Here is a 124,210-nt window from a genome sequence, read left to right on the forward strand (position 1 = left end):
TAACAGAAAACCAGCAGGCACTGGACCTCGTAGGGTAAGAGTTAAATACCCCTGCACTAGAGCCTTCCCGCTTACCCCTTCAAAGTAGGAGGATACATATGTAAATAAAATATGACTGGTCATTGGTCAGAATAATCAGATCCAATTGTGATGTCATGCAGTTAGCCAAAAATGCCATCCCACCTGAATAGGCTGAAATTCTAATAATACTGTATTATTTTGTCAAGCCATTTATGAAGAAAAACTCTCGAATGCCAATATAGAACAGAAGTGCATTAGTTTACGTGAATTCATGCTTCCTTAGTAGCGGCATTCCCCTATATGAGAGCTAGGGGAAGCACTCGGGTGGGTTTTTCCAAGTGTGTAGCTGACAACTTGTTTCTACTGGATTACATAAGAGACATATCACATTTTCCCATTTCGTCATCAACATTGTCTTCCTTCAATCACTTCACTGAGTGCCGTCCAAACAACTGAAATAGTGTTTTCAGGAATTATGCAATATTTATTTATTTTTTATTTTTTTACATTCAAGACGTCAGGTCACTCTTTTAGACTGAGGTTGATCCCTGTTCTTTATCTCGTCTAGTCTCTTGTCTAACATGTATAGTACACAGACTGGCTCAGATTAAGGACCGGCTGGACTATCAATAGAAAGCACAGAGGTGAGGTGTGGAATAGAGTCGGTAGATTAGAGTGTGTCAGACAAAATGAACAGAACTATTTACCTCAATATTGTAAATAAGTCTGTTTTTTTTTGCACTGAAGTAGTAAGAGAAGCCACCTGCCCCACACAATCAGAATGCATACTCTTGCTCATCATTTTGCTGTGATTGTGTAACAAAGTCGCGCTAAGCCATCAATTATAATGAGTGAAAATGCAACAGGTTTTACACTGTGGAGCGTTATGGTATATAACAAACCCTATGCCTGCGGCACACCAGAGCGGGCACCTTAACACAAATCACACGCCGCTCCCCTCGGTTGTTATGCTACTCTGAGGGAAGCGAAAGCAGGTGAGAATATCAAAGGGAGCTATTCATGAGAGCTGAAGGACTTTCACAGGTGGAATTATTCATGAAACAGTAACGTGTTCTCGCATTGTTCTGAAATGTTAATGTGTGTTCCCTCCTAGCCTCTCCTCAAACGAAGTGCAAAGAGGACAATCGGTGGGAAACCAGACGTGATGCCAATGTTATCCTGTTTGGGAGAATAGCTAGATTTTTGAGCAGAGGATATTGCTTGTATGGTATGAAATGAGCTTGTATGAAATGTTGGCCTAATCTAATTGTGGTTAGATTCAGAGTTGATTGAATGCTCTGTTGTTAGTTTGAACAACATCTGAAAGTAAGCCTCCAAAATGTACAGTATGATCCTTCCAAAAAGCTGCTCTTGCTCTAGCTATCAAACACGATTACAGACATGTATGTGCTCTCCTGACGTCATTCAGGCGATTCTGAGAAATAGCTGTACATTCCAGAGGGGATGTGAGGGGTGTGAGCCTATCACAGCGTGTCACACTATTCACATCAAAAACCCTGAGATATCAAATCCATCTGTATCCCTGAACACCCAGTCTGGAGGGAGGGGACCTGCCAAAGCAGAGTTTCTCCTTTTCTACTTCTGGTAATATTAAACTAACAACATTGAACCTTGAAGATGAGTGAAATGAGCAGATTGTCTTGGATCAGGTCAGGTGTAATATCTTGGTGTTCCCATACTAAATGGGTTGTAGTTAACTTCTATGGTTACAGCATACAATAGTGGACCAGGCTAGTGTAATACCACAGTCATGGTAGGGTTTCGTGACATACTGTTGACCGAAGGCTTCTTACAATTCAACCAGGTGTCCTATGAATGACATTTTCCCATCTCAACCAGGTGCCCTGTATAGTGAAGAAAGCGCCTATGGAATGCCCTGTTGTGTTGATGTGTCTGTTACAGTCAGTGAAGCATCAGTGGCGTAGCTCACTTTTTTCACACCCTTAGGAATGTGTCTACCATCCCAGTCCAAGTTCTGTCATGGTCTCTTGAGAGAGAAAAGGTTCTGGAAAACCGGTGAATGAAAAGAGCTCTACAGAGAAGCACTGCAGTCTAGTCCAACACGAAGCGTGTACTGGAATACAAAATAAATTATTTGTATTTTGATACTACCCACCACTGCGACCTGTATGCTCCCGTTGGCTGGCCCTCGCTTCATATTTGTCGCCAAACCCACTGGCTCGCTCCAGGTCATCTATAAGTCTTTGCTAGGTAAAGCCCCGCCTTCTCAGCTCACAGGTTACCATAGCAGCACCCGTCTGTAGCACGTGCTCCAGCAAGTATATTTCACTGGTCACCCCCAAAGCCAATTCCTCCTTTGGCCACCTTTCCTTCCAGTTCTCTACTGCCAATGACTGGAACAAAGTGCAAAAATCACTGAAGCTGGAGACTCATATCTCCCTCACTGGCTTTAAGCACCATCTGTCAGAGCAGCTCACAGTTCACTGCACCTGTACATAGCTCATCTGTAAATAGCCCATCCAACTACCTCATCCCCATACTGTTATTTATTTTGCTCCTTTGCACCCCAGTATCTCTACTTGCACCCTCATCTTCTGCACATCTATCACTCCAGTGTTTAATTGCTATATTGTAATTATTTTTCACTATGGCCTATTTATTGCCTTACCTCCCTTATCCTACCTCATTTGCACACATTGTACATATATTTTCTATTGTATTATTGACTGTATGTTTGTTTATTCCATGTGTAACTCTGTTGTTTGTGTCACACTGCTTTGCTTTATCTTGGCCAGGTCGCAGTTGTAAATGAGAACTTGTTCTCAACTAGCCTACCTGGTTAAATAAAGGAAAAATAAAAATGAAAAAAAAATCATATTTATATGCTGGATTATAAACTGCGTGGTTCGAGCCCTGAATGCTGATTGGCTGACAGCTGTGGTATATCAGACCGTATACCACAGGTTTGACAAAACAATTATGTTTACTGCTCTAATTAGGTTGGTAAGCAGTTTATAATAGCAATAAGGCACCTTGGGTTTGTTGTATATGGCCAATAAACCACGGCTAAGGGCTGTATCTATAAGGGCACAAGGCGAGACCCAAATACAGACACAGGAGGCAGATGGTTGAGCTCCGATATTTATTATTATTATTTTTTTACCTTTATTTAACTAGGCAAGTCAGTTAAGAACAAATTCTTATTTTCAATGACGGCCTAGGAACAGTGGGTTAACTGCCTGTTCAGGGGCAGAACGACAGATTTGTACCTTGTCAGCTCGGGGATTTGAACTTGCAACCTTTCGGTTACTAGTCCAACGCTCTAACCACTAGGCTACCCTGCCGCCCCATTATAGCAAAAGGGGTCCAAACGGTCCAAGATGATATGCAAGCTTGAGGTCAGGGCCAGGCAGAGTGGTCAGGCAGGCAGGCTCAGAGTCAGGACAGGCAAGGCAACGGTCAAAACCAGGAGGGTGAGAAAAGAGAGACTGGAAAAAGCAGGAGCTGAGACACAAAAACGCTGGTTGACTTGACAAATAAGACGAACTGGCACAGAGAGACAGGAAACACAGGGATAAATACACCGGGGATAAGCAACACCTGGAGGGGGTGGAGACGAGCACAGGGACAGGTGAAACGGATCAGGGCGTGGCAGTATCCAGGCACTCTGCGTTGCGTTGTGCCGAAGAACAGCCCTTAGCCTTGGTATATTGGCCATGTACCATACTCCCTCAGGCCTTATTTCTTAATTATACACAGAGTGTACAAAACATTAGGAACACCTGATATTTCCTTAACATAGACTGACCAGCTGAAAGCTATGATCCCTTATTGATGTGACTTGTTAAATCCACTTCAGTGTAGAAGAAGGAGACGGGTTAAAGAAGGATTTCTAAGCCTCGAGACAATTGAGACACGGATCGTGCGTGCCTTTCAGAGGGTGAATGGGCAAGACAAAATGTTTAAGTGCCTTTGAACGGAGTATAGAAGTAGGTGCTAGGCACTGGTTTGAGTGTGTCTACAACTGCAACGCTGCAGGGCTTTCCACGCTCAACAGTTTCCTGTGTCTATCAAGAATGGTCCATCACCCAAAGGACATCCAGCCAACTTGACACAGCTGTGGGAAGCATTGGGAGTGCAACTCAGTATTAGGAAGGTGTGCTTAATGTGTTGTACACTCCGTGTGTACTGGATTCTTATTCATATACCCTATGTTATGTTAGGAGCTAGTAACACAAGCATTTCGCTGCACCCACTATAGGGACCCACTATAACATCTGCTAAGCTGTGTACACGTCCAATAAACTTTGATTTGAGGAGAGACTAGCTCTAACTAGGGGGTTGAGAGCTCAAGAGACACACCTGTTCTTCCTGTTCAGTACGTGCAGGGTGTTATTCCCAAAGACAGGTCACTCGCATGCCTTTGTCATTAGTCTTAGTGAGCCCTCCCCCACCCCTTTAAACTCCAGCAGAAAACGAGTCACCTGGTGGTTTAAGAGTGGTTTTTACGAGGGGCAGTGGCAGCCCCATTTCACCTGTCTCTGGGAAAGGAAAGCATCTGGGAGTTTTTGAAAGGGTAACCGTACACCGCCCCCCCTGCCGCACGCCCCTCCATGCAGTGTACTCTCCTTACAGCCAGCTGGAGAGGTGTGGAGGAGCACACAGGAACACTGTGTGTGTGTCAAATCGAATTGTATTTTTTGTATGCGCCAAATACAACAGGTGTAGATTTTACCATGAAATTCTTATTTACAAGCCCTTTCCCAACGACACAGTTAAAAAGTTAGAAAAGATTAGGAAAAATAATAATAATAATGGAAATAGTAACACAATAAAATAACAGTAACGAGGCTTTATACAAGGAGTAGCGGCACAGAGTCAATGTCTGGGGACACGAGGTAATTGAGGTAACATGTACATGTAGGTAGGGGTAAAAGTGTCTACGTAATCAGAATAGATAATAAACAGAGTACCAGCAGCATATGTGAAAGTGTTTCTGTGTGTGTGTGTGTCCTCAGGCCAAAACTGAGGTTATGTAATTGAAAGAAGGAATGTTCTCTTTACTGGCTGTGGTATCTTCTCAGCCTCTTGCAAACAAAATCATCGTGTTTCCAAAACATTGTCTGGAAATGTTATTTTGAGGTAGTCTGACCGGTCACCAGGTAAACACTACGTAATATGAGCTTGTAAATATGCTTCCTTCCTTTGCACGAGAGCGGCTTGTGCACCAGTTGATTCATCCAACCTTTTAAGATCATACGTTTTTTTGTCTCGCGCTTTTCCGAAGCATCAAACCCCACGTCTCTCTTAGGGGAATCTTATCATTGATTCTATATTTTTCATTTTGAACTATAAGCTTGAATACAATGTTGAGAAATCTCCCCTTGTTCCATTCCCTCCTGACATAAGCTCTTTTGTTAGCGTATGCTTTCACTTCTTCCTGAGCAGAACTAATAAGATCTGAGTTGACATGTTCCAGTTCAGACTCCGGCAGGCAGAGTTATGTAAGGGGTGTTTTAATGAGCAGCCTCTCACTGCGCCGAGCAGACGGGCTTGATCCCCAGTCAGGCCGTTCCATCCCTCCATGAGCCCAGGCGTTCTCTCTGACCTTGCCCTGAACTCCGTCCTCACGCTCAGTCCACTCCACACTGACCCCTCCCTGGGACCGCCCGGCCAGGCACAGGGGGGCTGCATCACATTTCAGTCTATAAATCTACCCATCACCCCACAACATCCCGCAAGCTCCTTCGCTCTCTCGTCTCTGTTCCTCTCTTTCGCTCTCACACACACACACACACACACAAATACACACACACAAGCCAGTGTAGCAACCTGAACAGAAGGCGCTCATGCTTTGGAAGAGACATGGATTGGAAGAAGTAGAAGGCAAGCGGCCTGCAGAGTCAGGCGATAGTAGAGAGGGAGGTCTTCATCTGGAGGGCAACGAGGGCAACTCTCCAAAGGCAGCCTGGCCCCTGCATGTTATTCTTCCATTAGAACAAGGGATTCAGTTGCTCTGGCTGGAGAGGCCCTGAACACTGCAGAAAGAAAGAACGTTTTTTAAGGCTGGAGCTGACCAATGAAACATATTGGGAGCAGTTTTTATTCAGCCAGTGAAATGCAATGAAGTGGAATGAATGGTGTTACCCCAGGCATAATAGCCATGCCGTGTGTGAGAGAGTGGTCTTGCTTGCTTCTCTTCACAGCGTAGCACTTTTAAAGGAACCACAAGAATGACTCCAATAACATAGATAGTCCTAGGACATGTCTCAGGGAAACACGTGAAATGAGAGAAACCAAAAAGCCTATTGTTTAGTTTACTTTGTGGTTTCCCACATAGAAAAATATATTTCAAACAATCTACTGATCTTCTTCACGATGGATTATGAGATTGTTTAAAAGAGAATGGAATCGCATTCTCTCTTCATATTTAAGTTATTTTAATTGAAACAGTGTAGGAAGGAGAGCGGGAGACAAATGAGGGTGGAGAACATTTTCTCTTCAGTCATCAGTGTTAATACTTGACCACACATCAGCCGTTTTCTCCTCAGTCATCAGTGTTAATATTTGACCACACATCAGCCGTTTTCTCCTCAGTCATCAGTGTTAATACTTGACCACACATCAGCCGTTTTCTCCTCAGTCATCAGTGTTAATATTTGACCACACATCATCCGTTTTCTCCTCAGTCATCAGTGTTAATATTTGACCACACATCAGCCGTTTTCTCCTTAGTCATCAGTGTTAATATTTGACCACACATCAGCACTTGTTTAATGTAATGAAAAACAAGATAACTTAACTAATGTTGTTCTCCTCTCTCTCTGTCTCCAGCCAAGCCAGTGCACCAGTGCAGCCCTCTCTCAGAGCCCTAGCTATGTGGAGCTGTATGGCTTACAATGAGACGGACTCCAGCTCCGAACACCGGCTCTGCCAGGACTTTGGTCTCATCCTTTCCGTCTTCTCCTTGTTCTACCTCATGGTGTGCTTCCCCATCGGGCTCTGCTATAACGCCCTGCTGGTGGTGGTCAACCTCTCCAATAAGATGTCCATGACCATGCCGGACGTCTACTTCGTCAATATGGCCATCGCTGGCCTGGTCCTCAACCTGTTGGCCCCCGTGGAGCTGCTAGGCCCTAGCTTCACCCGGTGGCCTGTGTGGGAGTACAACAATGAGATCTACATCACCCTGCTCATCCTCTTCAACATCTCCTCCCTGGTCATCATGTACTCCACCACGCTGCTCAGCCTGGACTACTACATCGAGCGAGCGCTGCCGCGCACCTACATGTCCAGCGTGTACAACACCAAGCACGTGTGCGGCTTCATCTGGGGCGGCGCCGTGCTCACCAGCTTCTCCTCGCTGCTCTTCTACGTGTGCAACCACGTCTCCACCAAGATCATCGAGTGCTCCAAGATGCAGAACAAGGAGGCAGCGGACGCCATCATGATGTTCATCGGCTACGTGGTTCCGGCCGTGGCCGTGCTGTATGCTTTCGTGCTCATCCTGCGCATTAGGAAGGAGTCCACCCCGCTGGACCAGGACTCATCCCGGCTGGACCCTTCTATCCACCGGCTGCTGCTGGCCTCTGTCTGCATGCAGTTTGTCCTATGGACCCCGTACTACATGACTCTACTGGTACACACTATAGCCGGGGAGCCGGGGAGCTACGGCAGCAACAACAAACAGTGGCTCACAATTTACTTCTTCCTGAGGTGTCTGTCGGAGCTGCTGGCCTTCTCCAGTAGCTTCGCCATGCCTCTCATGTACAGGCAGATGAACAAGAACTTCTCCCACAAGCTGCAGCGGCTGCTGAAGAGGCTAAACTGCAGGGGCACACCCTGCCCTCACGAACACTCCTCAGTGCAGCAGGTGGCGACGTGAGACAGGGCCAGGCCTTACTAACCCCTAACCTCTTACCCAGGCTGCACTTATTATCAGACCCCACAGAGCCCGCAACACATGGCCTTAGAAGTCAGCTACAGGTCCACTGCTGCTACTCTGGCTGGAGTCTTGACTTTCAATGACACTAAGGAATCTTCAGTGACTTTCTAGAACTTTACTTTCTTTGTCCAGTTCTGTAGTGAGAGGACGAACCAATTAGAAACAACTAAGTGCATTAGCAAGCTTGTCACTTGGACACTTGGTTGTTAGATTGGGGGCGCAAAGCAGTTGTAATGCGGTGTCTCTTCTCCTAATACACACAGGGTGATTCACCAACACAGGCTGTAGAGCTACTGCGCTGCACACCAAAACTGACAATGAGTTATACTATTGGAGTAACAATTGTTTTTATGTCCCATGTGTCAATCAGCATGTTACTACTATGCATGTAGCTGGTAGGAAGTGGAATGCAACCTGTTTATGACCCTGTCAGACCACCCAGTGCCCCGGAGCCTGAGGCCACGTCTCATTTGAAGAGTTCCTGTCCAGCCTCGGCCACAACACTCTGGAGGGGTCTCAAATGGCACCCTATTCCCTACATAGTGCATTACATTTGATCAGAGCCCTATGTGTCCTGTTAAACAATAGGGCACTATATAGGAAATAGGGTGCCATTACGGACACATCCTCTGTCCTCCACTGTCTTGCACCTAGAGAAAACCTTTGCCTGCTCGTCACATCAGCAGTTTACACAGTACAATACATGTACCTCGTTTCATTTCACAACTCTACGACATTACAAAGGATCATGTGATCTACCAAGAGAATTCTCCACACAGCTTCTATTCAGGGTCCAGGCGTGGCCAACTTACCTCTTGTGTGCTAGAATGCTCTCACTTAACTGGCTGCACACAACACCCAGTCATTGTGTGGGGAACATTTGCCTTGGCTCAGTTTATGTGATGTCTAAAAGCTGCTTAGAGGCACAGAAGTGACCTGCACAGTTGCTTTGCTATCTTGCTTCCCACTAAAGAGGAAGACTGTTTATATATAAAACATGTCCTATTTATAATTCAGCTAAATAATGAACACGTCGATCACATTTCACTCTTGTCATGTTATGGTGACGTCCGTTATTGCATGTGATTATGTGATGCTATGAAGTGTTGAAGTCTTTGTTGCTAAATTGAAAAGGTCAGTTTAGTCCTCTCCACGTTGAAAGAGACAATACAATGATAAGCTGTAACCCATTGTTTAAACATGTTGCTACTTGCTACTGCTAGGATATCCAGGCCACCTCATGATAAGTATTGACTTAATTAAAAGATCAGCAGAACCCTTTGAGTTTCATGCTGAGGAATCGTACAAATGAGTCCACACCCTGTTAATCATTATTTAAGCTCTAGTCAAAGTCCTAATTTATTACAGTTGAAATGCTCTTTCTGAGAAGTAGAGCAACAGAGAGACAGATATGTCACATGTTCTGCCCTGCTACTATCAGAAACAAACAAATTACTTATTTCTAGACTTAAATTGGCTCATTTTCATTCCAGGGTTGTTGAATGATGGTAGAGTTCACTGAAAATGTCATACAATGAAAAGGATTCTGGCTCTTAAATGGTAAAGTTAGTTATAAGCAATGCTATGCTACCTTTAGATATGACCAACAACACCAGGAAATAAAGAACGGTTAGGAATAGGAACGGAAATAGGGAACAGTAAATTCTCAGTTAAAGATTCAGAGATCTTAAGCACTTACAAATTCCTAACATATCATACAAAATGGATGACATGGTACACAATTATTTTCTATTTTCAGGGACCAGTTTTGGCTCGAGCACTACTTTCAAAACTACTGGCTGAAATGATACAAAACCTTTCGCGCGTCACTTTAATGTGATTCTTAGTTTTAGAATTACAAATTCCATCGCCCTTTACCTCCCCTTTATGTTGTGCCGTTATAACCCACCAAAATTAGTATATATTTTTTAAAGAACCAGTACTGTATGTTTATGGGAAACGCTACTCTTTTAAATCCACCTATATAAGCAGAGATAAGAATGTATTTTATTTCATGATGTTTAGCTACACAGGTCAAGATGAATCCAGTTTCAGATGTGATGCTTTTGTGACTGTGTATATACCAGTATATATGTATAATATGAAATATCTGTATATATTGTACGTTAGAGATTTACCGTAAAAACACCATGTCCTCTCACAAATACAGTATTTTTTTCTCAAATATATATTTAGATACTGTAGCTTCAGTAATCTTCTCTATTGTCGGTTGAGTCAAAGAATGATTACACAATAAAGTAACATGGGAATTAAACACAATGTCTGTTCTTTTAGTTTCTCTTTGTCATTACGTTCAAAGTGTTCTTTGATATGCTAACGTCAACTGTATCCGGGATCCACAGTACATTGTCATGACAAATCAATGTCAAAATAGATTGCTTTGTAGTCCATTTCTGAGGGTATGCTTGTGTCAGTAAACAATGGCAAACTTATTTTTCATTGCTGTTTGAAGCCATGGGGATAGTGCCAGCTATAGAGAGCAGAAACCACACTAATGTGTCATCTCGCAACATACCGTAATTGGCTTTGGTTGCCCATCTGCAGAGCTTGGTAAACCATAGCCATTTATACTGTAAAAAGAGCTTGTTTGCCCGTCCTCCCATTGGCAGCTGGGTCTCTTTTTTTTCTCTCAAATCAACACACTAATCACATGGGACAGGCTCAGACAACCCCACCTGGGACCCTGTGACCTGGGGGTGTTTCCCTTTGGTCCAAATACAGACCTGTCATGTTTTACATCCATGTGGTTGAAACCCAGCCTCGTCAACAGCAGGAGCTACTTAAAACACCCACACATTTTGAAATGAATCAATGCTATTTATATATTCTGATGAATTTAAGCCCCCTTTCGAGAGATGTTATTATGGGTTGATATCCCCTCCCCCATGTCCATTTCCAGGGTTAATGTTGAGCTACCGTTGTGCGCTATAGAGGTAAAAAATAATCTGTATGACAGCGGGACACATCCATTTCCAACGTTAATCTCTTCATATACTGAGACCTAGAATAGACTCTCTGTCTGCACTGTAAACCCACTAGACTAACTGTGGCTGTGGCACGTCCCTTTAACCACACTGTGTAAAACAGGAACAATCCAGGCATTCTATAAATTGTTTTGACATCCGTGGGCCTGGCTATACAGCCCAGTGTTGTTGCAATTCTCAACAAGAGCAATATTGTTCTGCCATACGATGACAGTGTGGAGCAGCTGATGTGGGAGTCCTGCTGGAGATAAAGGAGTCCGAGAAAGCAGAAGCAGAAAAGTGAAGAGATTAAATAGCGAGTTGTTTTGTTAGAATGTCCAACAGAGAGGAGTAGAAGGAGTATAAACATGGTTCTGACGTATTCCAGCATGGGGAACAGGTGACAGACATGCGATCTAGCCCTGGAGACTTTGGCAGGGTTAATACTCAACAGACCCCTCACACTAACTCAAACCGTCTCAGTCCACATTTGTAATTACTTATGAGGGGATGAAATTTGAGCTTAACCAAATGAAAGCGCCATTGCATAAAGGACAACCCTTTAATCTACTTTAAAGGGATTCCCTGCTGGGTAAAAAAAATAACTTAATGATCAGTTGCTGCTGCTACAGCTACTGTTGATAGATACTGTAAATGTTCAGGCTTTAGGAAGTCCTGAGTCTGCACAGTCGTGCAACATATACAGTACATTATACACTACTGCTGTGCTTTGCTTTGAGTCCTCGTAGCTATAGGTCTTGCCAAACAGTGCAGCCATAGTTTAAAAGATAAGGCTTAAAATACTACCGACTGTACATCTGGAAATGATATGATAATGGAGTGAATTGGAAACGGTTGCCATGGAAGCAGTTCCCTTCTGAGAGTAGGAGTTTCTGAAGGTAGACTCACTAGAAAGCAGTATTAAGAAAACAACACACTAACCATCATCAGTGCACGTTTCCCTCACTATGATCACATGTTCACCATTTTAGTTGCTGAAATAAATAGACTAGTTTGTGGCTGCATGTCGTCATTTGTAGTTATTTCCATTCATGAACAATGGTCTGTACTATAATATCCATCTGTCAATGTACTATATTCTATGTGTCAGCTGCAAGTTCCAAATAGGAGAGAGAGAAGCTGTTTCCAAAAACACAGGAAGTCCTATATAGGTGAAGGGCATTGAAACATGCTGCCAACTAGCCTGAGGACAGACAGCAGGCCATGACCCTGTGCCTGGACACAATCAACTCATTGTCTCCCCTCAGCTCCATTGTCAGAGCTACACCTGTGGAGCAGCCAGCAAACAACAACAACCTGCTACAGCCTGACCAGGAGAGAATGTTGATGTTCTCGATGAAAAGACAGTTGGTGAGGTCACCATGTTTGCCCTTGTATCCTTTAGTCTATTTGCTGAGTTACTAAATATACATAGCATTTGGCCACAGGCTCTCTAAGTTCATTGGATGAACAACAAGAGAAAAGCATGTATTTAAAGCTACATGTTTCAGGCTGCGGAAATGGTACGAATAGTTATTATACCAGCTAACAGAGGGTTAATTCAGTTAACATGCCTACATAGTATAATGAGCTGCCATGCTATTAACTGTAACCTGCTGTTAATCAGGTTAAAACGGGAGCTTACATGTGCCTTAGAACATGCTAGACCACCTATGTAGCTTGCACATTTGGTTTATCACTTACACCTAGCTGTTTCGGTTGGCTGACACCCAGATCCCTCACAAGATCTTTCAAAACACAGCCAGTCGGTTCCTTCAATAACATGTACCAAAATCAAGTGCAAGACAAGCCTACATTCTGTAACCTCAGGAAAAAGAAAAACAATCAGTAATTAAAAAAATATTATGAGAGAATTTCTGGGTGTTGAGCACACCGAATCAGGCTTGCAGCCTGATGTATTTCCAGACTTGTCAGTTGGCTAGGAATTTGCTTATCTCCTATGACAACAGCACTGTAGGACGGATGAGAGCAATGACCTCATGATCGAAGTGGAGTTGGACTCTGGCTACACTGCTGTCCTGTCCCTGTAACTTCCTCTGACGGCTGATGATAAGCTGTACTACACCACATGGATTTGGGGTGTGGAGGTTTACTTTAGAGACGCTCAGTGAAATCCTCCTCCCTGTCCCACCCTAACCTCTCCCCTCCGCTGGGAAGACAACCAGACCAAAGCAGAGTTTTGAAACACTATCCTCCCTCCCTCGCCAGCCATACTCTATGATCTGTACCACCTCTCCCTCAGATGGGGACCAGAGAATCAGAAACACAATCACAATGAGAACAGCGTCAGCAGAATATCAAGCAGGGTCCTGGAACCGCTGGAAGAGCCTGTCCGTGTAGGATGCCCCCATCATGAAGTGGTGGGTGTGGGTCTGGAAGACTGTCAGAGAGCCAGCAGCATGCCAGGCATGTTAAGTGAAGGCAGATGAATGTGTTCTTCTTCACACCCTCCTTCTTCTTCTCCCCAGTTTATTGAAGCCCAACAGACCTCCCACCTCCTTTCCCCCAGAACCCCCAGACAGAAAACTGGCACGGCACTCCACTAATAACATTTGGATGCTGTTCACATGGTCTTGTTCGTAACTTGTTGCGGTATGTGTTGTTGTTCTTTCTTTGATGGTGAGCCTTTCTTTTGTGCTGCCGTACCAAGGGGTGTGAGTTGTGAAAGGATAACTCCTTTGACATGTTTTTGCATTAATCACAACAAAACCATCACCCCACCCCTCTTTCTTCATCCTATTATCAAACACCCACTCAAACTGAGAATCTAAGCAGTTCATCATAATCCGTCAGGGAGTACTATCAACGTACATCAGGATCATCTGTCTAATTAGCCTGTTAGACAGCCATCAACAATGACTCATTTTATAAATAAACAAGGAACATGCTTACATTATGGCTCAACGGATGTCCAACGTGGCACACAGATAGTCATTCTTTCAGATAATGTTGGTCTTTCCAAAACCAAAACCAACAACAATGTGGGTGGCACGCATGCACACACACACCTCCTCCTACTCCCCCCAACCCACCTTCGCCAGTGTCGGTGGGAGCCAGTGCGGTGTCACCCAAGAAGACTAGTGCACTGTTCAAGGAGGCAGCTGGACCTGCTTTTCAGAGCGCACGTGCACAGTTCACTGTGGGTGTGTCACAACAACAGCCCCATCAACTGATCCCAGGTCAGTACCCTCTGACCTCTGCCAGGTGGGGATATGAAGTACATCATGATCTCTTCTTAGCCACAGTACACTAGCTTTGCCAGGGAAGCACAGATAAGTCTGTTTAAACTAGAGACTATAGTCTTAGAAAAAAAAGGTGCTATCTAGAACCTAAAAGGGTTCTTTAGCTGTCCCCATTGTAGGCCCACGGACCAATAAAAAAAGAAAAGAAGCCCAGTCAGGTCTCAACAGGTCTCAACTGCTAAATGACTTAAATGTAAACTTACTGTTGAGAGTTAGAATACTAGAATACACTAAGCACAAATTATACATTTGGTTGTTCATCAGCAGTCACTCAATTAGCCCATGTCAGCTACATTTTCTTTTTAGATTGGTAAGTTAGTCTAGCAGCCAGCTATCTAAACTTGTAGTAAGATGGTCAAATAATCAACCGGGGGTGGGGGCCCATTGATCATCAGTAATCATAGTAAAATCTGCAAACATCCACCCTATTGGTAAAATGAGTAGAATTGCCTGAAAGTAGTTAAAACATTTCAAAAATCTTCTCTCCGCCCCATGGCAAAATGTGTAGAATTGCAGGAAAATTGCTTTTAAACGGAAACATTTTCTCTACGCCCCATGGCAAAATGTGTAGAATTGCAGAAAAATTGCTTTTAAACGGAAACATTTTCTCTACGCCCCATGGCGAAATGTGCAGAATAGCAGGAAATGAACTTAATTTTTTTTCTTCTCTTTGCTGTCAAGTTGGGGCCACTAAAATGGTGGGGGTGGTGAGTTCCATTTTGTTGTGGCCCCTCCCCCATCACATTTGCCCATCCCTTCCATAGGAGAAACCTTTGAAGAACCCTATTTACGTCCAGGTAGAACCTGGAACTAAAAAGGGTTCTACCTGGAACCAAAAAGGATGCTCCTATGGGGACAGTCAATTATCCTTTTTGGAACCCTTTTTTCTAAGAGTGTATGACCACTGTGAATCACATCTGCAGTAAACAAACATTTTGTTGCTATTTTTCATAACATACAAGCTCTCTAGACTCTTGACACAACTATATCCACAAAAAGGATTTCTCTAAACATGCCAAGCCACGACTGTAGCACTGCTTTTGTCAAGTACATAAATCATCAATTATTAATACTAGTGTGCCTCCCAGTGGTCATCCATTGATGATGCACCGGTATTTGACTACAGTTTTTCTCAGTTGCTACAAACAATTTTGGATCTGTGTTGAAACCTACAGAGTGTGAAATAGACTGTGACACTCTATCATGATCTGATTTAATCTGGTTGTCAAACAAATCATTTTAAAAAAGTAGGCTACCTGCAAGCATTCGTCCACTCCAAAATAATACCAACTTCCAAACAGTACACTTTTTGCATATCTTCGACCACCTTTTGCAACTTTAAATACAAATGTCATCAGTGAATAGAAATTTCACTGCTAAATCCTACTCCAGCCTCATTGTGACCTGTTCATCACGTGATTTACTTGGCCTTTCACACATGGCAGGAATATGTGTGCTGGTTTATAGTATTTGTTTTGTTCACAGAATACTTACACATTATTTTCCATATTTCCCTCCCTTGGTTACATAATTTTTATCATAAGAGAAAAGTGTGTAATTGACCTTTCACTAAGCCCCGCCCCCCTTGGTTACTGTTGCAACCTCCGACAACATTTTTCCTGGACGCTCAATCCCCTCACAATGATCTCAAACTGTGGTTCTAATACACAAATAAATTAAACACAGACTACCCTTGCTAATTAGGAAACTCTTGGGTATGATGTGGTGGACTGTCATTACAATTATTTCACAGGAACTTGGTAAAATTATGTTTTTAGTGTAGCTAGCCACTGAATGGCTCTGAATTCACTGTCAGCATTCAGTCAAAGCTATAACCCCCTGTAGACCTAAGTAGTGCTCTCAAATATTTTTGAATTTATAACATTGCTGACTTAGCTAGCTAACATACACTACCATTCAAAAGTTTGGGGTCACTTAGAAATGTCCTTGTTTTTGAAAGAAAAGCGCATTTTTGGTTCCTTAAAATAACATAAAATTTATCCGAAATACAGTGTAGACATTGTTAATGTTGTAAATGACTATAGTAGCTGGAAACGGCTGATTTTTTATGGAATATTTACATAGGTGTACAGAGGCCAATCATCAGCAATCATCACTCCTGTGTTCCAAGGGCACGCTATGTTAGCTAATCCAAGTTTATCATTTTAAAAGGCTAATTGATCATGAGAAAACCCTTTTGTAATTATGTTAGCACAGTTGAAATCTGTTGTTCTGATTAAAGAAGCAATAAAACTGGCCTTCATTAGACTAGTTGCATCAGCATTTGTGGGTTCGATTACAGGCTCAAATTGGCCAGAATCAAAGAACTTTCTTCTGAAACTCGTCAGTCTATTCTTGATCTGAGAAATGAAGGCCATTCCATGCGAGAAATTGCAAAGAAACTGAAGATCTCATACAACGCTGTGTACTACTCCATTCACAGAACAGCGCAAACTGGCTCTAACCAGAATAGAAAGAGGAGTGGGAGGTCCCAGTGCACAACTGAGCAAGAGGACAAGTACCTTAGGGTGTCTAGTTTGAGAAACAGACGCCTCACAAGTCCTCAACTGGAAGCTTCATTAAATACCACCCGCAAAACACCAGTCTCAACGTCAACAGTGAAGAGGTGACTCCGGGATGCTGGCCTTCTAGGCAGAGTTGCAAAGAAAAAGCCATATCTCAAACTGACCAATGAAAATAAAATATTAAGATGGGCAAAAGAACACAGATACTGGACAGAGGAACTCTGCCTAGAAGGCCAGCATCCCAGAGTCGGGATCCCAATTAGCCAACTCCAATGGGGACAGCTAGTCTTACTGGGGATCCCAATTAGCCAACTCCAATGGGGACAGCTAGTCTTACTGGGGATCCCAATTAGCCAACTCCAATGGGGACAGCTAGTCTCACTGGGGTCCGACACATACTAGTCTCACTGGGGTCCGACACATAATGCTAGTCTCACTGGTATGCTAGTCTCACAGCTAGTCTCACTGGGGTCCGACACATAATGTATTAGAAAAATACATTACAGACAAAAGACTTTACAATTTACATTCACTTAAAAACATTAACATGTGGTGTGCGTGTGCATCTATCAGTCACACATACTTGTCAGTATATACACACAATAAGTAGTTCACATGGTGGAGAGTTGTTGTGCCTTGAGGTGTAGCTTAGTTTTTGGTAAATGAGACAGAGAGCTAGCTAGCTAACCAGCTGAGCCCTCACTATTTTTCATGTGGTTTAAACGTGAGCTTGGAGCTCCGCAATTGGTTAGCCAAAATGCTGGGGCGGGTAAATTGTGGTCATTGTTTCCTGCAATCCGTAAAAACTACTGCACGAAATTCTAAATGACCCCGTCAGTGTCATACCACAATATGGAGAAAGATCTGTCTAATTGTTCAGATTTTTTAACAGTACTGCGGACATGCAGAGATACAGAAAAATAAGTTGGGTTACTCCTTACTCCTAAATCATCATCTCCAGCATTGGGACCTTCCATTATGAGCTTTGCTTTGGTGTGGATTTAGGCCTATCGATTAATATCAGTTGTGTTCCTTGTATTCACCTTTCCTTATTTCTATCGTGGATTAGGTTTCTGTGTGCCAATGGAAAGTCTACAAAACTATGAGCAAACCAGCCTTCGTATTCAATTGGATTGTGATGATACCGATGAATGAATGTTGCATACAATGTGCTAATTTGTTGATAAAAAAAAAAACTGGATTAATATTTAATTTGATGTGTATAAAATATGCAAAAAAGGAGAGTAATTGCCCATAATTCTGCACCTTTGGATAGTTGTTCTTCCAATTTGATGATTTAGTGACTGCAAAGAAAATGTGTTGATCTTCTGGGATTTGTAACTAACTTTCTGTTTTGTCTGCTTGGACTCAAGAGATAAGTATGGTTGCAGTAATCTTTTTGCAGGCAGTCGTGTTCTTTTGATGAATGTATTTGCAATTGTATAATATAGTTTTGATGAATGCATTTGTTTTAAGAAGACAGCTACGTTTCGAAAAAACATTTACTGTTTTGCAGGCCACAGAGTTCTTGGTCTTGTCGACTGTTTTGAAAATCGACAACATTGTTCCAAAACATACTTGTACGTGATTGAGAAAAAACTGTAATGCAGCTAACTCTCACTGTACTCAAAAACACATTTTCACCATTTACTGAAATTGAGAGACTTTTATAAACAAAGCATTCTCTTGACATTGTCTAGGTTCAATCAAAAACTTTGGCACTACCTTATGGTAAGTGTGTTTTTGGCATACTCTTGTGAGCTTCCGTTAGATAGATATAATCATTGAAGGTTGTTCTGCCTGTGGCTATGGAACCCTGACCTGTTCACCGGACGTGCCACCTGTCCCAGACTGTTACGTTCCCCAGTTTCTGTGTTGTGTTTTGTATTTGAGTGTGTGTGTTTCAGGAGATAGCTTCCTGAGTTCTCCCCAACCAGCTGATTGGTCGACTCAATGGCTAATTGATGACTGGAGAGCTGACCCCGCCCCCTCGTCGAGAGAGAGAGAGAGAGAGAGAGAGAGAGAGAGAGAGAGAGAGAGAGAGAGAGAGAGAGAGAGAGAGAGAGAGAGAGAGAGAGAGAGAGAGAGAGAGAGAGAGAGAGAGAGAGAGAGAGAGAGAGAGAGAGAGAGAGAGAGAGAGAGAGAGAGAGAGAGAGAGAGAGAGAGAGATCTGATGCGTTTGGGGTAATTTACTGCGTTAGTTGTTGCTGGGAGCAGTTGGTATATTCTGTGAGTTTGTTGCTCAGTCAGACAGAGCCTCATTGATGTCCTGTGTTTGTGAAATTGTTAATAATTATTCTGTGAGTTTGTTCCCAGGGGGGAAGGCACCTAGGGAGTGCTTAGGCAAGAGGCCTGCGGGCATACATATACCCGTAGTATATTCACTGTCTAGGCACACTAGGTAAGACCTGGGCGGACCACCCCCTGTATTTTGGTTAGGGCACCAGGTGGTGCTAAGTTAGGTAAGTTAAGTGGGTAGGCAGGTTAGATAGGAGAGGGGGAGCTTTGATATTTACTTTCTTTCCTTTGGTTCCGTCCAGCCCCTTTCCCCCATATTACCATGTAAGGAAAAAAAATCCTAGTAAATGGTAAATTCTGCTTTTGTGTCATCCTTACTCGCACCTACAGCCCATACCTTTTTCACTTCACGGGGAGTTGAGTTGTAGCAGGGTGTTGCGTTCCCGCTTCATAGAGGCGTGCGTAACACAGACCTGCTGTTTTCAACTCTCTAGAGACAGTAGGAGCGGTAGAGATACTCTTAATGATCGGCTATGAAAAGCCAACTGACATTTACTCCTGAGGTGCTGACTTGTTGCACCCTCGACAACTACTGTGATTATTATTATTTGACCATGCTGGTCATTTATGAACATTTGAACATCTTGGCCATGTTCTGTTATAATCTCCACTCAACACAGCCAGAAGAGGACTGGCCACCCCTCATAGCCTGGTTTCTTCCTAGGTTTTGGCCTTTCTAGGGAGTTTTTCCTAGCCACCGTGCTTCTACACCTGCATTGCTTGCTGTTTGGGGTTTTAGGCTGGGTTTCTGTACAGCACTTTGAGATATCAGCTGATGTAAGAAGGGCTATATAAATACATTTTATTTTATTTGATAACCCGACTTACTGTACTGGAATGAAACTGGACATGAGGGAACATAAAGTATCAGATAGTCCTGCCATGTACAAGCCCATACCATCCCTTGACATTGTCCAATAACTTCTTTGAGGACACTGAGTATGTTAATGCGCAGACATTCTCTAGACAAAATGTTTTAACGTACAGTATATTAGTCTAGGCAATATGTGAAAATTATGTTCACTTTTTCATAAAAGCATGAAACTTGGTACAGTTTGGGACCCGGAGCATTTTTATATATGGAGGCATCGCAAAAATACCTCCTGGCAGCCATGACGACAATTTTCCATTCCACCATAACCAAGTAATGTATTTTGCATCATATCTCCTGAACAAAACATGATAACACAGAAAAGGTGATGTTTCCCTCATGTTTTGATGGTCAAGGATTACAATGGTGCCATGTAAAACATCATAAACAATTCAGATTATTATATAATGGTGGACTGCCATGGCAAGCCATGGTAAGAATTCCAAGTAAATCACAGTTTCTGACAACATACACAATAGAATATTATTTCTGTGGCATACAGAGCCGACGTACAGTTGTCTGCTGGTATCTTCTTGCTCCTGGTTGTGAATGTGGATACTGCGTTCCACTGTAAATTCATGGAACATAGGAACGCCTATGACTTGTTAGGACCCAGGGACTTGGTGATTTCATGTGCACATATAGTGCCCTCATAAAGTATTCATACCTCTTGACTTATTTCACATTTTGATGTGTTACAGCCTGAATTCAAAATGGATTACATTTATATATTTTTCTCACCAATCTACACACCATACCCCATAATGACAAAGTAAAATTCATTTTTAGAAATTTGTGCAAATGTATTGAAAATTAAATTCAGAAATATCTAATTTACCTACAGTACCCTAACCCAGTCAATTTACCTAACCCTAACCCTAACCCAGTCAAAAGTTTGGACACACTTACTCATTCAAGGGTTTTTCTTTATTTTGACAATTTTCTACATTGTAGAATAATAGTAAAGACATCAAACTATGAAATAACACATATGGAATCATGTAGTAACCATAAAATTGTTAAACAAATCAAAATATACATCAGATGACCTGGCCTCCACAATCCCCCAACCTCAACCAAATTGAGATTGTTTGGGATGAGTCGGACTGCAGAGTGAAGAAAAAGCAGCCAACAAGTGCTCACCATATTCAAGGCTGTTGAGAAAGCATTCCAGGTGAAGCTAGTTGAGAGAATGCCAAGCGTGTGCAAAGCTGTTATCAAGGCAAAGGGTGGTTATTTGAAGAATCTCAAATCTCATTTGTTTAACACTTTTTTGGTTACTACATGATTTTATATGTGTTATTTCATAGTTTTGATGTCTTCACTATTATTCTACAATGTAGACAATAGTAAAAATAAAGAAAATCCCTTGAATGAGTAGGTGTTCTAAAACTTTTGACCGGTAGTGTATTTTATATTGTATATTGTTCAAAGTAGCCACCCACTTTTTACTCCATACATTTTCCCTGAGACCCAAAAGCACTTGTTACCTTTCGAATGCTTAGCAGGACATGAAAATGGTCCAATTCACGCACTTGTCAAGAGAACATCCCTGGTCATACCTATTGCCTCTGATCTAGCAGACTCACTAAACACAAATGCTTTGCTTGTTTGTTTGTAAATTATGTCTGAGTGCTGGAGTGTGCCCCTGGCTATCTGTACATTTTTAAACAAACCAGACAGCACAATTTTCTTGTTTAATATAAGGAATGTGAAATTAAGTACATCTACTTTTGAAACTTAAGTATATTTAAAACCAAATACTTTTTGACTTTTACTCAAGTAGTATTTTACTTGGTGACTTCACTTTTACTTGAGTCATTTTCTATTAAGGGATCTTTACTTTTACTCAAGTATGGTAATTGGGTACTTTTTGCATCACTGTGTGTGGGGTACAGAGATGAGGTAGTCATTCAAAAATCATGTTAAACACTATTCTTGTACACAGAGTGAGTCCATGCAACTTAATATGTGACTTGTTAAGCAAATGATTAGTCCTGAACGTATTTAGGCTTGTCATAACAAAGGGGTTGAATACTCCTCAAATTATATTTCAGAAAATAACATTTCCATTTTGAAGCACTTCACAATTGTCCTTTATGATTGCACTAACAGTCAAGACAACATAAATCAAGCTCATTTTGAAATGTTCATGAAGAAAGTTACAGAAAAGGAGCAAGTCCTCTTACAAATTATGCTTTGGTGCAGTACATCAAAAGCAAATAATACACATGTTATTTATATAGCTTTTTCCCACAAAAATGAGTGCTTCACAAAAACTGGCCTAAACCCCCCAAAAAGCAAGCGGTAGCAATGTGGAAAGGAACAATGTTCAAAAGATGATAGGAACCTTCTTTAGCTGTACCGGGTTGAAGGTTGGAGTGCACATGACCATCTGGTCCAGATAAGTTGTACATTTAGACAAGAGAGTATTGTAGAGTGTGACAGTTCATGAATCAGTTGTTCATTTAGACAAGAGAGTATTGTAGAGTGTGACAGTTCATGAATCAGTTGTTCATTTAGGCAATATTCATGGCATGGATGACCAACAGGGTCATAGTAGATGAGACCCTCTTGCCAGAGAGTTGTCCACATAGGTCGACAAAGATCTCATATTCTATACTTCAATCCACCATATCTGGGCATTCTGGGCATTCTGAGAATGTGGCCAAGCCATCAGAGTCATGCTGTGACATTTTGGCAACTGGTCTTCTTGTATAGCTTACATAAGTATATTCTATTCGTCCAGAAGACACAGCAGATTCTCTTGAGACAACCACTGCTAAAAGACACCCCCCTTCTCATGTTCTTGACAACACGGCAACACTCCAAACCATACAACAGAACAGATTTGACATAGCTGTTCTATTCTAGGTGGATATTTGTTTGGAGGCTGCTCTGCTAAGACATACAAATGGGATGAGTTGTGTCAATGCACAATGAGAGGATGTTGTTCAGAGATCGTACAATTGGGAGAAGAGGGTCAATAGTTTGTATGATGTGGTTTTGGTCATGATCCATTCAATGGTAATAAAGTAAAGGATAGGATAGACGGGTGACCCTGACCTGTCTCACTCCAGACTGCACAGGGAACCACTTAGAGAGGGTACTGCCAAAGAGAATATACATGAAGAGGTTCAGAAACTGATTCTCCAATAGAAATCCCGATCATGTTTGTAGTCGATGTCATGGCGAAGTTAGCTAGCTAAGCTCATGCACAGAAACACGTCATCGGGTCTAACGGTCATGCAGGCCGTCAAATCAAAGGGACTGATTGTAACAATAACATAGAATCTCAGAATCTGTGGAGACACCATACATCTATCCCATCCTTGTCATGTGCAGAATCCTGCTTGCTCCTGCCTTAGCTTGGTGTCAATGGCAGACTCCATACATACATTTTCAGTAAAGCAGAATAAAAAATTATTGATTCCGCATTACTCCTAAACAGGGCTTCAAGTCACACTCCAGTCTCCTTTTCATTGCAGTTATCACCTGATTTACTTAACAAAAGGCACATCTCAAGGTGGTCCAGATATCCTCATGACATGGCACAAGTGGGGGGTTCGGCCTTTCCTCTTTTGTTCTCTCTTGCTCCTCTATTGTTCCTTAAGCAAGGGGGAGGTCGATGACATCAGTGGGCACCATGAGACCAATTTCTTGAATGGCCTACTCCTTGAAGTTTGCAGTTATGTAAAAAAAAAGTATGAGGTCTTTCAAGTATGAGGTTTCTCAAAATAAATATATATTTTATAAATCAACAACTTAAATAATATGATACGGTGTACGTAGTCAGAAACTGTGATTTCATTGGATTAGTTCCCATGGCTTACCATGGCAGTCCACAATTATTTAATGAACTGAACTGTTTTTTATGTTGAGCATGGCTCCAATCAGGCCTTTATGGTAGAGTGGCCAGACGGAAGCCACTCCTCAGTAAAAGGCACATGACAGCCTGCTTGGAGTTTGCCAAAAGGCACCTGAAGACTCTCAGACCATGAGAAACAAGATTCTCTGGTCTGATGAAACCAAGATTGAACTCTTTGGCCTGAATGCTAAGCGTCACATACGGAGGAAACCTGGCACCATCTGGCACCAAGCATGGTGATGGCAGCATCATGCTGTGGGGATGGATGTTTTTCAGTGGCAGGGTCTGGGAAACTAGTCAGGATCGAGTCAAAGATGAACGGAGCAAAGTACAGAGATCCTTGATGAAACCTGCTCCAGAGCGCTCAAGACCTCAGACTGGGGCGAAGGTTCACCTTCCAACAGGACAACAACCCTGAGCACACAGCCAAGACAACGCAGGAGTGCCTTCGGGACAAGTCTCTGAATGTCCTTGAGTTGCCCAGCCAGAGCCCGGACTTGAACCCGATCGCACATCTCTGCAGAGACCTGAAAATAGCTGTGCAGCAACACTCCCTATCCAACCTGACAGAGCTTGCAAGGATCTGCAGGGAAGAAAAAAAAGTAATGGGGTCTGAATACTTTCCGAATACACTGTATCCTGGAGACAGACCTGATCTGGAATAAGTCAATGTCATAATGACCCACTCACTCTACGGGGCATGTTAGCAGCACAGCCATTCTGAGAGGGTTATGAGAGGACATGAAAGCTACAGTATGTTGACTAGAGAGTCTCTATGGTGCATGGGTGAGCTGAACCTCTTTAGAGTGTGTTACCCTCACCACTGGGCCCCGCGATCCACTGGGCTCTGACAGGCAGTCATGTAGTCTGGCTTCTACAGCACCCTGTATGGAGCACCACTGTAATTCACCAATAGGCATACAGTACACAGAACCAGGTCCTCTCACCCACTGGGTGGGTATTCATACTGTCTGGAACCCATTGAAAGTCATTACATGACTGTGTGATATGAATGCATTATGAATGGGTGTTGGGATGAGTGTTCTCAGTATTTGTGAATTATCTCCTAGCTGTTTCGATATGATTGAAATTTGCTATTCTCCCTCTTAAGGATCCGCTCCTTTTTTTCAGTTTGAGCCTAAAATGACATACCCAAATCTAACTGCCTGTAGCTCAGGACCTGAAGCAAGGATATGCATTTTCTTGATACCATTTTAAAGGAAACACTTTGAAGTTTGTGGAAATTTGAAATTAATGTAGAATATAACATATTAGATCTGGTAAAAGATAATACAAAGAAATAAACTTGCATATCTGTTCAAAATGTTGTATCAAGACTGGCCAATGTGCCTAATTGGTTTATTAATACATTTTCAAGGTCATAATTGTGCACTCTCCTCAAACAACAACATGGTATTATTTCACCGTAATAGCTACTGTAAATTGGACAGTGCAGTTAGATTAGCAAGAATTTAAGCTTTCTGCCAATGTCAGATATGTCTGTGTCCTGGGAAATGTTCATGTTACTTACAACCTCATGCTAATCACATTAGCCTACGTTAGATTAACCGTCCCGTGGGTGGGGGCACCGATCCTGTAGAGGTTTAAGGCTTAAACATCCTTCTTTAACTTGTCTCCTCCCCTTCATCTACACTGACTGAAGTGAATTGAACAACTGACATCAATAAGGGATTATAGCTTTCACCTGGATTCAACTGGTCTGTCTATGTCAGAAAGAGCAGGTGTTCATAATATTTTGTACACTCAGTGTATAATTTAGTGTGGAAATAATTTGTTGATGCCAATAGGATCTCTGTGTGTTTGCCTGTGCATCTGTACTGAGATCAGTTACACAATGCATAAAGAAATAAGCCCCCTGTAAAGAAGAGCTTCCTGTTTTGGTGTCAAGGCCAAAATGAGCAGCATCAGTCTGCCTGCCTCAGATACACGGTGTGAATGGCGATGTAGAGCAGTTAGTATGGTAGTTACATGAGCAGTTCCGTTCCATCCACCAGATGGCCATATCTAAACACAGACTGGCTCTGTACACTGTCAGATAGCTCAGCTGTCACAGAAGCACTACACTATCCACCATCAACCGCAACAGGAAGAGGGACACAGTCATAAAATATTTAATAAAGTCTTCAATTGGGTCTACAGTCTGTGACTGGCTGGCTTCAAAGTGATTTTGATGTTATTCTAACCGTTAGAGCCATAGCACCTGCTTACCTTCCCACTTGCTGACACTGAGGACCAACCTCACAGGAAGTGGTCAACTATAAGCCTCATCTAAGCATCATGTGGTGTCCATCCCTCTCTTTCTCTCACTCTCCCCTTTTCTCTTGTCAAAATGTATTCTGCTCGTAGGTTAATTATCTTCCCTCTTTTTTGATTTCTCTCTCTTTACTCCTCCTTTTTTTCTCATCTTGAGAACAAAGCTGTGTTGACGAAACCAGAAGCCTCTAAAGGGCATCAAATGTAATTATGAGGAAAATGGCGCAAACTCACAACTCACTTTGCTTGTAATACATAGCAGGGCCAACTATTACCTGTAAAATATAAGGATTCCATGCTTGGCTGTCCTCATTTGGCCTCTTGAAAAAAATATCTGTTTATAGTCGTGGGTGTTCCTGAATAATTATCTTCTAATCTACGAGTATTCAATACAAAAACAGTTAGTGACTAAAACGTTTTGTGATTGAGAGCTCTGCATACCCTTTTGGGACTAACAAATCTATTACAGTGTACCGCCTGGTAAGCTTTCTTATCATCTGTTTTTCCCTTGGAAGCAGGCTGGTAAAAGTGGCATCAGTGGTATTTACTGGAGTTCCACATTAAAGCCACTCATGCCAGATTCCCTCCAGTTGGACCCAGTTAGGCTGTCCTATGCCAAATGTTTTTCAGTGCTTTTCAAAACTAGTGAAATATGTTCACTATGCAATGGAAACAGATCTGCTGCAAACAGGATGTCAATGCAAACTCCTTTGAGAGGCATATCTAAGAAGAATGAGGTATATGTCTATAAAGTATATACAGTATAGTGATGACCTTGTACAAACGATATACTGTATTTTCTGACTGGATGTGTACAGCGCTGTTTTCCTTGCTCAGACTAGATGGACTCTACAGATGAGGCTGTTTTCTCAGGCTACAGTCTATGGGCTATGTACATAGAGACCTGGGCCAAGATACATCCGGAGCCTTTAGAAGATCCCATAGCATCCACACACCTGTCTGGGTTAATAATTAGGTCACGGAACCTGAATGCTTTGAGCAATTCAGGGAGGGTTCAGGGAGAGAGGTCTGAGGGGGGAGGGGATAAGAGGAGGAGGGGGGAGATGAGTGAGGGAACAAGCATGGTCACAAACAAAGCAAGTTTCATGAGGGAGGAGGTCTAGTGATCAGCTCCCGCGTTTGCTTGAGCGCTCTCTCCTCCTCTTCTTCTGGCTCCTCTTTCTCTCTCCCTCTCTCCCTGGGTTGGGGTGAACAGCAGGTGGCGCAGGCAGTGAGTGCAGCCTCAGCTGGACATGGGGATTAGAAATCGGTGACACTCCACTGACTTCTGCACTGGAGCTTCACACTGGATGGACAACAAGCCCACCACGGAAAAGTAAGTGGTTTTCTCTGCTCTCCATCCCTGTGTGATATCGTAGCTGTTTTATAACTATTACAGAGTTGAAAAAAATAAATAGTCTTAGATATTAGGAGAAGGTGCAAACTTGAATTGGATGGGAGGTTTCAATAGATCAGGACCAGAGATGAATGGGTTTTTTCCTCTGCTCATTGTCAGATTTAATTTCACTTCAATGATGTTACAAATTAGACAGTTCAAGTTGTTATTTTCAGATTTAAGATTGTGTAAAAAATGGGGACATTAAAGAGTCCATTCTACAAAAGAAAATTAACATGTGTAGCCTGGTGTGGATAAGATGTCTGTTGCTTTTGGGGTTGATGGACCATTTGTACCTTCATGCCCAGTGAACAGAAAGTGATTTGTGATGTATAATTTATTTTATTTGCTCTTCATTTTTCCATACTAACCTACATGTCTGAACTGGTAGATTGACATCCTGTTTCCCTAGAGAGACAGGGAGCTGTCAAGTCTCATGTCTCACTAGCACCATGCACCTCTTCTTCTGTCCACAACAAAAGAACCTTCCTTAGTTTCTAGAGATCGATGCCCAGCTTGATGTCAATAGGGCCATTGGGGGAGCTTTTTGCCTGGTGCTTAAGCTTTTCAGCTGGCTTATAAATGGCGTGTTATGACAAAAACTGTATAATAACGCAAAATGGGGTCACCAGCCTTGCTTATAGACAGTGCAGATGGAGGATAAACAAATTACATATCAAGCCAATTCATACAGATAGAATGCCTCACACCATTCTGCCTCAGGCTATAAAAGTCTTCCTGGTAACAAGAGTTTTCATGTATGACTGTACTAAATGACATAAAGGGTCAAATACAATGTACCAGTATGTTTATCTTTGAATTATACAACTGCCTTTATAAGGGAATGATATTAATCTTAGCTTTCCTAATGTGGGCCCTGTTGATTCCTGATCAGCCATCCATCTTGGTCCATATCAAAATAAAGACCCCATGTCTAATCTAAGTGGGCTGGCATGTCTTTCTACACTTATCTGCCTTCTAGGACTGCCAGTGCCAGTTCTTTGGAAATATGATCCAAAACCATCACAGCAGTTTGAGGCTGCATTGTGGAAACGTTAGAGGATGTATTGCTCTAAGTGTCAAATCCTTCATTCTGTTCGAAGTCAAAACAGATAGTCAACGTTTGTTTGCCAAAGGATAATGGTAATATACTGCATGGTTGGGTTAGCGAGGCTTCCTGGAAGTTTCTCAGATGGCTCAGAGGCTATTCTCCCTGTGAGATGAGATCCCTATGTCTCGTTTATACCGTTTTTTAAATGTCCTGTGCATACATGCTTCATGGCTGAGATATGGCTGTGAAAGCCGGCACTCAGGGGAGAGGAGGCAGCATTAATACTGCAGAGGTTTTCCTCTGGGTGTAAATGAAAAGACTGAGGGTCTGAGTGTGAACGCATGCTAAAGGTCAAGGTTCCCTCTGCACTGACGGAAAACAGGCAACGGGAAGTGTCAGGATATTATTTACACTGTAAAGGGGTTGCTGTGAATTTAACAGTAAATTACAGGCAGCAAAGAAGCATGTAAGTTACTGTATTTCATATTGTACACACCACATACCGGTTAAATTGGTACAGCACTCTTACTAATGGGTGGAACAAATATAGCCTCTTAGAAGGCACGCCTCAAAATATTTTAATGAGCCAGAAACAACAATACCATGCATCTAGTAGTGGTTAAAATGTTTTTCGCCCTCCAAAAAATATGGTACAGGTATGGATGACAGTACCATTCAAAATACAGCAATTCTTTCCTCTCCTACATAATTTTCTCACAATGCACCATAATTTACAATATGCTGCAGTAAAAGGTTTCATGGTATTTTCCTGTTGATATTATCCCCAAATTACCATACAACTTAGTTTTCCTTTACAGTGTAGCTTAGACTACTATTTAGCTAAGATCAATGTGTAGAAATTAAAAATTGGATCATGTGCAAAACAGCTAGGGTTAGATTAACATTGTATTTTTGTAAATAACAGCTGGTGCACGATATCTAAGGAAGTCTCAAGGTTTTGCTTGCCTGAGGTAGAATATCTCATGATAAGCTGTAGACCACACTATCTACCTAGAGAGTTTGTATCTGTATTTTTCGTAGCTGTCTACATACCACCACAGACTGATGCTGGCACTAAGACCGCACTCAATGAGCTGTATTCTGCCATAAGCAAACAGGAAAACGCTCACCAAGGGGCGGCTCTCCTAGTGGCCGGAGACTTTAATGCAGGGAAACTTAAATCGGTCTTATCAAATTTCTATCAGCATGTTAAATGTGCAACCAGAGGGAAAAAAAACTCTGGACCATCTTTACTCCACAAACAGAGACGCATACAAAGCTCTCCCTCGCCCTCCATTTGGCAAATCTGACCATTATTCTATCCTTCTGATTCCTGCTTACAAGCAAAAATTAAAGCAGGAAGCATCAGTGACTCGATCAATAAAAAAGTGATGAAGAAAATGCCAAGCTACAGGACTGTTTTGCTAGCACAGACTGGAGTATGTTCCGGGATTCCTCTGATGGCATTGAGGAGTACACCACATCAGTCATTGGCTTCATCAATAAGTGCATCGATGACGTTGAACCCCACAGTGACCGTACGTACATACCCCAACCAGAAGCCATGGATTACAGGCAACATTCTGTAATCCACTGAGCTAAAGGCTAGATCCGCAACGCTGATCCTCAACACAGGGGCCCCTCAGGGGTGCGTGCTCAGTCCCCTCCTGTACTCCCTGTTCACTCATGACTGCATGGCCAGGCACGACTCCAACACCTTCATTAAGTTTGCCGATGACACAACAGCGGTAGGCCTGATCAACGACAATGACGAGACAACCTATAGGGAGGAGGTCAGAGACCTGGCTGTGTGGTGCCAGGACAACAATCTCTCCCTCAAATGGATCAAGACAAAGGAGATGATTGTGGACTACGGGAAAAAGAGGACCGAGCACGCCCCATTTCTCATCGACGGGGCTGTAGTGGAGCAGGTTGAGAGCTTCAAGTTCCTTGGTGTCCACATCACCAACAAACTAACATGGTCTAAGCACACCAAGACAATTGTGAAGAGGGCACGACAAAACCTATTCCCCCTCAGGAGAATGAAAAGATTTGGCATGGGTCCTCAGATCCTCAAAAGGTTCTACAGCTGCACCATCGAGAGCATCCTGACTGGTTGCATCACTGCCTGGTATGGCAACTGCTCGTCCTCCGACCGCAAGGCACTACAGAGGGTAATGCGTACAGCCCAGTACATCACTGGGGCAAAGCTTCCTGCCATCCAGGACCTTATAACAGGCGGTGTCAGAGGAAGGCCCTAAATATTGTCAAAGACTCCAGATACCCCAGAAACTGTTCTCTCTGCTTCTGCACGGCAAGTGGTACCGGAGCACCAAGTCTAGGTTCAAGACGCTTCTAAGCCATAAGACTCTTGAACATTTCATTAAATGGCTACCCAGACTATTTGCATTTGCCCTCCCCCCTCTTTTACACCGCTACTCTCTGTTGTTATTATCTATGCATAGTCACTTTAATAACTCTACCTACATGTACATAATATCTCAATTACCTCGATTAACCGGTGCCCCCGCACATTGACTCTGTACTGGTACCCCCCTGTATATAGTCTCGCTATTGTTATTTTACTGCTGCTCTTTAATTACTTGTTCCTTTTATTTCTTATTTGTATTCGATTATGTTTCTTTTTTAATACATTTTTTTAACTGCATTGTTGGGTAAGTAAGCATTTCACTGTAAGGTTGTATTTGGCGCATGCGACTAATAAAATTTGATTTGGTTTTGATTTTGATTTGAGATTGATCTAATAGCTTTGTGACTCTAAATAAATTACTATACATTATCTGTTATCAATAAAAAAATTAAGCAAATGTAAAGTGAAGAAAAAGCAGGGACTGGAACAAGCTGCACCAAACACTCAAACTGAACAGTTTTACAGTTTTACAGTCTCTTACTAAAAGACTCAATCATGGACACTCTTACTTACAGTTGTGGCTGCTTTGCGTGATGTATTGTTGTCTCTACCTTCTTGCCTTTTGTGCTGTTGTCTGTGCCCAATAATGTTTTTACCCTGTTTTGTGCTGCTACTGTACCATGTTGTGCTGCTGCCATGTTTTGTTGCTACCATGTTGTTGTCATGTTGTGTTGCTACCATGCTGTGTTGTCATGTGTTGCTGCCATGCTATGTTGTTGTCTTAGGTCTCTCTTCATGTAGTGTTGTGTTGTCTCTCTTGTCGTGATGTGTGTTTTGTTCTATATTTTTATTTTATTTATTTTTATTTTTAATCCCAGCCCCTGTTCCCGCAGGCGGCCTTTTGCCTTTTGGTAGGTCGTCATTGTAAATAAGAATTTGTTCTTAACTGACTTAAATAAAAGGTTAAATGAATAAAACATTGATTGAACATTGATTTATGAAATGTCTTTACTGGGTCACTGTTTAGGAATATAAACATATCATCTCATGGATTAATGATATTTGCTTATCAGGAATATAACAAGGGCTGTCTCTTACGTGATAGAAAGCATGTACCCCGCTCTAGCCAAAACATCAGATTTAGAATGGTTTTGTTCAATGTTAATTAGCTCGAAATCTATTTTCCCACCATCCCACCAATTAATAAAAATTAAGTCTGGAGCAGGGTGATAGACTGAACTAGGATTGGCTGAAGATTTCAAAGCAGCAGGTTTTCAATGAATCTGTTTAAGCCTGACAATGTGCATTTTAATGTCCTTTGGTAACCACCAATGAACTTCGTCTCATCTCGGAATTAGTAGAGACAAACTGTTAAGTTCAACCATCATATATGATTGATTGCTGTGTATACAGTTCGATACCAGTAAATAATTTTACCTGAGATGAAACCTCTGGTCCTTTGGAGTTTGATATGTGCTCAGTCACTAGACAGACAATCAGACATATGTCATTTGACCAAAGGCTGCTGAGCACCTAATCCTTCTTTCATGTAATGACTTTTTTCTTCTGTCTTCTCCACAGCTCAGGTGTCACAGCAATAGCGTCACAGGCTGAGGTTGGGTGAATAAACATGCACATGGACTGGATGAGACAAGCCAGCACTGGAATCAGAACGTGTGAAAAACAAACGGCTCAAAAAAAGAGAAAGAAGCAAAGTCCCTAAGTACATGTTGGTCCTCAGGTGGGACCACATGGATCATGTAAGCCCTAGCAGCCTCTGCCGATAAGAAGGGGTGATATCAAAACATGGAGGTGCTGCTCTGTGTCTGTACCCTCTGTCATCTATTGCTAGGCAAACCTTGATATCAACATGGGGTCAGACAACCCTTAAACTATGTATATATTTATAAGAACTGACTTCTGTCAGCATGCAAATGGAGCATAGATGAGAGAACCTTTTGAGACAGAGAATCGGGCACTGACACGATTGAAGTATGTAGGCTATATGACCTATGATTCAGGACCTTCGAAGCAAAGACACAGGCAGTATGGAAGTGCAGACCACCTCTCTGGTTCAGGTATATGTCAACGGTACGGAGCAACTAAACACCTCATACGACTACAACATCACGGACGCGTCTGAGAACCCAGACACCTATCAGTTCTACACCATCGGCCTCTTCCTCTCCTGCCTCTACACCATCCTCCTCTTTCCCATCGGCTTCATTGGGAATATACTCATCCTGGTGGTCAACCTCAACCACAGGGAGAAGATGACCATCCCGGACCTCTACTTTATCAACCTGGCGGTCGCAGACCTCATCCTGGTGGCAGACTCCCTCATCGAGGTCTTCAACCTCAATGAGAAGTACTATGAGTACGCTGTTCTGTGTACCTTCATGTCCTTATTCCTGCAGGTCAACATGTACAGCAGCATCTTTTTCCTGACATGGATGAGCTTTGACCGCTACGTGGCTCTGGCCAGCTCCATGAGCAGCAGTCCTCTGAGGACCATGCAGCACGCCAAGCTCAGCTGCAGCCTCATCTGGATGGCCTCCATCCTGGCTACGTTGCTCCCCTTCACCATTGTCCAGACCCAGCACCGCGGCGAGGTGCACTTCTGCTTCGCCAATGTCTTTGAGATCCAGTGGTTAGAGGTGACCATCGGCTTCCTGGTGCCCTTCTCCGTCATCGGCCTGTGCTACTCGCTGATCGTGCGTATCTTGATGCGGGCGCAGAAGCACCGGGGCCTGTGGCCTCGCAGACAGAAGGCCCTGAGGATGATCGGGGTGGTGGTGCTGGTGTTCTTCATCTGCTGGCTGCCTGAGAACATCTTCATCAGCATCCAGCTGCTGCATGGCACGGACGACCCGGCCCAGCGCAGCACCTTCAGCGGCCACCTGTGGCACGACTACCCGCTGACGGGCCACATCGTCAACCTGGCCGCCTTCTCCAACAGCTGCCTCAACCCCATCATCTACAGCTTCCTGGGGGAGACCTTCAGGGACAAGCTAAGACTCTTCATCAAGCAGAAGGCCAGCTGGTCCGTGCTCTACCGCTTCTGCCACCACACCCTAGATTTACACATACCTGTGAGGAGTGAGGTGTCGGAGGTGTAACGCTGCAGGATCAGCAACATGTTTGAATGAAAGGTTAGGATGTAACAGAAGTCCAGGGGGGAGGAAGAGCTATGTGCTGCTGTGTCTACCCAGCAGGATCCTGGGAATTGTCTTCATGACACCCTCAAAGGCTTCCAGAATTCAGCTTCTTATAAGGGGTAGAGATGCCATGGAGGAAAAGCTAGAAACTGACCATGAGGCTGCCATTTTGTGCGGGTGGAGAATGCACTGTGTCATTAGATATAAATAATGAGATCTGGGTATTAAATACACATTTGGAAAATGGAGAAGGAAAATTGATGAAAATACCAGGTTTGGTGTTCTTTCAATGTCTTCACTTCGCTTATCAAAAGACAAAGTCATTATTCTAATGTCACAAAACTATACCTGTCATGAAACCGCAACAATCTACTCAGAGAAATGGCGGTGAGGGAACAAATTAAAACAGACACATTAAAGGGACCAGTGACTTGCTTCTCCTTGACCCCAGTGTGGTCATTGTAACACTGTATACTGCTCAGAACTGTTTGGGTAACCCATAAGACTGCTAGACAAACCTGTTGTCAGCTCGTTTTTGTATGTACTGACAATGGCACTGTATTGTAAGTAGATGTCCTTTTCTTTGTTTGCCTGTGCAAGCAATTGTCCACTAACACCACTTTTATTTAAATAAATACATTTTTTAGGAAGCTGTTGAGGAGCTCTTTGCTGACTAAGTACTGACAACCTTAAGTGTATTACAAAAAGTGGAAGTAAAAGACATGATATGCCTTCCACAAATCTAAACAAATCATTTTTCTACATATGAAAACAAATTGTAGGTGGTGACCTACAGTACACGCACGCAGACGTCAGAAAAAAGTTTATTTACCTTTGATTTTCTCCTATTTTTACAGAATTCATTTGAAATGTTTTAAACAAAAATATTATTCAAATCAAGGTAGATCGCAAAGGAAACATGAATGTTCATTTTCCTCAAGCATACACAAACAGCCAGTGCCCTCAGTATTTGGAGGACACTAAATATATCTAGTCAAGACCGATACTCATTCTAAAGACAGATATTATCCACAGTATTATGACCCTAGTTGTCAACTCCTGTTTGCCTGAGGCAGAAACAAGGAGGCAGGTGTTGTTCGGAGCGGAGGAGATGGGACTATATGTAAACACATTACTCAGTGAAGACGATGGAGGCGCTGCTATCATCTCTTGTGTTTACTCTCAGTCTCCAACAGTTTCAGTCATTCTAAAACTACAGTGAGCAGGGACAGATTGATTTACCAAATGCGTGTTTATTTACCAAATACTATTTTGGGTAAGGGGTGAGGGTAAGGGTAAACATCCTTTTAAACATCCTTTTCTGCCTTGCTAATCTGTCTGTGAAATAAGGCTAAATAAAGACCAGAACTTTTAGTTCTTGTTACAGTTGAGAGTATGTACAGTAGGCTACTTACTGTAAGGAGTCGCACCTGCTCCTATTTTGCTAGAAAAATCTCCTCAATGACAGGAAGCCGGCAAAAGGACTGCTCCCCTCATCTATTGTTCTCATTCACTATAAACACAAAAATTCTGCGGAAATACACCAATCTCTGTAAATTTATGCCATGACTCTGTTAACCCTTATTGAACTCTAAGACCATTGCCTCAGTCATTACTGTGTAGGATATCCTTACTGTGCATTACGGTGCATTCTGAGAAAAGTATCCCTTTCCCATGAATGTAAAAGGAACCGATAGAAACACAAACAAATATAATGGATTCCAGTAATTGCAGTTCCCAGCAGTTAGCTTTTTGTGCTATTTGTTTGTGTTTGTGAATTGATCCTAGGTTACTCAAGCTGTAATTCATTCTATCTCTAATTTGAATCTGGGGAAATGATGGATTAGTGCGTGTGTCAGATATCGTTTGACTAATAGGCCTACTTACTGAAACCACAACAGAAGAGGCATGGTATTTTTTATAGACATCATAAAATATCTTGTAAAATCTGCCAACAAGCCCTTTTATGTGCGCCTGAATTCCCATGCGTGAACCACCCAAAACAAGCAAACTAATTTCAATCAAGATATCAATAATAGCATAGTCTGGGTGTTACTTCTGTGGCATTTCCTTTCCACCAACATGTACACATCAATAACCTCGAGACTTGAGATGTCGACGCTTGGAACCAGTTCAGCTCATCATTGGAATATGTGTTTAGTAGTAGAGTAGTGTGAGGGTTCGTAGAGAAATAACTTTGATTCGTAGTTTAGCACTAACAAAACACACGCACAGTGTGTAACTCCCATTGCTAGTCATAGGCAATTTGAGGCTATGTCCTTCAGGATTATGCAACAGGCGGGCCACTCAAACAGGATGGCAGTGGTACATTTGGGTGCCACCACTGTGTACCATTTATGGCCTAACCCATGTGCGTTGTTGAAAAATACAATAGCACATTGATTTTATTTTAGAGTGCCTGGCTAAAAAAAAGCCAGGGCATCAAAAGCTGGGTTCCTAGTTGGAAGTAGATAGGCTATCATGATCAACTTGTTTCTTACCTTGTAATAAATACTAACAATACACACTATCAAATGAGCAATAAGGAGTAGTAATTAACAAACGGTTCCTAATAACTACAAGGCAACTAAATACTGGCTACTAAGCAACACAAGAGGAGTGGAAAAACCATTGGACAGTGCTATAAACTTGTTAATTGAGGCTCCAAATCATCTGACATAAATCCAGTTTACAGCCTCTGTGTATATCATTGTCAGCCAGAGCAAGTGCAATAAACAGTTAATGCATCAGGTTGAATCTAACATGGCTAAAGGTGACCTGTCTTTTTATTACTATCTCATATTACTGTGAATTGCACCCTCTATCCTAAACAACATTTTGGGATTAATATTCTCAAAGCTATAAACAAAAAACTACTTCGGTATCATTCCAGAGAGCAAATAGGTTCCCATTGAAAAATGGTTTCAAGGATGATACAGGGCACACCTGCATGTACTGTAGTCGGATCCTGTGGTTTAATGATTGTTTCTGTGGGTGTTGCTGAGACAACCTCCCTGTGGGTCTGTTACAGTAATGCCAGTGAGAGTTCAGTAAGTTACATTGTGTGTGAATGGGAAAGTGTGCTGCTGGGCTGGATGGTTGTTAGGGCTCTATGGCCAGCCTGTGGCTGTGGTAAGGCTGGGCTGTATTTGTGGACGGAGCTGTGCTGCGGGAGATGGCGGCTTGGCGTAGTCTGGGAAAAGCATGAGCCCAAACCACAAACTGTTTTTCCAGCTGTGATAATCCAGGCAGCCTGGGAAATCAGCTCAGAGCATTGTTTGAATAATTGTTTGTAGGGGGTCTTTCGTGAAAACGTCAAACTTGTTGTGGTACATGATACAAAGATCTGTCCTTTTCACACAAAACACGTCATATCCTTTCAGAGTGTACCTCAACTCTTTTAGGTGAAATAGCATGTTAAATTACTTGTGCATGAGAACATACAGCAGATACTCTCTGTGTACACTTGTGAACCACATATAGCAGAATGTTCAAAAATACTAGAACGGGGCTGGGTATGTCTGCCTATACAATGTTTGGATGAGATTTAGAAATAAAATAAAGATCCCTGTGAGAATGACCTGAGGATGCGACTATCAAGGAAGAGACCAGAAGGGACGAAGACAGGAAGATGGGTGAGTGATAACGCAAGGATGACTGACAAGTTCATTAATATACAGAAGCGGCGGCCAGACGGACAGAACCAAAAGCACCCCAGGTCACCCACCACCTGGGGTGAGGCAGAGCAGGACCCGTCCGGCACACGTGGGGTGTACACACACACACACACACACACCATACACACACACACCATACACACACACACACACACACACACACACACACACACACACACACACACACACACACACACACACACACACACACACACACACACACACACACACACACACACACACATACACACATACACATACACACACACACACACAGAAATATAGACTGTGAGAAGAGTTTGACAGGGGACTGTGTGCGCAGCTGTCTGTTGAGTAGGGATCAGAGTTGGATGTGACTGACGTCATAGAATGCAGAAATGGTGTGACTTTTTCCTTTGATTTTATCTACAGCATTTCTTCTCTTTGAAAGAGGTTTGCTTAGACCCTTGAGCATGCTTGGGCAGTATAACTTGACTTTTAAAGATGACCAGAGTAATACACCCTGACATTCTATTGCAAATTGAAGAAAGGGGAAACACATGCACCACAGCCAGTGTTGGGAAACTACTCCGAAAATACAGTTTACCAAGCTACTAATTACATCACACTGTAAGAAGTTAAGCTACACTAAAGCAACCTGAAGAAAAATATATTTTACTAAACTAAAGATACTTTGAAAACTTAAATTACAACCTGAACTACATAGAGTTCACTACTCCCCAACACTGACCAGTCCAAGGAGTGAGAGAAGGCTGCTGCCATGTCAAAGTAATTAAGACTGGATAGGGCTCATGCATAATTGTATGGCAATGCACGCTGTGGCGCTAGGTAGATGAATAATGGATCAGACTCATAATTGCATTTGTAAATTAAAATTATTCACAGAAAACCGAGAGGTGAAAAAGAAAGATTGCGTTCTGGGTAATAGGAGGGGCGAAGGATGATTTTTGCACGTATGCGGAGATACACAAGCGTGCATTCAAGCAAATGATTGGCTGATTTTGAGACAAGTTAAATTTAGACAGAAAGCATACATAAAATGAAGAGGGCGCGTGGTGACGAAGTTGAATGTAGTCGATCTGAAGCTGAGTGAAAGCTGAATGTGTTTTCATCCCTCCTCCCCCTTGCCTAGCAGCACCCCTGCTCTACGTATAGATTTGACCTGCTACAACAACTGCACACACACCAATACTTGCACACACACACACACGCACACACACACACACAGGGGATATAGTAAATATGGTTATGGCTATGTCCGAGGTAGATCAGAAGAGTATGTACTGTATGCAGCCACTGATAAGTGAGATGTGTTGAGCAGGGTGGATATGGGCTTCATCTCCATCTTCAGTTCTATTTGTCTTTATCATGCAATGTGATGAACCCCTGGATAAAGCACAGTCAGATAATACTACTCTGCCCTCTAGTGGCATACTAACCAAGCACTATACTCTCTCTCTCTCTCTCTCTCTCTCTCTCTCTTTCTCTTTCTCTCACTCAAACATGCATGGCATGCATGCACGCATGCACACATACGCACACATACGCACACATACGCACACATACGCACACACACGCACACACACGCACACACACGCACGCACACACACGCACACACACGCACACACACGCACACACACACACACACACACACACACACACACACACACACACACACACACACACACACACACACACACACACACACACACACACACACACACACACACACACACGCACACTACAATCGATAGAACATCCTGTGTCACTTTACTTGGACTAAGAAAATACACTTTATGATTCTGTCAAGAAGTGTTATGACCATCCGAATTATATAATCCAGCAGTGGTGAAAAAAGTACTCAATTGTCATAATTGAGTATAATGTAAGATACGTTAATAAAAAATGACTCAAGTAAAAGTCCCCCAGTAAAATACTACTTGAGTAAAAGTAAAAAAATAGTATAGTGGTGGAAAAAGTACAACATTGTCATACTTGAGTAAAAGTTCAAAGTAAAAGTAAATGCTATACTTGAAAATCCTCATTTTAAGCAAACCAGACGGCACGATTTTCTCTTCTTTTTTCCCGGACAGACAGAGGCACATTCCAACACTCAGACATAATTTACAATTGCAGTATTTGTGTTTAATGAGTCCGCCAGATCAGAAGCAGAAGGTATGACAAAGCATTATATTGATATGCGTGAATTGGTGTCACGCCTTGTCACGTTCCTGACCTTATTTCCTTTATTTTGTCTTTGTTTAGTTGGTCAGGACGTGAGCTGGGTGGGCATTCTGTGTTATGTGTTTCTATGTTTAGTTTCATTGTTAATTAGCCTGATATGGTTCTCAATCAGGGGCAGGTGTTTTACATTTCCTCTGATTGAGAACCATATTAAGGTAGGCTGTTCACACTATTTGTTTGTGGGTGATTGTTGCTGTGTCTGTGTTTGTTGCATCACACGGTACTGTTTCGTTTCTTTTCATTCTTTCCTGTTCGTGCGTTCATTGTTTTATGTTCTCAAATTCAGGTCTGTTAACGTCGTTTTGTATTTATCAAGTGTGCTTCGTGTTTGTTTTTTTCTTTAATTAAATCATTATGTCTTCATACCTCGCTGCATATTGGTCCGATCCTTGCTCATCCTCAGACGAGGAGGAGAACGAACGTTACACGCCTTGACCTTAGAGAGCCGTTTTATTTCTCTATTTGGTTAGGTCAGGGTGTGATGTGGGGTGGGAATTCTGTTTTGTTTTCTAGGTTTCAGTATTTCTATGTTTTGGCCGGGTATGGATCTTAATCAGGGACAGCTGTCTATCGTTGTCTCTGATTGAGAATCATACTTAGGCAGAGTTTTTCCCCACCTAATGTGTGGGTAATTATTATTTTCCGTTTGTGTGCACCTCGGTTGTGTCACGTTCATTGCTGTTTACCTGTTTGTTAAGGTTTCACTCCTATTAAAAGATGTGGAACTACCTGCACGCTGCGCCTTGGTTGATTTATGACAGGGAGTTTGAGGATAGCGAGCGTGACAATTGGACCATAACTCTCTCCTGCTAATCATTCAAAATGTAACGAGTAGTTTTGGGTGTCAGGGGAAAATGTATGGAGTAAAAAGTACATATTCTCTTTCGGAATGTAGTGGAGTAAAAGTTGTCAAAAATATAAATAGTACAGATACCACAAACGACTTACGTAGTACTTTTTTGCCTAAGTACTTTACACCACTGTAAGCCAGATAAGCCTATCACATACATGCCCTTATGCCAATCATCAGTCAAAAAGAGGGTGTCTTGTCCTGCTCTTTAAATCTGCTTCTGCATTCATCCCACCGTACCTTCTCTGCTGTGCAATCTGGTTTCCGAGCAGGTCACGGGTGCACCTCAGCCACGCTCAAGGTATTAAACGATATCATAACCAGCATCGATAACAGACAGTACTGTGCAGCCGTATTCATCGACCTGGCCAAGGCTTACGAATCACCGCATTCTTATCGGCAGACTCAACAGCCTTTGCTTCTCAAATGACTGCCTCGCCTGGTTCACCAACTACTTCTCAGAGTTCAGTGTGTCAAATCGGAGGGCCGGTTGTCCGGGCCTCTGGCAGTCTCCATGGGCTACCACAGGGTTCAATTCTCGGGCCGACTCTTTTCTCTGTATATATCAACGATGTCGCTCTTGCTGCCTGATCCACCTCTATGCAGACGACACCATTCTGTATACATCTGGCCCTTCTTTGGACACTGTGTTAACTAGCCTGCAAATGAGCTTCAATGCCATACAACACTCTTTCCGTGACCTCCAACTGCTCTTAAACGCTAGTAAAACTAAATGCATGCTTTTAACCGATCGCTGCCCGCCCGACAAGCATCACTACTCTGGACAGTTCTGACTTAGAATATGTGGACAACTACAAATACCTAGGTGTCTGGCTAGACTGTAAACTCTCCTTCCAGACTCATATTAAACATCTCCAATCCAAAATGAAATCTAGAATCGGCTTCCTATTTCGCAACAAAGCCTCCTTCACTCACACCGCCAAACATCCCCTCGTAAAACGGACTATCCTACTGATCCTCGACTTCGGTGATGTAATTTACAAAATAGCCTCCAACCCTCTACTCAGCAAACTGGATGCAGTCTATCACAGTGCCATCCGTTTTGTCAACAAAGCCCCACACACCACCCACCACTGCGACCTGTATGCTCTCGTTGGCTGGCCCTCGCTACATATTCGTCACCAGACCCACTGGCTCTAGGTCATTATAAGTCTTTGCTAGGTAAAGCTCCGCCTTATCTCAGCTCACTGGTCACGATAACAACACCCACCCGTAGCACACGTTCCAGCAGGTATATCTCACTGATCATCCCCAAAGCCAACACCTGCTTTGGCCGCCTTTCCTTCTGGTTCTCTGCTGCCAATGACTGGAACGAATTGCAAAAATCGCTGAAGTTGGATCCTTATATCTCCCTCACTAGCTTTAAGCATCAGCTATCTGAGCAGCTAACCGATCGCTGCAGCTGTACACAGCCCATCTGTAAATAGCCCAACCAATCTACCTACCTCATCCCCATATTGTATTTATTTACTTTTTGCTCTTTTGCACACCAGTATTTCTACTTGCACATCATCATCTGCACATCTATCACACCAGTGTTAATTTGCTCAATTGTAAATGGCCTATTTATTGCCTTACCTCCTCACGCCATTTGCACACACTGTATATAGACTTTTTGTCTATTGTGTTCTTGACTGTACGTTTGTTTATTCCATGTGTAACTCTGTGTTGTTGTTTGTGTGCACTGCTTTGCTTTATCTTGGCCAGGTCACAGTTGTAAATGAGAACTTGTTCTCAACTGGCCTACCTGGTTAAATAAATGTGAAATAAAATAAAAATCCGAAACAGAGCATTGGGTTTGACATCAATGTGTGCGCAATTACAAAAGGTATTTAATTGGTTAGGTTTCCCTCTCGAAAATTACAATTGAACGTAGGCCCTACACATACAGTAAGTGAACACATTTTAGAGCAGATAGTGTTAACAAACTGTAGCATATCCTACCTGTGTTTAGTGTCATATAAGGCCTAGTTGTGCGTGCTGTTGTGGCCGCATGTTGTGGCCGCATGAGAGAAAAACCAGACCATTCGCACAATCATCAGTGGCGTAGAGCAGTTTCGGTGCCCCCTGCAAGAGAAGAGAGAAACACGTGCAGTTGTATAGGTAATCTCATGTTTTACCAACACAACACAACAGTAAACAATACATTAATTGCACTATAACGATAATGATAATTGCATTACAATGACAAACGGTGCCCACAAACTGTTAAAACCTTCATAAAGTTGTCCGAACTGCAGAGCTTTCTTTTCAGCACCATGGAGTGAATCCTTACCACTGCTACACCTGGCTATCAGCGGAGCCTTGTCTGGCAGTGAAACAGTTCATTCAGCCTCATTTACTGCCTTTAAAAAAACATAGCTGATATGACTGACTTGCTTAAACAAGTGTGTTTTCTACTGAAATCTCATTTGAAATGAAGTGTGTTTTTTGTCTTACAGTAACGTTTTACTATGCTATTGTAACGGATGTGAAATGGCTAGCTAGTTAGCGGGTACGCGCTAGTAGCGTGTCTGGGCGAGGGGACGGTTTAAAGCTATGCTGTTACATTGATGCTGTTGACCCGGATCACTGGTTGCTGCGGAAAAGGAGGAGGTTGAAAGGGGGGTGAGTGTAACGGATGTGAAATGGCTAGCTAGTTAGCGGGTACGCGCTAGTAGCGTTTCAATCAGTTACGTCACTTGCTCTGAAACCTAGAAGTAGTGTTCCTCCTTGCGATGGGTAACGATGCTTCGTGGGCGACCGTTGTTGATGTGTGCCCTTGGTTCGCGCCCGGGTCGGGGCTAGGGGACGTTATACTGTTACACTATTATATTTGGTTCTGATATGTACAATACTATGATTTGTGATCTTGCAGACATTGATTCAGCATTGATCTCACTTTATTAAACAAGCACCATTCCCCAGAGTAGCCTGTTCTCTAGGAGTAGAGCAGAGACTGCGTAAAGTAGAAGCTTCGGGCCTTTAGCTGACAGGAAGAAGGGTTGAGTAAAAGTCGAATCCACAGTAGGGTGACAATATGTTCCGGATTGTGCGGGACAGATTGGATTGTGCGGGTCCTGCATTTTGGCCCTTTGTCCCGCATCCCGCAACCAAACAATCATGTCCCGCATTTCATAAAACAATTCTAACACCACTTATTTACAAAAAAAGTTGATTTATTACGTATTCCAGTTAGGCATTCAAATCTGTCTCTTTTGCAGCAGAGAGGAAGAGGCGAAGCAAGAGGATTCAATCGCCAAAATATGTCCAAAATAAGCCCAACGTGTTTCTTTGTGCTTATTTTGGACCTAAGGGGACAACGACTCCCATTGTTAGGACGCATACATGGGCATCTCGTCATTATATACTGATCTCTGTTTGCAGTCACGTTGCACTTTAGACAAGATATACATAAAATAGATGTGGTACAGATGATGTTAAACACTTCTCCGATCCTTGTTGAGATCTGATATTCTGCGCAGCGCAAGGTGATACGGCCAATGTCATATCGTCAAACTTTTATAAAATCCTTTCGGGTCTAAATTCCAGCTAAACTTGGAGGGGACAGTTAAAAAAAGCATGCGTCTGACAAAACGCTACAAAAGTAAATAAATAGCCGTATTTGAAAATATATATTTTTTATAGGCTCTTCATGCTCATTAGTTGCTCATCTAACATATTCGCGGTTGTCAAAGTCTCCCTTATTAACTGTTTTACATTCCCTGAGACCAACCAGAAATGTTTCCTTGGCCAAGTATTCCCAGATTTTCCCAAAACAGACAAACATTTGCTCTCTCATTTCTGCATGACCAAATTTTGCGTAAAACAAAGGAGTAGGCTATAGGCGCGCTACAGTTAGCTTGTGTGGTGAAGTGCGAGGGTGTTTTTGTGTGTGTGTGTGTGTGAAGTGAGACTTCCTATCACGAATGCCATTGGCTCCAGCCAGGGTTTCTGGTGGTCCCACCTTTGAAAAAAAATCTGTTTTAAAGCTCAGGTCACCTGACCTCTGTTTAATTTACAGGCCAGGTGTATTCAGGATTCTCTTAAAGTTGAATACAAACTAAAAACTTAATGACTTGGTTTGAAGTTACTGTGAGATTATTTTGGCATGGAATTTAGAGTATGCTTTTGCATAGGTTTTAGGTTAGAAAATGTTACTAATAATGGTCTAACCATAGGATGGATTGCAGTTTCTCCTTATCCATAAGGAACCAACATGTTAATATAAGGAGTGTAAAAAGTTCTGCCTAGAGGTAGCTCTCCAAGGGGTTTGGCCAACACTGGTCTATGTTTCCCAAATACTGGGGGTTTGAATATGTTCATGTCACATTTTGACATTCTAAAAATTATCCCACATTTAAGAAAAATCGAATGAAAATCAATCAGGTGGTTGAGGCTGATTTACAAAACCTTGCCATCATCTTACTCTACATAGGCAAGATATTTTGCAATTATGCCTACCGTTTCTGCCTAATAGCTTGTGCACAATACTAAAATGACAAATCAGGGTATTTGAGGCAGGGGCATTTCAATATTGCCTATTCTCATTATATGACTTAGACGACAGTGAGCTCCAAAGGTATTGGGACTGTGACACTTTCTTGTTGTTGTTTTGTCTCTGTACTCCAGTACACAATGACTATGAAGTTAAAGTCCAGACTGTCAGCTTTAATTTGAGGGTATTTTCATCCATGTCGGGTGAACCGTTTAGAAAGGACAGCACTTTTTGTACATAGTCCCACATTGATTAAATCAAGCTTGTGAGTCTACGAACTTGTTGGATGTATTTGCTGTTTGTTTTGGTAGTTACAGATTATTTTATTCCCAATAGAAATGTATGGTAAATAATTGATTGTGTCATTTTGGAGTCAAATAAAGGTTAAAAATAAACATAAACATAATAAATATCATATCCTCAGGACATGCTAACCTCTCACCGTTATGACATTTGTACGTCTGTCTCACTCATCATTATTCATAATTATTATTATTATTATCATTATTCACGATTCATTCAGGACTATCCGACTATCTGTAAAACGTGTCACTGTCCCAAATCTTTTGGAGCTCACTCACTGTCCATAAATGCTTACAAAAGTGCAAAGCCCTTATTGAATTTCTTTTGGTTTCGTTTTTTCCAAATACACAAGTTGGCATATCAGATTTCAAATAGCCGAATTAAACCAGCAAAATGACTTAGATGTGAAATAATAAAAGTATAGTAATAGCAGTAGTATTCTTGCTGTGATAAGGTTGGTCATGGGACTTCTTTTTTTTAAAGGAAAATCGCCGCGGTCAGTTTAGGGTACCACACTTACCGTTGTTCAACCCCATCACCTCTGAGTGGCGCTGCGGTGTAGGCTACATTTGAACCACGGTAGACTGTAAAAAACTGTTACAGATGCATGTAAATCACTCAACGTAGGGTATGACGACTTGTAGCCTTTTTAGAGTAGCCTATAGTCAAACAATATTTTGACAACGTCAAGTTTCTTTATAAACTCATAACAATATCACAAGTAGTAGAAGTAGATGTAACAAGTAGGACGGCTAGTAACCTAACAGATTCTGACTATAGCCTACACGACGTGATGGAATACTTTTTAACACACATCCATAATATTTTTTTCCATTCTGACTCATACAGTGGATAGCCAAATAATTCGGGACTTCACTCCTCCTCTAAGGGAGCATTTCCTCTGTTACAATGACCGCTGGGGAAGAGACGCCTTGGTAGAGGATCATGCTGTGATTCATAAGGGAGTTATAATACAGACTTTAAAAACTCTGTAATAATGTTGCGCGTCGTAGTGGAATCAGCCAAAGGCATCCCCAAAAAGAAACTCGGAAACCCAGATCCCATAGCAGCGGTAGTGTTCAAAGGTGAGTTATTGTTTTGTTGCCTCTTGCTGTGGCATTTAGCCCACATTTTCTCTTTGGTTTCAATGTCTTGATTGTTGGCTATTCTTGAGAAGTTCAAAACATCTGGATCAAAGACGTTCTCCAAATGTAGGCTAATATAAATCAAAGATGAAGACATGCAGAGTTGCTTTCAGGTTGTAGCCTACTGTTTAGTTAGGGTACTTTATAGTTCTCTTTATTTTAAAGGTACATTATCCTTTCTGCCCATTGCTGTCAATGTTGGGTTAGCTGAACCATTTTCTGTCTATCATTTATTCTTTGAACCAACAACTGCAAGATTCTACAATAAGATGATATTCTGATGGATTTTGTAGTCCCCAAACATTTAACATGTTCAATGAACACAAACATGATGATCTTTGTATTCAAATTGGAGATACTGCATCATTAACTGTGAGCATGTAAAGGCACAAAACTACTATAAATTGCATTGAAGGTACAACAATGGTACTGTGCATTGGTTCTGAGATACCCGAACCTCATTTTGCCTGCTTTGAGGCAATGAGTCACATTAAATAATGTTGCCTCTATTGTGTTACACAGAGGGAAAACATATTCCCTTATAAGGGGTTGGAATCACCCATTCTCCCCTGTCATCAACAGCTCTGCAGCTAGGTCAATGTGCTTCATTTTTGCATGGATATTTTAGGATAAGAGTCAGTCCAAGATGCACATTCAACTTTTATGGTTCAATATGTTGCCACTGTAAGTTGGCTCACTATGTTACCAGCCCCAGGGATGTTGTAGTTATTACCCATTTTAAAACTACCTGTATATGTTAAAGGCCCAGTGCAGTTAAAAACGTGATATACCTGTGTTTTATATATATTTCTATTATGAGGGTGGAAATTCAAATTGTGAAATTTATGATAATGCCCTTTTAGTATAAGAGCTGTTTGAAAAGAACGCCAGAAAATTTCAGCCTGTTTTGGTGGGATGGAATTTTGGCCTACCTGGTGACATCACCAGACAGTAAATTAGTTAAGAGACAAATAAGAAACAAACCTCTCTGCCAATAACAGCTAGTTTTCCCCTCCCCACTTAGGCCACTCCTAAACAATCCTAGCAAAATGATTGATTGAGAACTTAGCATTTTTGCAAAGAAGCAATTTTTGTTTATTTTTGACCATTTAATTAAAAACAATCACAGAAACATAATTGTTACCCAGAAAGGATTTGATATTGAGATAAAACAGCATTGGACCCAGAGAAATATATTCTACCCATACATATACTCCCGAGTGGTACAGCTGTCTAAGGCACTGCATCTCACTGCTTGAGGTGTCAATACAGACACCCTGGTTTGATTCCCTGGCTGTATCACAACCGGCCGTGATTGGGAGTCCCGTAGGGCGGTGCACAATTGGCCAAGTGTCGGCCGTCATTGTAAATAAGAATTTGTTCTTAACTGACTTGCCTAGTTATATGAAGGGTTCATATAAAAACGTATATTCCATGTTTTAATCTTGCCACTTTGTGTAAACACTACAGGTGAAAAGAAGAAAACTAAAGCAATTGATAGTGAACTCAATCCCGTGTGGAATGAAGTAAGTATAAATATTTACATTACATTCCATCCTCTCTCTGGCAGTCTCTGGGAATGTTGAAAAAGGCCTCGAGAGGAATGTATTATGTGGAGGAGGGCCTCGAGAGGAATGTATTATGTGGAGGAGGGTATGAGAAGGAATTAGGGAATGAGGCTAATATTTTGTCCGCTGTGCTTAATGTTTGTTGATGACTCAACATGGAGGAGTTATTTTTAGATAGAGGAATGATAACTGTTAACACTTCCCCTTTGATGTAAAACATCTGCAGCCCCCTCCATGTTTCATAGTTTCATAATTTAACTAACATTGGCAGAGTTGTGTTTGTATGAGCTAACTCAATTTGTGGTTGCAGGTGCTTGAGTTCGACCTAAAGGGCTCCCCATTGGATGCCTCCTCCTTTTTGGACGTGATTGTGAAAGACTATGAGACTATTGGCAAAGACAAGTACGTACCTGGCATGTATCTACTGTATATGTCTCAAATGTTTTGTGAGAGAACGCACATCACACACACACACGCACACACACCTCCTGCTAATCGGACGCTGCTAGTGCTGCTAGGGAGGAGGAGGAGGAACATGGTGTTTTACTCAGTTGGACCTCTGTCATTTCTCAGTCAAAGTGCCCCTCCATTAGTATGTGAACCTGGTCATTACAATACAGTGTCTGGTAAGCACAGGTTATACAGAGAGTGACTTAAAGGGAAAGTTCAAACCCTGAGGCCAGTGCTGAGTTTAAACTGAGTTGTAAAAAACTAGAGTAAGCACTTCTGCGGAGGGAGATCCATAATGTTCATTAAGGTCAAATCTTCAGGTTACTTGCATAACCCCGGGTTCTCTGATAATATGAGTGAGCTATCTTACATATGGGGCATGCCCTTTGGGGCGAGATCATAAGGAAGCTCCAATCACACAACATCTGCCTTAAACAGACAGGAGGCGTGGCGAATAGTGGGCAACCCCACTTATTATAATGCGCCAAGTCCCGTACTCTAGCTCATTATCAGACATATGTTTTCCTCCTTGTGCATATTGAGATACCCCAATCATATTATCAGAGAACAGGGGTTACGCAAGTAACCTTAAGATTTGACCTTAAGGAAGATTATGAATCTCTGACTGCAGAAGAGCTTACCCTAGTGCTTTTTCAAATACTTTTTTCGTTATCTCAAATATGGGTATCTCACATATAGTCAACTCCTATAGCGCTCATGTGCTCTCCGAAGCTAGATAGTCTTGACATAATCATCCCTCAGAGGCCTCAACACAGCACCGTATATGTCAGCGAGGGCACAGTGACGTCTAGTTCGTAAATCCTCATAAACGTATGAGGGGTAGCCCAACATGCCGCATTGCAGCGTCACCTCTTGCTAGTTCAAAGAACAGCGGGCAGTGTGTGTCTTTGCGCATGCGTAGAGATCTATGGATGTTTGTCCGTATTTTTCCACCACACTTGAGCCACCACTTCGGGAAGGAGTCTCCAGTCCCCAATACAGGGGGTTCCCTCTGGACTACAAGTCCGTTCCGGACATGAGTCACGCGTAAAGAGTGATGTGCGCTGCTCCACAGAATCATTTTCTGGGCTGGTCTGCACAAACGCAGAGATCAGGTGCCACCTTGGTGATTGATGTATGCCACTACAGTCGTTTGTCCATTCTGACCAGGATGTGACAATTCCGAAGAAAAGGCAGAAAATGCTTTAGTGCAAGGAGCACTGTAAGCAACTCAAGGTAATTTATGTGAGCATGACATAATTGTGGGGACTACAATCCATTCAATGCTCCCCCCTCACAGACTGCACCCCACCCTGTGAGAGATGCGTCTGTTATCACTACTTTCCTCACAGACTACCTCTAGGGGAATACCCTTGGTGAAAATCGAGGGGTCCCGTCAGTGGCGGAGAGACGCTATGCTTGGTGAGGACTCCGTTATCCTCCGATGGAGGTGACTAAGGTAACACAGGCATAGGGCAGTCGTTTGCACTGAAAGCACTGAAAATACCAGCACTGAAAATATCTCATCCTCAATAGTCCCAACAGAACTACTGAGATGGTGGAGGCCATCAACCCCAACATACAGAGACACGTCTTGAGTGTGACCATATGACCCCATTGGAACATGGAGAGACATGATTCAACAGAAGCAACATGATTCGCCCGTCTGATAGTGCGGCCTGGAAAGAGATAGAATTCAGAACTACGCCTAGATATTCTGTTCTCTATGTGGGCACTAAACAGCTGTTTATCTGATTCATCCTGAAGTCTACAAGGGCAGCTCTGTCTCTCACTGCCTGCTTCTGTTAATGGGAGCAGAGCAGGTAGTGGTCTATGTACGTGGAGATCCTGTATCCTCTGCATCTCAGGGGAGTTAGGGCCACCTCCACACACTTGCTGAATGTCCGAGGGGCTAGTGATATCCTGAAGGGAACTGCGAGATACTCGAAACCCTGATAGGCAAACTTGAGAAATCTCCTATGTGCTGGCAGAATGCTTATGTGAAAATGCTGCAAATTGACTGGTGAACCAATCGCCTCGACTCGACAATCAAAGCAAGACAGCACTTTGTGTGTAAGCATAAGGAATGTGAACTTTTTCAGATAGCTGTTGAGGATCTGTTGGTCCAAGATGGGGCGCTGGAGAATGGATGAAAATAAATGTTCCGTCTTGCCAGGGAGAGACGTGTCGTTGAGGGAGGCACAGCGTTCGGGGTGGAAGTGGTTAGCGAGAGATTGTTCCACTGCTCCTCCATACCTTGCATGTCCATGGCAGTGAAGTCCCTCGGTGGGACCTTACCGGAAAGGGGTTTGTCCCAGTTGTGTTTAGCCTCCACCAAGCATGCTGGGATCATGGGGACACGCTGTCTCCCAGGGTCGGTACGGGATGAGAGTCTCTTCCCATCGAACCAGTCTCTTTCACCGTTTTCGCACAAATGGATTAGCCTGTACTGCAGGCTGGGAGAGGAGGGCCCTCCACTCAGGGTGCTGGAAGGTCTTGAGGCCTGAGCCTTGGGGTCTTCTTCCCCTTCCTTAACCTCATTGCAGAAGAGTCACACAATACTGTTGTCCTCCTCATCATAAACCCCTATACCTCCTTTCCCTGCTGCTAGCTTGTCGAACAGACTGGATATCTGGGGGGAGACCGCCCATAACCTTGGCCCAGCTCGGGGTTGTTGGGCTGCTTCTTCGCCCGAAGGCTGGGAGGAAGAGGAGCCTCGAGGGGGGCTGCTCTGCACACCCTCCAGCTGAGGCTGGACTCCGGCATCTCCTTGCAATGCTCGCAGGGTCTGGGTTAGCAAGAGCCGCCAGAACATGCTCCAGTCCCAAGCAGGCAACACAGATAGGATGTGTGTCCTTCACTGACATCATGGACCCACACAGGCATGGGTGAGCCTGTTGGGGAACAGGAGGCCAGCTGGGTACACACTGTGAAGGGGTAGTAGTATCCATAGCTCTGGATAGTGGAGGGTTAAAGGCTATGCATGTACTGGCCGATGCTTAGCTGTGTAGCAAGTCCTGACATTAGCTAGCTAGCTTTTACCCCGTGGGCTATTAGCCTAGCTTTTGCTAACATGTTGCTAGCTGAAGACAAAGTGGATAGCATTCATTTTTGATGAGCTAGCTGGTTAGCTTTACCTTGCAGCGTGGGCTAACTGGGTAGAAAGGGCTAGTTGAATGAGCTATCTCTAAGCTTGTGCTGGCCGACATTTAGCTGTGAAGCTAGTCCTGGTGTTAGCTAGCTAGCATTCACCTTGTGGCCTAATAGTCTAGCTATTGCTAGTGTAACGGATGTGAAATGGCTAGCGGATACGCGCTAATAGCGTTTCAATCGGTTACGTCACTTGCTCTGAGACTTGAAGCAGAGCCGCGGCTTTTGTGGAGCGATGGGTGACGACGCTTTGTGGGTGTCAGTTGTTGATGTGTGCAGAGGGTCCCTGGTTCGCGCCCGGGTCGGGGCGAGGGGACGGTCTAAAGTTATACTGTTACATTGATGCTGTTGACCCGGATCACTGGTTGCTGCGGAAAAGGAGGAGGTCGAAAGGGGGGTGAGTGTAACGGATGTGAAATGGCTAGCTAGTTAGCGGGTACGCGCTAATAGCGTTTCAATCGGTTACGTCACTTGCTCTGAGACTTGAAGTAGGGTTTCCCCTTGCTCTGCAAGGGCCGCGGCCTTTGTGGAGCGATGGGTAACGATGCTTCGTGGGCGACCGTTGTTGATGTGTGCAGAAGGTCCCTGGTTCGCGCCCGTGTTGGGGCGAGGGGACGGTTTAAAGTTAAACTGTTACACTAGCACACTGCTGAAGAAAAAGCGTGTGGTGTATGTCTTCGGTGAGCTAGCTAGGTTAGCTTTGCCTTGCACCGTGGGCTATCCCCTTTTAAAAAATATTGCCGTTGTGAAACTACAGTAAAAGTGCAGTAACTGCAGTCGACTGTGATATTTCAGACGCAGTAATTGCAGAATAAATGCAGTGTACTGCAGTTAGTAAAAAAAACGGTGTTATTTTGGATGCAGATTTGCAACATACTGCAGTTATACTGCACTCTAACTGCAGTTATACTGCAGTGTATTGCATTTATACTGTACTCTGACTGCAAACTTTTTTTGTAAGGGACTGAATCTCAAAATTCTCATTTTTCCCTTCCACCGTGGTGGGAATTAGCAGCACGAAGCAGGTACTGCTAAGTGGGCAAGTGGGGCAAAAGTTAGCCATGTTAGTTTTGACTGGAGACTGAGAAGAACCCAACTTTTCCTTTCGGTAAAAGTACTTAACACTCTATACGAGAAGCAGTATCCTATCCTCAGTGGCGAGTTCACAATTAAGTCGGAAAACAATGAGACAAGTCGTGCTGAGGAGAGTGTAGAGAGAGCTTGTGATCTCCGTAAGGAAGAAAACGATAATGAGCTAGCGGGCGGGACGTAGCGTCTTATAATAGGTTGTGTGATTGGAGTGTCCTTGTGATCCCGTCCCGAAGGGCTTACCCCATACGTGAGATACAGAAAGAAGTATTTGAAAGAGAAGTTAGTTGATCTACAATTACATAAAAAAGCTCAAGTTTTTCCATTGCAATGGGCCACATAACGTTTACAGGAACTCCTCTTGCCATGACAACATGTGTTGAGGAAAATTGTGTTACCGCAGAGCTTCCATGATTACCACGTTGGTAAGTGAAAAGTGAGGGGGAATTTGAAGTAGCACAACCCCTTACAGCTCCTCTACCACACCCTGTACCTGCCTCCGTGTTCAGACTCGCTGTGCTATGTGAGGAGGATTTGTCTCTCTCTATGATGAAACAGTTTTCTCTCCAAAAGGCTATTGTTTCACCATGAGCACAAATCACTTCAAACTCAATAGATTCAAAATGGCCTCATGTGTCTTCTCTATATCAAGAGAAACAGGTATCAACATGCTTTTTACTTCACATATTAGTGATTTTAGATTGATGAAACATATCTAAGCTCTATTGATGCTTCATTGTTGTTCCATCTCCATTGTGACATTTTTAAGTCACGTAATGAGCAGCCTCTATTTAGCAACATGCTTTTCACCACTTCTCAGCAGGAACTCTAATCTAGATGTCAAGAGGGAGAGGGAGAGGGAGAGGGAGAGAGAGAGAGAGAGAGAGAGAGAGAGAGAGAGAGAGAGAGAGAGAGAGAAAGAGAGAGACAGACAGAGACAGGAACTCTAATCTAGATGTCAAGAGGGAGAGGGAGAGGGAGAGGGAGAGAGAGAGAGAGAGAGAGAGAGAGAGAGGGAGAGAGAGAGAGAGAGAGGGAGAGAGAGAGAGAGAGAGAGAGAGAGGGAGAGGGAGAGGGAGAGGGAGAGGGAGAGAAGGCTATGGTAATGAGAGTGACTTACGTCTTTGATTTTCTATAATGTCTGGGGGGGGGGGGGGGTCTGTTTGAGGCAGAGTCCAGACTCAAACACAAGCAAAATTACAGAGCTTGCACAGGCTTGTCACTGGCAGATGGGTGGTTGATCTTGAGTATGTTTGAGAATCCTTGGCAGATGTGTGTGTGTATATGGGTGAGATTGACTCATTCAGTATAAACACACACTCAATAAGGGGGGGCGAGGGGTGGGGTGTTTTGGATATAAGGACATCTCCTAGTGACCACCATATACAATCATTTGTCCTGTTGAGTCATTTTAAATCCTCCATATCCAACGTCAGAATTCTAAAAAAGCTCAAAATGATATACACACATGGATACATACAGTGTGTTTTTTCTGCCAGACACTAGACAGTTAACTATAGCCTGCTCTTGCCAACTCCATTACTCATTGTCAATCCAAACATGGCATGACATTGAGTGACAAGGAGTTGACATGATAGCACAAATAGACTGGCACAGTTAGCAGCAGGGCCTTTGATATCAGCAAAAGAAAGAACTCCATATTATGCTGTACTGTTTGACTTCATGGTGTGGAACTGCTTTAGACTCATAAAAGAGGAACTAGCCACTACCCAGTGCATAAATATAGCCAACTAGTGTGCTGGCAGGTAGTGTGTGTTCCATATCATTAGTAACAGTCAACTCATTTCCTCAGGGGGAAAATATTCAACAATGGGTATTTTGCATGTGTCTGCTCGCCTATGAAAAGTCAAGTGCCAACTAACTGAGTGAAGAAAAAATGTGAAAAGTGTAAAATTCCAAGAGGAATAAAAACAAAAGACTCAAAGAGCATTCCTCTCTCAGCTTCAGAGTAGCCTGCTTCCAATGCCAAGGCGTGATCTCTACCGCTGACCCTGTAGTTCAACTTCATTTCCAGGATGTGTTTTAATGCATGATTGTTTATCTTTCTGTGTGTGATGACAAATTACATCAACACTGAGGTGACATAGCCAAGAGGGGAGAGGCATGACAACATCCCACCTTCCTCTCTCTCTCTCTCTCCTCCCCCACCCTCTTCTCTCTCCCTCTCTCTCCCCTTCTCCCGTCTGTCTCTCTTCTTCTCTTCTCTCCTCTCTTCTTCTCTCTCTATCCCCCTCTCTTCCTCCCTCTCTTTCAATTCACTTAAATTATATCTCTCAGTCCCTCCTTCTGTCTCTCAATTCAATTCCTCCCTCTCTCACTCTCTCTCTCACTCTCTCACTCTCTCACTCTCTCTTTCTCCTGTCTCTCTCTCTCTTTCTCCTGTCTCTCTCCTCCCCTCAGCCTGATACGCAAGGCCAGACTACAGGCATGCCTGTGGTAGATGCTAATTGCTCCCAGCGGCTAGTCTTTCCTCGTCCTCCCTTTCATGATTCTTTGCCCTCGTCTGTGGGATCAAGTGTTGTTCCTCACTACAGAGCACATATGACATTTTTCCCAGTGTTCTCCGGGGAAGGCTCTAATGATTGCCAAAATAAGCTAAGCTAGGCTGATGTTTATCATTGTGACAGCTCATGAAGATCACTCAGTTACAGGAAAGTCGTCTTCTCGCCACCATCCTATCACTTTTCTTTCTTGAGTCCCTCCAGTCCAGTACAAGCAAAGTGCCTCAATGGTATCAACAATATGTTGACATATACACACTTCTTTAACTTGTGGCTGCATGGAACAGTTGTGGCTATGTATACATAACAGGAATAACTGATATTAAGCAATGCAACGTGACTCTTAATCATGGTTGATTGCGTAATAAAGAACCCATGGTACCTTCCTAGTTAGTCCTCAGTTCCCCCGTAAGGGACTTTCATCAGATCTGTGTGGCAAATATAACTGCTCTATAGGACTTGTTGCTAGGTTTGTCAATTCTGAAAGAAGTACAAATGAGAACTGGATACTGCCTGTGATTAGTCAAAAAAACAAATATATACATACATATAAAATGACATACATCATTGTACACAAACAACAGAGGAAATCTACACCTCTTTATGCAGTAGACCAGCAAGCAAAATACATACATTTGTTTAAGTGATCTGTGTATGATATTATTATGTTACTGTATGCGTTTCCGCAAGAAAGATTCATATCACATAAATACAGTAGGTGCTCATTACCTTTTACCTGTATTCCAGATTTATTGGCTCAGCTAAGATCGCTCTCCTAGACCTGGCTCACGGTCACACCAAGTCCCTCCCAGCAAAGAACCTGTCCCTGGTCAATGAGAAGAAACAGGACACTGGGGTGAGTTTCTCTATGGCTACACACTTGTGTCACAAAGAATGAACAGCTTCAAGAATGAACAAGATTTGTAAACACGAATAAGCATTTATAATTGGCTTATTCTTAAAAGTAAATGAAGTGTAACCAATAATACACTTTATTGTAGTGACATTGGCAAGAGGTTCGGTGCTTTTGGCTTAACGGCTAATGTGTTGGGTTGACAATCGCTGGACCCGGGTTCGAGTCCTGGTCAGAACAAACACACAAATTCCCTACATTGGTGTAAGAGGTGGGATGGCGCCCATAAGGTCATCGGAAAGGCGTGTACACATGAAGAACTTGGAATAAAGAAGCTTGGGGAAATGTTCTCTTGAAGGAAGGAGCTAATGTAGCGAATATTTCGCTACACTCGCATTAACATCTGCTAACCATGTGTATGTGACCAATAAAATTTGATTTGATTGGAGTAGCGACCTCAACCCAACACCTAGGGGCCTCGTCAAGAGGTTTGGGTCTCTTGGCGTAACCGCTAAGGTGTTGGGTTGACAGTTGCTGAACCCAGGCCCGAGTCCCGGTCAGAACTACCCCATGCATATAATAACTAGGTTAAAACTTCTTGATCATTGGCCATATCATGTCAATGTAAAATAATGTAAGTTAAAGTTGTCAGTACATTGAGACATTGTCTTCAAGCAGCATGTTGACAATTAATCCCATCTGTTTTTTAGGCGACCATTAATTTGATGATTGGGTATGAGCCGCCAGCTAACACAACTCCTAACCCTAACAATCAAACTGATGAAGACCAGTCGTATGGGGACACAGGTCAGTTTAACATAACAAATATGTGGCACACCATCTTTTGTTTTGGTTAAGCAAAATGGTGTCCTTCTCTCATGAGATCGTTCCTATGTCTTTGTTATGCCGGTAATGTAAATCAACTCTTCTACATGTAGTTTGGGAAAAGTATGCAGCTATCGCAGTGGTATGTTTGGGTTTGGTATTGCAGTGGTATGTTTGGGTTTGGTATTGCAGTGGTATGTTTGGGTTTGGTATTGCAGTGGTATGTTTGGGTTTGGTATTGCAGTGGTAGCCTGGTTCCCAGATTTGTTTGTGTGTTAGCCAACTCCTCTGTTGTTCAATGTCATGTAACGAGCATAAAGTACAAACAGATGTGGTAGCCAGGGTTGTGTTCATTAGGGCACACAACAGGAAACGTTTGAAAACGGAAAACAAAAGCTTACATTTCAGGTAGTCCCTACTTGTTTCAGAGTTTTTTTTCTCACCATTTGGTCTCTAATGAATGCAACCCAGAACCAGGCTAATGAGGTGATGTTGTGGTTTTAGGCTTTGGTTGGTAGGAAGTATTGGAGTGGTACTGGCTTGTCTGGTTTCATTTCACAAGTGAAAGGCTGCTTGCTGTTTATGGAAATGGAGGATGCAAATTGGAAAGGAAAACAACACTCCCAGCCTTTTGCAGACTCTGCCACAAGGAAACATAATCAATAGAACATACTTTGTAGTACGTTCCATCTGTGGCTCGCTTTTGGAGTCAGGTCCAGGAATGGTTGTTATGTCATAATATCAGGTTACAGATGGACCTGCAAACTGTGTTGTTAGGTGATCTGAAAAACTACGATCAGTCAATAGGAAATATAATTTTACTCCTGGGTAAAGTTTTTATTTTTGGGGCAATATTGTTAGAAATGCTACAAATAGGGAGGTTCAGGACTCATAAGACATCATAGGAAAATGGATGGATATATTGCAAAAGGAAATAGCAAAATGGCATTATACTGGGAAAGATGGGTGAATCTGTGGACATCGGAGGGTTGGAGTTCAGATTGAATGGTGGATTGGCACTGTGGGTAAAAATCCAGCACTTGAAGAAAGAGGAAATTAGGGATATGTCTGTGTGTCTAATTCTTTAACTACAGGCAATGTAGATATGAGTGAAAATAGCTGTAAGTAGCAGTAGAAGCAATGTTGTCTGTTAATTTACTCGAATCAGGGTAGGGATGGTAGCGTATATATTTTTTTAAATATACACATGACACAAGTACTCTCAGCAGACAATATGCTGAACACAGGTCACCTGGACCAGAAGTCCCCACAAGAATAGTAAACTAAAATGTTTTTACCAACTGGGGACATTTTGTTGGTCCCCACAAGGTCAGATTCTACTTGTTTAGGGTTTAGGTTAGAATTAGGTTTAGGGTTAGGAGCTAGGGTTAGTTTTAGGGTTATGGTTAGGAGCTAGGGTTAGGTTTAGGGTTAAGGTTAGGGTACAGGTCAGGGTTAGGTTTAGGTTTAGGGTTAGGGCAAATAGTATTTTGAATGGGACTGAATTGTGTGTCCCCACAAGGTTAGTTGTACAAGACTGTGTGTGTGTGTGTGTGTGTGTGTGTGTGTGTGTGTGTGTGTGTGTGTGTGTGTGTGTGTGTGTGTGTGTGTGTGTGTGTGTGTGTGTGTGTGTGTGTGTGTGTGTGTGTGTGTGTGTGTGTGTGTGTGTGTGTGTGTTCTGGCTTCCCAGGTGGGGGTGAGGAAGGGGAGGATGGGGAGGAGGGATCCCTTGGGGGTCAGGTGGGGACCCCTGGAGTTCCACCCACACCTGGCCAGCCTGGTAACCCCAACCAGAGGCCTGTCCGGACCAGCCGCAAGAGACACCGGGCCCTGGCCAACAAGCCGCAGGACTTCCAGGTAGAGTACATAGCTTGCACATGAAGTACATGTCAAAAGTTTAAAGTATCCTCCCCTCCTCATCTCTCTTCCTTCATTTGCACTGATCTGAAACCACGGGAGAGATGAAAGCAGTATGGTGGATGGTGGCTTTCACCCTCCAGTTCTTTCAGATCAGTGGGAGAGAAGATGAGCAAAGGACTATTGAGATGCAGCCCTGGATGGTAGTGTGGGGCCCTGTTTAAATACTTATGAAATGTGTCCTTCATCCCATTTTATCTTACTTGAGGTAATCCCTCATCTGTATAGGTGTGAGAGGTGACAGCAATATGATAACTATGCATTCATCACTCCAATCACGAACAGATCAGTGATTGCCTCAAGGAAGGAAGGAAAAAGGAAGGAGATGTGCATTTTGTAGTAGAACACCACCCTCTTTGACCTCTCCTATTATTGACTAATTAAATTTAAAAAAAGGCATAATTAAGGAATTTTGTGTTTGTTGAAGTCACTCAGTGTCAGTTAAACTCTCTTACACTGTTGTCTTCAATGACCAGATTCGTGTTCGAGTTATCGAGGGCCGACAGTTGCCGGGAAACAACGTCAAACCGGTTGTCAAAGTGAACGTGTGCGGACAGACCCACAGAACCAGGATCAGACGAGGAAACAATCCCTTCTTTGATGAGGTAACTAGCCATAACTCTATGGTTTTAAACTGCCCTTACACTCCAAAATCAAAACCCCTAGGGCAAAGTTACACTTCTCTGATTGCACTGAAGGGAATCTTTGTTTCAGTATTTCATCTTTTGATTGACTGTCTTTTTCACCCCTTTAAACGCTTGTCTATTTGACACCTGCTCCTCTTTTATCTCGTCCTGCTGATCCCTCTCTCAATGCACTCCTCCTTCTCCTGCTTCAGTCAGTTCCATTCGGATCTTCTCTCTCTGCAACAGTGATGTGTTTGAGTAAATCTAAAACGGAATCCTCCGTTAGATACGTTATCTATCACCCTTGACCTCTCACATGCATTTTCTCAACCTTTCCTCAATTACTATGCAATTGCGACAGTTTGTCTGTATGAATTTCCTTCAAAATCAAGAGTATAGAAAGCTATGGAAAATGGTCATGGTTATGCCTAACTCTCTACTATGTACCTAAAAAAACTATGAAAATACTGTATATATCAACATATTTATAAACCCTCTCCACAGATGTTCTTCTTCAATGTCAACATGCTGCCTTCAGAGCTTTTAGACGACTATATCAGTATTCGGGTAAGTACAACACTCCCTCTCAGGCTGAGTATCGTCTATATACAGTTTGTTCACGAGTTCGGCTTCTCTCCATCTGACGATCATGTCAGAAGGGGTAGTAGTTGGAGTATGGTAAGGGGGTTTTGGCATAGATGGTGGACGGGGAGGCTAGGATCGGGGTTGGTAGCTGTCCTCCCTGCAGGATCAGCCCCCAGTCATGGACTGAGGTTGTGCTGAGCCTGCTGGCAGTGCCAACTCACGGCTGTAAGCCAAGGTTGTGTGAGCATGAATCTGATGAACATGCAGGAAGGTGTTGAGCTGGCCCACCATTGTGCAGGAAGCCTGGAGGTGATGGGGAGGCCAGACCCTTGTCGGTGATCGGGGTTGGTAGCTGGCCCCCAAGAAGGATCAGCCCCGAGCCATAAGCCAAGGTTGTGCTGACCCCCCCCCCCCCCCCTGCCCTTATACAAGAGTGAGAAAGACTTTCTGACAACGAGGTCGCTACTGGTACAAGTCTGAGTCACCACTGGTCAGAGTGGAGTCGGTGCGTGAAGACACTGCATGGGAGAAAAGATGGGCACCCGTAGGTGGCTCAGAATATCCTCCAAGTCTTTAGCCAGGTAGTTCTTTGGAGCTAGGTCTGTAGCTTTAGCATCATCTTGATCCGAGGTTACCTTCGTGACAGTGGGCTTATTTTCCAAGTCTTGGTCCATCTTTCAATGGATTACCATGTTGGTCGAATGAGTGTTTTGAAACCTGCACGAAGGGTTAAAGTTGTTTGCCCCCAAAAGGAATGCTGCCCTTGATGGGAATAACACTCTGGGGAGTGAGAAGGCTAGCAAGCCCAGGAGTTGTTGAGTGGCGGCCACCATGACTGTCCAAGAGTGCATGCAGCAAGCTAGTCCCGGCTAGTAAGGGTCGGGTGGGGTAGGGATTTGGGCACAGAGCAGTTATGGGAAGTCACACGAAGGGTTAAAGTTGGTTGCCCCCAAAAGGAATGCTGCCCTTGATGGGAATAACACTCTGGGGAGTGAGAAGGCTAGCAAGCCCAGGAGTTGTTGAGTGGCGGCCACCATGACTGGCCAAGAGTGCATGCAGCAAGCTAGTCCCGGCTAATAGGGGTCGGGTGGGGTAGGGATTTGAGCACAGAACAGTTGTAGGAAGGCACGGGGGAAGCAAACCTGAGCAGGTCATGAGTGAGCCACGTCAACCCGAGCTGGTCAAGAGGGAGCCACGTCAACCCGAGCAGGTCAAGAGGGAGCCACGTCAACCCGAGCAGGTCAAGAGGGAGCCACGTCAACCCCAGCAGGTCAAGAGGGAGCCACGTCAACCCGAGCAGGTCAAGAGGGAGCCACGTCAACCCGAGCAGGTCAAGAGGGAGCCACGTCAACCCGAGCAGGTCAAGAGGGAGCCACGTCAACCCGAGCAGGTCAAGAGGGAGCCACGTCAACCCGAGCAGGTCAAGAGGGAGCCACGTCAACCCGAGCAGGTCAAGAGGGAGCCACGTCAACCCGAGCAGGTCAAGAGGGAGCCACGTCAACCCGAGCAGGTCAAGAGGGAGCCACGTCAACCCGAGCAGGTCAAGAGGGAGCCACGTCAACCCGAGCAGGTCAAGAGGGAGCCACGTCAACCCGAGCAGGTCAAGAGGGAGCCACGTCAACCCGAGCAGGTCAAGAGGGAGCCACGTCAACCCGAGCAGGTCAAGAGGGAGCCACGTCAACCCGAGCAGGTCAAGAGGGAGCCACGTCAACCCGAGCAGGTCAAGAGGGAGCCACGTCAACCCGAGCAGGCCACGTCAACCCGAGCAGGTCAAGAGGGAGCCACGTCAACCCGAGCAGGTCAAGAGGGAGCCACGTCAACCCGAGCAGGTCAAGAGGGAGCCACGTCAACCCGAGCAGGTCAAGAGGGAGCCACGTCAACCCGAGCAGGCCACGTCAACCCGAGCAGGTCAAGAGGGAGCCACGTCAACCCGAGCAGGTCAAGAGGGAGCCACGTCAACCCGAGCAGGTCAAGAGGGAGCCACGTCAACCCGAGCAGGTCAAGAGGGAGCCACGTCAACCCGAGCAGGTCAAGAGGGAGCCACGTCAACCCGAGCAGGTCAAGAGGGAGCCACGTCAACCCGAGCAGGTCAAGAGGGAGCCACGTCAACCCGAGCAGGTCAAGAGGGAGCCACGTCAACCCGAGCAGGTCAAGAGGGAGCCACGTCAACCCGAGCAGGTCAAGAGGGAGCCACGTCAACCCGAGCAGGTCAAGAGGGAGCCACGTCAACCCGAGCAGGTCAAGAGGGAGCCACGTCAACCCGAGCAGGTCAAGAGGGAGCCACGTCAACCCGAGCAGGTCAAGAGGGAGCCACGTCAACCCGAGCAGGTCAAGAGGGAGCCACGTCAACCCGAGCAGGTCAAGAGGGAGCCACGTCAACCCGAGCAGGTCAAGAGGGAGCCACGTCAACCCGAGCAGGTCAAGAGGGAGCCACGTCAACCCGAGCAGGTCAAGAGGGAGCCACGTCGTCGTCACTCTGAGAACTGGAGTTGGGTTGAAGGATGGCAAGGCAACTAGGACGAGGGTAGACCACCCCCAGCCCAGTGTAAAGAACTCCATGGTTCAGGCGGATGAGGGATACAGGTCGCAGATGCCGGAATGGCGCATCTGGAAAAGCCGGAAATGCCGGGAAGGCAAGAGAGGCCGCAAGATGGCGGGAAGGGCGCGGTGGAGGTGTGAGGTGCACTGTGGAGGCAACAGTTCCAGATGTGGATTAGATGTGTTGTCTGAAGCTTAAAGCTCTCCTCCTGAAACGATGTCATCAACTAGGATTAATATAAAACATGTCCTGAATGCCTACATACACTCACATGCACATACATAGAGACAGACAGACAGACAGACAGACAGACAGACAGACAGACAGACAGACAGAACGAGAGAGACGCACATGTATGTACACACCAGAGGAGGCTGGTGGAAGGAGGGATTAGAGTATGGGCTCATTGCAATGGCTGGAGTGAAATAATTTGAATGTAGTCAAACATGTGGTTTCCATATGGTTGATGTTTTTGATACTGTTCCATTAATTCCATTCCAGTCTTTAGAATGAACCCGTCCTCCTATAGCTCCTCCCACCAGCTTCCTCTGGCACACACACACACAAGCACGCACACATTCACACACACATGCACACATTCACACACGCACACACGTCAGCTGCTCCAAGATCCTCCACTTGATCTATATGGTGTGTATCTGACTGTTGGGAGGTCATCCAGAGTATGGTGTAAATAGAATGATATACACTGAGTCTACAAAACATTAAGAACACCTTCCTAATATTGAGTTGCATCCTCTTTTGCCCTCAGAACAGCCTCAATTCGTTGGGGCATGGAATCTAGGTGTCGAAAGCTTTCCACAGGGATGCTGGCCCATGTCGACTCCAAAGCTTCCCACAGTTGTGTTAAGATAGGCTAGAGCAGGGGTGTCAAACTCATTCCACGGAGGGCCTTGTGTCTGCAGGTTTTTGGTTTTTCCTTTCAATAAAGCCCTAGACAACCAGGTGTGGGGAGTTCCTAACTAATTAGTGATGTTAATTCATCAATCAAGTACAAGGGAGGAACGAAAACCCGCAGACACTCGGCCCTCCGTGGAATGAGTTTGACACCTGTGGGCTAGAGTGTTAGAGTGTTGGGCTAGTAACCAAAAGGTTGCAAGTTCAAATCCCTGAGCTGACAAGGTACAAATCTGTCATTCTGCCCCTGAACGAGGCAGTAAACCCACTGTTCCTAGGCTGTCATTGAACATAAGAATTAGTTCTTAACTGACTTACCCAGTTAAGTAAAGGAAAAAAAATATGGCTGGATGTCTTTTGGGTGGTGGACTATTCTTGATACACATGGGAAACTGTTGAGCATGAAAAACCCAACAGTGTCACAGTTCTTGATACAAACCGGTGCGCCTGGCACCCACTATTAAACCCCTTTCAAAGGCACTTTTGTCTTTCCCATTCACCCTCAATCCACGTCTCAATTGTCTGAAGGCTTAAAAATCCTTCTTTAACCTGTCTCCTCCCCTTCATCTACACTGATTGAAGTAGATTTAACAAGTGACATCAAAAAGGGATCATAACTTTAACCTGGATTCACCCGGTCAGTCTGTTAGTCTATGTCACTTCTGTGTTGTCTCCGTACTGCTGTACTTTTTGTTGCTACTTGGCTACCTGCCAAACTTTTAAACTATTTTATCAAACTCTGTATTTAACAAATGTACCAATGTCATAGTTTTGTATTCACACAACTTTTTATTTGAACTTTTTCACCCCGGATGCTTTATTTGGACATAGATCTGCATTACCTCCTCCGGCCGAAGAAAGACAGGAGAACCATTGCCTTTTGGTGAGGATAGCCAAGTTGCAAGCTCGGCTTCAGACGCAATCGTTAGGCAAGGGCAATTTAAGTGTAGGAAATCACTGATCATAACCTTGATGTGATTGGCCTGACTGAAACATGGCTCAAGCCTGATGAATTTATTGTGTTAAATGAGGCCACTCATCCTGGTTACACTAGTGACCATATCCCCTGCGCATCCGGGAAAGGCGGTGGTGTTGCTAACACTTACAACAGAACATTTCAATTTACAAACAAAAATGGCTGCACTTTCTTCTTTTGAGCTTCTAGCCATGAAATCTATGCAGCCCACTCAATCCCGTTGTATAGCTACTGTTTACAGGCCCCCTGTGGCATATAAACTTTGGTTAGTGCTAAATACGTCTGCTACAATCTTGACTAGATCCCCAAAATTTGATTATATTAGTCCAGTGCTAGCCTCTCTACACTGGCTTCCTATTAAGACTACGGCTGATTTCAAGGTTTTACTGCTAACCTACAAAGCATTACATGGTCTTGCTCCTACCTATCTCTCTGATTTGGTTCTGCCGTACATACCTACACGTACGCTACGGTCACAAGATGCAGACCTCCTTATTGTCCCTAGAATTTCTAAACAAACAGCTGGAGGCAGGGCTTTCTCCTATAGAGCTCCATTTTTATGGAAAGTCTGCCTATCCATGTGAGAGACGCCGACTTGGTCTCGATCTTTAAGTCCTTACTAAAGACTCATTGCTTCAGTAGGTCCTATGATTGAGTGTAGTCTGGCCCAGGGTTGCGAAGGTGAACGACAAGGCACTGGAGTAACAAACTGCCCTTGCTGTCTCTGCCTGGCTGGCTCCTCTCTCTCCACTGTCTCTGACGGGGGCTGAGTCACTGGCTTACTAATGCTCTTCCATGCCGTCCCTAGGACGGGTGCGTCATGTTGTGCTAGGCTTAGTCTGCTATACTTGACTTGAGTGGGTTGAGTTACTGAAGTGATCTTCCTCTTGCTGGTCTTGCGCCACTTCGGGCCCATGCGGTGGAGGAGATCTTCGTGGGCTATAATCAGCCTTGTCTCAGGGTAGTAAGTTGGTGGTGTGTTGATATCCCTCTAGTGGTGTGGGGGCTGTGCTTTGTGGGGGTTATATCCTGCCTGGTTGGCCCTGTCTGGGGGTGTTGTCGGACAGTGCCACAGTGCCCCCCCCCCGTCTCAGCCTCCAGTATCTATGCTGCAACAGGGTGTGCAGGGTGGCTAGGGTCAGTCTGTCCTATCTGGTGAAATTCTCCTGTCTTATCTGGTGTCCTGTGTGAACTTAAGTATGCCCCCCCCACTACCTGTTGTTTTCGACCCGTTTTCTCCCTCCCTCCCTCCCTCCCTCTCTTTCGCTCTCTCTACCGCTTCTGCTGTCTTGACCTTTGAATGCTCGGCTATGAAATGCCAACTGACATTTACTCCTGAGGTGCTGACCTGTTGCACCCTCTACAGCCACTTTGATTATTATTTGACCCTGCTGGTCATCTATGAACGTTTGAACATCTTGAAGAACAATCTGACCTTAATGGCCATGTACAATTATAATCTCCACCCGACATAGCCAGAAGAGGGCTGGCCACCACTCAGAGCCTGGTTCCTCTCTAGGTTTCTTCCTAGGTTCCTGCCTTTTCTAGGGAGTTATTCCTAGCCAGCGTGCTTCTACATCTGCATTGCTTGCTGTTTGGGCTTTTAAGCTGGGTTTCTGTAAAAGCACTTTGTGACATCTGCTGATGTAAAAAGGACTTTATAAATACATTTGATTTGATTTGATGTCATGGAAAGAGCAGGTGTTCTTAATGTTTTGCACACTCAGTGTAAATCAATCATTTTAAAACTCCTTGATTGTGGTAAACTATGAAGCAGTTTAGAACTAAGGGCTGGGTTTGTTTCAACATCACTAATCCTCTCTCTCTCTCTCTCTCGTCTGTCTCTGTCTCTGTCTCTCTTTTTCTCTCTCTCTCTCTCTCTCTCTCTCTCTCTCTCTCTCTCTCTCTCTCTCTCTCTCTCTCTCTCGTCTGTCTCTCTCTCTCTCTCTCTCGTCTGTCTCTGTCTCTCTCTCTCTCTCTCTCTCTCTCTCTCTCTCTCTCGTCTGTCTCTCTCTCTCTCTCTCTCATCTGTCTCTGTCTCTCTTTTTCTCTCTCTCTCTCTCTCTCTCTCTCTCTCTCTCGTGTCTGTCTCTGTCTCTCTCTCTCTCTCTCTCGTCTGTCTCTGTCTCTCTTTTTCTCTCTCTCTCTCTCTCTCTCTCTCTCTCTCTCTCTCGTCTGTCTCTCTCGTCTGTCTCTGTCTCTGTCTCTGTCTCTCTCTCTCTCTCTCTCTCTCTCTCTCTCTCTCTCTCTCTCTCTCTCTCTCTCTCTCTCTCTCTCTCTCTCTCTCTCTCTCTCTCTCTCTCTCTCTCTCTCTCTCTCTCTCTCTCTCTCTCAGGTCTATGATTCCTACTCCCTCAGAGCAGACAGTCTAATGGGGGAGTTCAAGGTGACATATACATTTAAATATCCTTACATCCTAATTTACAAAAAGGACATTTCATTTAGTTATTTACAGAGCAATACATCAATTACATCCAATCTATTATGTTTGCCTTTCATAACAATTACAGAAAACATTGGATAAATCACAGGAATCCTTTGTTCAAACATGGATTGGCTACAATGCACACTACCACACTGTGTTTATACAGTATTGAATATATTACTGTTATCATCCTTCCAGGCAATAACCTCAATATCCGTATTTGGTTGATATTTTATTGAGTTGTCAACAAATATGCATTTTTATTGAAATAAAAGTAAAATGGTTGAAATCTGGTTAAAATCAGATGTGTAGTGTAACCAGACTTTATTTTTATTTTAACAGTTGGATGTTGGGTACATATATGACGAACCTGGTAAGTTCATCTTTACAAAAGAGTGACACAGGAAACAAACTATTACCTTGATCTTCAGTTATCTTCGAAGACATCCTTTGTCTGTGTCTGTGTTTGGAATGTGTATGTTCTTATGGTCAACAGCCCACGCCATAATGAGGAAGTGGCTTCTCCTGAGTGACCCTGATGACTCGAGCTCGGGGGCCAAAGGTTACCTGAAGGTCAGCCTGGTCATCGTGGGGACAGGAGACGAGCCACCGGTACGACTGCTGTGTCACTATGCTATGTCACCACACACCTCACCTGTCTTTCTCTACATTCTCTACCATTGTACTTAATGTAAAATTGATTATATAGTTTATAAACTCAGCAAAAAAATAAACGTCCTCTCACTGTTAACTGTGTTTATTTTCAGCAAACTTAACATGTCTAAATATTTGAATGAACATAAGATTCAACAACTGAGATATAAACTGAACAAGTTCCACAGACATGTGACTAACAGTCAGTATCTGGTGTGGCCACCAGCTGCATTAAGTACTGCAGTGCATTTCCTCCTCATGGACTGCAACAGATTTGCCAGTTCTTGCTGTGAGATGTTACCCCACTCTTCCACCAAGGCACCTGCAAGTTCCCGGACATTTCTGTAGGGAATGGCCCTAGCCCTCACCCTCCGATCCAACAGGTCCCAGACGTGCTCGATGGGATTGAGATCCAGGCTCTTCGCTGGCCATGGCAGAACACTGACATTCCTGTCTTGCAGGAAATCACGCACAGAATGAGCAGTATGGCTGGTGGCACTGTCATGCTGGAGGGTCATGTCAGGATGAGCCTGCAGGAAAGGTACCACATGAGGGAGGAGGATGTCTTCCCTGTAACGCACAGTGTTGAGATTGCCTGCAATGACGACAAGCTCAGTCCGATGATGCTGTGACACACCGCCCCAGACCATAGGGGAACCTCCACCTTCAAATCGATCCCGCTCCAGAGCAAAGGCCCCTGTGTAACGCTCATTCCTTCGATGATAAACGTGAATCCGACCATCACCCCTGGTGAGACAAAACCGCGACTCATCAGTGAAGAGCACTTTTTGCCAGTCCTGTCTGGTCTAGCGATGGTGGGTTTGTGCCCGTAGGCGATGTTGTTGCTGGTGATGTCTGGTGAGGACCTGCCTTACAATAGGCCTACAAGCCCTCAGTCCAGCCTCTCTCAGCCTATTGCGGACAGTCTGAGCACTGATGGAGGGATTGTGCGTTCCTGGTGTAACTCGGGCAGTTGTTGTTGCCATCCTGATACCTGTCCCGCAAGTGTGATGTTCGGATGTACCGATCCTGTGCAGGTGTTGTTACACGTGGTCTACCACTGTGAGGACGATTAGCTGGCCGTCCTATCTCCCTGTAGCACTGTCTTAGGCGTCTCACAGTACGTACATTGCAATTTATTGCCCTGGCCACATCTGCAGTCCTCATGCCTCCTTGCAGCATGCCTAAGGCACGTTCACGCAGATGAGCAGGGACCCTGGGCATCATTCTTTTGGTGTTTTTCAGAGTCAGTAGAAAGGCCTCTTTAGTGTCCTATGTTTTCATAACTGTGACCTTAATTGCCTACCATCTGTAAGCTGTTAGTGTCTTAACGACCGTTCCACAGGTGCATGTTCATGAATTGTTTATGGTTCATTAAACAAGCATGGGAAACAGTGTTTAAACCCTTTACAATGAAGATCTGTGAAGTTATTTGGATTTTTACGAATTATCTTTGAAAGACAGGGTCCTGAAAAAGGGAGGTTTCTTTTTTTGCTAAATTTAGTAGAATGTGTATACAATATCAATATGTTATACAACTACATACAACATACCATATTTCATCAAGGCTCTCCCCTCCCCTCTCCTCTCCTCTCCTCTCCTCTCCTCTCCTCTCCTCTCCTCTCCTCTCCTCTCCTCTCCTCCTCTCCTCTCCTCTCCTCTCCTCTCCTGTGTGTTCAGACTGAGAAGAGAGAGCGGAACGAGGAGCAAGATGACATAGAGACTAATCTGTTGGTGCCTGCTGGGGTAACACTCAGATTGGTCACTCTCAACCTGAAGGTGTACCGTGCAGAGGACATGCCTCAAAGTACGTGTATATTCCTTCTTCCTCCATCAGCAGCAAAGTATCATTTAGTCCAGTCCAAAAACAACCTCTTGCCCCTTTCCTTATCCCTAAACCTCGTGTTTCTTCCACCTATCACTTGCCCCTTACCCCCTACCCCATTGGGTATGCATATTTCTAGGTAAAGGAAACGTGTAAGCAATATGGCAGAAGTTAGTATGAACAGTGGTGTCCCGTGTAGCTCAGTTGGTAGAGCATGGCGCTTGCAACGCCAGGGTTGTGGGTTCGATTCCCACGGGGGGCCAGTACAAAAAAAAAAGTATGAATGTATGTACTTGTAAGTTGCTCTGGATAAGAGCGTCTGCTAAATGACTTAAATGTAAATGTAATGTAACAGCCAACACCATATTGATTGCACGTATCTCCAAACACCAAGTGGTTAAGTGTTCTTTTTGAATCTGGAAAAGTATTTAAAGTAATCCAACATTGTTATCAGTGGGCCTATTCTTTCAAAACGTTGACTGGACGTCTGTTATTTTCTATGTGGGTGTATGTTAATATCCTTTCACTCCGTCTTACAGTGGATGATGCGTTTGTACAGACTGTGAAACAAGTATTTGGAGGGGAAGGCGATAAGAAAAACTTAGTTGATCCATTTCTGGAGGTCAGCTTCGCTGGCAGGAAGGTAAAGCTCAGAACTCCTAGAATGCAAGAGAAAGACAAAATGCAAGTCGTTAGGCAAATATTTTCAGATCTTTGGTTAGATGTTGCTTAATGATGACATTGCTTTGGTTTCAGCTGTGCACCAAAATTATCGAGAAAAATGCCAATCCTGAGTGGAACCAGCTGATCAACCTCCAGGTCAAGGTATGAACTAGCTCTCTCGTATTACATGTAGTACACCACAACACAATTGGATGATATGAATGGAAGCCAGACAAACACAACATGCTCTCATTTCCCTCTTTAGTTCCCATCCATGTGTGAAAGCATCAAGTTGACTATATTCGACTGGTAAGACTTTGGTTATCCTCCCTGGAAGACAGATACAGTACATGTTTGGATTTTCAAACAATTGTTATAATGGTTTACTGTGTATTACACTATCTACATTCATGTATACCTTCACTTTTAAATTCTGCTACTTTGAGTTTGAAAACATGGATCTCGTTTGAACGTTTATTAACAACGTATTGAACTTTTCACACAGGGATCGTCTGACCAGGAATGATGTGATAGGAACCACATTTCTAAATCTGACCAAAATAGCCTCATCTGGTGGTGAGATTGAAGGTATGGTATCGCTCTTTCTCACTCTCTCTCACTGTTTGTGTGTGTGTGAGTGTGTGTGTGTGTGTGTGTGTGTGTGTGTGTGTGTGTGTGTGTGTGTGTGTGTGTGTGTGTGTGTGGGTGTGTGTGTGTGTGTGTGTGTGTGTGTGTGTGAGTGAGTGAGTGTTCCCTGTCTCATCCACATTGCATCTGTCCCTTCAAACAGATACACCTGCAGAAAATTGCACCAATCTGTCATCTGAAGGTAAAGAACCGTCATCTTTTTGTATAAAGCCTCCCTATAGGGTGGCAGGTAGCCTAGCGGTTAGAGTCTTGGGCCAGTAACCGAAAGGTCCCTTGTTGAATACCCGAGCTGACAAGGTGAAACATCTGTCTATGTGCCTTTGAGCAAGGCACGTAATCCTAATTTGCTCCAGGGGTGCCTTACTGCTATGGCTGACCCTATAAAACAACACATTTCACTGCACCAATCTGGTGTGTGACAATAAATTTTTTTATTTCTATTGCTTTTGTCAAACAGGGACAGCATTTGTAAATACTAAAGTTTGACTACAGTTGTAGCATAGGCACCAGACCACGTTGTATTATCATGTAAAAAAACAACAACAAAAACCGGGGGGATATAACGGAAAAACAGCTTCTATCTCCAGACCATCAGTAGTCACCCCTAGCCGGCCTCTGCCCAGTAGCCTGCTCTGAACTTAGTCACTGTTACTAGCCGGCTACCACCCTGTACTCTAGCCTGCACCTTAGAGACTGCTGGCCTACTGTATGTACATAGTCATTGAACACTGGTCACTTGAACACTGTTTTACTCACTTCATATGTATATACTGTATTCTAGTCAAGGCTCATCCTATATAACTACTGCTGTACACACCTGTTCTATTCATATACTGTCCATACTGTCTATACACCATTATATACATACATACATACATACATACATACATACATACATACATACATACATACATACATACATACAGTATATTTATATTCCAGACTCATTCTGATATTTCTAAATGTCTTTCTTTAAATTGTTTTGGTTTTGTCTGTATTGTTTTGTATTGTATTGTTAGGTATTACTGCACTGTTGGAGCTAGAAACATAAGCATTTCACTGCTTCTTCGATAACTTCTGCAAATTATGTGTACGCGACCAATAACGTTTGACTTGGTTTGTTAACACTATCGCTCAGAGTCTGGTCGCCAGGCTAATTACACTGTACTTGGCAATGGACTGGAGTAAATATTACATTAATTCAAAATATCTGTAGCAAACCATTTCACAAAGAGAACCTGCCTTTTTATTACAGTGAACAGTGGGGAGGCGGAGGTGGGTTTCCTCCCAGCGTTTGGGCCTTGCTACCTAAACCTGTACGGCAGTCCCAGGGAGTTCACTGGCCTCCCAGACCCGTACGAGGAACTCAACTTTGGCAAGGTAAGACCATCCCTGGGGTTGAGGACAAGTTCTTCTGCTCTGGCAGGATGTTTTGTTATTCCTTTTTCTTATTGTAAATATTTGCATATCTAACATGCACTTCTCTCTCACAGAAATATGTCATTATTAAGATTCAGAATTCAAATTGTTGTAGAAAATCAGCTCTTGTAGTCGAGAAAACTATTAAGCATGTACCCAGGGTTTATTCAATAGTGACCTGTGCAGGGGAGACCTTTTCTGGACGCAGCCAGCATTGGACTCTCTTAGACAAAAATACATTTTAGCTTATATAGGCAAGGAACATCTGGTTTAGATCAGGCTTCTCTTTTCTGCTGAGTTTCTTGGCAAGCGTATCTAATCTATAAAACATACAGGTGTCCGATTTATATATATACCCCCCTTCAATGTATAACACATGTGGGATTGCCACATTTCATAGTTTGTCTCATTTTGTCACATTTGTCACATTTCACATTTTGTCTCTCAATGTCTCTCCATTTCACATAGTTTGTCACATTTCACATTTTGTCTCTCCATGTCAGATAGTCCGGTTCTAGTTCCACTTGGATAATAGCTTTAAAGCACACAGTACAGTTGTCTAACACATTTGTCATACATTTTTCCTTCACAAAAATAAATATTTTTTTCTCAATTTAGTTCCTGTGTTGATAGGAACATCTTGTGTAGCAACACGATTACAGTATCACTGTGTTGTCTGTCTGTCTGTCTGTCTGTCTGTCTGTCTGTCTACCTACCTACCTACCAGGGTGAAGGGGTGGCCTACAGGGGCAGAGTCCTCATCGAGCTCTCCACTCAGCTGGAGGGCAAAGCTGACAGGAAGCTGGACGACATCTCCAGTGATGACATCCTGGTGGCCCAGGTACACAGAGAGGGTGGGACCCTGTCATAGCTGGGATATTGTTGCTTCATGTATTAATAAAGGTCTGAAACAGGGTTGGTGTCAATTCCAATTGAAGGCAGTCAATTTAAAAAGTAATTTGAAATTCCAGTTCAATCATTTAAAAAAGGGCATCTATTTTACATGACTTCTCAATAAACTGGAAGGTAGAAGCTATTTACTTCAAAAGTAATTAAAATTACTTCCGGAATTGACTTCCTTCAATTCGAATTGACCCCGACCCTGGTACGAAACTTGCAAAACTTAGAGAAGAACTGATGAGAAATGGATACAGAGAAAGCTAGAAGGGAAAAGTTTACTCTCCATCCAGATGTCTTGTGTGTAGACCAGTGTTTCCAAATCCAATTTTGATTTAGTCAGGCAATAACGCACCTTTAATGAATGTACACTGGAATTAAGCACCCCTGACCTCTTGTTTGTGCTTTCAGAAGTACCAGCGGAGGAGGAAGTTCTCGCTGTGTGCTGTGTTCCACAGCTCCTGCATGCTCCAGGAGCCCGGTGAGCCAATCCAGTTCGAGGTCAGCATCGGTAACTATGGCAACAAGCTGGACTCCACCTGCATGCCGCTGGCATCCACAACCCAATACAGCTGTGCTGTGTTTGACGGTGAGAAAACCTAGACTACACCAGTGTTCTTCAATCCTGATGGGTAGCCCCCTGGTGTGCTAGCTATTGTTCCAGCCCAGTGCCAACACATTAGACCTTGATTAGACCTGATATCTGAATGTTTACAAAATCTAGCTTTTTTTAACAACCATGCTTCGGGAGCATGTGTTTATTTAGCTGTCAATTCTAAAGGCACAAGGCAGACAAACTATACACAGTCATGCATATAAAAACTGGAAAACATACAGGGCCTTCAGAAGGTATTGAAACACTTTGACTTCTTCCACATTTTGGTACTTTACAACCTTATTCTAAAATGGATGAAATAAAGCAAATTCCTCAGCAATCTACACACAGTACCCCATAATGACAAAGCGAAAACAGGTTTTTAGGAATGTTTGCCTGTTTATTAAAAAAAGGAAAAAGGAAATATCACATTTACATAAGTATTCAGACCCTTTACTCAGTACTTTGCTGAAGCACCTTTGTCAGCGATTACAGCCTTGCATCTTCTTGGGTAGGACACTACAAGGTTGGCTTAGCTGTATTTGGGGAGTTTTTCCCATTCTTCTATGCAGATCCTCTCAAGCTCTGTCAGGTTGGATGGGGAGTGTTGCTACACAGCTATTTTCAGATCTCTTCAGAGATGTTCGATCGGGTTCAAGTCCGGGCTCTGGCTGGGGCACTCAAGGACATTCAGAAACCCGTTTTTGCTTTGTCATTATGGGGTATTGTGTGTAGATTGATGAGGGAAAAAACAATTTAATCAATGTTAGAATAAGGCTGTAACCAAACAAAATGTGGGAAAAGTAAAGGGGTCTGAATACTTTCCGAGGGCACCATTCATGCCTATCAAAACTGCATTGCTGTTCCCAATGCAGTAGAGACATCCCCATACAGCAGGATTAAATTGTCAAGTTGTACAGTTATATACCACTCTGCAGCTTGACCTGGATATGACTTGGTTCTGTTTCTCCTGTAGGTAACCACTACTATTACCTGCCCTGGGCTGACACCAAACCTGTTGTCATCCTCACATCCTTCTGGGAAGACATTAGCCACCGATTGGATTCAGTCAACATCATCCTCTACATCGCAGATAGACTGGTGAGAAACACTTCCAACAAATTGACCAATCTAATAATCAATCAACCAATCATGGGATAATTCTCAGTTGTTGCAACTTTATTATTTTGTTGTCATTTCTTCCAGGAATCCAACCTCACTTCTTTGAGAACAGCCATCCTTGCCAAAGCCTCAGAGGTGCGCTTGGCTGAGATCTGGCTCAAACTCATCAACCACATGATTGAGGATCTGAGCAAGTAAGACATTCATCGATCGTATCTCAGCTTATGATTGTTTCTTGCTAGGTTCTGTTAGCTTCCTTCTAACTTATCCTAGCTTCACGCTAGATTCAGATCACTTCATGATATGTTCTGATAACTTAATGCTTGGTTGTGATAATTTCATGCTAGGTTCTGGTAGCTTTGTGCTTGGTTGTGATAGCTTCACCCTAGCTTCACATTCGTTAGTTAATGTGAGGTTGTGATAGTTTCATGCTAGGTTCTGATAGCTTCATGATACGTTTTGATAGATGAACACTAGCTTCTGATAGCTTAATGCTAGGTTTTGATTGCTTAATTAATGCTAGGTTCTTATAGCGTCATATAGGTTCTTAACGTTTTAAAGCTTCTGATAGCTTCAGTGTAGTTTTTGTAGCCTCATTATAGCTTCTGATAGCTTTCAGGTACCAGAGCTTGAGGGCAGGCCCAACCTGACGGCGCTGGACGTCCAGATTAAGAAGCTGCGTGATTCGGCGGTGGCCAGCATCAGAGAGATGGCCAAACACTTGAAGGAGGAGGCCACTGACGTTATAGCCACTCTGACAGACATCGAGGACTGGCTGGAGAGACTGAAACAGCTTGCAGAGGAGGTCAGGAGCAACAAGACATTGACATTCTCACAACATTCAGGGTTCAATAGCACATTGAATATTGGAATGTCCTTAAAGTAAGGGCGTGCCCTTATTTTGAGGGTGCCATGACTTGTTATGGGAGTGCCAACCCCACTCAATTTAAACCAGCTTGTGAATTGAATTGTCTGTCTCTCTCTCTACTACTGTCAACGGAAAACTCTCTCTCTCCCCATCTCTTAATAATCTCTCTTTCATACCTGTCTTTCACTCTTCCCTCAGCCCCAGAACAGTATGCCTGACGTGGTGATCTGGATGCTGCGTGGAGAGAGGAGGGTGGCGTACGCCCGTCTCCCAGCCAATCAGATCCTCTACTCCACCTACAGTGAGCAGGCCTGTGGGAAATACTGTGGCAGGACCCAGACCATCTTCATGCAGGTACTAGGATGGAGAACAGACTGATACTAGTGATAATAGTAGTAGTAGTAGTAAGTGTAGCAGTATGATAATGGTAGGGAAATTCTATGGCAGGACCCATACAATCTTAATGCAGGTATTATGATGGAGAACAGAGCCTTCTGATCATGCTACTACTATTATCACAAGTATTAGTAATATTAGTGCTAATAGGTAGTAGTACTTGTTTAAGTAGTAGTAGTAGTAGTATTAGTAGTGGTATAATTAAGCAATAAAGCACAAGGGGGTGTGGTATATGGCCAATATACCATGGTTAAGGGGTGTATATATATATAAAGAAATAGGATTTTTTTTGTTTTGTTTTTGCAGTAAAAAAAAGTATTAATTTAGGTATTCTGTACCCAAGTATTCACACAAATAAAAAAAAAAGTGACGTGATCATGTCTCAATATAATCAAGTTATAAAAGTATTATTTTCAAATACAATCTCTTTTTGGAATTAGTTGTGGTCAATTTGCAGTGTTCAAATTATTCAAATTATGTTCCGGCTCCCAACCATCCGATCCTTCAAAAATCAGCCTGCTGCTGAATCTAATTGCCTATCCCTGGTATAGTGGTATGATAATAGTACAGGAGTACTGCAGCAGGACCAAGACAGTCTTCATGCAGTTATTACTAAGGTGTACAGAGGGTTAAAACTGATGCCACAGACTGTGTTCATTGTTAGTGGATATTGAAACAAAACTGGTTGAAATGACGTCATTATAATCAGAAACTGATGTCTTTTCAAATAGTTTTTCTCAGATTTGGCTGCTGGGAAGAGGCTCATAATCAATCAGTTTTGTGTCAATGTCCAATGACAATGTCTGTCAGAGTGCGAAGAGAGGAAGAGTCCAGGAGGCTGATCTGTTTAAACGCAGGTGCGTTGGTTTTTACCTCAGATATGGCATAAACATTCGGAGATAACATGCAGTTAGCTACTTGGCGTTTTCATAGGTGATGTACAGTAGGATTGGATGATACACTGGTATTCGGTATATACAGTATATTTCGAAATAACCCAGGTAGGATTTTCAATACCGTCAATATAATTGAAACATTAGCCGGTTAGCTAAGGGTAGCTAACGCCGATTAGTGCTAGATATGAAGATCTGTATACCGCTCAACCCCGATGTATAGTATTTAGTTTTGTTGTTTGTTTGTTTCGGCCAGTACCCCATGGACAAAAACAAAGGTGTGAAGATCCCTGTCCAGCTCCGTGTCAACATGTGGCTGGGGCTCTCTGCCCACGAGAAGAAGTACAACAGCTTCTCAGAGGGAACCTTCAGTGTGTTCGCAGAAATGGTATTCTTGTTATTCACATGGGTTTTGTGGCAATGCTTTGTTTTACAGTCCTAAAGTTGGTATTTTAGCTGGTCTTTACTATGCTGATGAATCTCTTTTCCCTCACCCCCTCGTTCTCGCTCTCCCTCTTCACCCCCAGTATGAGAACCAGGCCCAGGTGTTTGGGAAGTGGGGCACCACAGGGTTGGTGTGTCGGCATAAGTTCTCTGACGTGACGGGGAAGGTGAAGCTGAAACAGGAGCGCTTCATGCCCCCCAGGGCGTGGGAGTGGGAAGGCGAGTGGTTCGTCGACCCAGAGAGAGGGTGAGAGTGACCTGTTGGCATGCTTAAACACACCCACGAACACATACACACTCATACTCACTCACTCACACACTCATACTTATACTCATATCCACACACACTCACACAAACTAACTCAGACACACACACACACACACACACACACACACACACAGAAGTTTGTGGACCCTGATAGATGGTGAGCGGGAGATCTCTTGTGCTATAAATAATTGAATTTAAGTAGAAACTTCCTGTTTTCATTGTTTGTTTTCAGTAGTTTACATTTCAGTTGGACTACCCCACCCACACAAATCTAGCTTGGTCTGGCATTGCCTGTGCTTGTGGTTAGGGAATCATCCTCTTTCCGTCTCTATAGATGTGCAGGGAGTCATAGTACTGTGAGTACTCAGTACACAATAGTCCCACTTCCACCTCATCCACCCCTCCTAAGTCCTCATTGTTTGCCTCTGAGTCAGCAGTGCGCAACACCAGCCCCCTCATAGTACTCCTATAGAAACACTTCCCCAGACAGTTATCTCATTGATTTGGTTCATTTGACCTTTCCCCAGACAGTTACCTCATTGATTAGGTTGATTTGACCTTTCCCCAGGCAGTTACCTCATTGATTTGGTCGATTTGACCTTTCCCCAGAGAGTTACCTCATTGATTTGGTCGATTTGACCTTTCCCCAGACACAGTTACCTCATTGATTTGGTCGATTTGACCGTTCCCCAGACACAGTTACCTCATTGATTTGGTCGATTTGACCTTTCCCCAGACACAGTTACCTCATTGATTTGGTCGATTTGACCTTTCCCCAGACAGTTACCTCATTGATTTCGTCGATTTGACCTTTCCCCAGACACAGTTACCTCATTGATTAGGTTGATTTGACCTTTCCCCAGACAGTTACCTCATTGATTTGGTCGATTTGACCTTTCCCCAGACACAGTTACCTCATTGATTAGGTTGATTTGACCTTTCCCCAGACAGTTACCTCATTGATTAGGTTGATTTGACCTTTCCCCAGACAGTTACCTCATTGATTTGGTCGATTTGACCTTTCCCCAGACAGTTACCTCATTGATTTGGTTGATTTGACCTTTCCCCAGACACAGTTACCTCATTGATTTGGTTGATTTGATCTTTTTCAAGACATTTCTTCAGTGGTTCTGTAATCCCACCTTCTTTACACTAGAGGTGAGCATTCCTGGTCTTAGCTCCAGCTGACAGTACTCTATAGGTTAGTGGGATCAAGCCCGCTATTTGTGATGTGTATGTCTGTGTTTGGTTTTACTATCCTTGTGGGGACCAGAAGTTGTGGTGGTTAATTTCTTTACTTCAAATGAGGAGAGACACACTTATCACACAAGTCAGAGTTATACTTAAACTACATCTTTAATAGTGAGAGCTTTGCAATAGCGATGGCTTGTCGACGAATCACCATCTCTAATGTTCCGTTGAGAGCGGCGAGACAAAAGTACAAAGGTCTTTTATAGCCAAGATACACTACTTTCAACCTACATGACGAACAACAGATAAATAGAATGGGTCACAAGGTTAAGATTTGTATGAAAGATACCTATAATACATAGCAGACAGCATCTGCTGTGTCAACAGTTTTCATTGTATAGACCAGTGTCTGGCCCTCTGACTCCAAACTGGAACCATCTCTCTCTGGTATGGTATCGAACAGAAACATTAACTCATGCTCTGGAATGCTCTTTAGGTTTTATCACCCAAAGACATCGTAAATCTCCTGTCATCTCCCAGAGGCCCATCCTCAGTAGAACACACACACAATAACTATAAGAATACTCTATTCTGTCGAATAAAACAACCATTTGATGCAATAAAGTATTATAACAAAATCTTGCAATTTTTCTCCTCACAGGGATAGTAAAACCAGGAACATTTTGACAAGTGGGGACATTTCGCCGATCCCCACAAGGAAAAAGGCTATTTTAGGCTTATAGGTTAGGTTTAGGGTTAGGGTTACAATTAGGGTTAGGTTTAGGAGTTAGGGTTTGGGTTAGGGGTTAGGGGTAGGTTTAGGGGATAGGGGTAGGGGTTAAGGAAAATAGGATTTTGAATGGGAATGAATTGTTTGGTCCCCACAAGGATAGTGAAACAAACGTGTGTGTCTGTGTGATTCAGCCTGCTAACAGAAGCAGACGCGGGGCACACAGAGTTCACAGACGAGGTCTTCCAGAACGAGACACGTTTCATTGGCGGGGAGTGGAAGCCTGCTGCCGACCCCTTCACAGACGTGGTGAGACAAGAGCAAGACACACACTATTGCTAGAGACAACCCTGTCGCCTGTACCCAGACCCCTCTATCTACAAGAGGGAATAGATATGTAACACTGAGACGTAAAGCTGAGACCCCTAAGTGTCACATTAATTCTCCTTTTAGGATGAAATTGTATGTTCTCTTTTTCTTACAAAAAGAGGCCAACGAAACTGAAGCCATTTCGTCTGTTTCCCTTGCAATTTGATTAGACTACGTAGCGACAGGTGCTCTTCCCTGGATTCATTTTATGCACATATCACTCACTGTCACTGTCATGTTTCCACTTTTTGTCTCTCCTTGTCATGCTAAGAATTGTATCTAAAAATAAAATAAAAGTTGTTTCTTAACAACAGTATTTATAGTTGTTCTTAAAATTCTGCATATTGAACGTTGAAATGGCCAAATGTCCAGACTGTTTGGCATATGACACCGAGTACAAGGAATGAAAACAGGTCTGGATTTCAGGCTGCGTAGCCTTGATGTTATCAAACTTATTGTTTGATGTCGGGGAGTTTACACAGCCAGCTACCTTTTTCCACGGTGGTGCTTGTTTCAGTGAATCCCATAAATATAGAGGCTTAGTTAAATACTTGATAGGAGACTAGAAACCAATGTGAATCAATCCCTCCCCACACAGAATACCCAGATGGGAAAATAGAGTGCTACTTCCCTACTTTTATAAACAGTGTCTCTGTATTGTTTTGATGTTGTATGTGGTATCATTGTCACATGTTGATATACAGCCATTGTGTAATGTTGGAAGTGACTGACTGTGACTGTTCTGTGTAGAATGGGCAGAAGAGCCAGAGTCCAGGGGAGATAGAGTGTCCTGCTGGCTGGACGTGGGAGGATGACTGGAGCTTCGACAGCAACAGGGCTGTGGATGAGAAAGGTAAAGAAGCAGTGGAATTATTCTCCTTCATATCCATAACCCAGATGCTAACACTGGGATTGATTTTATGGTGTACTGCTGTATACTTGTTTCAATCAAACAATCAATATTGTTTAAGGATTAAATTATCAATTTAATTGATACACCTCTTCTGTACTGTATTTTGACTTTACCTATTATAACCAATATGATACTACAGTATAAAGCTGAATGTCCTCTGACTCTGTATACTGTTTGTCACTGTGTGTGTTGTGTACCAGGTTGGGAGTATGGCGTCACTATTCCCCCCGATGACAAGCCCAAGTCCTGGGGAGCAGCAGAGAAGATGTACCACATCCACCGCAGGAAGAGACTCTTACGACCACGCAGGAAAATAGCAGACACTAAAGCAGCACCTGAGGTGAGCGGAGGAGGAAGAAGAGAAGCGGAGGGAGGAGGAGGAAGGGGAGGGGAGGGAGGGAGGGAGAAGGAAGAGGAGGAGGAAATGAATGAGGAGAAGGAAGAGGAGGAGAAGGAAGATGGGGAGGTAAGGGAGGAAGAGCAGGAAGAGGAGGAGGGTAGGAGGAAGAGGAAGGAGGGGAAGGAGGAAGAGAAGAAGGGTAAGGAGGATGGAGGAGAAGGAAGCGGTTATAGAAGAAGAGAGGAGGAAAATGTTTAGTGTGCAGGGTAGAGTGGAAGCATGTGTGTCTGTATGTCAATTTCAAGGGCTAAAGTTCTAGTTCTTACACACTGTCCAATGCCTCTCCGTTGACTCTACAGAGGCGGGATCCCGGCGAAGGCTGGGAATACTCGTCCTTGATTGGCTGGAAGTTCCACAGGAAGGAGCGTTCGTCTGACACATTCCGCCGTCGCCGCTGGAGACGCAAGATGGCTCCGTCAGATGGAATAGGAGCGTCAGCCATCTTCAAACTGGAGGGGGCGCTGGTCAGTAACGTCTTCTGAGTTCAAAAACAATTGACTACACAGGAAGGCTAGACTTAAACTAGTCTCATACCACACATCAAAGTACATCAAAAGTGCTTCATTTTACAAATGTTGTTTTTTTCACTCGCCGAAGATGGACTATCAATCATCATTTTTATAAGTGTTGCTCTCTCCCAGCTGTGTGACTGTGTTGTGGAGAGAAATAAAATACTACTTTAGCTACAAAGTGTTAGGTTCTAGTTAAAGAGAGTAAAAAACTCACGCACGCTTATTCAAGTTTATTATTCACCCACTGGGTCATACAGCTGCATAAGACAAGGAACATATTCACACAAGCACTGGTATTTAACCATTTCTCCTATGCTGAGTCCCTTGTTACACATCTGAACAGCCAATACACCTCTGTTGCTGTCACGTTCCTGACCTATTTATGTTAGTTTGTTATGTGTGTTAGTTGGTCAGGACGTGAGGTTGGGTGGGCATTCTATGTTTTTTGTTTCTGTGTTGGTTTTGGGTTGCCTGGTATGGCTCTTAATTAGAGGCAGGTGTTTGGCGTTCCTCTAATTAGGAGTCATATTTAGGTAGGCGTTGTCACAGTGTTCGTTGTGGGTGATTGTCTTCAGTGTCTGTGTATATGTTTGCACCATACGGGACTGTTTACGGTTTGTTCGGTTTATGTAGTCTGTTCCCTATTCGTGCGTTCTTCTTGTTTTATGTGAGTTCGTCGTCTAGGTCTGTCTTCACCGTTTGTTGTTTTGTTAGTTTAGTTAAGTTCGTGTTTTCTTTAATAAATTATGTGTTCAAACTCCACTGCGCCTTGGTTCGATCAATACTCCTCCTTTTCGGGCGAAGAGGAGGAGGACCGCCGTTACAGTTGCTATCAAGAAGATTAGTAATATATGTTCTTCCTCACTTCATCTAACCAGACCTCTGTCCCAAAGGACTCACTCCTCCCCAACTCACGGCTGTCATGTTGACTTGTACCAGACTATGTCTCTTCTCCCATAGGATCCCTGATGGCTAACAATAACATATCCTGACAGAATGTAAACGTTATACATTCCCATCTCTCCCTCAGTGACATGAATAAGTGTATTTCATATCTAAAAGTCAGAACCCATCAAAAGGCTTTGGGAAACCCTGTCCATGATAATACAATGGAATTTGGCCAAGTGCCTTTTAGTGTGTTATCTTGATTATAATATCCTCTCAGCATTCTCCTCCATCTGCCCCTTCCTGCCCAGTGATCCTGGTTGGCAAAGCACTCAAAAGGCACAGATTAGACCAGAGTTGACTCATGCCCTATTTATTTCAAATCAAATCAAATCAAATTTTATTCATGGTGTTGTGCTATTTGTGCTGCTGTACCATCATGGGCCCAATCCAGAAACAAACCCAAACCCCTAGTCCCTGGACACTTATGGAGATTCAAGAGGATTGGATAGATTTAAGCAATATCGTTATAGCTCCAGCAGGGTCCAATAGTCTAAAATCTTGTGTCTAGGGGGTAGGATCTAGGGTAAATTTTTCTGGGACTGGGCCGTGGTTGTGTTGGTTGTGTTATTATGTCCTGATGTCATGTCATGATGAGCTTAATCAATGCACATATTTTCCTAATGGATGATCATAATAAAGTAATAACTATTAAATAAAGACAAATGTATTCAGGCGGCAGGTAGCCTAGTGGTTAGAGCGTTGGACAAGTAACCGAAGGGTTGCAAGATTGAATCCCCGAGCTGACAAGGTAAAAATCTGTTGTTCAGCCCCTGAACCCACTGTTCCTAGGCTGTCATTGAAAATAAGAATTTGTTCTTAACTGACTTGCCTAGTTAAATAAAGGTAAAATAAAATAAAAATTCAACATTCATTACTCTGGAATTACCTGTCTCTCTAATGAAGGCATTGCTAGCCCTGTTCTGAACTGGTCTCTCTGGCTGCGTTTACACAGGCAGCCCAATTCTGATCTTTTTCCCACTTATTGGCAAAAGAGCTGATCTGATTGGTCAAAAGACCAATCAGTGGGAAAAGATCAGACTGGGGGTGTCTTTGTAAACACAGCCTCTGTGTTTTGTCTACAGGGGGTAGATGTTGATGAGAAGGCCAGTAAGAAGGATGCAGCCAGACTGTTTGGTGCCAACACACCCACCGTTTCCTGTAACTTTGACCGTGAGTAACATTGACCCATGCCAGCTGATTGCAGACACTGATTAAGTGATTAAGGCTGTGGCCACACAGAGGTAGATGAAAGAGTATGAAAAACACATATGCATTGGTCACGGTCCGGTTTGTCCATTAAAAAAGTGAACTAATTTACACATTTTGCATACAAGTTGCATACTTAACAAGATGGACAACATCAGCATTGTTGTTGACAGATATACATTCATCATCTGCTTTGTTCGTGAAGGTATGCCTCCACTAGAAAAAACACTGCGCCAAATGTTGTTGTTTTTTTACGGAGAATCTCTGTCTGGCCGCAGCCTAAATGTTGATTTCTCCTCAGATTCCTCCACTCCACTGCTCTTCCTCTCAGGAAGTCTGGGACCACACTTTGCAGATTACATTAAATCACTATCACTCTCTCTCTTCAGGGTCGTATATGTACCATCTGAGGGTGTATGTCTATCAGGCCAGGAATCTCATCGCCATGGACAGGGACAGCTTCTCAGGTGAGGAACATCATAAAATGTAGATAAATGGATAGCTCACTTCTTTTTTTTTCAACTTACCAAGCGGGTTGTTTCATCCAAACCATTTGTTTGTTAGCTAGTTATTGAGCACCGTCCACAATCTCCTGGCTAGCACTTTAAGCAATGATAGTGGGAAAAGACTGGGTTGCTACCACTAACATTGCATGCGGAAAGAGAGAGTTGGAGGTGGAAGCGTAACCCGATCCTCACAGCAGTTGTAATTGAACCACTAGCTGATTAAATCCGTTTTATCAATACAATGACTGTGCTCTGGTCTCCTGCTTCAGATCCCTACGCCCATGTGTCCTTCCTCCATGTGAGTAAGACCACAGAGGTCATCAGGGCCACTCTGAACCCCACCTGGGACCAGACCCTCATCTTTAATGACATCGAGATCTATGGAGACCCCCAGACCATTGCACACAACCCCCCCAATGTGGTGCTGGAGCTCTACGACAGTGACCAGGTGGTATGTACCCTATCCTACCCTCACTTACCCTACCAGTTGTAGTGTGTTAGCAATACTTAGTGGTGCAATACCAGCCGAGCACTGTACATACATGTGATACACTTATGTATGTGGTCAATGTGTGCGACCACCACTAAGTACATTTCAATGAATCCTGTGAGTCCAAGTCAAGTCAATACGTTACACCCGTCAATTTCCATCCACTGCCTGTTCACCTGGACTTATTCACCTGTGCCCTGATAAAAACTTCTTAAGGATCGGCATTCAGTCAACGGGACAGTTATAAATCATGCAGCACGTTATGTCAAGATCACAGATTTTAGAGAAACAACAAATGTCGGTACATAAAAGTGTCTTTTATCGGCTGAAAGCTTAAATTATTGTTAATATAACTGCACTGTCCAATTTACGGTAGCTATTACTGCGAAAAAATGCCATGCTATTGTTTGAGGAGAGCTCCTAACAGCAAAAACTTTTTCCACCGCGATAGGTTTGATAAATTCACCTCTGAAGGTGACATGTGTACTTAAATCAGAGCAAGATTTCAGAATGTATCATCCAAAGGGTCCCAGAGATAACATGAAGTGTCGTTTTGTTAGATAAAATCCTTTTTCATTTCCTAAAAAGGTCCATATAGCATGCACGATCGATTTTGTATTTCTACACGTTCAATTTGCAAAGAAAGGAATCTGTGAAAATCTCATCCTAAACGTTGTTTCAACCAGCCAAATCACGTTTTTATGTATTCCTCAGAGATCATAGAAGGTAACAAGACTTCACTATATCATTAGAGGTGTAGTTTATTCTATAGGACACCATATTTGGTCAGAGAGCGACGCCTTCATGGCACGCCGATGACGCGAGCGGTCATCACTTGAACGACTGTATCTTTGTCAAATAAGCACCAATCGGGGTCAAACAAAGCTAGCTAGATAGACAATGTGCTGGGATTTACGGGAATATCCGGAAACCATGTATATGTCGTAAAATGTAGCTACTAACCTTGTACGACAGCATGCCTTTTCATTTTGGACAAAAATCATAAGGATATTCAGAGTTATGAAGTTATGAAAACGGGTTGTTTTGCAAATGTTGAACTTATAATATGGCTACTAATACTTTGAAAGTTAAATCAAAGTCAAAGTATACAGATTTGACGATATTCTTGCAGAAAAATGTAATATGAATGCGAATGTCTCTTCACGATTTGCCCAAATGTACTTGGGGACTTCACATTAAAAGTATTGTAGTTCACTGATACTTCAAGTTTTCCATCTGAAACTTTGCATATACACCATCTTGTGGACACTATCGGAATTACAACCAGAGTGATGGCTAGAACTGTGACCTTTCTCTTGCATTTCAAAGATGGTGGTACACACATTGTATCTTGCATTTCCACAAACGTCAAATTGTTTTCCTTTCAAATGGTACCAAGAAAATGCATAACCTTGCTTCAGGGCCTGAGCTACAGGCAGTTAGATTTGGGTATGTCATTTAGGTGAAAATTGAAAAAAAGGGGGCTATCTCTATCCAGCCCTGTCTATTTCAACAGTGTCATATTGTAAGTTCAAGAATATTTCGGTACCATTGTTTTTGACTAGTGCAAGCAGTTGATACTTATCTAGCTATCTGTTATTATTTTTCTTTTAAGCATGTATGTTGGAAGCATCTTCGTCCTTGTCGACAAAAAAATAAAAAATAACTTGTGTTTGTGTTTTTCTTTACTCTTACTCTTGTACTATTAGCTAGTTATTTTTTAAGGTTTTACTTGAAATTATCTGGATATGTGGTTGTTTTGCCTACTTTAGTTGAATGCACTGATTGCAAGTCGCTCTGATAAAGAGTGTCTGCTAAATGTACTAAAATGTAAATGTAGATGCTACATATCCCTGTGCTGTGTCCGACTCACAGGGTAAAGACGAGGCCATGGGCCGCTGTACGTGTCCCCCTGTGGTAAAGCTGAACCTCGGCACAGTGGTCTCCCCCAAACTGCTGTGGTTCCCCGTCACCAAGAAAGGCCGCAGCGCAGGAGAGATGCTGGTGGCTGCCGAGCTATTGCTGAAAGACAAGGTAAAGTACTACCCAGCTAGCACAAAATGTTCTGAGAACCGTATGTTTCTTAGAGCTTGGTGAAAGCTTCGTGATCCTATGGTTATTTTGCATAAAACCTTCCCGCAACTTTCTGGGAATGGTGCTGGATAGTGGCTTGGTCTTGGAACATTCTCAGCACATTTAAGGAACCTGATAAAAAACGTTATTTTCTTGGTATTTCATTACTTTAACAGAACGTTTCCAAAAGTTCAAAGATGGTTACATTCAATTACAATGCTGGTGATGTTCTAGGAACGTTCTCCAATTTGTTTGACATTGGGAATGTTCTGCAATATTTCCGAGAACGTTAAGAAACAACATTCTTCTGTGGGAATTTCAGTACTTCAGAATAACTTTTCTTACAGGTTTCCTCATGGTTCTATTTAAAGTCATGTTGTCAAATTGTTCGGAGAACATTAACGAAACGTTTGTTTGCAACGCTCAGAGAAAGTTTTTAGAATGTATGTTAAAAACATATACATTCCATTATTCTCAGCATCAACAAAACTCTCTCTATCCTCTGTCTTGTTAAGAGTGTTCAGGTGTGTTGGCTATGCCCACTAATTGGCCACACCTGATCTTAATGTGTACTTGTTTCCTTTGAAATGGGGTCTGTTTGTAGACTAAAATTAACACCTTTGTATGAATTAAAAAGAATATGGCATGCTAGCTCCAACCTGGTGGTGCAGTGGGCTAATTCCATGGATAGAGAACAGAAGCTCATAGGTTTGCATCTCACTGATGCTGTGCCACAATAAATGCATGATTAATGCCTAAGCAAATTCATTTTCATGTGTCCTATCTGTGCTTTGGGTTAACTGTTTTGAACTCCAACTTAGCTAGCAGTTTTATTAAAAGTCTCAGAAGGTTTTTTAATTGTCTTCAAATAACCTAGAATTTCTATTCTCTGAAAGTTTAGAAAACCTGCCAGGGAAACTTTCAGAGAACCATAATAAAACATTCTCAGAACCTCCCTGCAACTTAAGAATGTGCGTTCCCAGAACAGGTGAAATTTTCTCTTACGTTCTAAGAACGTGGCTTCTCTTATGGCTTCTCTACCAGAACAAATGTGAAACCAAAAAAGTACGTTCCCACAATTTCCAATGAAGCAAAAACTTTCCCGGATCTGTCCTCTTCTTTAAAGTGGTACTGCAACTTCCCTTCAAACTCAGTGTACTGTATAACAGTTCTCTCCATGAGATATACTACTATTATCAGGGACTGGAAGGAAGAGACAAATGCTCTCGATGTCAACAAAGTGACTGAATGAACGTGACATAAATGTACTATATTTGAGTGGTATTACTGGTATTTTAACTGTACACCATATGTACTGTAGATTTGTAGGTGATACTTAACTAGTTTGGTCTCAGATATGTTTGTGTTTGACATTGACAATGACCATAGGAGCTATCAAGACAACACAAACAGATCTAGGACCAGGCTAATCTTTAAAGCTGAAATCCACGAAAGGCGTCACTGGTCGCCTCGCAGGTTGACGTTTGTTGTCCTGGAGGCAGAACTGAGCAATTTCTCCTTAGATAGGAAAGGGAAACTTCCAATGAAGCAGATATGCTAGCTGGGTAGTGCCCAGTGTTGCAGTGTTGTTACGGTGAAAGTTGCTCCTAACCAAAGATTTCTCTACCCCTAACCTCACGCGCCAGGCGGGTGAAAAATATCTGACTGTGTGTCAGTGGTTGGTGCAACTTCCACCAACTCCAGTCCAGGTCGAGTTACTGTAGAGCACTTTTTTTGTGAAGATCACAATATAAAATACATTTAATTGATTGATTCATGTTACTTTTAGGCCAATGAGAGTGACTTGCCCCTGGTGCCCCCCAGACGAGGAGCAACACTCTACATGGTTCCCCAGGGAATCAGGCCTGTCGTGCAGCTTACCGCCATCGAGGTGAGGCCTCAGGCAGCCCACAACACCATCACACACACACACACACACACACACACACACACACACACACACACACACACACACACACACACACACACACACACACACACACACACACACACACACAACTACACATTCGTGCACGTGAAGACACACACACATTCTCCTCTGTGTGCCCGCGTGCGCGCGTGTGTGTGTGTACATGCACACTCGTGCACATGCACACTCGTGCTTATGTGTATGCGGTGTGTGTGTGTGTTGTGTCCTAGGTCTTAGCCTGGGGTCTGAGGAACATGAAGACCTACCAGTTGGCCACAGTCACCTCTCCCAGTCTCATGGTGGAGTGTGGGGGGGAGGTCGTCCAGACGGCCGTCATCAAGAACATCAAGAAGAACCCCAACTTCCCCGGATCTGTCCTCTTCTTTAAAGTGGTACTGCAACTTCCCTTCAAACTCAGTGTACTGTATACCAGTTCTCTCCATGAGATATACTACTATTATCAGGGACTGGAAGGAAAAGACAAATGCTCTCAATGTCAACAAAGTGACTGAATGAACGTGACATAAATGTGCTATATTTGAGTGGTATTTACTGGTATTTTAATTGTATACCATATGTACTGTAGATTTGTAGGTGATACTTAACTAGTTTGGTCTCAGATGTGTTTGTGTTTGACATTGACAGTGACCATAGGAGCTATCAAGACAACACAAACAGATCTAGGACCAGGCTAATCTTTAAAGCTGAAATCCACGAAAGGCGTCACTGGTCGCCTCGCAGGTTGACGTTTATTGTCCTGGAGGCAGAACTGAGCAATTTCCCCTTAGATAGGAAAGGGAAATGCATAGTCAGTTGTACAACTGAATGCCTTCAACTGAAATGTGTCTTCTGCATTTATTCCAACCCCTCTGAATCAGAGAGGTGCGGAGGGCTGCCTTAATCGACATCCACGTCTTCAGCGCCTGGGGAACAGCGGATTAAGTGCCTTGCTCAGGGGCAGAACGACAGATTTTTACCTTGTCAGCTCAGGGATTCGATCCAGCAACCTTTCGGCAAGCTGCAAAGTCAAAATTGGCTCTATTGTAAAAATTCATGAAAACTAAAATGAGCTTTTTGGTCTTAATTTAAGGTTAGGGTTAGGCATTAGGGTTAGCAGTGTGGTTAATGTTAAGGTTAGGTTTAAAATGAGATTTTATGACTTTGTGACTGTGCCAGCTAGTGACCACACTGCAGAGCTGCCTCCAGAAAATTATTCATGACAAAAAATGCTAACCTGCGGTCTCCCCAGGCCCCTGTTAATGTTTTTGTAACAGAGGAGATGAGCATCCATCATCATGGTAAAAAAAAAAATCCTAGTACATACTCTGATGTTCTATCATTCCTGCAATGATGTCAGAACCAAGTAAACAGCGTTCGTTGTTGGAAATAACGTCTTTGTTGTTGTAATATCTCAAACGGACGTGGAAGTATCACCACTACAGATTCCAGCCTGAAGGACCCCAATTATTGATGCATTTTCCATCCCAATAAATAATTACTTAGGTTGAAATGTTTGACAACCATTAAGATAAACCAGTTTAAATGTCTCTGCATTTAAGCTGACTAATTATGCTTTCTGTTTAATTGATTGATTGTCTTTGATTTGATCCTATAGTTCATGCACTAACTGTAAGTCGCTAAGACCGTCTGCTCAATGTCTAATATGGATATGTAAAATGTTGTTTCTGTATCACTGTGTAACACTGTGAGTTGTCTGAGCCAGGTTAACCCTAACCCCCCTCCCCCCAGCTCCTACCCAAAGAGGAGATGTACACCCCTCCCATCGTTCTGAAGGTGATCGACCACCGGCCGTTCGGCAGGAAGCCCATTGTGGGCCAGTGTACCCTCTCCCTGGAGGAATTCCGCTGTGACCCTTACGTCACCAATGCTGAGGTGGCCATGTCTTCCAAAGGTACACGCATACAAACAGAACCACGTATGCACGCACACAAATACGCATGAACGTATGCACGAATGTGCACAGCAGATACACACACAACATTGCTAAAGTACTGTACTGTATGTGTCACATCTATTTACTACCCCATTTCTTTTCTCTTATGTATTATTGTAATAGTGGCCATGATGGCAGCAACTCAAGGAGACATCATCATTAACATGGAGGATAGGCCCATCCTCAATACTGAGGTAGCTACTGTAAAACTTAAAAAGGACTTTACAGTATTAGCTTGTGTTGTGTTGTTTTATCAGAAATGTACCAGCACTGTAGCCTGGGTGCCATGCTGTTTCTGCTGTCTTGTGAAAATAGCTTGGCATGATAATGAGTGACAAAGAGTTGACAAGATGGTACAAACAGATCTGGGATCAGGCTAATGTGTTGTGTGGTTACACGTTCTGATGATTGTATTCTGTTTTTCTTCTTAGCTCCACAAAGAGAAGGTGAGATTTTTCCTTTTGTGAATACATATGATCAAGGATGGAAAGAATCAAGGATTTGACAAGAGTCAAAATGTGCTGTTATTGAGGCTTATTTGAGTCTGCCTGTTTTGCAGGAGGAGGAGGCAGTTGACTGGTGGAGTAAGTTCTATGCCTCTGTGGGAGAGCACGAGAAGTGTGGGCCGTACCTCGAAAAAGGATACGACACCCTAAAGGTACAGCGCCGACCGAGATGGCCGCCTCGCTTCGCATTCCTTGGAAAATATGCAGTATTTTGTTTTTTTATGTGTTATTTCTTACATTGGTACCCCAGGTGATCTTAGGTTTCATTACATACAGTCGGGAGGAACTACTGAATATACGATTAACGTCAACTAACCATCGTTCCTACCAGGAATATGACTTTCCCGAAACGGATCCAGTGTTTTGCCTTCCACCCAATACAATGGATCTGATCCCAGCCGGCGACCCTACGCGACGCCGTAAAAGGGGCAAACGTAGCGGTCTCCTGGTCAGGCTTCGGAGACGGGCACATCGCGCTCCACTCCCTAGCATACTACTCGCCAATGTCCAGTCTCTTGACAATAAGGTTGATGAAATCCGAGCACGGGTAACATTCCAGAGAGACATCAGGGATTGCAACGTGCTCTGCTTCACGGAAACATGGCTAACTCAAGAGACGCTAACGGAGTCGGTGCAGCCAGCTGGTTTCTTCACGCATCGCGCCGACAGAAACAAACATCTTTCTGGTAAGAAGAGGGGCGGGGGGGTATGCCTCATGATTAACGAGACGTGGTGTGATCATCATAACAACACACAGGAACTCAAGTCATTCTGTTCACCTGATCTAGAACTCCTCACAATCAAATGTCGACCGCATTATCTACCAAGGGAATTCTCTTCGATCAAATTCACAGCCGTATATATTCCCCCCAAGCAGACACATCGATGGCCCTGAACGAACTCTATCTGACTCTTTGTAAACTGGAAACCACACACCCTGAGGCTGCATTCATCGTAGCTGGGGATTTTAACAAGGCTAATCTAAAAACAAAACTCCCTAAATTCTATCAGCATATCGATTGTGCTACCAGGGCTGGTAAAACCCTGGATCATTGTTATACTAACTTCCGCGACGCATATAAGGCCCTCCCCCGCCCTCCTTTCGGAAAAGCTGACCACGACTCCATTTTGTTGATTCCAGCCTACAAACAGAAACTAAAACAACAAGCTCCCGCGCTCAGGTCTGTTCAACGCTGGTCCGACCAATCTGATTCCACGCTTCAAGACTGCTTCGATCACGCGGATTGGAATATGTTCCGCATTGCGTCCAACAACAACATTGAAGAATATGCTGATTCGGTGAGCGAGTTCATTAGGAAGTGCATTGACGATGTCGTACCCACAGCAACGATTAAAACATTCCCAAACCAGAAACCGTGGATTGACGGCAGCATTCGCGTGAAACTGAAAGCGCGAACCACTGCTTTTAACCAGGGCAAGGTGACCAGAAACATGACCGAATACACACAGTGTAGCTATTCTCTCCGCAAGGCTATCAAACAGGCTAAGTCCCAGTACAGAGACAAAATAGAGTCGCAATTCAACAGCTCAGACACAAGAGGTATGTGGCAGGGTCTACAGTCTATCACGGATTACAAAAAGAAAACCAGCCCCGTCGCGGACCAGGATGTCTTGCTCCCAGACAGGCTAAATAACTTTTTTGCCCGCTTTGAGGACAATACAGTGCCACTGACACGGCCCGCTACCAAAACCTGCGGGCTCTCCTTCACTGCAGCCGAGGTGAGTAAAACATTTAAACGTGTTAACCTTCGCAAGGCTGCAGGCCCAGACGGCATTCCCAGCCGCGTCCTCAGAGCATGCGCAGACCAGCTGGCTGGTGTGTTTACGGACATATTCAATCAATCCTTATCCCAGTCTGCTGTTCCCACATGCTTCAAGAGGGCCACCATTGTTCCTGTTCCCAAGAAAGCTAAGGTAACTGAGCTAAACGACTACCGCCCCGTAGCACTCACTTCCGTCATCATGAAGTGCTTTGAGAAACTAGTCAAGGACCATATCACCTCCACCCTACCGGACACCCTAGACCCACTCCAATTTGCTTACCGACCCAATAGGTCCACAGACGACGCAATCGCAACCACACTGCACACTGCCCTAACCCATCTGGACAAGAGGAATACCTATGTGAGAATGCTGTTCATCGACTACAGCTCAGAATTTAACACCATAGTACCCTCCAAACTCGTCATCAAGCTCGAGACCCTGGGTCTCGACCCCGCCCTGTGCAACTGGGTCCTGGACTTCCTGACGGGCCGCCCCCAGGTGGTGAGGGTAGGTAACAACATCTCCACCCCGCTGATCCTCAACACTGGGGCCCCACAAGGGTGCGTTCTGAGCCCTCTCCTGTACTCCCTGTTCACCCACGACTGCGTGGCCATGCACGCCTCCAACTCAATCATCAAGTTTGCGGATGACACTACAGTGGTAGGCTTGATTACCAACAACGACGAGACGGCCTACAGGGAGGAGGTGAGGGCCCTCGGAGTGTGGTGTCAGGAAAATAACCTCACACTCAACGTCAACAAAACAAAGGAGATGATTGTGGACTTCAGGAAACAGCAGAGGGAGCATCCCCCTATTCACATCGACGGGTCAGTAGTGGAGAAGGTGGAAAGTTAAGTTCCTCGGTGTACACATCACGGACAAACTGAATTGGTCCACCCACACAGACACTGTTGTGAAGAAGGCGCAACAGCGCCTCTTCAACCTCAGGAGGCTGAAGAAATTCGGCTTGTCACCAAAAGCACTCACAAACTTCTACAGATGCACAATCGAGAGCATCCTGTCGGGCTGTATCACTGCCTGGTACGGCAACTGCTCCGCCCACAACCGTAAGGCTCTCCAGAGGGTAGTGAGGTCTGCACAACGCATCACCGGGGGCAAACTACCTGCCCTCCAGGACACCTACACCACCCGATGTCACAGGAAGGGCATAAAGATCATCAAGGACAACAACCACCCAAGCCACTGCCTGTTCACCCCGCTATCATCCAGAAGGCGAGGTCAGTACAGGTGCATCAAAGCTGAGACCGAGAGACTGAAAAACAGCTTCTATCTCAAGGCCATCAGACTGTTAAACAGCCACCACTAACATTTAGCGGCCGCTGCCAACATACTGACTCGACTCCAGCCACTTTAAAAATGGGAATTGATGGAAATTATGTAAAAATGTACCACTAGCCACTTTAAACAATGCCACTTAATATAATGTTTACATACCCTACATTACCCATCTCATATGTATATGTATATACTGTACTCTATATCATCTACTGCATCTTGCCATCTTTATGTAATACATGTACCACTAGCCACTTTAAACTATGCCACTTTATGTTTACATACCCTACAGTACTCATCTCATATGTATATACCGTACTCTATACCATCTACTGCATCTTGCCTATGCCGTTCTGTACCATCACTCATTCATATATCTTTATGTACATATTCTTTATCCCTTTACACTTGCGTGTATAAGGTAGTAGTTGTGGAATTGTTAGGTTAGATTACTTGTTGTTATTACTGCATTGTCGGAACTAGAAGCACAAGCATTTCGCTACACTCGCATTAACATCTGCTAACCATGCGTATGTGACTAATAAAATTTGATTTGATTTGAGAACGTTCTACCACTTCTGTCTCCATGACTGAAAGGTTTGAGTTGACCTGGGGGTTTTTTGGAAATCTCTTTTGTCTTACAATGGTCACAAGGACTGTTCATAGGACTTTTCCATCAATATTTAACACCCACCTGGGTTTTACACGACAACCAGTATAATGGTGATGCTGTGAGAAATGTGTGTTTTCTTATATGTATGATGGTGTGAATTGTGTGTATCGCCTCAGGTGTATCAGGGTTGTACATACAGTCAGGTCCCAAATTATTGACACCTTTGATAAAGATTAGCAATAGAAAAACTCTTTCTAGGGAGTTTTTCCTAGCCACCGTGCTTCTACACCTGCATTCTAGCTGTTTGGGGTTTTAGGCTGGGTCTCTGTACAGCACTTCGAGATATTAGCTGATGTACGAAGGGCTATATAAAATAAACTTGATTGATTGATTGATTGAGCAATAAAGACTGTATAAAATTCATAATACAAGTGCTGTATTGTATGCTCAAAGATATTGCTCAATTATATTATTTTATACTAGTACAATTGATCAGAGAAAGAGATTTTGTTAACAATAGACCTTAGTCCATTCCTCCATACAGAATATTTCCAGATCCTTGATGTCCTTCGCTTATGGACTGCCCTCTTCAATTCAAACCACAGGTTTTAAATGGGGTTCAAGTCTGGAGACTGAAATGGCCATTGTAAAATGTTGATTTTGTGGTCAATTAAACATTTCTTTGTGGATTTTGATGTGTGCTTGGGGTTATTGTCTTGCTAGAAGATTTACTTGCAGCCAAATTTCAGCCTCCTGGCAGAGGAAACCAGGTTTTTGGCTAAGATATGCTGGTACTTGGTAAAGTTCATGATGCCGTTGACCTTAACAAGGGTCCCAGGACCAGTGGAAACAAAATAGCCACATAACATCAAAGATCCACCACCATATATTACGGTAGCTCTAAGGTTATTTTCTGCATATGCATCCTTCTTTCGATTCCAAATCCACCACTGGTGTACATGGCCAAAGAGCTCTATTTTCATGCCATCTGACCATAGCACCGCCTGGAGTTTGCTAAATGGTATTGGCACTTTGATTCGAACCGGTGCTATGGTCAGATGACATGAAAATAGAGCTCTTTGGCCACAAAATCATCATCTTGCTATGGCCATCTCAGTCTCCGGTCTTGAACCCCATTGAAAACCTGTGGTTTGACTTGAAGAGGGAAGTCCATAAGAGCAGATGAAGGATATCAAGGAACTGGAAAGATGCTGTACGGAGGAATGGTCTAAGATCCCTCTCAATGTGTTCTCCAATGTTATAAAACATTTTAGAAAATGGCTTGGTGTTGTTATCATCGCAAGGGGAGGGTGCTGGAGTATTGAAAACGGGTGCCAATCATTTTTACCCCTATCTTTTTTAGATTTTTTGTTATTACTTGTTTAACAAAGTCTCTTTCCCTGAGCAATTGTATTATAATAAATAACAATATAGCTCAGTGTTTTGTATTATTTATTTTATACTGTTTTTTTTGTTAACTTTATCGAGGGAGCCAATCATTTTGATTTGTGTGGGTGTGGGTGTGTGTATGTGTGTGTCTGTGTATCTGTGTGTGTCTTAAGGTGTTTCAGGTTGCGTGATGTGTGTTTGTCCTCAACATATTAATGTATGTGTCCTCATGTGTATAACAGTGTGATGTGTGTTTTCTCAGGTGTATGAAGGGGAGCTGGAGGAGGTCCCAGATTTCCGAGGGCTGACAGATTTCTGTAAAACGTTCCGACTGCAGCGGGGGAAGACTGAGGATGAGGACGACGACCCCTCAGTGGTCGGAGAGTTCAAGGTGATCGCAGACCTCTTTTTCTTTTAGGAATGTATGATCCTTCATGCATACAATTCATCCTGTTAAGATATATTTTCAAGGGAGTTCTGTCCAGAGCCTGTTTTCAATAACAAGGAGACATGGACTAAAGCCCTGCACATACAGCTGGTCGGGGGGAAAACAACGTTACATAGAACCAATGATAAAACGTCCTTATTTTCTCCACTTTATATGTGAACCCAGCCTAAGTATTGACACCTAGCCTGACTTTTGACCCCTGACCCTGCTGGTGCCTCCTGTGCTGTAGGGCTCGTTCCGGGTGTACCCCCTATCTGATGACCCAGGGGTGCCAGCCCCACCACGCCAGTTCAGAGAGCTGCCTGAGAGCGGGTTGCAGGAGTGCCTGGTCAGGATCTACGTGGTGCGATGCATGGACCTGCAGCCTAAAGACAACAACGGCATGGTGAGTGGACGCCAAACACAGTCTAACAGACTCTACACACCGAGAACACTTCCGACGCGATCCTGGATCAGGCGTATGTCAAAAGCTGAATTAATTTCAACTTTCAGCTGAGCGTTTTTGCAGCGCATATACATAAGTTTGCCCCTCCCCCTCACCAACCAACAGTTCTCATTAAAATACATGACTTATATAGCCTTTTCTCACACAAACACCATACAATATTTCAACATTTGTGTTTGTTTTTGTTTTTTAGTGTGACCCTTACATCAAGATCTCTTTGGGGAAGAAAACAAAAGATGACAGGGATGACTACAAACCAAACACCCTCAATCCAGAGTTTGGCAGGTAAACATTTTTATTTAACCTTATTTAACTAGGCAAGTCAGTTAAGAACAAATTCTTATTTTACAATGACGGCCTACAGGAGTAGTTTTAACTAAAACCTTCACTCACAGAAAACGGTCAAAATGCCACTGAAACTGTTGAATGAATGAAGGACTTAATGAATGGATGGATGGATGAATGAGTTGTTTTGAAATGTATAAAGTTGTTTCAGCCAAGTGAAATCAATAATGCACACAGAAGTGCACCTGACCAAGATAACCTCATCTCTTCCTCTTGTGTCAGGATGTTTGAGATGTCCTGTTTCCTCCCTCAAGACAAAGACCTGAAGATAGCCGTGTACGACTATGACTTGCTCAGCCGAGATGAGAAAGTGGGAGAGACGGTCATTGACCTGGAGAACAGACTCCTCTCTCGCTTCGGCGCCTACTGTGGCCTGCCACAGTCCTACTGCATGTGAGTGTACATGTGTGCGTGTGTCTGTCTGTCTGCACGACTGTCAGTTGTAAGGGTCTCTCATTCCAACTTTCCCACTGTGTCTCTGATTTTATGATGTGTCTCTGATTCCCACTGTGTCTGAATTTATGATTCATGACTTTTAATTGCCTGTAGTTGCCCAACTGTTATTCTGGCCAAATCCAGCCCCCACTATAGAATGCTATTGTATTACACTACCGTTCAAAAGTTTGGCGTCACTTCGAAATGTCCTTGTTTCTGAAAGAAAAGCCACATTTTTGTCCATTAAAAAACATCAAATTGATCAGAAATACAGTGTAGACATTGTTAATGTTGTAAATGACTATTGTAGCTGGAAACGGCAGATTTTTTATGGAATATCTACATAGGCGTACAGAGGCCCATTATCAGCAACCATCCCTCCTGTGTTCCAATGGCACATTGTGTTAGCTAATCCAAGTTTATAATTTTAAAAGGCTAATTGATCATTAGAAAACCCTTTTGCAATTATGTTAGCACAGCTGAAAACTGTTGTGCTGATTAAAGAAGCAATAAAACTGGCAGGCTCAAAATGGCCAGAAACAAAGAACTTTCTTCTGAAACTTGTCAGTCTATTCTTGTTCTGAGAAATGTAGGCTATTCCATGCAAGAAAATTGCCAAGAAACTGAAGATCTCGTACAACGCTGTGTACTACTCCTTTCACAGAACAGCAAAAACTGGCTCTAACCAGAATAGAAAGAGGAGTGGGAGGCCCCGGTGCACAACTGAGCAAGAAGACAAGTACATTAGAGTGTCTAGTTTGAGTAACAGACGCCTCACAAGTTCTCAACTGGCAGCTTTGTTAAATAGTACCCTCAAAACACCAGTCTCAAAGTCAACAGTGAAGAGGCGACTCCAGGATGCTGGCGTAGGCAGAGTTCCTCTGTCCAGTGTCTGTGTTATTTTTCCCATCTTAATCTTTTCTTTTTATTGGCCAGTCTGAGATATGGCTTTTTCTTTGCAACTCTGCATAGAAGGCCAGCCTCCTGGAGTCGCCTCCTCATTGTTGACGTTGAGACTGGTGTTTGGCGGGTACTTTGATGAAGCTGCCAGTTGAGGACTTGTGAGGCGTCTGTTTCTCAAACTAGACACTCTAATGTCCTCTTGCTCAGTTGTGCACTGGGCCTCCCACTCCTCTTTCTATTTTGGTTAGAGCCAGTTTGTGCTTTTCAGTGAAGGGAGTAGTACACAGCGTTGTACGAGATCTTCAGTTACTTGGCAATTTCTCGCATGGAATAGCCTTCATTTCTCAGAACAAGAATAGACTGAGGAGTTTCAGAAGAAAGTTATTTGTTTCTGGCCATTTTCAGCCTGTAATCGAACCCACAAATGCTGATGCTCCAGATACTCAACTAGTCTAAAGAAGGCAACAGTTTTCAGCTGTGCTAACATAATTGCAAAAGGGTTTTGCAATGATAAATTAGCCTTTTAAAATTATAAACTTGGATTAGCTAACACAACGTGCCATCGGAACACAGGAGTGATGGTTGCTGATAATGGGCCCCTGTTCACATATGTAGATATTCCATAAAAAATCAGCCGTTTCCAGCTACAATAGTCATTTACAACATTAATAATGTCTACACTGTATTTCTGATCAATTTGATGTTATTTTAATGGACAGAAAATGTGCTTTTCTTTCAAAAACAAGGACATTTCTAAGTGACCCCAAACTTTTGAACGGTGGTGTATACGATATAACAATTATATAACATTACAAAACAGCTCAGGGACCAACCAGTGGAGGGATCAGCTGAAGCCCTCCCAGATCCTGGAGAACCTGGCCAGACTGAGAGGGATCCCTTCACCCCGCACCTCTGCTGACAGCAGCACTATCTCCTTCGGCGGGAGAGACTACAGCCTGCAGGACTTTGGTACAGAACACCACTAAGTAGCAAACCACGCATTGTTAACTTGAGGGATCACTTTAGACCTCCATGTAAACCATCCATTTCAATGGGAGATTTGCCCAAGAAGTTAGTATTCAACCATCTGAGGTACATATAGTTCTATTAGAGGAGTTCCACAGATAAAGCAGAAAGAATATTACTTCTTTAAAAAACTAAAAAACATTTGGCATTTGGCGTCTTACTTCAACCACAACATAGTGAATGTGTTAGTCATCAGAACGTCAATCGAAACTTCTGTCTCCTGACTGAGTTGTGTGTCCTGTCGCTAGAGGCCAACAAAGTCATCCACCAGCACCTGGGTCCAGCCAGGGAGAGGATGGCCCTGCATGTCCTCAGTAAACAGGGTCTGGTGCCAGAGCATGTGGAAACCAGGACTCTCTACAGTACTTACCAACCTACACTGTCCCAGGTTAGTACCTTTTCCCTGTTTTCCTGATAACACGTTCTAATAGCCTTCATTGTAAGCCATTGTAAATGTTTATAAGTGCTTCATAAAGTTTAGAAGCATGTCAAAAAATGCATTTAGAAATAATGAAATGCTTATAGTTTATAATAGTCATTATAAAGTGTTTCCTTATTGCCCTCATGAAACGTCCAAACATTGTACTGCATTATCAGGCCACATTATCCAAGAAAAAAAGAAGAAATGTCTACATGAGGTGTTTGTTTGTTGTGTGACAACATGACATTGTCTAGAGCAGTGCTTCTCAAAGCTCTCCTCGGGGACCCCCAGACGTTTCACCATTTTGTTGTAGCTCTGAACTAGCACACCTGATTCAAGCAGTAAGGGCTGGATGTTGATGTTGACAAGTTGAATCAGCTTTGCTAGCTCTGGGGGGTCCCCAAGGAGAGATTTGAGAAAGGCTGGTCTAGAGAATACTTACCAATTGTATTGGCTCTCACTCTCCCCATCGTTAGGGAAAGATTCAGATGTGGGTGGACATCTTCCCCAAGAGCCTGGGTTTACTGGGACCTCCCTGCCACATCACTCCACGCCAAGCCAAGAAGTGAGGGTCTTTATTACATTCATTAAAAAATAAAGACCCTGCACAGTCAAAATCCTATTTTTCATATTTGGATGAAACCAGATCAAAGTAGGATGACCAAAGTATGAGAATGACTGGTGGTACATTGATGAAGTTTGATCATACACTTACTGGCTTCCTCCTCTGTGTTAAAAACTTGAACTCAGGAGGCGGGGTTAATTGAGGCTTTATGTGACTGTCACGGTTGTCATAAGAACTGGACCAAGGCGCAGCGTACCTAGAGTTCCACATCTTTATTTCCAAGTGAAACTTCCGCAAAACACAAACAATAAACGAACCACGAATCGTGACTAAGTGGTGCACATGCACAAACACAAAACCAACAATCAATATCCCACAAAACACAGGTGGGGAAATAGCTACCTAAATATGATCCCCAATCAGAGGCAACGATAAACAGCTGCCTCTAATTGGGAACCACATTAGCACCAACATAGAAATAGATATACTAGATCACCCCCTAGTCACGCCCTGACCTACTACACCATAGAGAACCAAGGGCTCTCTATGGTCAGGGTGTGACATCACATACATTTTTATTCACCTCCTTTTAATAGACCAATGGTAACGTCTTGTTCTCTTACCTAATTTAAATAAGTACCACCTTGCAACCATCATCGCGGAGGGGAGCAGTTTACATAGCTAGCTAGCTAGTCTATTGGTGCCAAAATTTGACTGCAGGGTGTCAGCAAATATAATTACTGTTTTCCCCTATTCATCTACAGCAAAGTTACTTACAGGTTTCCTCTTTCATTTGTGTCTGGTGTTAGCTAGTTAATGGCTAGCTAGGTCATCAGCTAGCATGGGGAAAAAAGGTGGAATGGTCGTTCAAAACTCCTACGCAGTTGTCATGACAACACATCTGTCAGTGCTGCTGTGAACTGCAACAGAAGAGGTATGCCAAATAGGAGATAGGACCAAGTCATTGTTTTACAAGTCCCAAGTCAAGACAGGCAAGTCCGAGTCAAGTCTCAAGTCCTAAACGTTGAGTTTCGAGTCCTAAACAAGTCATAATGTGCTCTTCACCAAATGTAATACCATTTCATATTTTTAACAAGAGTAATAGTTAGTATATTACATTTACGCAACTCATGAATGTTTTAAAAAAAATATGAATTTATTGTTTTCCAAATAAACCTTATATTTCCATGGCGATCGACTATCGAGGATCGCTATGGGGCGCAATCGGGCGATGTAGGCTTGTACACAATCGCCCAACCTTAACACATACACACACACACACCCTCTCTGTGTATGGGTACAGTAGACTTACGTATGTCAATGGTTTTAGGAACAGCAGTTACATCAGGCAGGATTTAGGCTACCAACTGCCTAGCCAGTTGTAGCTCAATCTTGGGTGCAATGATCACGCTCCCGCACTGACTGACTGTGTGGAGGCTCATTGATTTAACGTTACATTAGCCTACATGCTACACTAGTAAAGGTATAAATTATATAGCTGTCGGCTATATTAGCCACGACTTACCGTTCTTTGTGCAGCTTCAAATGTCGAACAAAGTTGGAAGTTGTTGCGCCTCCGTCTGTAATTTTCTTCCCACATGTTTTGGAAGTTGCAATCCATTTTTTGTTGATACAGCATAGTCTTTATATCTGAAAATAATAATTTGGGGTATCGTCTTTCCAAGGGCTTCATCTGAATTTACCCACCGACGTTCCTCTCCACTGCCACGCACAACTTTTTCTCAGCTGGCACAATTTGATTGGCTGCTGTCCGATTCAAACTGTAATCCGTTAAATGACGAGTTGATGCGCTGCACACTTTTTTTATAGCATCATTTTTAATATTTGGGCTTGGGGAAGTTATCAAGTAAGTTCGAGTCAAAGGGCTCAAGTTAAGTCACGAGTTATTGGTGTCAGTTGCAGTCGAGTTGCAAGTCATCATATTTGTGACTCAAGTCTGATTCGAGTCCAAGTCATGTGACTCGAGTCCACACCTCTTCAAGATAATAATTGATAGTCATGGTTTATGAACATGGTCTCGCAGTCAAGGTGCCTTCGGAAGGTATTCAGACCCCTTTACTTTTTCTACATTTTGTTACGTTACAGCCTTGTTCTAAAATGTATTTAATAAAACAAACTATTTCCTTAGCAATCTACATACAATACCCGATAAGGACAAAGCCAAAACAGGTATTACATTTTTTGGGCAAATGTATTAAAAATAAAAAAACAGATACTTATTTACATAAGTATTCTGACCACTTGCTATGAGACTTGATATTGAGCCCAGGTGCATCCTATTTCCATTGATCATCATTGAGATGTTTCTACAACTTGATTGGAGTCCACCTGTGGTAAATTCAATTGATTGGACATGATTTGGAAAGGCATGTCAGAGCAAAAACCAAGCCATGAGGTCCAAGGAATTGTCCATAGAGCTCTGACACAGGACTGTGTCGAGGCACAGATCTGGGGAAGGGTACCAAAACATTTCTGCAACATTGAAGGTCCCTAAGAACACAGTGGTCTCCATCATTCTTAAATGGAAGAAGTTTGGAACCACAAAGACTCTTCCTAGAGCTGGACTCGGTCAGGGAGGTGGTCACTGACAGAGCTCTAGAGTTCCTCTGTGGAGATTGGAGAACCTTCCAGAAGGACAACCATCTCTGCAGTACTCCACCAATCAGGCCTTTATGGTAGAGTGGCCAGACAGAAGCCACTCCTCAGTAAAAGGCACATGGCAGCCCGTTTGGGAGTTTGCCAAAAGGCACCTAAAGACTCTCAGACCATGAGAAACAAGATTCTCTGTTCTGATGAAACCAAGTTTGAACTCTTTGGCCTGAATGCCAAGCGTCACGTCTGGAGGAAACCTGGCACCATCCCTACGGTGAAGCATGGTGGTGGCAGCATCATGCTGTGGGGATGTTTTTCTGCGGCAGGGTCTGAGAGACTAGTCAGGATCGAGGCAAAGATGAACGGAGTAAAGTAAAGAGAGATCCTTGAAGAAAAGCGCTCAGGACCTCAGATTGGGGCGACGGTTCACCTTCCAACAGGACAACGAGCCTAAGCACACAGCCAAGACAATGCAGGATTGGCTTCGGGACAAGTCTCTGAATGTCTTTGAGTGGCCCAGCCAGAGCCCGGAGTTCAACCCGATCTAACATCTCTAGAGACCTGAAAATAGCTGTACACCAACGCTCCCCATCCAACCTGACAGAGCTTGAAAGGATCTGCAGAGAAGAATGTGAGAAACTCCCCAAATACAGGTGTGCCAAGCTTGTAGCATCATACCCAAGAAGACACAAGGCTGTAGTTGCTGCCAAAGGTGCTTCAACAAAGTACTGAGTAAAGGGTCTGAATACTTAGTTAAATGTGATATTTCTGTTTTTTATTTGTAATAAATTAGCAAAAACTTCAACAACAAAAAATGATTTGTTATTGGGGGGTATTATCAATTTTAGAACAAGGCTGTAACCTAACAAAAAGTGAAGGGGTCTGAATACTTTCCAAAGATACTGTTTATATATATACATATATATATTCTATGAGGTGTACCCAGACCTCACCCCGTCCAGTTTCAAATGAAATATGAACTAGATAGCTAGCTTGGAATTGTCAGCACTGATTTATCATCTTGGCTAGCGAACTCAATTATACAGGAATCATTATGTATATATATTGATGCTGTTACAATAACCAAACAGTTGGAAAAACAAATCATTTGTGAAACCATCATGTGATGTATGACAGGATTGGATGTTGCGTACAACTTCAATGCTGTTTGAGTTGCTTGGATGATCTCACTGCAACACTGCTCACTGTGTCCAAGTTTCATGACATAGGTGTTTCAAAGAACTGTCAGTCAAGGTGAGCTCCCTATCCACTCCGGCTATTAGCTCTCCACCCACTCAGCCTGTCTTTTCACCATTACTGATCGTTAGACACGAGAGAACATATATTTTGGTCACTCATAAGGCTATTTTCAATGGGAATCAGGATGACTGTGCGTGAATTGTGTCAATCTCATAGACTGTCAGTTCTTGCATTCTCAGGTCTGCTTATGAATTTGCGTAGTTACATCCCCATCTCATACCTTTACATTTACCAAAGAAAGTGGCAGTGTTAGGTTGTTTATTGAAATGGCAGATTGAGCCTTTAAGTGTATGATATTTTTCAACAGGTACTTAATGCGGGCTATCGTCTGGAACACCACTGATGTCATACTAGATGAGACCAGCATCACCGGAGAGAATATGAGTGACATTTACGTCAAAGGGTACGGCAGAGCATGATTGGCTACTCAATGGTACAGTATTGAGTGATTGGCTACTCATACGGATCATACTGTATTGCTGATCAAGCAAGGGTTGTAAACCCTACATTTTAAGTATGCAAAAAAGAAGTGAAAACCATGTGCACAGCTGTCCATCTACTTTAGATCTAGGTGCTGGTTCTAGCAGGAAAACCTAGGTGTCCAAAACAAATGTAAAAAATACACACAAGTAAAGACACAACCAACTTTGACTTCATAATTATGTTGAAATGTTTTCATTGCAGAGTGCATGAGAGTGTACCCCATTGCTGACTCGACTGGTGGCATACACAACAATAAACAGGGAATTGATAGAGAAATAATGATGTATGGTTGATCGAGTTAATAGGCGCAAGGGCAGTGGTGTCAAACTAATTTTGCCCTGGAGGCCACATATGAGGTCTGGAGGGACGCACTAAATATTTGTTATATTTCCTTGCCGTCAAAATTAGCAAAGAATAGTGCTCTTTCCATTGTTTGGGAATTGTTGATGCTCCCTGACTGACTAGCTTTCATTTTGGTGATTATTAGCGAGCTGGAAACCGTCAAGAAACTGTATGAATGTAGGCCCATTATCATTACTACACTGTTTCAATTTGGTTTTAGTCATTTTAAAGTATATTTATTTACAGATGGATGCCTGGTATGGAACAGGACAAGCAGAAGACAGACGTCCATTACAGATCCCTGGATGGTGACGGCAACTTCAATTGGCGATTCGTCTTTGGCTTTGACTACCTGCCCGCAGAGCAACTGTGTCTCGTTTCCAGGAAAGTGCGTTTGAAGAGATTTATTGTATTATTTATTGCCTTTATTTGACTATATTAATGATATACCCCATTTAGCAGACGCTTTTATCCAAAGCGATGTAGTCAAGTGTGTTGTGCATACATTTAATGTATGGGTGGTACCAGGAATCAAACCCACTATTCTGGTGTTGCAAGTGCCATGCCCTACCAACTGAGCTAACACATTCTCTTTTACAGTTACGACCTAAAGTGAAGCATTTTGACAAATGAAGTTGACCGTAAACAATAGTTTCAGAAATGTATATGTTGGGCAGATGTTGAGCTCCAGACTTACATCCAAATGTGTTTGTTTGGTTTGTTGTCAGGAGCATTTTTGGAATCTGGACCAAACTGAGTTTCGGACCCCCCCAAAGTTGATCGTCCAGATTTGGGACAATGACAAATTCTCACTGGATGACTACCTGGGTAAGATACATTTATTTCCTCTGATCTAAACTAACTGATACAAAGTGTTTCTCTTTTTCTCATCACCGGATGTCTCCAAAAATCTGACTGACTGACTGGTTAACTCATTGAATTAATTTATGTTTATTGTCCATCAAAACAATAACAAGAAACATCCACCAGCATCTGAAAACCAATCTTATTTTAACCCAGGTCTGCAGTACATAACATAACGGTGAATAGGAAATGTGGGAAGGAAACAGTGATATAAAGGGATTGATAATGCAGTGTGTGTTGTATTTGGGACACAGGCACAGTCGAGCTGGACCTGCTTCATCTGATCCCCCCTGCCAAGACCCCTGAGAAATGCAGTCTGAAAATGTTACCAGGGGTTACAGGCTCCACACCTTCCAAACAACCACCGCCCAACTCTCTGTTCTCCCAGAAGTCTGTGCGGGGCTGGTGGCCCTGTATGATCGAGCAGGACGGGAAGCACATCCTGGGTGTAAGTCCTGTTGTAGTGAAACTGAGCGAAAAAATTGCAAATTCTAAGTTAATTTTCCCATTTTGCCAAGAATACAGAAAATATTTAAATTCTACACATTCTGCCATGGGGCAGAGAGAATATTTTGCTGTTTTCAAGCTAATTTACCACAATTCTACAAATTTTTCCATTACTTATGCCATGTTCATACGATACCTGGATGAGAGCGACTAACAAAATTGTGATTTAGCAGACGTTTTTTAACCATAGCGAGCTCAACTCAAGGGCATGTCAGATTTTTCGCCTAGTCAGCTCTGGTATTTGAAACAGCAACCTTTCGGATACTGGCCCCTCTCTTAACCGCTAGACTACCTTTGTGCCCCCAAAATCAATGGAGGAACACAACCAAATAAAAAAATTGCACCTTGTGTTTTCTACTATTTTAATTCACAACGTAAGTTGAGACCCTGACACCGACCTAGCGTCCGCTTATGTTGATTATCGGTAGGGCCGGCCCTGTGGACAACACACACACATGGACAGAACGCACGCACACACACCAACCTTTCCCTTTGGGAATTTACTGTAACTGTGGTATGTGGTTGTCATACCTAGCTACCTTAAGATGAAGGAAAGCCTCTCTGGATAAGACTAAGATGTAAATGTAAAATAAGTTAATACAGATTTCCTCAAAATAAATTCTTATGGTGGATCATGTGTCATTGTGGATGAATTTATAACCAGAAATGCCTGCTCATAGGTGACAGTATTTAGTCACTTTGATCCTTTGCACAGTATTGATAAACATAATGACGTGAAATGGATGTCTGAAGTCACAAGCTTTAGGGCTAAATATGTCTATAGATCACAGAGAAGATGGATGAGAAAGTCTGTGGAGTGTTTATGACTGTCTCTGTGTTCCCATAGGGGAAAGTGGAGATGACCCTGGAAATAGTGGAAGAGGGGGAGGTAGAAGAGAGGCCTGCTGGGAAGGGCCGGGACGAACCCAACATGAACCCCAAACTAGACTTTCCCAAGTAAGACAACATCCACAAGTCACCTTTCAACCACCTATGACAATAACATTGTAGCTTGTACATTGTAAGTAGAATGTTTTAACATACAAACTACATAGCACTATAACATTCACTAACAACACGGCACCCAATAAGAGTCTACATTTCAAACTGGGCTTGCCTAGGCTTACCCCCTAAAAAAATGTCTTTTGTTTCTCTCCCCATACAGTCGCCCCGACACTTCCTTCTTCTGGTTCACCAGTCCATGCAAGACCATGAGGTTCATCATATGGCGCAGATTCAAATGGATCTTCATTGGTTTGATAGTCCTCCTGCTTGTGCTCTTGTTCCTTGGGATCCTGCTGTACTCCCTACCAGTAAGATATATGTCCTTGTAATCTATAATACGAATATGTCTATGCCACTTAGAAGACAGACTCATCCATAGCAACTATAGTGAGTACATAGTGCATACATTTGTTGTGTTTGTATGGGATTCACTCATATAGTGTAAACAGGCAACGTGCATCATTCTTTTGATATGATGAATTGCAACATAATATGGTCGAATTAATCATAACTGCATTTATTTTATCTGATAATAGAGTGCAATATTGCAATAATTCCACTCCATAAATGCATCCTGCATATGAATATAACAGAGGATTTAAGCTTAATTTAAATAAAAGTCAAAGATGTGTTTTATTAATTAAATCTTTTCTCTTGCCTCTCCAGAACTACATCTCGATGAAAATTGTGAAGCCTTTCTCTTAGGAGTTACTCTACGGGGCAGATGAGTACTATGCCCGTCTTCGTCCAAGGGATAAGGCGACAGAAGTCTTGACACTCAGGCCCTCACAAACTCTATGCAATGTATTCCTATCAGCGTTGTCTTCAGAGTTGCATGCATTATTTACATTTTTACACTTTATCAATCAAGGCTACACTTCACTTGCATTAAATACTGTAGCTACACAGCCCTTTTAATTGTACTGTACTTGTACTGTTCTTATCTGTCTGTATTTCCCTGAAATACCAAAAGCAAAAGGAAAGGGAAAGGGGGTACCTAGTTAGTCGCAAAACTGAATGCATTCAACCGATAATGTGTCTTCTGCATTTAATCAAATGCTATTTTGTATGCATGCTTTACTAACCCTAATATAGAGATTTTGTCATCACTGACAGAACGAACTACTAACAACAAACACTGTTGTTGTGGCTTCAAACAATGTCCCAACATTCTAATAAGCCACTTCCTTAGACACCGTACAAACAATGTCCCAACATTCTAATAAGCCACTTCCTTAGACACCGTACAAACAATGTCCCAACATTCTAATAAGCCACTTCCTTAGACACCGTACAAACAATGTCCCAACATTCTAATAAGCCACTTCCTTAGACACCGTACAAACAATGTCCCAACATTCTAATAAGCCACTTCCTTAGACACAGAACAAAGAAGGTCCCAACATTCTAATAAGCCACTTCCTTAGACACCGTACAAACAATGTCCCAACATTCTAATAAGCCACTTCCTTAGACACAGAACAAAGAAGGTCCCAACATTCTAATAAGCCACTTCCTTAGACACCGTACAAACAATGTCCCAACATTCTAATAAGCCACTTCCTTAGACACCGTACAAAGAAGGTCCCAACATTCTAATAAGCCACTTCCTTAGACACCATACAAACAATGTCCCAACATTTTAATAAGCCACTTCCTTAGACACCATACAGACAATGTCCCAACATTCTAATAAGACACTTCCTTAGACACCGTACAAACAATGTCCCAACATTCTAATAAGACACTTCCTTAGACACCATACAGACAATGTCCCAACATTCTAATAAGACACTTCCTTAGACACCGTACAAAGAAGGTCCCAACGCATTTCCAAGAAAGGGCATGAGATAATGTCTTGGTTGCAACAAAAATCCCATTTAATTTACACACCGATTGTCTAGGTATGTCACACATAAAAAATTAAGCATGGTTTCCATGTAAGCATAGACAGTTTTACTATAAATATTAATTGGGATCTAACTCAAAAAGGTACACAAAATGATTAAGGTAAAATAGATGATTGTTTTGAAATCAAAAGGTAAATCCAAAGGTATTAATCCACAAATGAAACAGTATTAATCACTCTAGTTTTTGAAAGGCATTTTTCTAGCGGGCTTCTATCCCGTTCTATTTCGGTTCCACCATAGAGGTAAAAAGAAGGCTCATCATTGTATCTGTGCTATAATGGCTTCTGAGACGGGATGGGCAGTGCAATTGAGGGGTATCTCCATTTTAAAGTAACTGTCCAGTGATACTCTCACTTTTAAAATGTAATGTTCTGATAACTCATACCCAAATAATGTTGTTGGCTCATCCTATACTCTTTTGTGGCCAAAGCAGAAATTGGAGAAAAAACACTTAAAAATCCCAACCTCAAACTTGTATCTCAAACAGAAAAAAATGCTTGCTATTTCCTCATAGAGGATGATGGCATCCTCCTGACGAGGATGAGCTGGCCAATCAGTGGTCTACTCACATTAATATTGGACAGTTACTTTAAAGTAGTCAATTTCTTATTCTACATTTATGAGTCAGTAAACAAACTAAAAGGGTGCGTACTGCCACCTGGAGTGTGTTGTCTGAACAGGTATAAAGCCAAGGTTGGTGATTTACTGCCAGCTGCAGTTCTGGAATGTTTCCTCAGGAGTATAATTCATTGGCTGATCCTTCCTTAATTTAACCCATAGGAAGTCCCAAACAGTTGACTACTTTAAAATGGTGAAAGCCCTCAATGGCAATGTTCATGCTGAAACAGGTTCTATCCATCCAGAGTCCTCTTTCTACCTCTATGGGTTCCACTGGCACATCTTCGCTTTAACCCATTATATTTCCATATAAACAGTTTCCATACTGTGAATAATAACTTTAAAATATTTTCTTTTCACATAGAAAATGGCTCTAACAACTGTTGTGTTAATATTTCATTCATATCAATAGGCTTTTCTATGTTTTAATAAAGAACAATGATTATGTACAACAGTGGCGGTTGCGGATTTACTGTAAATGTTTCTCTCCACACTGATCCTGAAGGCAGCGTTTTAGATCACTTACTGACACCTGGCTGGTGTAGCGGTAGTTCCGCAGGCCTGCGGCACACATGGCTAAAAGTGTTCATATAGGTTTGAATCTGGCCTACTGCCCTTTGTCACTACCATAGATTGTGTTTGTATACTGTGTCAGTGCTCAATCAATCAGTAGACAATTCCACCAATTTATCGATTGGCTGAATGATCTATTGGCTGACTTTCAGCAAACTCAAGTCAGGCAAAGCACATTAATTTGTATTGGTGATTCTACAGAAGTGGTTTAAATTGCTGTCCCCTATCAAAGTACTATTAAAAAAAAGAAAGATAAGTCTTCAAACATTTATTTATTTACTTTGAAATGTATTTATATCATAATATATTCTAATTAATTCCAGGGCAATTACAAACATTGTTAAATTAATATAGTACAAAGTCATTGTTTAAATACCCATTCCTATTGAGAGGTGGCTGTTCTACACCCTGACTCCTAAAATTCATGTTTGGAAATAAAGCAATTAAAGATTTTTGTAACACTTTTATCAAATCTTGAGTTAGTTAGTATTATTACATTGAAAGATACTGATCTAATTAGTACACTCTTAGAAAAAAGGGTTCCAAAGGGGTTATTTGTGGAGGGACATGGTTGTACCAAGAACCATTTACATCTGAAGAACCCGTTTGGAAGAACCTAGAACCTTTTTCATCCTAAGAACCGCTTTTCGAAAGAAAAGAAAATCATCTTTAATGATTTTTTTGGTCTTTTTGGGTCTTTGGAAGGCAAGAGGGTTCTACTGTACATAGAACCGTTCTGAACTAAATAAGCTTTTAAATAGTGCCTAAGCATTAGTGTTTACCTCAGGGTTTAAACTTTAACATCAGGAGTTTGAGTTATCCGATAGGGGTGGGAATGTTTTAAACTGTACCTACAGTATACTCCCAGTCGGTATTAGATAGAATGTTTCGGCCCCACCCGCTATGTGGTTACCCCATTGTCTCACCTCAATAACACCACCTTTTTGCTACCGACCAGAACATGAATATAGCCAAGACCAACTAACACAAACAAACTGACTATATGAAACGAGTTAAATACTTTACCTGTGATTAAATGTGTTCCACACACATAGCTACGTGTAGACTACTTGTACACTGAGTTCTCACATTTTTCCACTCTCCCACACTGAATAGCCTGAAGCCACAGCGCTCTTCTCGCAGTATCTATTTCCCTACATGGGAGCATTGCGAACTGTTTGTCATGATTTTTGACATAATTACATGTACAACAACACAGCATCTTTTCGGCATGTTTTGTTATTTCTGTATAACAGAAAATTGATGATGAAGTTGGCTCTTTTACAATGGGGGTCAATGGGAAAGAATGTTTGTTTCCCCCAATTTGTGGGTGTGATCGAGGGGAATGACTTCTTATGGCGTGAATATCGACCATCGAGTATATGGGAATATTTGTACATGTATCTGGTATTCCTGATGTGTCTGGTATTCCTTTCTGTCAGGTAGTTTTTAAACCAATTACATGCAGCCTGATCCAGGCCTATGATCTGGTCTAAAGCCAGATTGATGAACATTTACACTACATTTCTTAGATAAGAAAGTTCTTAGTTGAGAGTTACCGGTCTAACAAAACACGGAGGGTGTTCTTTAATAGTAGCCTCTCCAACAAAATCCAGGTAGAATCAGGCATTCCCCAGGGCAGCTGTCTAGGCCCCTTAATCTTTACTAATGACCTGCCACTGGCTGAGTAAAGCCTGTGTCTTTATGTATGTGGATGACTCAACACTATGCACGTCGGCAAGTTAAATCACTGCAACACTTAAAGAGCTGCAGTCAGTTTCAGAATGGGTGGAAGTAATAAGCTAGTCCTAAATATTTCAAAAACTAAAAGCATTGTATTTGGGACAAATCATTCACTAAACCCTAAACCTCAACTAAATCTTGCAATGAATAATGTGGAAATTGAGCAAGTTGAGGGGACTAAACTGCTTGGAGTAACCCTGGATTGTAAACTTATGGTCAAAACATATTGATGCAACAGTAGCTAAGAAGGGAAGTCTGTCCATAAGAGGTCTGTCCATAATAAAGCGCTGCTCTGCCTTCTTAACAACAATATCAACAAGGCAGGTCCTACAGGCCCTAGTTTTGTCGCACCTGGACCACTGCCCAGTCATGTGATCAGGTCCCACAAAGAGGGACTTGGGATAATTACGACTGGCCCAGAACAGGGCAGCACAACTGGCCCTTAAATGTACACGTAGAGCTAACATTAATAATATGCATGTCAATCTCTCATGGCTCAAAGTAGAGGAGAGATTGGCTTCATCACTACTTGTTTTGTTTACTCAAGCAGTAAAATCAGATTTAAAAAACAGTGAGGACTGAAGAGTCACACACAGGTACAAACACACACACAAACACACATAACATACACACTATACACACACGTACACCTGGATTGTGTGTTGTAGTAGAGTAGTGGCCAGAAGGCACACACTTAATGTATTGTGAAATCTTTTGTAAAATGTATTTTAATGTTTAGAGATTGTATTATAATGTATATTACTGCCATAATAATTACAAATACAAATGATTCTAATACTTCTGCTAGGTAAGAAAGTATAGAAATAGGGCAATCATTATTTAGGGCACAAGGGTCACCACCTTTGTGGAAAGGGAGCACATGAGCCGTCTTCTAAACCCTTGTGATAGTACCAGATATGATCGTCAAATAAAAAATCTGGGTTAATGATTCAGCAATCAATGGGGCGAAGAGCTGCAATAAAAACAGGTCAAGCATATCAACCCCCCCATGGATGTTTTAACTTCAGTCTTAAGCAAGGCCTTCAGCACATCACAGGTACAGTAGTAGTAACTTGTTGAAATTAAAACACAGATTCACTAGTAGTTGACAGGTTATCATTCAGGTCAGCTAGAGGATGGGAGCAGGAAGAGCAGAGAACTGACGAACAATGGTTATTTAGACCACCATTTCTCTCAAATAAAAATGTGCTAATGTAATGCTCATAATGTCCAGGAGGGGGGATTCTGTTAACTGTGCAACCCAATATGCATTCCATACACAGTGTATTGCATTTGGGGCTATGGAGGGGGTGGCATAAAAAGCCAGCAGCAGGCCGTGCGACACAGTCCCCCTCAAAAAGTAACCATATTTGGTTAGTAGAGACCCTACTAAGTATTTTTCACCCCACTTTATTTGAGACAGGTAGTAAAGTTGTTTCTCTACAACTAAATACTGTATGAATACCATATAGTATTGCATTTGGAGATATGGGGCCAGAGTAAAAAGCCAGCAGCAACTCGTGCGACACAGTCCCCCTCAAAAAGTAAACATTTGGTGAGTAGAGACCCTACTGAGTATTTTCCAACCCAGTATTCCATATAGGGTGTATTGCATTTATGGGTATGAGGGGGGGGGGGGGGGGGTGAAAGGCCAGCAGCAGGCCGTGCAACTTAATCACCCTCAAAAACTAAAGGAATGCAGGTGACAAGTTTAGATCTGCATATTATGCACATCGAAACGCATTGGGCTTATTCAGGACAGATTTTTGGCGACAGTGAGCCCTCTCGCCTCGCCTCTTCCTCTCTGCTGAAACTAGTGAGCGAAACAGCGCCCCTCTGTCTTACTACATGTAGCCCATGTATCTGAAGCTGTCTGCCCAGAAACAGTATGACATGCCATACTCCTTCTGTCCAGACAGCATCAGATACATGGTCTACACATACGGAGACAGAGGGGGGCTGTTTCGCTCGCTCGGATGCTTTATCTGAGATCATAAATCCGGCCCTAGCTATTCGGTGGCACAAGTGGGGACACTTCAGGCTGAGGAGTAAGTTTCACACATCCCCATGTGCAACGTTCATCCCTGAAATTTACCCAACAGCGACCCCCAGGCAATAGTAGAACGAAGTCACTAAGCACCACTGTAAAGGACATTACGCTGCTTGCTTAGCAAGTACCACTCCCTCTTGATTCCAGTTATGGGTAGCTGCAGCCCAATATGGCGACCGGAGTATTGGCGGGTGGGTGTGTCAGAAGGAGTGGGTTTATGGAAAGCAAATCAGCTAATTGTGCAGATTTGTTGCCATTCAAGAACGTTTTGCTTCGAGTCGATAAGCCGGCGAGCGACCAGTGTTGATACACGCTTGTGTCGCCGGCGGTAGCTAATGTGCCCATTTTTTTCTCTCACATGATTTTATTTCAAGTAGGATAGCAGCCTACACAAGAAATAACTAATATTGATAACCATCTAGTTGTCACCTTGATACCTAACCTACATGCAGTCTACTACTCAACGAGGAGAGTATAAACGGCAACACCAGGGCACAACTACTCTTCGCTCTCTCTTGACAAGCACTACTGTCTGGCAACGGCGTGGGCATCGGTGACAGTCACAGAAGCACATGCATGCAGTAACAATACAGTCATCATACCAGTCACACCCCCCCTCAGAGCATTATGTATTATTCTGTATGTAAATCCTAGACACTCAATTTAGTATGTTATGTTACGTTTGCAATGGTTACATAAGACAGATGGCAAAAACGAAAGTAGGGTGGGTGGTCAGATTTCCATACAGAATAAAAAGAAATGCTCTGAGACCAGGTTGTGGAGAGCTACCCTCGTGTAGGTTGTCACTGCCACCCAGGGCTGTAGGGTTGCAGAAGTGCTGCCATAGCTTGATGCTGCTCCCTCACTTTTTTTGATTTGAGAATACGCAGAGCTGCATGGTAAAATCATTTGTGGAAAATATATTCTGATAAATTCTAATTGGGCCTAACTACCACCAAAATTCCATGAAAACGATAGAATGACAAACCAAATATATATGTAGGCAATAGCAGCCTATGAGTATGTAGCCTAAATGGTGGTTTCTTCCCTGAATGCTTTCTCTATGGCGGTGGCACAAATGATGAACTGTAGGCGTGTGTGCAGAGACAAGTCGGTCAGAGGCTTGACCACTTTCAGTGGGCCAAATCCGACATAACAAGAACAGCCATAGACAGAAAACTGCTCAAAGAGACTTGTACAACACACATGAACTCGCCCTACTGTCCAAGTGCTTAACTTACAGAAACGTACCACCTCTATTGCATATGCTGACAAACAGCCTGGTCTCAGAGCATTTCGATTATTCTGTGCGGAAATCCGTGACACTCCATTTAGTATGACATATTACGTTTGGTATGGTTACATAAGACAGATGATTGCTGAAGGCTAAAGTAGGGTGTTGGTCGGAGTAGATGGGTGGGTGTATAGCGCGAACGTCTAGCAACCCAAAGATTGCGAGTTCGAATCTCATCACGGTCAAGTTAAGCATTTTAGCAACTTTTCAACTATTTGCAACTTTTTAGCTCACTTTTCAACTACTTAGCATGTTAACTAACCGTAACCCCAACCATTTAACCCAACTCCTAAACTTAACCCTCACCCTAAATCCTATCCTAGCTAAGGTGAGCCACCAAGCTAGAATTCACAACAGATCATACGTTTTAAAAATTGATAACATATTATACGTTTTGCAAATTTGTAACATATTGTACATTTTGCAAATTCGCAACATATAATACGAATGTTAATTCATAACATATCATACAAAATGGGGGATTTACATCCACAACTTAATGCATACTATACTAAATGTATGTATTTCTTTAACGAGTCGAACACGAAGGATTTACTTCAGACACCCGACAATGCCCAAATTCTCGTCATTCGCATGAAGAAGAGACGGAGATGTCGGGGAGCCTTGTAAGGATCCGACGGTGAGTGAGTAATCTGCCTTTACCATCAGTCCTATTAGCCAACGCGCAATCATTGGATAATACAAATGGATGAGCTCCGATCAAGACTATCCTACCATAAAACATAAAAAACTGTAATATCATATGTTTCATCGAGTTGTGGCTGAATGACGACATGGATAACATACAGCTGGCTGGGTTTTCGGTCCATCTGCAAGATAGAACAGCTGCCTCCAATAAGACAAGGAGTGATGGTCTGTGTCTATTTGTAAATAACAGCTGGTGCACAAAATCTAATATTAAGGAAATCTCAAGGTTTTGCTCGCCTGAGGTAGAGTGTCTCATGATAAGCTGTAGACCACACTATTTACGTATCTGTCTATTTACCACCACAAACCAATGCTAGCACTAAGACGGCATTGAACGAGCTGTACAAGGCCATAAGCAAATAAGAAAAGGCTCATCCAGAGGCAGCGCTCCTACTGGCTGGGGACTTTAATGCAGGGAAACTTAAATCAGGTTTTACATCATTTCTACCAACATGTTACATGTGCAACCAGAGGAAAAAAATCTCTAGACCACCTTTAGAGACTAGTACAAAGCTCTCCCTCGCCCTCCATTTGGCAAATCTGACCATAACTCTATCCTCCTGATTCATGCTTACAAGCACAAACTAAAGCAGGAAGTACCAGTGACTCGCTCAATAAGGAAGTGGTCAGATGACGCAGATGCTAAGGTACAGGACTGTTTTGCTAGCACAGACTGGAATATATTCCGGGATTCTTCCGATGGCATTGAGGAGTACAGCGCTGGCTACATCAATACATTTATTGATGAAGTCGTCCCAACAGTGACCGTATGTACATACCCCATCCAGATGCCATGGATTACAGGCAACATGCCCACTGAGCTAAAGGGTAGAGCGGGACTCTAACCCAGACGCTTACTAGAAATCCCGCTATGCCCTTTGACGAACCATCAAACAGGCAAAGCGTCAATACAGGACTAAGACTGAACTCTACTACGTGGCTGAACGTGTGGCTGGACCTCTATACCAGGCGGTGTCAGTGGAAGGCCCTAAAAATTGGTAACGACTTCAGCCACCCTGGTCATAGACTGTTCTCTCTGCTACCGCACGTCAAGCAGTACCAGAGCGCCAAGTCCAGGTCCAAAATGCTTCTTAACAGCTTCTATGCCCAAGCCATAAGACTCCTGAACAGCTAATCAAATGGCTACCCAGATTATTTGCATTTCCCCCCCTCTTTTACGCTGCTGCTACTCTCTGTTTATTATCTATGCATAGTCACTTTAACTCTTCCTACATGTACATATAACATCAAATACCTCGACTAACCAGTGCCTCCCCACATTGACTCTGTACCGGTACCCCCTGTATATAGCCTCGCTATTGTTATTTTACTGCTGCTTTTGAATTATTTGTTACTTTTATTTTCAATTTTTTACTTATCTATTTTTTACTTAACACTTATTTTTTTTAAACTGCATTGTTGTTTAAGGGATTGGACGTAAGCATTTCACTGTAATGTCTACACCTGTTGTAATTCAGCGCATTTGACAAATACAATTTGATTTGATTACTCGGCTCTCAGCTGAGTCATTGTTTTGCAGGCCAGGAATGTCAGTATAGCCTCTCCCTGCTAACTATTTGTTTAATTTAAACAACATTGCTCCATAATGTTACAGTATTAGCTAAACCAGTTCAGTTTACTAGTAGTATACAAATGTTTGTTGACACCGAAAGAAAGGAAAATGTCTGGTAAAATAATCTGTAGTATTGTGTAGGCTGTAGCAATATTTTATGAGTTAGCTATGATTTGAAGTAAGTTGATTTAGCTGTCTTATTTTGTATTTGTTCAATGCCTCTGTCACGCCCTGATCATAGATTGCTTTGTATGTTTCTATGTTTTGTTTGGTCAGGGTGTGATGTTGGTGGGCATTCTATGTTGTATGTCTAGATTGTCTGTTTCTATGTGTTTGGTCTAGTATGGTTCTCAATCAGAGGCAGGTGTCAGTTGTTGTCTCTGATTGGGAGCCATATTAAGGTAGCCTGTTTTTCATTTGTGTTTTGTGGGTGGTTGTTTCCTGTGTTAGCGTTTTCACCATACGGGACTGTTTCGGGTTTTTCAGTATTTTGCACTTTGTTATTTTGTATTGTTTAGTGTTCAGTTTTATAATAATTAAAATGGACACTTACCACGCGGCACATTGGTCCGACATTTCATATTCCTCTTCAGACGAGGACGAAACCCGTTACAGAACCACCCACCACAACCGGACCAAGCAGCGTGGTACCCAGGAGCAGAGGGTTCAAGACTCCTGGACTTGGGAGGAGATCTTGGATGGCAAGGGACCCTGGGTACAGCCGGGAAAATATCGCCGCCCCAAGGCAGAGCTGGAGGCAGCGAAAGCCGAGAGGCGGCATTATGAGGAGCTAGCACGGGGGGAGGGGGGAGGCACACGGGGAGTGTGGCTAAGCCAGGTAGGAGACCTGCGCCAACTCCCCGCGCTTACCGTGGAGAGAGGTGGACCGGGCAGGCACCGTGTTATGCCGTGAGGCGCATGGTGTCCCCGGTGCGCAGGCATAGCCCGGTGCGTTACATCGCACCGCCTCGTATCGGCCGGGCTAGAGTGGGCATCGAGCCAGGTGCCATGAAGCCGGCTCAGCGAATCTGGTCTCCAGTGCGTCTCCTCGGGCCGGGATACATGGCACCAGCCCTACTCATGGTGTCCCCGGTTCGCCAGCACAGCCCAGTGCGGTCTATTCTACCTCGCCGCACTGGCATGGCTACGGGGAGTATCCAGCCAGGTAGGGTTGTGCAGGCTCGGTGCTCGAGACCTCCAGTGCGCCTCCACGGTCCGGTCTATCCGGTGCCTCCTCCACGTACCAGGCATCCGGTGGCAGCCCCACGCACCAGGCTGTCTCTCCGTCTCTTTCCTCCAGGTGCTCCCGTCTGTCCAGCGCCGTCAGAGTCTCCTTCCTGTCCAGCGCCGCCTGAGCCACCCTCCTGTCCAGCGCCGCCTGAGCCGCCCTCCTGTCCAGCGCCGCCTGAGCCGCGCGTCTGTCCTGAGCCGCCTGAGCCGCCCGTCTGTCCTGAGCCGCCTGAACCGCCCGTCTGTCCTGAGCCGCCTGAGCCACCCGTCTGTCCTGAGCCGCCTGAGCCGCCCTTCAGTCCGGAGGCGCCTGAGCCGCCCTTCAGTCCGGTGGCCCCCCTCAGTTCGGAGGCGCCCCTCAGTCCGGGGGTGCCCTTTATTAGGGACCCCAGTCTAAGGTCGGCGGCGAGGGTCGCCACGCCAAAGACGCCTCTTAAGCGGGCTAAGACGATGGTGGGGTGGGGTCCACGTCCCGCGCCAGAGATGCCACCGCGAACAGATGCCCACCCAGACCCTCCCCTATAGGTTCAGGTTTTGCGGCCGGAGTCCGCACCTTTGGGGGGGTACTGTCACGCCCTGACCATAGATTGCTTTGTATGTTTCTATGTTTTGTTTGGTCAGGGTGTGATGTGGGTGGCCATTCTATGTTGTATGTCTAGGTTGTCTGTTTCTATGCGTTTGGCCTAGTATGGTTCTCAATCAGAGGCAGGTGTCAGTCGTTGTCTCTCATTGGAGCCATATTTAGGTAGCCTGTTTTTCTTTGTGTTTTCTGGGTGGTTATTTTCTGTGTCTGTGTTTCACCATACGGAACTGTCTCGGTCGTTTGTCAGTTTATTGTTTTTGTTCATTGTTCAAGTATTCTTATTAAAATGGATAGTTACCATGCTGCGCATTGGTCTTCCTCTTCTCATTCCAACGACGAGCGTAACAGCCTAAATTGATTTCAGAAGTTATATTGGATATACCGTATGGCTGTACAGATTCCTGGTTCGAATCAACCCAAGATCATGAACCCTAAAGATGGGACAAAGTGCATGACAAGGTGGCCCAGAGGAATCCAGCTGTTCTGAACGAAGACCTCTAGTGAGGTAAGTACACACACACATACACACACGCGATACCAGCTTGATATGTCCCTTGTCATCTGTGTTTTTACCCACAGAGTAACAGCTCTGGTGCTCTCTGTCTCATTCTATTATTTCTTGCTCAATGCTTGACCTAGGGTTTGAGAAGAGCTGACAAATCAGAACTGAGTAAGATTGTTAGTGAGCCCCATGAGGAGCACCTGATACTGCACTGACTTCTCTGTCCTGGATGCTCTCCTGCCCAAACTGTCCCATTGTGTTTCCCCACCTCTGAACCCCCTTATAGAGTTGCCCCTGATCCTAGATCTATGATCAATCTCAATTTGAACTCCCTCTCTTTGTCACTCTCTTCCCATTAAATGTGTGTTGTAATGAGGTTCTTATGAGGTTCTTATGAGGTTAACTGTTGTTACTTATATTGTCAATTTTGTTGTTTCATTTGTTTTTAATGTTGTTACCACTTTGAGTAAATGTATTTTATCTACAAATGTATTGTTTTTCTTACATTTAGATTTCAGAGAGAATTTCAGTGTACATTTACAGCAGTATCCTGGCACCAGAATTGCAAGCGTAATACTGTAATTATGCTTTACAGCAGAGATGATGCAAAATATTTCACAGTACTATTTTCCTTACTGTAAAACATTACAGCATCCCTCTAAATTTACAGCAGGGATGCTGTGATATGTTTTACAATAAGGAAAATAGTACTGTAAAATATATTACAGCATCTCTGCTGTAAACAATTACAGTATTAAGCTTGCAACTCTGGTGGCAGTATAATGATGTAGATTTACAGGGAAAAGTTTTATGGTGTAACACAAATAAACCATGACCTGTAAATATGTAAAAATATTTCACAAATATTGACCATGAGTCACTTAAGCAATAAGGCACGAAGGGTTGTGGTATATGGTCAATATACCACGGCTAAGGGCTGTTCTTATGCAAGACGCATCGCGGATATTGGCCATATACCACAAACCCCTGAGGTGCCTTATTGCTATTAAAAACTGGTTACCAACGTAAAGAGCAGTAAAAATAAATGTTTTGTCATACCCATGGTATACGGTCTGATATACCACGGCTGTCAGCCAATCAGCATTCAGGGCTCAAATCACCCAGTTTATAAAAATAAATATATGATTTGTAAATATATTCAACATAGCTCACACATAAAACTACAATTTGAACAAATATAGAACGATTTGTGAGCAAATGTTCAGAAATCCCTGACATTTAAAACTGTGGAATGTGCATTTGCACATTCAAAAAGTGCCTGTGGATCTGTATTCTGTGTTTATAGAATTCTTTGATTTCCCCCCCCCCCCACCTGTCCATGTATTGCAATCCACAAATGTAGCTTCAGATGAGAGTCGGCTATCTCCATGCATTGGGATAATCTTTATGTCACGTGACGAAATTACATCACGACTGTGTACTTCTTGTCCTTAGCTAGAAGAAAGAACAGCTTCATGAAATGAAAGTGAGTACAACGTTAATTTATTCAACAAATTATGTTAAAATGTTCAAAAAATGACTTTCGTATGAATATTAAATTTGACCATTGGTGCATGCAATACCGAGTGTGTGTACCGGTAGCTAGCAGGCGATCTCGTCACCTGTTTAGACAAACCACCTAAATTAAACTTACTTGCAGTGGTTGAAAAAGTACTCAATTGTCATACTTGATTTGAAGTAAAGATACCTTAATAGAAATGAGTCAAGTAAAAGTCATCCAGTAAAATACTACTTGAGGAAAAGTCTAAAGTATTTGGTTTTAAATATACTTAAGTATCAAAAGTAAATGTAATTGCTAAAATATACTTATGTCTCAAAAGTAAAAGTATAAATAATTTCAAATTCCTTCTATCAATAAACGGCACCATTTTATTTATTTTATACGCCAGAGGTATACTCCAACACACATAATTTACAAATGAAGCATTTGTGGTTTTAGTGAGTCCATCAGATCAGAGGCAGTACTTAACTCAATGATGCAACACAATACAGAAATGTATTGAACTGACAGTACTCAGACACAGAATGCATGTATTGACTAGGAAACAACATATTAATACATTTATCTAAGCATGCACAACAAATGACTTGGCTAGCTAGTAAGCCTATACGGAGCAGAAAACAGTAGCTGAATTTCTAACATTTCTAATCAGATAATGTTACAATTTCTTAATACCTCCACACCAGTCGGGAAAGAGTGATTTGTCCTGCCAAAGCATCAATTGCCCTGTTAAGTCCCTGAAAGACAACAGATTGAAAAAGAAGATTTGCAACATTTCTCCGATATTTTTTATTTTTTTTTACTGAGTAGTTCTTCATAATTGACACATTCCTGAATTAACAATTAACTATTAAGCTGTGTTGTAAACTACTTAAGTAAAAATACTTTAAAGTACTACTTAAGTAGTGTTTTGAGGTATCTGTACTTGATAAGTTTTACTTCACTACATTCCTAAAGAAAATAATGTACTTTTTACTCCATACATTTTCCCTGACATCCAAAAGCACTCATTACACTTTGAATGCTTAGCAGCACAGAACAATGGTCCAATTCACACACTTATCAAGAGAACATCCCTGGTCATCTCTACTGCAAGGGGCTGGGCAATGGTGCCTGTTCAATAAAAGGCAAAGTTGTAAAAATTATTAACCTGACAATAACACTTGACCAGCTGCTTTTGGACCCTACTGCAACTCCCCACTAGTCAATCTCCCATTTATGGGAGGGAGAGAGAGATGGGGGATGGACAGAGAGAGGGGGGAGGGAGAGAGAGGGGGAGATGGGGGGGGGGGGGGGGCAGAGAGATGGGGAAGGGACAGAGAGAGAGAGATGGGGGGTGGGAGGAAGAGAGAGGGGGGTGGGAGGGAGAGAATGGGGGAGAGAGAGGGAAGTCTGTCTGTCTGAACAGGAACTGGTATCATTGTCCTTGGTCATCATAACATGGTGAGGTTGCTGATGATTTTGGTCAGCATATTTTTGATGTGATTCGAGGATGTGCACAGTGCGCTTTGCTTGTTATGTAACTTTGTACTATTGCTATTATTACAGATCCACAAGCACCCTTTGAATGCG

General features: G+C 43.1%; 3 protein-coding genes across 3 annotated transcripts in view; all 3 read left to right on the plus strand.

The window, feature by feature from the left end:
• The window catches only part of LOC129833086 (probable G-protein coupled receptor 146), a 13,785-nt gene extending 3,557 nt beyond the window's left edge, over positions 1–10,228 (plus strand). Inside the window, exon 2 of the mRNA XM_055897376.1 lies at positions 6,838–10,228. Within this exon, the coding sequence (XP_055753351.1) occupies positions 6,881–7,888 (1,008 nt within the window). The 5' untranslated portion in view covers positions 6,838–6,880 and the 3' untranslated portion in view covers positions 7,889–10,228. The remainder of the gene's footprint in view (positions 1–6,837) is intronic.
• Positions 10,229–27,135: 16,907 nt separating this feature from the next.
• LOC129833087 (G-protein coupled estrogen receptor 1) lies at positions 27,136–34,657 on the plus strand. The gene is made up of 2 exons (XM_055897377.1): positions 27,136–27,367; positions 32,431–34,657. Exon 2 carries the CDS (start codon positions 32,862–32,864, stop codon positions 33,966–33,968), a length of 1,107 nt encoding a protein of 368 aa, XP_055753352.1. The 5' UTR covers positions 27,136–27,367; positions 32,431–32,861; the 3' UTR covers positions 33,969–34,657.
• An 11,559-nt stretch (positions 34,658–46,216) lies between these two features.
• On the plus strand, positions 46,217–111,312 carry LOC129833088 (myoferlin-like). Its single transcript, XM_055897379.1, has 54 exons — positions 46,217–46,664; positions 48,195–48,250; positions 48,603–48,694; positions 56,251–56,359; positions 57,067–57,163; positions 58,872–59,038; positions 59,575–59,703; positions 60,229–60,291; positions 67,078–67,128; positions 67,510–67,540; positions 67,664–67,779; positions 69,502–69,628; positions 70,186–70,289; positions 70,403–70,471; positions 70,575–70,618; positions 70,815–70,897; positions 71,100–71,138; positions 72,213–72,337; positions 73,104–73,217; positions 73,685–73,862; positions 74,845–74,969; positions 75,075–75,184; positions 75,603–75,795; positions 76,057–76,212; positions 77,404–77,535; positions 77,675–77,838; positions 79,975–80,089; positions 80,900–81,002; positions 81,263–81,402; positions 81,762–81,926; positions 84,005–84,092; positions 84,518–84,595; positions 84,904–85,085; positions 87,000–87,158; positions 88,987–89,088; positions 89,358–89,519; positions 90,877–91,039; positions 91,205–91,275; positions 91,513–91,527; positions 91,641–91,739; positions 96,933–97,061; positions 97,348–97,503; positions 97,757–97,848; positions 98,131–98,301; positions 100,067–100,215; positions 100,521–100,660; positions 101,170–101,258; positions 105,439–105,534; positions 106,203–106,344; positions 106,685–106,784; positions 107,075–107,268; positions 108,175–108,284; positions 108,493–108,640; positions 108,999–111,312. The coding sequence occupies exons 1-54, from the start codon at positions 46,577–46,579 to the stop codon at positions 109,035–109,037; spliced, it is 6,159 nt and encodes a 2,052-aa protein (XP_055753354.1). The 5' UTR covers positions 46,217–46,576; the 3' UTR covers positions 109,038–111,312.
• The last annotated feature ends 12,898 nt before the right edge of the window (positions 111,313–124,210 follow it).

This window comes from Salvelinus fontinalis, chromosome 34 (genome assembly GCF_029448725.1).
Source record: "Salvelinus fontinalis isolate EN_2023a chromosome 34, ASM2944872v1, whole genome shotgun sequence".
Classification (NCBI taxonomy): Eukaryota; Metazoa; Chordata; class Actinopteri; order Salmoniformes; family Salmonidae; genus Salvelinus; species Salvelinus fontinalis.

What these genes read in the sequence shown, in the direction of transcription:
- LOC129833088 (XM_055897379.1), top strand. Translation starts at nt 46,577, where the DNA reads ATGTTGCGCGTCGTAGTGGAATCAGCCAAAGGCATCCCCAAAAAGAAA. An exon ending in ACAATCCCTTCTTTGATGAG is followed by an intron (nt 59,704 to 60,228) that starts GTAACTAGCCAT and finishes CCCTCTCCACAG; the next exon opens with ATGTTCTTCTTCAATGTCAA. An exon ending in CTCAATCCAGAGTTTGGCAG is followed by an intron (nt 97,849 to 98,130) that starts GTAAACATTTTT and finishes CTCTTGTGTCAG; the next exon opens with GATGTTTGAGATGTCCTGTT.
- LOC129833087 (XM_055897377.1), top strand. Translation starts at nt 32,862, where the DNA reads ATGATTCAGGACCTTCGAAGCAAAGACACAGGCAGTATGGAAGTGCAG.